Source organism: Dromiciops gliroides, chromosome 1, assembly GCF_019393635.1.
Source record: "Dromiciops gliroides isolate mDroGli1 chromosome 1, mDroGli1.pri, whole genome shotgun sequence".
Taxonomy (NCBI): Eukaryota; Metazoa; Chordata; class Mammalia; order Microbiotheria; family Microbiotheriidae; genus Dromiciops; species Dromiciops gliroides.
The window spans coordinates 352,482,881-352,627,059 of NC_057861.1; the positions used below are offsets into that span (position 1 = coordinate 352,482,881).

The window sequence follows — 144,179 nt, forward strand, 5'->3', positions numbered from 1 at the left end:
GGCAGAATAATGTTTTTAAATGCATAAAATAAAACACAAGATTACAAAGAAAACTTTTATTGAAATACAGTTACCAAAAAAAAAAGTTTTATAGACCCCAGATTAGGAACCCCTGTCTTAGAGCACTGGGAATCTTTCTTTCAAAAAGTCTTTTTGGTGAATTTTGTGGCTGTCTCCGAGTGGACCTATTCAAGAGTGGCCCAAAGACATATTTTGTACAATCCTCTCAGATAAAGCTAACATAATCAATTATAGTCACTACAGGTGGAAATACTTATCCAAAAGCTGTCCTAAAAATCAGCCTTCCTGGAGTCAGGTGGGGCTAGTTTGGAAAGGTTTCATGGAAAACATGAATTGTGACCAGTATTTTGAAGGTGCAAACTGACCCTATATGGCCTGGTGTGGAAGCAGGTGCTAACTATGATGATAAGCTTCTTGCATAAAGTAAAGAGCATAAACTTGAGTGATGAGAAATGAGGACAGTGGGTAAGGAAGAATAAAGTGGTAGGGGTCCCCAAATCCATCATTAGGCATTTACATTTTATTTTTGTGGCAACTGAATCACTGTGGATTCTGAGCAACACCCTCCCCCAAACAGAAGATTACCTGATGCTGATAACTTTCCCCCAATGCCACCTAAAACAAAAGCAGAGCATTTTCTTCTACAAAGACTAAACCTTTGAGCCTAGGGATTTCTTTTCTCTAGTGTCTTCAATATAATGCCTATTTTAGCTCTGGCCCTACAAATGACAATTTTTACTATGTGATGCTGACATCTGAGGGTAATAATAATAGCTAATATTTATTTAGTGCTTTAAAATCTCTAAAGCACATCACAGACATTACCTATGGAACTTTATAAGGTATTCAGGAAGCTATAATTAACCCCATTTTACAGATGAGGAAGCTGAGAGGCAGAGAGCTGAAGCACATTGCTTATGGTCGCACTAAGAAACAAATTGGGAGTAGCTAGGTGGTACAGTGGATAAAACACTGGCCCCAGATTCAGGAGGACCTGAGTTCAAATCCAGCCTCAGACACTTGATACCTATTAGCTGTGTGACCCTGGGCAAGTCACTTAGCCCTTATTGCCCCACCAAAAAAAAAAGTGGATAAGCCATTGAGATCGAGTTTAAAAGAAAAAATACTAAAGAACAAAAATGTAATTATTAGCAGCAAGTTTTTTTTAAATATCTAGATAAAATTAAATACCCAGTCCAGTTATCTTAAATGGACCCTAAGTGCTAAGTAGCAGGTTGGGTTTTTTTAATTCATCTTTAGCCAACTCCCTAGCAAGTTCCTAACAGTAACTAATCAACTTTCTCCTCTCTCTTCAAGACCCCAATCCCATCCCTATAATCTCTACCAGCAAATGACCTATATTTCTATTTTACCATAAAGATTGAGGTCAATCCATGACTTTGTGACATAGAGTTATTGCTGCTTATTCATTTAGAGGACCCTATGCCCAGATTTTAGCAGCTTGCAATACTGCTCAATGCACAAGACACAACTCACAACTCACAACAAAAGGGAAACAAGAACAAAGAGAGAAAACTCTCTTAAAGTATTCCAGGCAACTCTCTTTGACTAGAAGTTAGAAAAGAATTGCTGATCTAAGATGGTGGAGGAAAGGCAGTGAGCTCCCAAACTCATGACATCACTCCAAAAAACATCCAAATAGCACAGTAGGAAAATGCCCGAAGCAGCAAAACTCACAGAAGAATGTGCTGAAATCATCTTCTAACCAAGAACGGCTTGGAAGGTCAGAAGGAGGGAGCTGCTGTGCTGATAAAGGAGTCGGGCCCAATCCCACAGTCACCCTGACACAGATCCAGTCTCAGAAAGTCCTCACTAGAGAAGGAGACCCCCAGAGCCTCTGAATCAGCTGAAGCACCAGTGTTGTCTGGAACTAAGCTCACAGTCTGGTGAGTGGGCTGAGCTCTAGGCAGGGGAGAGACTACAGGGGTCTATGCTGGTGCTAAGGCAGAACTTGGATTTTACACACCTGCTGAGAACCAGGAGGTAGGCTCGAGTAGCAGTGGTCCAGGTGGGGGAGGGGCACAGGCTCGTCGGAGCTAACAACCAAAACACACAAAGCTGGTTGATTGGCAAGTTGTTCTGGGGTCATCTAGGACCAGGAAACAAGCCAGGGGAGGGAAGAACCTGATTCTCCTTAAATCATACCACCTGAGACTTTTTAAGCTTGGGATACTGCAGCCTGGAAACAGTGCCCCACTTTAAGGAGCTAAAAGTCTAGTAAAAGAAAGGCAAGATGAGCCGACAGAGAAAGGTGAGGACCATAGAAAGTTTCTTCAGTAACAAGGAAGACCAAGGGGCACCCTCAGAGGAAGATGTCAACATCAGGGCCCCTATATCTAAAGCTTCCAAGAAAAATACAAATTGGTCTCAGGCCATAGAGGTGCTCAAAAAGGACTTTGAAGATAAAGTTAGAGAGGTAGAGGAAAAAATGGAAAGAGAAATGAGGGTGATGCAGGAAAGACATGAGAAAAAAGTCAACAGCTTGAAAAGTCAAATGGAAAAGGAGGTACAAAAGCTCTCTGATGAAAATAATTGCCTAAGAATTAGGATTGAACAAATGCAAGCCAGTGACTTTATGAGAAAGATTGAGGTCATCCCTCATCAGCTTCCTTATGGCTTCCATTCCTCAAAATATCTCTCTATCTTCCTTGGTCCTCACTCCCTTTCTTTGTCTCAGTTGCAGAGATTGAAATGGTCCTTCCCTTTCCTAAGGTTAACTTGTGCCTTTGATCTTGACACTGACATGGGGCTAAATTAGGATATTAGGATACATTGGGACATTATGATAACTCAGAAGTTTTCTCCTTGAGAAGCAAAACTAAAGGGCAGACACACCTAAGAAGTAAGGGGAGATAAGTTCATTAGACCTGGCTACTCCTTGAGCAGTGCCCCAAGGACAGGGATAACTCTAGAAAGCAGGACCTCCACCCCTCTTTCAAGCTTTTCCCAGCGCCCAATAAGGAACTTTCAATTATCTGGTGGTCACCCCATCTATGCTCCTGTAACGATTGGAATGACACCACCTGCTGGAGACTTACTATAGGAAAGCTTCAACATGAGGAGAGGGCCTCTGAGGGCAGAAGAACCATGTGTCTTTTCTTTGGTGTCAGGAAGTGACGTTTGCTTGGTGGGAGGAAGAAAGGGGAGGCTGGTACGCTGGCTCTCACTCTTTCGTGTGGACTCTGGCAGAGAGTGGAGCTAGGAATGCTCTCTCCCTTTAATAGATAGATGAATCTAGGCCTTTCTCTTCACCAAATTCTTATTCTCCTTAATAAATGCTTAAAAGTCTAACTCTTGCTAAAGCTTATAATTTATTGGCGACCACTCATTGGATATTTTAGACAGTATAGCTAGAATTTTAACCCTTATACTCCATAAAAGCTTTTGCCTTTCTTCTGTTCTAAGAGGAAAGATGTCTCTAAGCCATCTCCTCCCCTTGAGGCTAAATCTTCCCTCTCTGTCAATTTCTCTAGCGCCAAATAAAAGACCATTTAAATTCTAATTGGGGGCATCTAGGTGGCGCAGTGGATAGAGTACCGGCCCTGGATTCAGGAGTCCCTAAGTTCAAATCCAGCCTCAGACACTTAACACTTACTAGCTGTGTGACCCTGGGAAAGTCACTTAACCCTCATTGCCCTAAAAAAAAAAAATTCTAATTGGACTGTGTGGGAGAGTGTAATTCTTTACAGAGGAATACCTAAGGACCCCCACACCACCATTTTCCCCATGACATATGTCTGGTGCCCAACGTGGGGCATGGGATCTTCCTCTTGTCTTCTCACACCCTGAGATAAGAACTCCTTTTCATTCATTCTCTCTCCCACCTCACTCTATCCCTTGCCAGCACTCATGGAGGGGTAGATGTGGGGTCAGCTTTTCTATGCGACAGGCAGTGGTGTCTTCCTCTCGAAAAGCTCATCTGAACCACATTCGGACCTTCAGATTTGATATCTCCTTAAGCAGAACAATATCTGGGTAAAGGTTTAAACAGCCTTACACCCATGGGGCAGAAAGAGAGTGTTCTGAAGGATTCCCCTTTAGGGTGCATCCTGAAAAACTGGGCTAAATTTGACCTCACAAACTTGAAAAAGAAAGTATGATCTTTTACTGTTACACTGTCTGGCCATAATATCAGTTGGAATCCCAAGAAAATTGGCCAATGTTTGGGACTCAACTATAATGCCATTTTACAATTGGAACTATTCAGCCGGCATGAAGAGAAATGGACAGAAATCCCATATAGACTGGCCTTCATGGCCTTAAGCCAGACCTCAAAGGGAAAGGAACTATGCAAAAGTAAGGAACAAAGCAGGATATTCCTGGAAGAATTGACCAAACCTAAGGAGGCTACTGATAACCTTAAAAAGTCTCCTTCCTTATAGGACCTCAATGATTTCTTAGATGACTTCCTCCTGTTGTTAGAAAGCCACAAGTCCACGTGACTAGCAAGTCCTTCTGACATCCCCTCCTGCTCCCCAGTCTTTCTCCCCTCTCTCTCCTCCCTTTACTCCCTCTTCCCTGGCTGATCCACTATTCTTCCCTCCCTATGGGCCAATCCCTGTCATACAACTCTATGTCTGAAACTCTAACCTCTTCTCCTCTTTGCCCACAGGCTGATCTCAAAACCAATCTCCTGTTCCCCTCACAGTTGAGCCCCTGCCACACCTGGATTGGACTTCAGTATGCTTCAGTTTTTCCCACTCAACAGCTTTCTTCACAATTTTTCCCGATCTTACCTGTCCTGCTGTGCCCCTCACAGGGGAGCCCCTGTCACAATCCGGGCAGACTCCAATACATTCCCTATTCTCCTATTTTTTTTTCCATTCAGCAGCCACTCCCATCTGCTTCACCTGTTCCCCTGAAGGTACCTACACCCATTCCCCAGCCCCTTTGTCCCCTCCCTCACCCACTTCACCCACTACCCTGGCTCCTCCATCTGTTCCTCTGGCCCTGCCTCCACCTGATTCCCTGCGGGTAACAATACCCATTCTACCAGCTCCTTTGTCCCCTTCCTCACCCTCTTCACCCATGCCCCTGCAGGCATCTTTGACCACTCCCTTGCTTCTACTATGGGAAATTGCTGCTGGGGGTAGGATGACCCGAGTAAATGCACCTTTTTCCATGAGTGATTTGACTCAGATTAAAGAAAAATTGGAACATTACTCAGAGAACCCCACAAAGTTCATAGATGGCTTTAAGTCTGTGACAATGCAGCTTGACCTTTCCTGGCTGACTTGCAAATGATTATTGCAACTGTTGTACCCCAGATGAGAAAAAGTAGATTTGGGATCCAGCTGTACAAGTGGGTGATGAGCACTCACTACTTGGAACCAACTGGGTAGGGGTCCCTGGAACAACAGCAGTTCCAGTTGTGGATCTGAGATGGGACTCCTTGATGCTACTTTTAAGGTTTTCAATAACAGGGACCTTGTGGTAGCCAAAAAAAAAAAAAAAGAAGAAGAAAAGTATCATTCCCTCTCCATAGAGCAAGTCTCACTAATATCAGTGGCCATAACAGCAGATCTCTGGGTGGCCGAGATCCCAGCAACTGCTTCATCTGTTGACACTTCAGCTAGGACACAGGATGAGGGGATGCTCCTTGAAGGTGAGGCCACCTCCCCCAACTCCTTGTTCCCAGTGTGGCCTATGATTCACTGGAGGTGAGATTGCCCCCAAGAGATTGGCCAAGCAAAAACCCAGATCCCTGCAGTCTGGTCTTCTGTGGACATGGAATTTGGGGGGCCAGAGATCTGCCAGCCTCCTGTTATTGACACCTCTATGGCCAAATCCAGGGTCACACTGGATGTAGGAGGTAAAAGTTCTAAACTTTCCTACAGGCCAGGTCTCCTTGTACTGAATAAAACTGTTCTTTTATCTTTAATCAGGACATGTGGGAGAGTGTAATTCTTTTGTTTTGTTTTGTTTTTGCAGGGCAATGAGGGTTAAGTGATTTGCCCAGGGTCACACAGCTAGTAAGTGTCAAGGGTCTGAGGACGGATTTGAATTCAGATCCTCCCAAATCCAAGGCCAGTACTTTATCCATTGTGCCACCTAGCTGCCCTGAAGAATGTCATTCTTTACAGAGGAATACCGAAGGGCCTCCTTTCTTTCCCCCATGACAACACCTTCCAAAACAAACTCTCAGGAGCTTGATGTGTCAATAATTCCCTATCTCTCACATCAATTTATTTCCCTTTCTCTACTGCCTACAAACATGTGCAGGTCCCCCCCCTTTCCTTATAAAATAAAAATAAAAACTTAACCTTGATCCCACTATACTTTCAAGTTATCATCTCCCTTTCACTGCTAAACCCCTAAAAATAGTATTCTAAAACTCATTGCCCCAACTTCTTCCAATTCCAATCCATGTTAAATAGCCGATAGGCCAGAATGGGCCAATCTCCAGTTCTGGTGTCACAGCAGTACCAAAAGACAATGCCAATCACAACTGGTTCCCCAGCTCTTAAGGACTCCTCTTTTTCCTTCTCTTTTACTCCCTTTCCTCTTTCTACCTAAATTCCCTTCTACAGCACCTCCTCTTCCCTACAGAGGTATTCATTCATTCATTCATTCATTCAACAAATCTTTATTAAGCAGTTACTATATGCAAAAGATGTGTTCTTTCTACCTGCCAATACCATACAAATTGTCTTGCTTTGAGCTTCTGTTGGCATTGCAGGCCAAAGATATTGCTAATCCCTGCAATGGTTAAATTCTTTGAAAAGCATTCTCTTTTGTTAAACAACTGGGTAACAACTGAAGATGGACTTCGAGAAAAAAATCCAAAAGTTAGCAAACAATAACATGGCATTTAGATTTGAAAGGCATTTAAAAATTAATAGTACATGATTTTGATTTTTCAACATTAACATTCTCATTTAAAACATTATTTTAAATATACTAATGAAGCCTCCAAAAGAGACTATTTTATTCATATATTATTATTACTGGCATTTGCTGTATAATGAGAAATACTATGTTATATTGGAAAGTGTGCTGTAAGTTTGAAGCAGACTTTTTCTTTATTTTTCTTGGGAGGATTTTGGGAAGAGGTCCGGTTTTTTTCACAACATGATAAACTATGTTTTGCATGACTACACATGTATAGCCTATATCAAATTGCTTACCTTTTCAATTGGAGGGCAGGGAGGAAAGGACAGAGAAAATTTGGAACAAAATTTTTTAATGAATGTTAAAAATTATGTCTACATGTAATTGGGGGGGAAATATAACATTAAATCATTTTTTAAAGGAAAGAGTGCTATATTTGGAGTAAGAGGGCATGGATTTGAGTCCTTCCTTTGCTACTTAGTACCCATGTGACTTATAGCAAGTCACTTATACAAGCTGGATTTTAATTTTAGTAAAACAAAGGGATAATAGTTGATGATCTCTAATGTCTCTTGTAGTTTGAAGTTTATAATCTTTGGATATTTCTTTCCTTGAGAGAAAACACTAATTTTTTCTGATCAAAGGATTAAAAGCTAGGATGCTGCCCTGACTACCTTCTTGAGCTCACCACCATTACCCTCCTCCCACCCCAAGAAAAATAAAGGGAATGATTTCTGTGACCAAGAAATTTTCCTATTTCACCATTTCTTTTCATGTAAAACCTAATAGTTAAAAATTCTCATTCTTGTTAGAATTCAGGCAACTGCTGTCAGAGAGGGGACCTTCATAATCAGTCTGAATTGTTTACATTTCTGTTTTCAGTGTATAGGAATTGCTTGAAATTTTCCTGGCTAATTTGAAATATTTGCTTATTTTGATCAGCCAAAACAATCCTTTGGCTTCTAAAACTCAATGATTCTTAAAGGCAGCAGAGTAATCACCGTCTTGAGTGTTCTAATGGAAAGTCTCTTTCTGAGCAGTCCAAATTTACATCTTAAAAGGAAAACAAGTAAAACCCACCTGAACAAATAATCGCCAAACTACGAAATGCATAAAATTTCTACACTGTGCCAAAGAAGGAAATGGACTAAGAATATAAAACTATCAAATACTTAACTCATCTAAACATGCGGAATTGCTGAGTTCTGAAGCTTTTCCCCACTTCTTTTTGCCTAAGTACCAAGTGGGTGGAAATGTTTTTCTTTCATTTACTGAAAACAAAAGTGATGCTGCATCAGCAAGTGGGCTGCAAACTATAACATTAAAAATAAAGAGACTACTTACATGCCAATGAGAATGAGATAAGAAGAGGCATCATTTGGTCATGAATTTTACAAAGGAAAAGTTAAGCACAAAGAAAATAAGAACAAGAGAAAAATAGAAGAGAACAAAATCTAAGGACTCAACTGAGACCAAGTGGATCAATAACATGTAGGGAGGACATTAAGGGTCAGAAGACAACAAAGGAAGAAATGAAGGAAAAGAATTTGAGTCCAAATGCTGAAGGAAAGAGAAGAGAATACAGATAAGCACATAATGTAGACAAAGGAAAAGATAATTTTGAAAAGGGTAGATGAACAAAAGGAAAGAAGAAAGAAGATGGGATAAATTAGAAACAAATGCAAGGTTTGCAACACCATCTACCCACATTTTACAATAAATGTGATAGGTACATTTAAGATATTGTCATAATTAAATTGTGACTAAAATGAAAAGAGTCCATTCATACCTAAGCAGCTACAAATGGGGTGGGTGGTTAATGAAGGAAAATGCACTCAGATCCCTGACTGTGGCCAATAACAGTTGAATTTTCCATTGAAAATCCCAAATTCAACATCGTTATTCAGTTAGGAAACCCACACTGCTGGAATTCCATGCCTAGAAAGGTCAGAGGAAGGACAGTCTGTTGTGAGGTGCAGGCAACTGACATACCTCTGTGACATACCTGAGTAAGCAGAATAGCCTGCTAGGCAGGGCTTTTATTTTAGATGAACTCTGTAGCTCACATGCCTATGATCCAGCCAGAGAAGAACAGATCAAAACACAAAAACATAGAAATTGAAGAGCAAAGCCATGTTGTCCCCACCAAAAATAAAGCAAGGGAGAAAGGGAAACAAGAAGTCTTAGGGTAAGGACTGAAAAGGACTTTGTAAAGAGGTGGGTTGGGATGTTTTGTTTTGTTTTTTTACTATATCTCCTGACTCCAATAAATGGTCCATTCAGCCCCTAAAATCATCTTCCTGAAACACAGGTCTGACCATGTCACCTCCCACTCAGTTAACTCCAGTGACTCCCTATTATCTCTATCATCTTCAAGATCTAATGTAAAATCTTCTATTTAACCTTCAAAGCCCTCCATAACATGGTTACACACACACACACACATACACACACACACACACAAACACACACCCCTTTCTGGTCTTATACCTTGCTCTTCACCATCCATGTTCTCTACAATGCAATTTCTGTGGGATGGATTTAGGGTCAAATTGATCATGAGTCATCCCAAAAGAATTACAAAACTCAGTGACTCAGTTTCCCAAGTTTTATTGCAATACTGTGAGTGATCACAGGAAGAGTAACATGGAGGTGTCTCTCAAATAAGGAAAGAAAGACCGTTTTATTTATAATATGGATAAATTGATTATCAGTCTCATTATAATAATCTCCACCTTAGGGAGGTACAGGGGAGGGCTTATCCTAATTTGGAGTTCTTGGGGGCTCTAATTTAGATATGAGCTCTAAAAGGGATTCAGACCCCAGTTAATGGATAACTTAAGACTTGAGTCTTCATTAATACAAGTCAAGACCTAGGTTCTCCTTACCCACATTAATCAGTACCCATAACAAGAACATAAAGAGGCAGGTCATAGAGACCTTAACTATAATAATGATACACATACAGGGTATTAGAAATTCAAACTGATAAATGAAAATATTTTTAAACTAGACATGGGAATCAAAAAGTGACATGCGCAGAAAAGGCCAAATTGGTTATATAGGAGCAGTGAGGTGGCACAGTGGATAGAGCACTGGCCCTGAAGTTGGGAAGACCTGAATTCAAATCTCACCTCAGACATTAGTAAGCTATGTGACCCTGAACAAGTCACTTAACTCCAATTGTCTTGAACATCTGGGGCCATCTCTGGTTGTCCTGATATATATCTCACCACTGGAGCCAGATGGCTCTGAAGGAGGGAATGAGGTTGGTAACCTTGTAAAGCCCTCCCTCACTTAAATCCAATTCAGTGCAAGTAATGACATCAGGATGTCATGGTCCTCTTCCAGATGAAGGATAAACAACCACAGTCACCACTGGGACCACTGATAAACTTTGGAAGGTGAAACCTGCTGGTGCACTTCCAATTCAATCAGCAAGGGTTTATCAAGTAGGTTCCAGGCACTACACTAAGCACTGCAGGAACAACTATAAAGGTGGAACAATCCCTATGGCTGTTAGTGGCTGAGATTCACAGAGATCTCTGAGAGAAGGTAGGTCACTGGAGCACTTTTAAAGGGACTTTCTTGGCTGTGAGTTTTTCTTTCTTTGCTTCAACCTTTCAGAAAACAATCCTTGGTTAGTTTTATAAACAAGGGGAGTTAGGGTAATCATTACACTAAGATTGTCCCAAATTTTCCGGATGGAGGTAATGAGACAGAGGTAAGAAATTCCTCAAAGTAAATCTGGACACTTTGCATTGTGAGAGCCTCTGATAGAGGTGTTACACTATAATATACCAGGTAACAATCACTAACATTTATATGGTGTGAGAAATATCACTCCAATAACTTCTGGAACTCAGCGGTGGTGATGTGTCAAAGGCTCATTTATTGTCATTCTCGAGAGAATGGGCCACCCCTTGTCCATCTGGTGGGTAACCAAAAATGCAGGTTTGCAAGCTGGTTTTTATCTCCTCTCATCCCTAATGAGAAATGGTTCCTCCCCTTTTTCACCACCATTTCAATTACTCAAGGGTTACAATCTAGCACCCAAAACTAGCTAATCGAAACACAGTATTTCTTAGCCAATGGGGGAGGTGATACAGGGACAATTCTTCCATTCCTCCCTTATATGGACACGGCTCAAGAGCAGACCTAATTGCAACCAGCCCAGGGTTTCCCTGAATCATGTGATTTTGTTTGTGAGGGAGTGGGGGGGGGGAGGAGGGCTTTTTCCTCAAACAGGTCCAGAGGAGTGTAATTTGAATGGTGACTATTCTTGAGAGGAGACCAAGCCCCATTTCCTCACATATGGATACGTTCATTTAAGGTCGTCAATACACTTTACAAACACCTAGCATTTAATTAACACAGTGCCTGGAACATAGTAGGTGCTTAATAAATATTGATTAATTATCTAGTTTGATCTTCATAAAAACTATGGGACGTAGGTACTGCAGCCATTATTATCCTCATTTTATAGATAAGGAAACTGAGGCTCTGAGAGGGTTAGTGACTTACTGGTAATCACACAGTAAGTGTTGGAGGTGGGATTCAAACCAAGATTTCTCCTGACCCCAAGTCCCGGGTTCTTGCCACAACACCACATTCCCTCCTAAAAATAGGATGGAATGTGAAAGTACAATTAGAGAGGTACAAAGCCCTATAGAGTTCAGAAAAAGAAGAGATTGTTACCTTTATTTTTTTTCAGGTTCATTCCCTTGCTGAAATTATTGTACTATACATCTCTCTGCTTCATCTTTCCCCTTTCCTGCATCATCCTCTCCTCATTACAGGTCATATGTACAATCAAAAAGGAGGGGAAACACCCATAGGACAAATAAGACAGGTATGCTTGGTTTTGCTTCTTTCCTATAGATACATAATAAATCTACTGTCTGGAAAAGATCCAAACAAAATAAGAAAAGGGAAGAAAAAGAAAGGATGTTTAAGTCTAAAAAGAATAACAATAACAGAAATGTGTAGATTTCCTTAGCTTCATGAAAGTACATTTTGAATAACAAAAACTTGTTTTTCAAATTTTATAAATTAGACCTGAGATTTCCCTGGTTCATATATTTTCCTGACTTTTTTTCCCCTGACTTTTAGTTCCTAAATTAATATGCAGAATTTTAAAAGATCATGATGGATTAGTCCCATACCATTACCAAATTTGCCTCTTAAACACTTTTTTAAACTGTGGTATCCTTCATATTGGAAGATGAAGTTAACACATCAGTAAAGCACATACTTTTAGATCATTTTTTTACTGGCAGTGAGTTTGCACTTATCCACCCATACTCTTTTACTGGGTCTGCTTCCAACAAAGTGCAATGGGTTAAAGAGATGTAGTGTGTGGTAGGACTTGAAGTGGGGTGAAATGTAAGAGAATGACATATTAATTCTTATTTCTCATGGAGTGTATTGCTTAGGTAAAGTTTTGCACCTCTTGTACCAAGTTGTTGATTCTGTTTCCAATTCTTTTTTCCATAAAATTGTATTTCTTTTCCAACTTATTACTCCAGTTCCCTCATTTCATTTATAAAAAACATTTTTAAATTTAAGAAAATATCTTACTTCATCATTTCCAGGAATTCTAACTGAACTTGTACCCTTGGTATGTTTTTCTTTGAGGCTTTACTTGTAGATGTTTTGGAGTCATTCTCTTCTCCCTTTTATGGTAGGACTGTTTTTGTTTGCTTATTCTACCAGCCTCCTCTCTGATTTTGGATTTTAAATTAGATTCAAGCCCTACACACTTCCAGGGAGCATGTTTGTGTTGAATTTCTGTCCTCTTCAATCCTTGTGAAGATTTCTTGGGGTATTGAGTGTTGTGTTATTCTTGGGATCTCAGAGGTAGCTCAGGCTTGGGGCATTGAGAGGTAAAATGACTTGCCAGGTCTTCCTGACCAAGGCCAGTTTCCTATCCACTATGTTATGTTGCTTGTTATCATTATTATTGTCTTGTTAAAGTTCAAATCAATGAAATTAAATCCTATATCTCATAAGAATTCTACAAGATCATAGTAATTATGATGATGCCTTTATGTAGGATTTCTACGAGGTATAGGAACTGATTTGACTGATTTCGACTCTAACAAATCTATAGAAATTCTACACAATTGCTTCATCCTCCTGACTATATATTTCTACATTTATAGAGAAACTTGATTTCATCCTGTCTGTCCTTGGATAACAATAAGCTATTTATCAGTCTTTTTAAAATAATTTTCAAATCCTAATTTGAGAGCAAAATTATAGATGATTTTATCTCCCCTACATAGAAGCCAAACTTCTATGTAACTTTGAGTAATGAAGTTAATTTTTTTGTTATTGATTAAATTGTATGAGCCTATTGAGTCACAACTGCACCGATTCCAATAAAACCACCATGTGTAAATTGTACAGTGACACTTCTTTTACCCAATACCTTCAGGGAGTGAGATGTTTCACATAAATGAATTTCTAGATAACTAAAGTCCATTCCTTTAAAATATACAAATTTAAGTTATTTTGATAGAAATCTTTCTGAAACATATTTCCCACTCCTTTTTCAAACAGCACACTGAATAAAATTAAACATCTCTGATGACTCAGTCAATATTGAATAATGTAGCTGAGGCCATTTGTCCTAACACTTCCACAATGCTCCCAGATTGCTGTTATTTCTTTCCCATTCATATCTTCCCTTTCTTCTCCATTGAGATTAATATAAACATACACTAGGAAATTGATTACTTTTGTCATTAAAGCATGCCACTTAAAAAAATAGTGGGCTAACATAAAGAAGAAATGAGGCAAGAGAGATTCAGGTTATCAAATTCTTATGAGACTAAAACAAAGAAAAAGTTAAATTGAGCTGCATAAATATGCCGTCAGCCATTTAAATTATAAGTTTGTTTGTTTTCAGAAAATCCCATTATGTGATTCTGCTTAAATCTGCTAACCTTAGGTAAAATCTAAAATGCATTTGATGGTGTTATTTCTCATCAGGCAACATATCTACAGTAGCCAGTAATCTATCCTCGAACACTCAAACTCTCTCCATACCTGTGCTGTAGGGCAATGATATTGATTTGGGGGAAATTACTGCATTTTGCAACTGGCACCAGAATTCCCTATATAATTGCAGTACCCCTATTTTCAGACTTATTGCCAGCATTAAGAGGGCCACTATGTAAGAATAGATATTGTATTACAGAAAAGGCTAATGGGGGAGGGAGGAAACAAACTATCATTCAACCGCTTTGCCAACCCAATTTGCATCCCTGTGCCTGGGAAAGTTGTTAAACTGTTAAGCCAGGGAAAACTTTCTGTATTATACAAAATAAATTCTAAAATAAAGAATTTGGATATTTGGCCAATAGCATTTTGTATACATCTGTTTTAAACACTAATATACTTTTTAATTAGAATCCACCACTGCCCTCTCCCCTTCTCATAATACATGGTAAAAACAAGTAAAATTGAACAATCCCCGGGGGCAGCTAGGTGGCGCAGTGGATAAAGCACTGGCCCTGTATTCAAGAGGACCTGAGTTCAAATCTGGCCTCAGACACTTGACACTTACTAGCTGGGTGACCCTGGGCAAGCCTCATTGCCCTGCCAAAAAAAAAATTAAACAATCCCTTCAGCCTCCCCACATACCACCCCACCACCCCAACTCCTATACATTAGTCATGTCTGGATGCCTATGCCTTATCCCATTTTCATAGTCTACTATTTTTCTATAGAGATGAGAAGTGTTTTCTCTTCAATGTTTTTTTTAAATAAAACTGCCTTTATATCTTATGTACAGTGTGCTTTTCTTTTAAGTATATAATAAATTCAATATGTTACTTTCAAAGCTGTCCTGATGGTACATGGTTCCTTCTGACATTCTCAGTCTCTTTAAAATTAATATTATTGGGGCAGCTAGATGGCTCAGTGGATAAAGCACATTGCCCTGCAAAAAAAATTAATATTATCAATGGCAAACATATGTTTCTATAAAATATTCCTTGGTCCTATTGTCACAGACCAAAAATGGATACATATGGACCATGAGTCTCACTCACCATGTATTTCTTTTTTTCTTTTTTTTTTTTGTTTTGTTTTTTTGGTAAGGCAATTGGGGTTAAGTGACTTTCCCAGGGTCACACACCTAGTAATTGTCAAGGGTCTGAGGTCAGATTTGAACTCAGGTCCTCCTGAATCCAGGACTGGTGCTCTATCCACTGCACCACCTAGCTGCTCTTAATGGAGGTTTTTTTTAAGGATAGAAGAGACTTGAGAGGGAGGGAGAAGATAAATACCTACTCTGTACCAGACACTGTACTAAGAGCTTTACAAATATTTTCATTTGATCCCACTTGGGCATGTTTGAAAGCAGTAAAGAAGGACCCAATAACTAGAAAGACATTAAAGATTAAAAAGAGAGAAGGAATGAAAGGGTCTACTGGAGAAGACTGGAGGGGATAAATCAATCAATCCTATGTTCCTTAATCTTTTGGAGACTCAAAATTCATAAACTTAGGTAAAATAGTACCTTCCATGCCTTAATCTTTTTTTTTTTTTTTGGTATTCCCCACAGCACCTAGCACAGTGCTTTGCACATAAGAGGCACTTTGTTAAATGAAAGAATGATGTTCAATAAAGTCCTGCTGCTATTCCTCATTGTGGTGTGGCAGTGACCCTTAGATAGGTAGATCCTACCAAACTGTCGATTGGTAACCAACCTAAATAAACATAAAGAGAGCTGATCCACTGGATGAAGAATTTTTTTGGCCACTGCAACTATTGAAACCATTTACTAAAGATGCAAAAGGAGTTCAAACAGCAAGAGTAGAGGAAGTAGAGGAAAAACTACACCAATTCAATCATGGGCTTTTTTGAAGGAAATGAATGATTCCTTAATATATTTCTATCAAACTTCAAGAAGTTTATTAACATAAAGTTTATTAACATAAAATGTTAATAAGTACTTGAAAAACTACCCAAGATCACTAATAAAGAATTGCAAGTACCTAGTACTAGGAGGTACTACCTCATTCATATCAAATAGGCAAAAATAATTAAAAGCATCAAAATTCAATGCTGATGGATTGTAGGGAAAATGGTATACTTTTTCACTGCTGGCAGAGTTGCAAACTTGTAGAATTTTATTTGGAGAGCAATCCGGCACTATGGAGTAGAAGTTAAATAACCAGCCAGTTAAACTAATAATTTCATTCTTGGGAGTATACTCTGAAAGTATTAACAAAAGACCAAAAAGGGGATCTACAGAGATTTTCATATGCTGAAAAATGTCTCTGATTCTCAGTGTGGGACCTTCTTCCAGTAATCAATTGTAATCCATGCATAATTTAGTACATAATTCTTATATAATCTCCCTGAAACTCAAGAAGATAAAATTATTTTCTCCTATCAATCAGCTAGTGAGTATCTGAGTCATAACTTGAACCCAGATCTTCCTGATGCCATGTACAGTACTTTGTTATGCTATATTGCCTCTCCATATTGCCCTTCATAGCAGCATAATTTTAACTACAAAACAAGTAGTCTAAATATAATAAATTGTAGTACATTCATATGATAGAATATGATAATGCAATTAAGACTAGCAAGTATAAAGGATATAAAGAAATCTGTGAAGACCATAATGAAATAATGCAAAGTAAAGAGAGCAGAACCAGAATGATAGAATATTTAACAGGAAAAGTAAATGATGAAGAGACAAAGAAAGATTCCTAATGGAGACTTGGAAGTGGCAACTGAAAAGTTCTATCTTATGTGTTGAAGCTAATTCACACATAGCCACAAAGCAAGTTTAACTAGTTGCATCAAAGTTTAATATTAAGGCAAAAATGAATAATTTTTTTTAAAAATAGTATCCCTTTAATTCTAGCAATCTGGAACTTAGTGAACAAATAAATACACATTTATCCTCTTCCTACCCTACATGGTTTTTTAGATTTAAATTATATCTCCCTCAACCTTCACCTTTCCTGATGACAGTCCAAATATATTTAGTCTGTTCTCAGACATTAGCCTCCTTATCCTCCTGATTATTTTTGATTGATTGCCCTTCACTAAATTGCCTCATGCTCCATTATTATTTTGACCTTCTTTTTGATTGTTCCCCTCTAAGTTGGATCCAAAGCAGGGTTGGAAGGAAGTCAGGAAGTTGGAACACAAAGCATTCATGTGTCTTAGACAAGGTTTGAAAACAGAATCCCCCTGTGTGTTATTGCTTGAAGCAAAGCAGCTGGGGACCAGATGGTTCATTTGGATTGGGTGTCCAGTGTTGACAGGGAGATGAGTCCAAGTCACAGGTTGCAGCATGCTAGATTAAAGCCTTTAATTTAGCCTGTTCGATTCCATACCTATTGGCATACAGGTTTGGAGCTTTCACACTGAATCACAGCATTGCAATCTTAAAGTTAGAACTGACCTCCTAGGTAATCTAGTCCCAATGATACCAGAGCATAAATACCCTCTAAAAAATAACCACCAAGCAGTCACTTAGCCTGTGCTTAAAGACTTCCAATCCTCTATCTACCAAGGAAGCTCATTCAAATTCTGAACAATTCTAATTGTTAGAACCCTTTCCTTATTTCAGACCAAAATCTGCCTCTGAAATTTCTACCTATTGACTCTAATTTTGCCCTTTGGACAAGCATAGCAAATACTTATATGTGTAGATCCTCATGTAATGCCAAAGACAGGGCAAAGACTAAGTGGCACTGGCCCATACAGAATTATTTTAACTAAATATGAACAGGACCCAGCAAGGCTATATGAAAGTTAATGCTACAACTCTTACAGGGTGAGGAGGCTTTGACATAGAACACAGACTGGGAGGGATGGGGCCCAATTCCTCTCCTCCATAACCATCACATTTGCACCTTACACTGCAGTCTACTATTGGTTTATAGAAGACAGTGTGACTGTACCTGGGCTACTATGCTCAAAGTGCTACAACATCACTGCATCACAGTGGCACCACTTAGCTCTGCTTCTCTCTGCAAGACAATGCCTGCTTGTTATCTGTGATCTAAGGATAGCATCCCAACCTCCTCCTTGAACTTCATATCACTTTATTTCCTGAGCCCTAATATTATAACCTTGGCATAAAGAAGTTGCCTATTCACAAAGGAAATAGCCATGCTTAAATACTATATGCAACATTCATTAGCACAAAGCAATGAACAGTATCTAACAAAAGATCTACCACAATACTTGCTATATTCTCAAATAGTACATAGGACCACTCCAAGGAGTGCTCAGAAATGCAAAACTTGAGTCTGTTTGATTACCTATAGCTTTCTCTCCCATGAAAAGCCAAAGGAGTGAATACACCACAGTTCTTAGTCAATGCTTAACATACTTCTGGTAGGGGTGGTTGAAGGTGCAAAAACTCTGGACATAGGCTCAGTCCTGGGCATAGAACTTGGGATCCAGTATTGACTGGAGCTCCTGAATATTTGCTCTTTTCCTAATCACAGCTAGAAAAGAACTTATGACCAATTCTAGTCATAATCAGATAATGGTGAATGACACAAAAGCTAGCCCCAGCAAGGAACAGCATTGTAAACCCAGTATTCCTTTCTTAACTTTAAGTATAGGGGGAGGGGGGGCAGCTAGGTGGCACAGTGGATAAAGCACTGGCCCTGGATTCAGGAGGACCTGAGTTCAAATGCGGCCTCAGCCACTTGACACTTACTAGCTATGTGACCCTGAGCAAGTCACTTAACCCTCATTGCCCTGCAAAAAAACAAACAGCAAAAAAACCAAAAAAACACCTTTGAGAATGGGGGCCCTTTCTGTAATTCCTGAATCGTGCTACCTCCTATGACAAACTTCTCATATCCCCCAAGCCCAAAACTCTGTCACTTTACATCAGCAAGGAGAGGAAGCAAAAAAGTGAGGGATGTTATACATACATTATCTCGTGTGAGCCCCATGACAAACTTTTGAGTTAGATACTACAGGTTTTTCTGTTTTATAGATTAAGAAACAGGTTAATTAATTTGCCCATGGTCATTCAACTCCTGTTAGAAGCAGGATTCAAACCCAGAGTTTCCCAAATTCTAAGATTAGTTTTCTACCCATTGCCTCTCATTATCATTCCTTTGACCATACTGTACCCTTTTCTCTATTTGGCATATCTTCTGCACTTATTTACTCCACTTACTTATAATATTCATTTTCACTTGTTAGGCTGCCTCTCCCTCAAAGCTTGATTCAGGTATGTTTGATTCCATCTCCATAATTAGATTGTAAACTTAAAATTTCTTAGCATTTCAGTATTTTACCAGCACCACCACCACCACCATGCCCACTAAAGTGTCACATAAACCTTGCTAAGAACTGTATATGCCCAGATTCAGAACTGGGTTCTGTTTCCCAGTTCAGACACTAAGTAACTATGTGACCTTGGTACTTCAAATCTTGACTTAGCCACTTACTACCTGTGACCTTTCACAGATCACCTTAATGAAAGGGTCAGACTAAGATAACATTTAAGGAACTTTCCAACTCTAAAACCATGATACTAAGAAGGATCACTTTCCTGGGTTTCCTAATCTATGAAATTAAGGATTTCAATCACATCATCCCTAAGGTTCCTTCAAATTCTAGCATATTTCTGATTATCCCTTCCTCTTAAAAAATAGAGCCTAGAAATATAAATTTTGGAAGCTATTTATCAAGTTATAGGACTATTAATCTACTTCATAGTTATGCATGCAATGGTATACTATAGTCAGCTAATCCTGACATCAACATCACTTGAAAAAAGTACAGAAAGCTATAAGGTGAGAGCATTGTTGAAGTATAAAATGGACAATTTTAATTATTTTATAGTTTCCTTGTATAAATAAAACTTATATAGTCAAGAATAGAAGGAATGCAGAAAATTGGGGGGGGGTAACTTTCATAGACATACTCTCAGATAGGATGTGATTGGGTTGGAATATTGGTATCATGTAGGAAAAGATAATCTGGTTGATATAGAAAAACATGAAAAGACTTGGATTTATAAAGATGCTATACACCTACAGAGGAGTGGATGACAGGTGGAAATAAGCATAGTATAATCTTACATATATGTGTATGAGGAGATATATATGTGCTTGTAGATATCTATGTGTATATATGTATGTGTCTATATTAATCTCCATGCTTAATTGTAGCCTTCTTTAGGGTGGAGGGGAAGGGGGAAATAAAGTTAAAAGTGCACAACAGGGGGGCAGCTAGGGAGCACAGTGGACAGAGCACCAGCCCTGAATTCAGGAGGACCTGAGTTCAAATCCAGCCTCAGACACTTGACACTTACTAGCTGTGTGACCCTGGGCAAGTCACTTAACCCTCATTGCCCCCCCCCAAAAAAAGTACACAGCAGAAACAAAAAGAAAACCAACAAGGAAGTAAAGCTGGGCAGCTTTGAAAACAATGAGAAATATTTATTATATAGGCTTTCTTGAAATGGAAATTGTTTTATATTGAATCCTCTCGTGTTCTGCTGTACACATGGCAAAGGGTGGGGTTTTTTAAATTTTCTCATTTTATATGTAAGTTTAAAATAAATTTTAAAATTTACCAAAAAGAAAGAAAAAAGAAAAAAGGCACATATTACAAGGATAGCTCAAAGTAAGGCTGATAACAAGAAATTTCTAGTCATTCTCTACAACTTCCCATTTTTATTTCAGTACTATAAACACCAAAAACCATACTATACTTTTTTCCCCAAACTGACTTTTATATAAAACCTAAGGGTAGCCTAAAATCATGTCCTTAGTGATGTGGGCTGAATTTGGGGTCAAATTGATCATGAGTTGTCCCAGAATCAGTGACTCAGTTTCCCAAGTTTTATTGCAATACTGTGGGTGACCACAGGTAGAGAACCAGAATAGTGGAAAGGTATCTCTCGAATAGGAAAAAAAAAAGACAGTTATATTTATAGTATGGATAAATTGATTATCAGTCTTATTAAGGTACAGGAAATTATATTTATATTAACAAAAAACAAAAAAGGACCATTTGTTCTTAACTATGGTCTTTTTCTATCTATGAAAATCACCATCACCAATTCATATTTATTGAGAGTTCAAGTGCATGACATTATAGTAAACCCATTTTAGGTAATCTTTTATTACATATTCATAATCTACTTGTTTTACTTAATTTCCTTCCCCTTTGCTCCCTCAAAATAAGACAATTTTTTAAATCTATTCCACCAGGCATTTTCCTAATTTAAAAAAATGTGAAATTTATTAAGATGCAGTTTTGTAAGTAAACTACAAAAACACCAGAGGTAAATGTACTTTATACTAGAAATAATCAAGAATTATCCTTTCAACAAAGCTTTCACTTGGATGATTAATACAAATGCACATTTGAAACAGGTTTGGGGAAGCTCTTTTCACTTCCTTTAAAAGTCTTAGAATCATATGCCCACACAGTATCTATCCCCTCTCCAGTAATGTGATCTGGGACCCAGTGTGGAAAAGGAAATCGGCAAGCAATGACTCTGGCATCATCTTCCAGTTCTAGCTGAAGTTTCTTCTCCAACTGTGGCATCTGTAGAGGATAAGACAATCACTGATATAGTGAGCAAGCTAGATTATATATCTGTTTAGAAATTCCTTCTGCATTTTATAATTCTAGAAAACTGCTACAACTTTTCTTCTTTAGTCAGAAAATTATATTATTTTGTGAAAGCTTTCACTTCAGGTCATATATACAAAGTATAAAATAATTCATTACAATACATAAAACAAAGTGCCTGCAGTTACTCACCTGTCTAAAAATATCAATTATAGAATATTTCAGTTTAATAAGACACATATTGATTATACTAGGATCTACTTTTATGACTATATTTATAATAGAAATAGCTTTAAATTATTTACCTATTTAAATATTTACAAATGCTATTAATTACAAAAATGTTTTATTCAAGATGTTCATTTATTGGGAAATAGTTAAACTGTAGTACATTAATGTAATGGAATATTACTATACCATAAGAAATAACGAATATGAAAAATTCAGAAGGGAAAACTAATTGAAGCAGAGTAAAATACCTGGAAAACAATATATATAACTGCAACCATGTAAATGGAAAGAATAAAAAAACGCAAATTGAAAGATGTATAATTATAATGACCAAGCTTTGATTAGAAGAGATGAGAAAATGCACCTCTTCCCCTTCTTCCTAGAGGTGTAAGCCTGTGGGCATAAAATATTTCATATACCAAAGAATTTTGATAATATGTTGAACTACTTTCCCCTCTATTTACTTGCTATACTTTGTTATAGAAATGGCTCACTAAAAAAGGGGGAAGAAAGGTATATTCAGAAATGAAAGTGATGTAAATAGCAAATATATCAATGACAATTAAGAATTCTTTAAAATTCCTTATAGACTAATAGAATGTCAATTCAGTTATCCTGTCCTTTATAGTGGCATAAGCCTCAGTCTTCACAGGTGGGCTCATTTTTTTACAAAATTTTCTATAATGTACCTAGAAAATGTCTTCAGAATTCTAGTCAGGTATCAACTGATCTATTAAAAGGATTATCCCATGTAATTAATCATTATTAATGTAAGCAAGGGATCATCACCAGAACCAGAGTCACTAGATAATGGAATTTATTGGCCATAAAAACTCATGAAAACTATTTATCTAGGTATAGATGGCATGTGGTCTTCATAGTGATGAAATTAGAGATTTTCTTTTGAAAGACTCAAAGAATGCAAAAGGTGGTGTTTTTCTCGTTTTTCTTTGAATCACAAGTTTGATGCTTTAAAAAATGTTTACTGTAAGAGTTAACATAATTATTCTAATATATTAATAACTCGCTGAATATTTAATTTTTGTCCCTAACATACTTGTTTCTATGATTTGACTTCTTATAACTATCATTGCATCTTAAAAGTATATCCTTGTTAAGAGTGTGTAAATATAAGCAAAATGTACAATTTACCTCTAAAGATTTTCTATAGAACCCAAAGTGACCTACCTACAATCTATTCTAAATTAATTTGTTAAAGAACATATTAGCCATATCTGTAGTGAGCCCAAATGCTAATTATTCATTAGGATCAAGAATGCAATAAACAAAGCTGTTAAATTAAATGATAGGAACTTGTAAAAAAAATTATAATAGCTACAGAGTATTTTTAGGATTTTTTTTCCAATAAAATAATTCTACCCCCAAAAATGATTGCCTGCCCCCCCTGAAATAAGTGAAATTCAATGAAGTATATGGATGATGTTTTACCAAAACTTCAAGGATTTCATATGGTAATTTTGTTCATAAAAAGGATAATTATATAGTTATTCATCTTACTATTCTTTTAATTTTTAAACTTTCTTTTATTTCAAAATGACTTTGCGTCTTGTGTTGAGTCAAGATAAACCTGAAAATGAAAGGAGCTATTTCAATCATAAGAAATTAACTGACTAAATTACACATAAATATGCAACGAATCTAATTCTTGATATCATACACAAAGAGAAGCAGTGATGTGTCATATCTGCTTAATGGAATTCAAAATTATTCACACAGTTACAAATTTGAAAGTGACACAAAGCTATCATGGTCCAATTATACCTTTAAAATTTCAAATAACATAAGGTGAATAGCTCAAAGAAATATCGAGATTAACTGGCCTCACCAGGAAGTTGTTAATGAGAATAAATACTGAATGCTTAGATATATGTTTTTATATCAAAACATGCTGATAGCAGTATATTTTCTTCAACCATTTCATGCCAGTGCTTATTTTTATGGAGTTTAGATATTAAACAGAAAAAGTTATTATACTGCGTGGCTAAAATTTGGTCAATGTTTTCTAACTGGACTTTTTTTAAATAGTGAAATTTAATAACCTAAAAGAAAGACGAAAAAGTCATTTACTTACTGTAAGACACTGTGACTCTGGCTGCTAGTTTGTTTTACATAAGCTAAATCTTGTATGAGATTATTTATTTTCCTGTTAATGAATGTTGTGACACACTCAGACATTGACTCCTAATAGTCTATTACAGTAGATACATTTATATTTAAATGTTAGACTACCTCTAATACTGGCCACTGCCTAGAAATAAGTTATTGAAAGTGAAGTAGCAGCTAGGTGGCGCAGTGGATAGGGCACCGGCCCTGGAGTCAGGAGGACCTGAGTTCAAATCCGGCCTCAGACACTTAACACTCACTAGCTGTGCGACCCTGAGCAAGTCACTTAACCCCAATTGCCTCACCAAAAAAAAAAAAGAAAGTGAAGTAGCATAGTCAGAATGAACATACATCCCAGAATTTCCAGAAGAGTCTCTATTTCAAGAAAATACAATTTTTCATTAAGTTTTATATAAAGGAGTTATCAATAGACAGGCCACGTTTCTTGATTTGAAGTTCAGAAAATATGATCTCCATACAAATGATAAAAGAGATTTGGAAGCTCTGGGCTGGCGCTTTGAACAAGTCATTTAATCCTGCTGATCCTGTTTCCTCATCTGATGATCTCTAAGGTCCTTTACAGCTGCCCATGAAAAATTATGAAGTGTCAACAAGGGTTATTCATCCATGTGTAAGCTATCTACAAGAAAATGCTAATACCTGATTTTCCTTTGCCACCTAACACACAGATAGTTGAGCCTCCTGATAATCATTTAGAGTATGTACATAAATTTTAATATTAGAATTATGGAATATTGAGGCTGTAAAGTGCCTTAAAAAGCACTTTAAAAAGTGCTTTCCCCTTCAAGGTTACCTTAAGTCTGCTTTTCATGTTTTTTATATACAAATATCTGTGTTTTAAATATAACTAGATATGCATGTAAGCCTACTGGACATCTTAGACTAGATGCCCTGAAGGCCTCTCAAACTTAACATATCCAAAATACAACTCATTATTTTTCTCCCAAACCTACCTCTCTTCCAAAATGTTCTGTTACAATCATTTGATTGCACCACTATTCTTCTTGTCACTCAGGTTCACAACCACACATAGCATCCTCAACTTTGCTCTCTTACCCCTCATATCCAATCATGTGCCAAATCTCTCAAATATACCTACTTCTCTCCACTCACAGAGCCAACACCCTAATTCACCACCACCTCTTTCCCTGGCACTATCTGCAATAACCTTCAATCTATCTGCAGTAGCCTCAATTGTCACCCACTTCTCTTCATTCTTTACACAGCTCCGCAGATATTTTCCTAATGCATTGGTCTAACCAAATTATCTTCTTACAAGCTTCAGTGACTCCCTGTTACCTTTAGGATAAAATACAAATCCTTCTATTTGCTATTTAAAGTTCTTCAAAGCCAGTCTACTTCCTAACTTTCCACACTCACTGTATCATACAGCCATACTGACCCAATGACCGTTTCTCCCACACAACGTCCATTTCCTGCCTCCTTGGGTGCCTTTGCAGGGGTTGTCCCTCAAGCCTAGATGGCTCTTTATCCTAACTTTGGAGAATCCCTGACTTTCTTTAAAAATTGGCCTGAGGGGCAGCTAGATGGCGCAGTGGATAGAGCACCGGCCCTGGAGTCAGGAGTACCTGAGTTCAAATCCGGCCTCAGACACTTAACACTTACTAGCTGTGTGACCTTGGGCAAGTCACTTAACCCCAACTGGCTCACTTAAAAAAAAAATTGGCCTGAGCCACCACCTTCTATAGAAGGTCCTTTCCAGTCTCTCCAGCTACTAGTTCCTTTTCCTCTAAAGTACTTCCATCTACTCTCTATTTTGTATGTATCATCTATGTACACACTGTCTCCCTCAGTAGAATGTAAACTCCTTGAGAACAGGAATTTTTTTTCTTTTTCTTTTTATTACTGGCACTTAGCACAGTGACTAGCACAAAATAAAATCTTAATCAATGTTTGCTGACTGAGGACAGCAATCAGCTCACCTTTTCTTTGTACACGGATGCCTAGCACATTTGTTTAGTTGTTCTTCAGTTATCTGATTCTTTGTGACCCCTTTTAGGGTTTTCTTGCCAAAGATACTGAAGTAGTTTGCCATTTCCTTCTCCAGTTCATTTTATAGATGAGGAAACTGAGGCAAATAGGATTGAGTGACTTGCCCAGGGTCACACTGCTATTAAGTATCTGAGGCTAGATTTGAACTCAGGAACATGTCTTCCTGACTCCAGACATGGCACTCTATCCACAGTGCCACCTATCTGTCCCAACTGACACATAGTAGATGCTTAATAAGTTCTTGATTAATTAAAGAAAATAAGTCCCAGAAAAAGCTAAATGACTTGTTCAAAGTTAGCTAAATAGTGGCAGCCTAAAACCCATATCCCCAATTTTTTTCTCTAAACCACATCGCCTCCAGCTAAACAAAATATAATCCGGTACTTCTTAGAACTATCATTTAAAATATTCCCCCAAATCAAAGAGAAATAATGTTTATATTATTTAATGTTTGGAGGTTATTTGTATTGCTTTAATTCACTAGCATAGATAATCAAAAGTTACCTATTCTTAAGTGTCATTTGGCCCTTCAATTATTTATGCCTTTGTACTTTTTTATAAATCCTAAAATGACACAAAATTTTCAACTACAGATGTGTATACAGATGTATACAGTTAGAACACTGAGGAAATCAAAGGTGCTTTAATTTCCTCTGAGTGACTAGCTCCCCAAAACCCAATACTTATAGAGCTCATCAAAAATCCAATAACCAAACACTCTCAACTTGAAGTGAGGACAAACTACAGCAAAGACCTCTACTGCCCTCTCCTGGAATATGGTTGATGACTGTAATAAATCTACCATTACAAATTATCATCCCACCATCCCTGAAATCATGTAGCAATTCTTTAGTTAATACAGACTTTAAAAAATAAATTTAAAAATCAACCACAAAAATATAAACATGTTTTTGGATGTCTTAAAAGTACTGTTCATAAAACAAAAATTGTTTATCTTTATAAAATAATCATCAGTCCTCTTAGGAATGATCAAAAGTCACAACTAACATTAAACATGCTATCAAAATTCTATAGCAGGAAATTGATTCAGATTGTTCCTTTTTAATTGATTTAAATGAAAAAACATTTTCTTCTCAGGGTCTTTAAACCAATAATTACATGAAAAGTATACCATGGAGATAGTCTTTCCAAAGGCTAAGATAACTGTTATGAGACCTATACAATGCGGCAGGCACTTTCATTTTTGACAGCATATAATCAAAGTTCAATGTTCTGTTCTTTGGCAAATCAGAAGCAAATTGAAACTAATCAATGTTTATCTGCCCTGAAAATTATATCACTGAAAAATCTGAAGAATGATCAATTTCAAGTGGACATTCCATTAACTTTTCCACGTAATTTAAAAGTACAAAAATGGTCATATCATGGAAAATATGAACTATATTAAACACTGGTACTCCATGAAGCAATACTCAAAACTTAAAACTCTGAGGCTTAAATAACTGAAATTTTTATTCTGTAGTAAGTTTTAAAACATAACATCATCTTTTACTTTTAAATTTTTGAGCCCTTGAAGCGAAATTTATTGTTTTATTAAATGAATTGTTGGACATCAATGGATACTAAAAATCTATGGTAGATCACTTCACAGACCAATAACTTTAGGCCCAGGAATTAACTAGGCCAAGCCATTTTTTCAAAGCTGGCACACGGGAAAACAAAACAAAACAACTACACTTACCATCTGAGGCACTCCAAAAATAACTACATTTGTATACTGTGAAAAACTAACCTAAGAAAAAGAGAAGAAAAAAATTTTAAAGATTAATCTGAGAAATTTTGATGAACTAAATAAATGTTTATAGAAATAGGAGTTAATAACACTTTACATATGTAGCACTTTATTGTTACAAAATGTTTTTACATATATTATCTCATTTGATCTTCACAACAACTCTGTAAGGAACCTGTAAGGTAGATAGTATAAGTATTGACATACAAGGAATGTAATATAAGGAAACCAAGAAGGTGCCAAAAGTCACATAGCTAATAAGGGGCAGAAAACTAAATCTCCTGGTTCCTACTGCAGTGCTGTGTCCACATTGTCATACTGCCTCCTTAATAGTGACATTTTTGATAGCCAAGAGGAAAGAATGGGCTTATGCCAATTTATGAAGCCAGTTTTCTTTAAGATTACACAAGAAAAAAGAATATTGACTCTCTCTTCAACCTTCTCCAACCTTTACCCAAAAGAATAAAAATGGTCACAATTCTCCTGTATATTTTCCTGAATGTATAGCCCTGTCTGAGGATGGCCTAGAGCCAGGTAAGGCAACTATACACAGAACATTTTCTTTATTACATCTTAGTGAATTCTAACACTGCCAAATAACATTGAGAAGGGCCAGAAACAGTAAAGAAAGCATGGTGCGGTGGGAAAAGTCATGAATTTTAAGTCAAAGGATGCCTGGATTTGAATCTTGACTTTGACACTTACTACTTGTATGATCTAAGGCAAGTCACTTAATCTCTCTAGGCCTCAAGTTCCTCATCTTTAAGATGAAGGGGAGAGGGGGAAATTCTGATTTTAGGACACAATGTTTTGCTTGCCTATATTATTTACAATGAAGGTATATGGGGGAGGAGAGAGTCTATGGAAAGTAATAGTCATTTTTAAAAGAAATAACAGCAATAAAACGCCAGATAGTTTCCAATGTCCCTTCTAGTTCTAAATCTATGATTCTCTAAGACAACAGCTGGATAAGCCATTAATTGAAAAGAATATATAGAAAAACAGCAGAAAAACTTTACTCTCCATTCACTACCAGAAATGATGGTGATGATAATGAGGAGAAGGACAATGACAACAATAAAGCTCATCCTTCTCCAAGCTGAACTACTGACTCATCTATAACAAGACTTTCTCTGTGATGCCCTCTTCACCCTGGAAGCTCACTCCACCCCAAGACTACTTCTCACACTGGAAATACTCTCTGCCCCTGAGGCCTCACTTTTTGATTGGTTCCTCTCAGAAACTTGGCTGACTCATCTCTATAGGTCTTTTTCTACCATTCCCGAGTATCAGCTACCTTCTTTCCTCCCTCCATCTTCTCCCAGCAAGCCCTTTTCAACTCCTTTTTATGTACTATCTTCTCCCATTAGAATGTAAGCCCTTAGAGGGCAGGAACTGTTTTTATGCTTCTATTTGTATTCTCAATGCTTAACACAATACCAGAAACTTAGTAAGCATTCAATAAATGCTTGTTAACTGGCCAAATAAAATAGGAAATAAAGGGGAATGAAAATTGTAGCAGCTTCATTTTACTACTTTGCCAAAGTGATTTATGCAAATAATTTTGCATAATAGAAAATTCAGGGTCTATTTTTTCAAACTACTGAACTCTTCTTGAAATTCTAGCATTTTCTTTCTTACAATATTTGATTTTCATAAAACATTGAAACAATCTTCAAGTAGAAAACAGAAAAATGATTCAGCAGAGTTCAGGAAAATCTTTACTAAATTCTATTAAAAGATTGGTGCATAGTTATACAGTAGAACTAAAAATAAGCAAAACTGTAGTGTTTCATTGAAACTTATTTATTAATGTAACCAGTGAATATTTAGAAGTTATGACTGGAAAACTAAGTTTAAGAAAAATGTTTTCTGTAGCAGCTATCTACTCAAGAAAATTCATTTGTGTTGTGTAATATTTGCCTCATGTAAGTAAGCTGCTTTTTGAAGTACAATAGTAACTCAACTTTTTTTACAATAAAATAATTTTTCAATATTTAAATTTTCTTTCATAAAAATGTTTTTCCTACATTTTTTCATGAATGAGGTCCTGATTCTAGTGCTTCACATTTTCATGTGTTCTGTCATCTCCCATCAATATTGTTTATCTTCCTAATATTTAGACAACAAAACGAGTTATCAAAGCAAAAATAAATATAAATATAAATAGGCATGTTTTTAAAATAGTCAAGTATCTACCAGAAATGTCTGACAAAGCCAAAACCTTAGTTATAATCTTTAAGAATCCTACATGAGATCAGACTCTACTGCCATTGTGTAGTAGAGATTAATCAGTTCATTTATGATTTAGTAAATCAATACTTAAATTCACATAATTTTTTACAAAGTAAAATTTTAGTTCATACTTTAAGCAGACAATTTAACAACTAATGTCTAAATATTAGCTAAATTCCATTTTGCTAGAATATTTAGAAGACAAAATGAACTATAACTATAATACTAGTTTATTTTTGTCTTATTTTAAAAAATAATTTGTTACTTTTCATAGATTTTCCCCTTGCCTTCACACTGTGAGAATATTATTAATATTACAAGGCCCTGGGAGCAGCTAGGTGGTACAGTGGATAAAGCAAGGGTCCTGGATTCAGGAGGACCTGAGTTCAAATCCAACCTCAGATACTTGACACTTACTAGCTGTGTGACACTGGGCAAGTCACAACCCTTACTGCCCTGCAAAAAAAAAAAAAATTTACAGGGGCCCCCTGCTGTGTGAGCATGTGACTACCCTCAACCAATCAGCTTGAAGCAGTGTGTAAGGCAGTTGGTTTGGTCAGTTGGTTTTAAGAGTTGGTGGTTGGAACCTCATGGGGTTGGCAGTGGAACCAGGAGTCGTTGAGGTAGTTAGGGTTTTCCTATTCTTGTTCTTTCTTTGTTAACCTCTAATATATTTTAATAAATGTTTAATACCTAAACTGTTAAACTGTTGTCCTGGTTAGCTTTCCCCAAAAGGGGACAGATAGGGTAACTACACACATTTAGTTTTACCCGTCACAGTCTTGGTGACCCAGATGGGATCTGAACCTGTAATCTTTTGATCTTCCTTCACACTGGGTAAGAAATTTTCTCCCATTTCCATGTGCCTGTCCCTTTAAGTTTTTTAATGGATCTCTTCAACCTCCTAAGTACTTTAGTCTGGTTAATCAGACAAGCTGAGGTTAAGATCATGTTTAAATTTGGTTGGTTTGAATTTGAATATTCTATTCCTATTTTTATCTTTATCTTTTTTTTGTTTTGTGGTAAGGAAAATTTTGAATATCAAGGAGAGAATTAGAAATAGCATATCCTAGGACTCCCCATTAGGAAAGCTACTCATGGATTGGGATAAGGGAAAACTTACAGTGAAATCAAACATGACCAAGGGGGGCAGCTAGGTGGCGCAGTGGATAGAGAACCGGCCCTGGAGTCAGGAGTACCTGAGTTCAAATCCGACCTCAGACACATAACACTTACTAGCTGTGTGACCCTGGGCAAGTCACTTAACCCCAATTGCCTCACTAAAAAAAAAAAAAAATGACCAAGGGAAATCTTATGGGATTGTGTTTTATATGGCATAGTGTATTAGAGGAAGAATGGCCTGAACATGGGTCATTTAATCCCCCCAAATTGAGGCATTTACAAGGAATCCTATGCCACTGGCCACTTAAACATTTACTTTATTGGAAAGTCTGGAGTAAAGGGAGCAGAAAACTGATACAAGGGAATACAAGAGAAGGGGGATCCATGCCTGAGTTTGAAACTAAGCCTGTTTCTCAGGCTGGAATGCCGAAGAGCCCAACTTAGAAAAACCTCAAATTCTTCCCCTTTAAGAGGTCCTCACCCATGACCGAAAGGGTACTGTAGTAAAGCTCAGACAGTATATACCTTTTGGACCCAAAGATTTGAGTTCACAGAAACGAAATATTCATAAATTTGATGAGGATCCCACAACAGTTATCAGCCAGTTTAGAGCAATCTTCAAAGGATATCAGAGCCCACTTGGGGTGATGTTACTGATCTCATGGAAACAATATTATCCCTAGGGGAGAAAGAGCTTATATATTAGCTACAACAAACTCCTTAGAAATATCAGGAAAAGTTACTATTCAATGGCCTTTAGAAGACCCTAACTGGGACCCCAATATCCCTGAGCATTTTGATGAGTTGCAGGAAGCAAGGGAAACATTACTGAAGTCAACGGAATCCTGTGCTAGCAAGACTGATAACTGGCAAAAATTTATAAATACAGTTCAGGAACCTAATAGATTCTATGATAGCTTGTGTAAGAGTGCCAAACAATATACTAGATTGGACCCATTAGATACTAGAGATGCTCATTTTATCTCTAATCATTTTGTGCATCAATCATTGCCAGAAATAACAGAAATATGTTGAAAGGCAGTGTCTAGGTTGGAATATCCTGAGTACTGACAGAATTAAAGAAATAGCAACATATATTTATGAAGGAAATGAGAGGGAAGAAAGGAACAGAGAGAGCATTTTAGCGCCAGTACAGGAAAAACTGTGACGGGTAAAACTAAATGTGTGTACTTACCCTATCTGTCCCCTTTTGGGGAAAGCTAACTAGGACAACAGTTTAACAGTTTAGGTATTAAACATTTATTAGAGGTTAATAAAGAGAGAACAAGAATAGGAAAACCCTAACTACCGCAATCATTCCTGGTTCTGCTGCCAACCCCCACAAGGTTCCAACACCAACTCCCAAAACCAACTGACCAAACCAATTGCCTTACACACTGCTTCAAGCTGCTTGGTTGAGGGTAGTCACATGCTCATACAGCAGGGGGCCCCAGTAATATTAATAATACTCTCACAACACCAACTACATTATGATATTTTACAAGTTTAAATTATTAAATTAAATTATTATATCAATTAAAATAGTGATTAGGTTCTCCATGAGCTCTATCTTCTATATACCTACCTTCCACAAATCTGAAATATAAAATTTTGCAGCATCATGGACACCTTCTCTCCAAGCACGATACCTGGAATACCAAACTAGCCATGGATTTAGCTCATAACCAACAGCTCTGAATCCTTCTTTTGCAGCAGCGATGACCTATGGAAAACAAGCCAGCACTTACTCAAACATAGAAAGAAAATCAACAAATTGTTCTAAGCCTAAGAACCAAAGTATTTCCTAATCCAAGTCACTAGAATGATGATCATAAATCAATCAGTTACTAGTAACTGAATATCCAAGTGTAAGGCATTGCTAAAAGATATTTTGAAAGATAATGATGTTAATTGCAGATAAAATCAGAACTGGATTCTTTAGGATCCTATATCTTCCATAGATTATATCCTTCTCACCTCAATTATCAATAAGTTTGAAGTACAGGTGTTTTCTCACAACATTTATATACTTGATTTTTTATTATCAAAAGCCATAGTGGAACCCATTAATATGGCTAATAGGAAACTGTAGATAATCTGTCTAAATTCTGCAACATAGGGAAATAACTTCTAGATTTTACTATCTTTGACAACATGAAGATCTTTGGAAAATTAGCTACATAAATTCCATGGCATTTGAAAATAATACTCAAACTTTAAAATCAGGTAAAAAGAAGTGCAGAAGAATGTTAAGGCAAGTAGTCACTTCTAGTGAGAGAGAAATGTGAAGAATCGCAAGGGAATCTTGCTCCTCAAAACTTTCCACAAGAATAGATACAGAAAAGCTCAAAATAAAATGGGGAAGTAATGAATTGAAAAATAAGGAGGTAGGGGCAGCTAGATGGTGCAGTGGATAAAGCACCGGCCCTGGATTCAGGAGTACCTGAGTTCAAATCTGGCCTCAGACCCTTGACACTTACTAGCTGTGTGACTCTGGGCAAGTCACTTAACCCCCATTGCCTCACAAAAAAAAAGAAAAGAAAAGAAGGAGGTAATCAAAAAACCTCTAAAATAGTCTCTCATATAAAAAGGAAAAGGAAGGGGTAAACTAGGTGGTGCAGTGAATAGAGCACCAGCCCTGGATTCAGGAGGACCTGAGTTCAAATCCGACCTCAGACACTTAACACTTACTAGCTGTGTGACCCTGGGCAAGTCACTTAACCCCAATTGCCTCACTTAAAAAAAAAAAAGTCATAAACACTCTGAAGGAAATAAAAGAAGTTTAAAAAATATGGATTTTATGTCATTTAAAGAAAAATATGCCATTAGTTTAAAAGGAACAAGACAAAATAATAAAAATTAACAAAGTGGAGAGATCTGTGAGAAATTTAAATGAGAATATGGTACCAATGGGAAACAAAAATGTTTTGCAAAAAGACAAAATAGTGGCAGAACAAAAAGTGAAACAAAGTCAGTAGTCAACTCACGTAGAACACTTTAAAAGCAAAGATAGGGGGCGGCTAGATAGCACACTGGATTCAGGAGTACCTGAGTTCAAATCCAGCCTCAGACACTTGACACTTACTAGCTGTGTGACCCTGAGCAAGTCACTTAACCCCCATTGCCCCGCAAAACAAAACAAAAACAAAAACAAAAACAAAAAAAAAGCAAAGATAACAGAACTACTGAAAAGAGCACAGAGATAAATCTGAGTCACTGGACCATTCAAAAAAAATGTGAAGAAAAATTCCCAATGAAAAGGTAATTTTCACTTGATGCCATGAGGGTCTAGAGACTCTCTGGTCTAAGCTCCTCGTCATATACATGAGGAAATGTGAAGACCCAGGGAGGGTAAGTGAATTCCCCAAGTCACATAGGTCTCCTAAGCATCAGAGACTAGATTTGAACTGATTGCATAGCCACTGCTGGCTCCCTTCCACTCAACCAGACACATGATCATCATTCTCCAGAAATATGACATAAAAGAGATGATTTTATAAGCAAAAAAGTGAAACTTCATTTACAAAAGTAGCAATAGGGGGCCCCTGTCCTTGTCTGTCAGGTGTGACTCTGAGGGAGACAGAATAGATATCTCTAGTCTCTTCTCCTCTCACCCTTTTCCAAGGGACATTTTCATTCCTACCAGGAGGGTAAGCAGGAGGTTATCACCAGAAGCCAGTCTCCTCTCCTCAGAGAGAGGAGGTACTGGGCTAGAATTATACCTATCTGTTCCTTTAAATACTGTTAGTCTAGGGGATGTGATTGGGTTTAAGCTAACTTCTGATCTCTTGTCATTTTTGGTGGCGAAGAGGATCCCAAGCTATACATCCAAGGCTTAATTCCTTTCCCACCTATCAGTTCCATAATGAGCACACAGAGAGAATAGTAAAGAAATCCATTTATCCAAATCATAAAATAACAGAAATCAGAGAAGGTATACATATGAGTGAGTGAGTGAGTGTGTGTGTGTGTGTGTGTGTGTGTGTGTGTGAGAGAGAGAGAGAGAGAGAGAGAGAGAGAGAGAGAGAGAGAGAGAGAGAGAGAGAGAGAATCAGACAATACAAAGTGAAGGAGCACTCCCATTGGGAATGAGATAACTCAGTTCAACCAAGAGAGTCCTAGATTTCATATGAGTTAATTTCCCCAAGTTTCTAGAGTAGCCAAGATGGGAACAGGGACATGAAGGAGACTGCCCACTCATGTCTTTTCAGAGTCTTTTCTTTCAGCTTCTTCTTCCCTCTCAGAGGTGAAAACCAGAAGCCTAAAAAGACTCACCACTAACCACCTGAGAAGACCTAATGAAGACTTGTACCACGGCAGCTAGGTGGTTCAGTGAATAAAGCACCAGCCCTGGATTCAGGAGGACCTGAGTTCGAATCTGGCATCAGACACTCAACATTTACTAGGTGTGTGACCCTGGGTAAGTTACGTAACCCTCATTGCCCTGCCAAAAAAAAAAAAAAAAAAAAAAAAGACTAGCAAGCCAGGAGTTCAAAGTGAGACAGGCTCTGAGGAGTCCCAAAGAGGGACTCACAAAGGATAGAGCTTTTTCTACTTTTTCTACTTTTCACCCACTCCAACCCTGTCCCTCACATAAGGCAGGACATTCATCTCCCCCAATAAGAAGCTATATAAAGAAACACCAAGTTAAATATACAAGATCATTCACTCAAGAGTAGAAACAACAGGAAGAAGTGAAATATGATACACAGAAAATAAGATAAAATAAAGTTTTATCTTAAAATAAAGAGGCTATTACCCAGCCACAAAGCATACTTGAAGGAAAAGCATTATATTAGAAACAACAGAGCTCCCAACAATTTCTACAGAAGGATGAAGGCTTTGCTATGGCCTTTCATAAGCAAATAAATAAGGGAACTGAACCTCTGAAAGGTAAAGAAAACCAGATCTGACCAGGCTACTCAAATCAATTGTTAGCTTCAATGCAATTGGATATCATTTAATATCCATTAATACTAGAACCCTAGTTCTAAGTTAAGGGATCACAGGATCATACATTTAGAGTTGAAAGGGACCTCAGAGGTCATCTGGCCCTCGCCCCTCATTTTACAGCCCCATGATGAAATGCACTACACTTGAACAATGAGAATACAAAGACAAAAATGAATCCTAAGTAAGGAGCTTCTCTCTTCTTCATCAAGAATAAAGTTTCCATAAGCTTTAAAACTTTGTGTGTAAGATGGAGATTCAATATAAATGCTACAAAGGGGTTAGCGAAACAAAAGTTTTGATCTATCAACAAATGTCTCAAAGCCTAGAAAGATGAATTTCAGAAGAGAATATCAGAAGAGTAAAGAGGCTGGCATAGAATACTCCTCCACTGGGGTTGCCAAAGGGAAACCTAGGCAACATGGCTTTGATTTCATTAACAAACATTGTAACAGTAGCAAGTTTATCTTGACTAGCAACTAGAAGTCACACACTGACTCGACATGCAAGAGAAAGGGAAACAGATAAACTAACAAATAGATGTTTTAATAATTCAAGGATCTGAGATTTCATCAATTTGAGTAATCCCTTCCTCCATGGCAGATTCCAAACCTCCTACAAAATAGGGGCTGACCAAGGGTTGCAGTGGTATAATAATATTAATAGCTAACATTTATATAGCACCTACTATGGGCCGGGCACTGTGCTAACTGCTTTACTGTTTTTTTTATTATCTCATCTGATCTTGACCCTGTGAGGTAGTTGCTATTATTATTCCCATTTTAGAGATGGGAAAAAAACTGTGACAAATACCGGTCAAGTGACCTGCCCAGAGTAACACAGCCAGTATAAGTGTCTGAAGCCATATTTGAACTCAGATCTCCAGGCAGTGTGTTCTATACATTGTGCCACATAGCGGCCTCGTTAAAATGCAGTAGAACTGGTGATTAACATCCTTGAACTTAGTTAAGACTATTCCTCTGACAAAAAATAAGTTGTCCATCCCTGGTTCTTCCAGGATATCCTAGCCAAGAACACACTAGGCTAGCCTATAAAACACTGGGATCACTTCCACACTACAATGGGGCACTTCAGGATAAAAAGCAGTTGTATGACCTAGGCTATGTATTTAATAAGAAGCAAGTTCAGAAGTGAGGAGCAGTGCTGTGGCTTGGACTCCAAAACCAAGACAAGGTCTCAGTTTCAGCTTCCAGTGCAGTCTAAAACTTAGAGATTTGAGCTCAGGTCTTCCTGATTCCACACTCAGTACTCTATCCTCTGAAATTCTAGAAGACTGATAATGAAACAATGTGACCCATCTCCTGGGTGGCAGGTAGGTAGCCCAGTGTATAGAGAACCAGTCCTGGAGTCAGGAAGACTCATATTCCTGAGTTCAAATGTAGCCTCAGACACTGACTAGTTGTGTGATCCTGGGCAAATCACTTAACCCTGTTTGCCTCAGTTCCTCATCTGTAAAAATGAGTGGAAGAGGGGGCAGCTAGGTGGTGCAGTGGATAAAGCACTGGCTCTGGATTCAGGAGGACCCGAGTTCAAATCTGGCCTCAGACACTTGACACTTACTAGCTGTGTGACCCTGGGCAAGTCACTTAACCCTCATTGCCCCACACAAACAAACAAATAAATAAATAATTAGTGGAAGAAGGAAATGACAAACCACTCCAGTATCTTTGCCAAGAAAACCCCAAAAGGGGTCACAGAGAGTCAGACACAAATGAAATGATTGAACAACTCATCTCCTCATAAGGAGATGAGACTAAGAATGCATATACATATATATATATATATATATTTACACATACCTATGTAAACACGTGTATATAAACATACATATGTATAATGTATAGTTACATATATACCTAGAAATGAACACATGTATATTTTATATATACATAAATACTTAAGTACACATATATTTATACATTTAATTTTCTTTTAGACATGGGCAATGCAAAGATTTGCTCTTCTTGACTATACATGTTTGTAAGAGGAATTTTGTTTTTCTTTCATTCTGTTTGCAGAGGAGCAAGGTTAGGTGGAGAAAGGGCAGATTTCTGATTTTTTTTTTAATTTTTTTTCAATAAACCTCCCCTAGAAGTTTTCCTCTTCAGCTTTTTTTAATCAATGACTTGGATGAAAGCATAACAGTTATTCAAAAAGTATTTATTAAGTACTTACTATGTGCCAGGTTTTCAAATAAGTAGGTAACACAGAAGGAATAGTTAACAATTAAATAGCACTGTCAGAATTGTAAAACTTCGTAACAGTCTAGAACAATGGGCCACAATAAATTTTTTTTGGGGGGGGGGGCAATGAGGGTTAAGTGACTTGCCCAGGATCACACAGTTCATAAGTGTCAAGTGTCTGAGGTCACATTTGAACTCAGGTCCTTCTGAATCCAGAGCCGGTGCTTTATCCACTGCGCCACCTAGCTGCCCCCAGTCACAGTAAATTTTAACGGGGATAAAGTTCTACACTTAAGGTCAAGGAATCAAGTGCACAAATACAGGACAAGAAAGGAATAGCCAGACAACTATTCCTGTGAAAAAGTTGTGGCAGTTTCAATAGACTGCATGGTTAATATCAGCCTGCATTAAATATGACTAGCACCAGGAAAGTTAAGTCTTGTTTGACTCTGGCCTAGTCAGACCACCAATTAAGTACTGTAGTCCAATTTTGGATGCCATGATCTATGAAGGATAGTGAGCATGTCCAGAGGAGAATGACCAGGAAACTGGAGACCACACCATACAAAGACTGTTGGAACTAAATATGTTTCAGAGAGAAAAGAAAGATAAGGAGAAATATAAAGCTATCTTAAACTGTATCAAGGGCTTCAATGCCCAAAAAAAGACTAGGTTTGTTCAGTTGGCCCCCAGAGAGCAGAAATAAGAGTAATTAGAATACATTGTGGACAGCTAGGAGATGCAGTAGATAGAAAGTCATATCTTCCTGAATTGAAATCTGGCCTCAAGCCACTTTCTAGCTGTGTGACCTTGAGCAAGTCATTTAACCATGTTTGCCTCAGTTTCCTCATCTATAAAATGAGCTGAAGAAGGAAATGGCAAACCACTCCAGTATCTTTGCCTAGAAAACCCCAACTGGGGTCATAAATAGTCAGACATGATAGCAAATGACTGAGAAACAACAACAGAATAATTTGTAGGTTTCAAATAAGGAAAACTTCCTAAAAATTAATTTCTTCAAGTGGAATGCGATACCTCAAGAGTTCTCCCCCACCAAAAAGAAGTCTTCAAACAGAGGCTAGATGAAATTTGTCAGGAATGTTAACCAGACTAGATTAGGGTTTCTTAAACTAGGTCCATGGCTCCCTTAAGTAGTCTATAGATAGACATCAAGGGATCCATGAAATTGGTTGCGAAAATATCTTTATTTCAATATAACTGGTTTCCATTTGATCCCATATATTTTATGGAATTAAAAACATTGTTTTGAGAAGGGTTCTTGGACTTCACCAGACTAACAAAAGGGTACATAGCAAAAGGCTAAGAATTCCTGAATTAGGTGAATTCTAAGGTCATTCCATAATTCTAACATATATTTAAAGTTACAAAACTATAGACACGGTAACATTTTGTTAACATAGAACAGGAGTATCTTGCTAATCCTCACAATACCAGAAGGTAACTGCTATTATTATCTTCAGTTCACATAAGGGAAAAAACTGAGGTTAAATGACTTGCCCAGGGTCACACAGCTACTATAAGTGTCTAAGGCCAGATTTGAACTCAGATCTCCAGGCCCCACACACTACACAGAAAAGATAAGAGTTTGCTCTAAATAGCAAAAGATAGGATTTCACAAATTGGAGGGGAAAAAATCTTGTCTTGTGAATTCCTTGATGACAATGCAAGACATGGTTTCCATACAGAAATAACAATAATTCTTAATACAGAGATCAAAGATAAAGAGATCAAAATAAGAGGCCAAAATAAATTATGATTAAGCCTTTATAGAACTAAAGTGCTATATGAATATTATCAAGTAATTTTCAAATACCAACTGATAATTTGCTTTTTAATGTTTAACTAAATTTGTACATCACTGTCAGGGCACAAAATGTTCTAATATAATGTTCTACATTTCCAGAGGGAATTTTTTTTTGAAGCTTTAAACATAAAGATCTAAAACTTTTAAACTTTAATCATTTTAATGAAAATCTATTTCTTATAGAATTCTATAATTATATAAAGGAAATTTTTGAACAGGTAACTTGCCCATTTAACTTTCTCCCCATTATAACACAAATGTTCCCATGCTTTAACAGTATGCTGAATATGACTTAACCTTTTCTTGATTATTCATGTTCATCATCATAAATCTCAGTAATCCTGATGTTCAAAATAACTGAAATGTAAAAAAAAAAAATCTGTCCACTTCCTAAATACTTCTAGATTGTCCTTTATGTTTTTTACTTTTTACAGTTCTGTCTTCCCCTTCTTTTGTGAGGTATTACTCTCCACACCTGATGTATCCTGTTGCTTCAAATTTACACATTATGGTCTGGATTATGGCCTACAAATGGTACTGATGGTACTAGTTTTAGACAAACTAAGCCAATGATGTCAAACTCAAATGGAAAAGCAGTCACTAAACCACAATGAGGATCCATGTAACTCACATATTGACCTAGAAAACCACGCATTAACATTATCTATATTGTATCATACTTTTTTTATTTTGTTAAGTATTTCTCAATTACATCTTAATCTGGTTTAGCAGCACTGCAGAGTGATGCACAGACCATGTGTTTGACATAAGTATTAAGCAAAAAACAGAGTTTAGTGATGGTCATTTGCCATACTGAAGCACATTTGCTAATTTTTCTGTTGTATTCCAGCTGTATTCCAGATGAGGGAGATTACTCAAAGTCTAATAAAAGACAAATTGCCCATTATTTGCTTCCTCCTACTTTAGTGCCCCACCCCAAACCCTATGGAAATTATTCCATAGAAATATGGATATATGTATTATAATGAATTATAATGCCAAAATTGGCTAATTTAACAACTTTAATTATATACGCCTAAATGCCCTTCTAAATATCAAATACTAATTTAGTATTGAATTGTTTTTATGTGACAATGACCTACAAAGCATCTTCTCCGATTATTCCTACTATCCTCTTAAATATTAAGAATTTAGAGAAATAAAATATTTACTTAAGCCACAGGTTTTTAGAGTCTGGTAAAAGATAATATACAATAGCTAAATAGATGCTTTAATTTGAAACAGTTTGATTGGATGAATCTCCTCCAGATTTTGTAAGAAAAAATGTAAATGGGGTCAAAGCCAAGCTGAAAGACTAGGAGGAAGTACAGCTGAACTCTAAACCATGGATCCTCCTAACAGATCTAGAAAATGTACCAGACCAAGTATTGACTGGAAAATTCAAGAAAAATTTATGTCAGTTAGTCCTTTTTCCAGCCCTGGTCAGTACAGGGAGATAAAAAGAGAGATCTGCAGACACTGGGGTCAGGGATCTAGCCAGGAATGCCAGCATGGAGCATTCCAATGCAGGGACAGGCTGTGCATTAGGGAAATAAGATGCCACAGATCTAGCACAGAAAAGGCTAAGCTTCCAAAGGGCACAGCAATAGCTAACAAATTGCAGCTCTGCTACTTACTACTCAAATCTAGGTCAAAGATACAGGGAGGCAGCTAGGTGGCTCAGTGGATAAAGCTCTGGCCCTAGATTTAGGAGGACCTGAATTCAAATCTGGCCTCAGACACTTTACACAAACTAGCTGTGTGACCCTGGGCAAGTCACTTAACCCTCACTGCCCTGCAAAAAAAAAAAAAAAAAGATACAGGGAAGATCTAGGAGGTGTCCTGTGCCTACAAGTAGCATTTCAAGGTGAGATGCAGTCTCATACTAGGCTATGTATTCAGCAAGAAGCAAGTTTCAGAAGCAGGCAACAGCTAAGTGGCTCTCACACAAGAAACAGAGCCCGGTCTCAGCTACTGCTTCCAGCCAGGTTTAAAACCTGCAGGAAAATAACAGGGGAAGGCATTCCGAACTCAAAGGGAGTCTGAATTTCTGTCACTCTGAACCAGTGGAGCTTTCCAACAGGCTAAGCTAGCAGCTAAGTCTGACAGAGGTCTAATGGAACTGCAACTGAGGCAAGTACACAGGTATGTCACTCAAATCCAAATCTGGATCAGTAATTTGCAAAGTTCAGTTCAGGGTGACATCAATCAGACTTTGCCCTGGATCAGACCACTTTGGGAGCACTAAATGCTAGTAGGCCTCCAGCGTGAGCTTGCCCTGAGATCCTAATATAACGCAATACTCAATACCTTCAAGAAAGCAGAAAAAGGACCAACCTCAACATTCCTTCTAGAATGGTACAGACCTGGCCTTTATATAAAATGTGATATTAGGAAGTATCTTAGAATAATAAACAAACAAAAAAGAATAACAGAATGAAAAATTATTATGGAGACAGGGTGCTTAAGACACAAAACCAAACGAATATAGTAACCCCAAGACATATATAAGCAAAATCTCAAAGAAAAACACTGCTTGGGTATAAATTCAACTAGAATTCCTAGAAGAAACAAAGCAAAAGTTTAGGAGGGGGAAGAGTTCATAAATGTTTTTATAAAGAAATAAAAGCACTAGTTTGAAAATGGAAGAGATATATGAGCCTTGGAAGACTTGGAAATGAATTAAGAGCTTGCCACAAGAGATACATAACTTTGCCCAAGCAACAAATTCCCCCAAAATTAGAATAAACAAAATAGAAAATAATTTTTCCACGAGACAACAAGAAATATTAAAACAAAGTCAAAAGGCTGAAAAATAGAAGAAATTTTAAGGTATCTTATTGGAAAAACAACTCACCTAGAAAACAGATCAAGGAAATATAGTTTAAGAAATCATTGGACTACCTGAAAGTCATGACCAAAAAAAAAAAAAAAAAGAACCTAGACATGATATTTCAAAAACTCAAATCAAATCAAAAAAGAAAACTGCCCAACTCTCTTAAACCAGTCACCTTCTGAAGGATATCCTAAAATTAAAATACCCAAGAACATTATAACCAAAGTACAGAGCTTCCAGGTCAAAAATATCGCAAGCAGCTAGAAATAAAAAATTCAAGTACTGAAGAGCCACAGTCAGGATCACACAAAATTTAGCAACCACTATAAGAAAGGAACTGAGAACTTGGATACCTAAGAAAGCAAAGGATACAGGTTTAAGACCAAGAATAACTTACCCAGCAAAACTATAAAATCCTACTGGAGAAAAAAAAAAGAAATGGACCTTTAGTCAAAGAGAAGACTTCCAAGTTCCAGTGAAAAGCTCAGAACTGCAGAAAAACTTTGAAGCGCAAACATAAGAGTCAAAAGAAACATAAAAAGGTAAATATAAGTGAATGACCATAAGGGCCTAAAAAAAAAAAGGATAAATTGTTTTTATTCTAACAGGAGATAATGCATGTGTCCCTTCTGAAGCCTATCAACATCAGGAGTCACAGAGACAGCTTAATTAAATAAAAGACCTCGGAGCAGTTCTCTTATGTTTTGATGATTTTTAAAAAAGAATAGGAAAGGAAGAGGAATACCCTAGAGGAGAAAAAAGGAAGACTGGAAAATTTATATCACATAATTGGGGTGTACAAGTAGAGATCTTTACAGAAGGGACTGGGGGAAGGGAACGGGTAGCAGGCAGTACTTAAATCTCATTCTCATATGAACACAGAATTAGGTACATATATACATTCACTCAACAGGGAAACAGGATGAAAATAGGAAGAGGGAAAGAGTGGAATAAGAAGGTAGGAAGATTAAGGAAAGAATTAGTCTTAAGTAAAACAAACTTGCACAAAAATATTTATAACAGCTCTTTTTGAAGTGGTAAAGAATTGGAAATTGAGGGATTATCTCAATTTACAATGAGGGAAACCAATGGGGAATGACTGAATAAGTTATGATATGAAAATGTGATGAAATACTATTTTGTTAAATGAACTAATGAAGGGAATGGTTTCAAAGAAACCTGGGAAGCCTTGTATGAACCAATGCAAAGTGAAGTGAGCAAAAGCAAGAGAACAATTTATATAGTAACAACAATATTGTAAAGAAAAACATCTTTAAAAGACTTAGAAACTCTGATTAGTGCAATTACCAACCACTACTCTGAAGGGCCCATAAAACATGCTACCTACCTCCTAATAAAGAGGTGTTGAACTCAAAGTTCGAACTAAGACATGTTTTGGACATGGCCAATGCAAGCAATTTGTTTTGTTTGATCATATGTTTATAACAAGGGCTTTGTTTTTCTTTCTAATTTGGAGAGGGGGAACTAAGTGTGAAGGAAAGAAGATGGATTGTTGTTGATTTTTAAAAATAAAATTTTAAGTCCAAAAAAAAGAAGAAAAAACATGCACTAGAGATGATGACAATAACAGAACCTATAAATCACGATAATGTCAAAGTATAACTTACAACACGTCCATCACCGCTACCAATGTCTACAAGTGATCCATTTCTACATCGTAACATCTTCAGAACATTTTCAATCTGATTTGAAGTCGCAGGTACAAAAGGCAAACAAATCTTCCGGAGGGCTGGAGTTAAAAAAGGAGTAGCAACTGCATACACAGCTACTAATGTCCCACCTACTATCCCAGGGACTAATAATCCCCAACTTCTTTTTTTCAAATTGGTAGCATCCACATTTGTAGGCAAATCATGTTCTGTTAGTCTTTCTTCCTGAAGTACTTCTGAGATTCTATGTATACCTAGAAACACACCCCACCAAAAAAAAAAAGTTATTACCAACTCTGTAATGAAAACTGTATTTGCTTCTATTCAATATTTATCACTACCACCCTGGTGTACCTAAAACTCAGATTCCCTCCCCAGAGCCCTGGACTCTTATCAGTGAGTTTGAATCATGTTGGCCCAAACTTAGACACCATGTCACTTCAGCCAGCTCCAAATCATGCTGTCTCTTTCCTCCATTTTCCAACTCTAGTTTCTTTGTGTAGGTTGTCTTCCCCTATTACAGTATAGGCTCCGTGGGGTCAAAGACTATTTTGCTGTCTTGTAATTTCATGCCCAGTGCTTAACTTCAAGTGCTGGGTATATAGGAAACACTTAAAAATTCTTTCTCCTCCATTCATTCACTTGATTGCTTTAAAAGAAGCACACTTCAGAAGTATAGTCTTATTTCAAATGTAGGATTTCAAACAAAGGTCATATATTTAACTAAGAAACTACTAAACTCTCTTGGACAAAAATTAATTCAATACTAATTGAATCCAAAAATCTGTTTCTTCTAGCATGAGGTTGTTTTGTTGTTACCAAAGGTATCTTTAGCTGAGAGCTTTTTCACACCTAGATGGTAATTTATAAGTTCAATATACACAAACACAAATATAGGTTTGAAACATTGATGTCATGCATGTTTGGCTCAAAACAAAATCCTCAGATGTGAATAATCATTAAAGTGTTCTTATCATTTTAATATTATCTCAGCTTCATGTAAAATGTGTGGGATGGGCTCATTAAAATAGAACTCATTTGATCATAGTGGTATATGGAGAACAAAAGAATAATACAGGACATACAAATCAAGATCTTAAAAGTATACACTACAACCCACAAAAAGTCATAAATCAGTAGGTGAAATTTTATAGCTAGTCTAGAAAGAAACAAATAGTGAAGGTAAATGTTCTCAACTCTAACCTCAATGCTTATAGTACATCAAGCATAATATATTCATTCATTTTTCCAAGGAAATAAAAGAGTAGTTTGAGTACTACAAATTAATATAACATCTTTTCAAAATAATTTACATGGACATCTTGCATTCCAGCAATAGGAAGATTATTTTGATAGCTAAGCAATGGATGGAGGGAAGGCAGAAAGGCTAATTAAGACCTACATGGAAAACATAATGAGAACTTAACTAAAGTGGCAGTAATGTAAATTTTAAAAGGGGACAGATGAAAGGAAGGAAGGTAGAAATGGCAAAACTTTATGACTAGAGAGGTAAGGGAGAAGAAAGAATAACTGACAGGTTGCAAACCTGGGTAACTGAATAGATGATAGTCTCCACCCAAGGTATGCATATTCTATTTACATATAAATGTACAGAAAGCCCATTAGAATATAAGCCAGTTTGGGGCAGTTAGGTGGTGCAGTGGATAGAGCACTGGCTCTGGAGTCAGGAGGACCTGAGTTCAAATGCAGCCTCAGACACTTAACACTTACTAGCTGTGTGACCCTAGGCAAGTCACTTAACCCCAATTGCCTCACCAAAAAAAAAAAAAAAAAAGAACATAATAAGCCAGTTCAAGTAAGGGACTGGCTTGCTTTCGGTTTTGTATCTTCAGCACTTAACACAGTGCCCAGCGCATAGTAAATGCTTAATACTGACTGATCAAAATAAACAGTTTGTGTATGTGTCATCATCTATGTACATAACATATATAAATATATATATAAATTATTCTTCCTTGAAGTACTTTTATGATAGCAAAGACCTGATTAAGGAGTGCCTATAGACCCGGGGTTGGCTATGTCATATGAACATAATAGAATATCACTGTGCACTAAGAAATGATGGAGATGAGGAATGACACAAGCAGAACCAGGATAACAATATACAGGACTGGGGCAGCTAGGTGGCGCCATGGATAGAGCACTGGCCCTGGATTCAGGAGGACCTGAGTTCAAATACGGCCTCAGACACTTAACAATTCCTAGCTGTGTGACCCTAGGCAAGTCACTTAACCCCAATTGCCTCACCAAAAACAAACAAACAATATACACGACTACAACAATACAAATAAATTGAACACTAAAAGGAAGTTGAATTGTGGGTAATTATTAATTACAGTGACAAATCTTAGTACCAGAAACAAAATAATAAAATAGCATATGCCTCCCCCTTCTCTAGGCAGAGAGGTATAGGACTATTGATGCAGAATAGTGTTTGCCCTTTCACACACAGTCATTGTATCAGTTGGTTTTACTTAAGTGCTTTTAAGTGTTTTATTTCAAGGAAAGGTTCAAAGCTGGATGAAGAGACTGACTGTTGTAAAAAGAAAAGACACCAATTAATTTTTAGAAATAAGAAAATGTGGGCAGTTTTAAGGTAAAGCTTGATGATTTTAGATATATGATCATAGATATAGAGCTGGAAAGGGCCCTCACATATCATCATTTTATAAATGAATAAGAAGGCTTAGCTTTAGTAAAAAGAGACACCTGATAGAGCTGTGAGCCAATCCAATTCTTCCAGAAAATAAAAAGGGAGAAGTGCCACTTCTTTCTCTGATAATGAAGCAAAGGAAGGAGGACAGGTGAATGTATATTAAGGCTTTGAGTTACAAAGTAGGGGAAATGAGTAGCTAATGACAAGACATATCATTTTCTTAGATCTTGGGGACATGAAGAGAGAGCAGGTTTGGAACAGCCACCTGTAGGGAGTAAAATAGAACCTCAATGAGAAATAAAAACTGTTGTGCAACAGTGAAGTCCAATATGAGATAAATTACAAATTTATAGTAGATTCAGCTAACAGGATTACATGCAATGAGCAATTCAGGAATTGATTCAGAGAAAGAAGATGGTAGGGTTGAGAACTGGAAATATTTGGAAGGCAGGGAATAAGGAAGCAAAGGAGTCAAGGATGAAGGTTAGCACAACATACTTTATCCATTTTCTTTAGAAGGGGAAGGAAAAAAAAGGGGGAAGGAGGTGGAATCTTCAAACTAAAAACCAATAAGATTGATTTCAAGGAATAAAAGCATTCCAGATGTTGGGAATCACATTTTAAGAAAGAAGACTGTTTCTGAATAATTAGTGTTAATGAGCAGAAATTATATTGGGTAGGCAGGATGGGGTCAGACAACATAGAATCTTGAAGACCTTGTACAAAGGTTTAATTTCTTTTGGAATTGATTCTGTAGACTATAGCATTAATAGAATCATAAATTTGCTTTAAATAACAGCATCCCAAACTTACATACTTTGGTATGTAGTTGTCTTTTTCTCTGCTATCGCTACCTGTGGTACCCAATTTCCCCACCCTTCCACTGGATTACAGATAGCATCAATTTCCAACAATGACATGTATGCTCAACAAACAATATTGTGATACACTAACAAACCTTGATAAAGATCTCAGCTATCAAATAAATATGTAAATCACTAGGTAGGAAGAGTGTCCAAGAACAATCTGACAATTTGATAGCCATTGTCAGATACCAGCAAGCTGAAAAAAAAAAAAACTAATGATAATAATACCTTTATCATACATGGACAGCACTTAATACTTTAAAATTCTTTCACATAAATTATTGCATTTGGACATTATTGTGCACTTCCATTGATAAATAAGGATTGGTCAATTCAATCCTTAGATTTATGTCCTATCTCCTAAGATTCATTTCAGTTTAGCAAGTATTTGCTGACTACAATATCACTGGTACTCTAGAAGAGATACAAGGGGGCAGCTAGGTGGTACCTGAAGTTGTGAGGACCTGAGTTCAAATCTCACCTCAGACACTTACTAGCTGTGTGACCCTAGGCAAGTCACTTAACCCCAATTGCCTTAAACATCCTGGGCCATCTCCAGTAGTCCAGATGTCTATCTTGCCACTGGACCTAGATGCCTCTGGAGAAGAAAGTGAGGTTGGTAACCTTGCACAGCCCTCCCTCACTTAAATTCAATTCACTGTAAGTCATGGTACTTTTCTAGAATGAAAGACAAACAACATCAAGCAGTCAAACTGTCCTCCCTGGAAACAACAAAGATTTAAAAGAGAAACTTGAATCAGAAAGACCAATTGGGAGGTAATTTCAATTCCAAATGAGAGATAATGACCTTTATCCTCAGAACTTCTCATAGTACTCTCATACCTCTCTAATACATGTCATATAATACTTTTTATTAAAACTATACATCTTTTTGTCTTATTCTTCTACTAACCTTTAATTAAGTTACATGAGGAAAGGGGCACGGTTTATTTAAAACTTGCATCTCTCCCAGATCTTAACACATAAATGCACATAGAACTTACTGAATATTGGTGAATCAGTTGAATGAATCTCAAATTTCAGTAATGCAAAATCAATCAGTAAGTATAAAGAACATTGACAAAACGAAGTACAAGCAGATGTGATAAGATAGCTGTTTTCAAGTATCTTAAGGGTTATAGAAAAGAAATCACTCTTGTCCTGGCTTGTCCCAGACAGCAGAAATAGGAGTAATGAGGTGGAAGTTTCTAAGAGGCAGATTTAGTATAAGAAAAATTTCCCCCACAATTAGAGTTGTCCAAAAGCAGAATGGGCTGCCTTAAGCAGTCACATCCCCATAAATAAATTTTCATGTAGAAGCTGTGACCACTTATCATATAATAGGGACTTCTATTCTTGACTAGATGACACTGAAATTTCTTTCAATTCACATTCTGAAATTTTGTGAACTTTCTGCCATTATCAATTAATCTTATCTAACCTTAAACCACTACTTTAAGAAAAGTCTAGACTCTAGAGTCACTGGTCCTGTTTTTAATCCTGTGAATAAGGTTGACAAACAACACAGAGGCAAAGTGCTTTCACTTGCAACATCTTATTTGATTTGTAGGGAACTAGCTTTACATTCCAGTTGTTGATTCTGGGGCAATCATAGAAGGGATTAAAAGACACCAAAGCTAGCAACGGTTGCCCATGGTCTCTCAAATTTCTCCCTAAAGTTTACACTTCTTTTTTGCAATTTTCTGCTTGTCTTTCATATCAATGTCTTTCCTCAATTAAACTGTAAACTCCTTGAGAGTGGGGTTGATGACTTACCTAAGTATTTACCAGAGCCTTACAACACAGTGCCTGACACATAGTAGGAGCTTAATAAATATCTATTCAATAAATCAACAATTAAGTTGTTTGCAAGTGTTTCCTACAAGTGAGCTCTCCCTCCTGTATTTTTTCAACGATCAAAAATCTGTCTTTTCTCCCTCCAACCACTCCCCAACCCAGCCCCAATAAAAAGGAAAAACAAATATAATCAAGTAAAATAAATTCTTGCATTGACTATTTTCAAAAATATATGTTCCTTTAAATTTTAGTGCTATAGCACTTTATCTGAACTGTTTCTATGCATTCATTACATCCTATACTTTGTGACATTTTCATTCATTCAGAAATGTTTAGTAAGGTGCCTATCGTTTACAAAGTAATGTATTTGGTGACAGGAGAGATACGAAGTTTGGATAAAACACCTTTCGCACACATCAAGTTTACAGTTTAGAGTACACATTTGTGTATATGCCTTGTCTATTAAGACTGTAAGTTCTTGGGGGCAGCTAGGTGGTACAGTGGATAGAGCACCAGCCCTGGAGTCAGGAGTACCTGAGTTCAAATCCGGCCTCAGACACATAATACTTACTAGCTGTGTGACCCTGGGCAAGTCACTTAACCCCAATTGCCTCACTAAAAAAAAAAAAAATAAAGACTGTAAGTTCTTTTATAGGAGAGACTATTTTTCATCTTTGAATGCCCAAAACAATGCAATATTTAACAATTTGTTGAATATACCAATCTGCCAAATTAAACATTAGCCATTTTTTAAGATTGATTCAAGGAAAAATATTGTCCTTAGAAATATAATTAAAGAGTTTTGAGAAAGAGATCTTGTAATTTAAATAAATACAGAAATATTCACAAGATCAGTCAGATATTAACACTTAAACAAAGAATACTTTGCCTATAGGAAGTAGATATGCCATCCATGATTTGATGGCAGTTTAGGGCAGGCCGGGAGGAGGGGGAAATATGCCCAATGTTTGCAGTCCTTTGACTAGTGCTCATCTGGAATGTATATCTTAACAAATTAGTGGAGGAACCAATACAGAAAATGCTCAAAGAAGTTCCAGATCCCAGAATAGGTTGTTTTCACATATATGTGGATAATGCTTACTGTTGCTCTTTCTAGGGACAAAATACTAGCCAAGTGATTTAATGATCTTCCTCTCCTCTCCCAATCCTTGTTATCTCATATGTAGCACTTTAATACACAAAGTTTCTCATGCACTTATGTACGTTATTTGTATAGGGTGTTCCAAAACTCTTAGACCAGAACTCTTTAAGCTATTACAGCTTAAAATAAACGCTTAAAAAAGCTTAACTTAGGGGCAGCTAGGTGGCGCAGTGGATAAGAGCACCAGCCCTGGAGTCAGGAGTACCTGGGTTCAAATCAGGCCTCAGACACTTGACACTTACTAGCTGTGTGACCCTGAGCAAGTCACTTAACCCCAATTGCCTCACTAAAAAAAAAAAAAAAGCTTAACTTAAAGTTTTAAAGTCTTAATGTAAATTGCTTTAAACTGCACTAAAACTTTTGGAACACCCTACAGATATTATATAGCTTAACATCCTGTTATTATTAATTACTGTGCTATATAAAACAAAGAATGATGAATAAAGAGAATCATGAAAAGATTGATGTGAACTCATCTCTGCCTCCAGGTTTCTCTGGCTTTCTTGAAGTCCCAGCTAAAAGTTTGCCTTCTAAAGGAAGCCTTTCCCAATCCCTTTTAATTCTAGTACCTAACATCTGTTGATTATTTCCTATTTTTCTTGTCTATAGCTTGTTTGTTCATACTTATTTACAAGTTATCTTCCCCATTAGACTGTGAGCTCCTTGAAGGTAGTGTTGTCCTTTGCCTTTCCTTTTATCTCCAGAGCATAGCATGGTACCTGGCACATAGTAGGAGCTTAATGTTAATTGAGCAAATCACTACTAAAGTAGAGGTAGGGAAAAAAACACACAATAACTACAGATAAATGAACAACAATAAAACAATTGGTTCCTTCTGAACACTGTGAAATTATAATGAACAAGCTTGGCTTCCAAAAAACAGAAATTAGAAAGTACTTTCCAAAACTTCTTTGTAGAGTAGGGAGCAATGATTCTTGAACACTATCCTTTTTCAACATAATGGTTAGTTCTGAACTGTTTTTCACCCTCTTAATTTTTATTATGAAGAATGGCTCTCTGGGAGGGGGTAAGAGAAAGGAATTCAGGGGAAAATATATGCTATATAAAGATAAAAAATATCAATGAAATTTTAATTTTAAAAAATATTTACAGAATTGAACTGAATTATAAGAAGTGAAAGGGAAGGTGGGAATTAAGGGCCATTGGGCCATGTCAGTAAGGTTTCAATGTTAAGAACTCACAAAAGGAACCAAACATGCCCTAGATATCAAGACATCTTGGTGAACATGCTCTGCTGGATTGACTATGACTAACCTTTTGGGGATATGACTTACCTAGGAATCAAACCTATGGTCATGACCCTGTGAGAACTCTTATTAAGCGACTTTACAATAAGCTTCCAAGTATACCTCATTTCTATTCAACAAATACGAATTGTTCATTTTTACAGAATTGTCTTATGTACCAATCTGACCCACTCCAGGAAGCTGTGCTTCTGAAGTTTTGAGCCCTCTTTGCCTGAACACAAAACCCTGAATCATTATCATTTTATGGCTTTAGCAAAATGCCTGCCACAGAAGAAGCTCTTAGGCTAGTTGACAGTGGCTTTAAAATGAATTCTAGGACATAGGTTCTTTTTTTTTTTTAAGTGAAGCAATTGGGGTCAAGTGACTTGCCCAGGGTCACACAGCTAGTAAGTGTTAAGTGTCTGAGGCCGGATTTGAACTCAGGCCCTCCTGACTCCAGGGCTGGTGCTCTATCCACTGCACCATCTAGTTGCCCCCATATTGCACTGTTGATCTGGACATAGGTTCTTAACCTTTTTTTGTCATGGATCCCTTTGGTAAACTGGTGATGTCCATAGATTCCTTCTCAAGAACATAAAATATATAGGATTACAAAGGAACCCAAAAATATTGAAATAGCTATAAAAAAAAATTTATTTTTAAAAACAGGACCTCATGCTCCAAGGAAAGTGACCACATGGTGAGAAGGCTAGGACTAAGACCCAAATATTCTGATTTCTAGTCCAAAGCTCTTTTCAAATATGCTTATCGTTAAAAGAAAACCAAAAAAATCACTCAAAAGTGCCAAACTAAAAATCACTTTGGCCTTTGGGTTACTTGATTTCGATTTCATTAGTGACTTGGGAATTCACTAAAAATGTAAATTCAAAGCAAAGTGCCACTGAGACCATCAGCCACCCTAAAGTCATCAACGTGAAACAATCCACACTGGATGTCTTTAAGGAGAGGTTTGTACAAGAGCATTCACATCTCCCTCGTCCTCCCCCTTACAGGCAGCGGCCCGGGGAACCGCAGCGCCCGCCCTCCTTCCTGGTCCTGCTGGCGAAATCACAAGGGACCAGGTGCAGACTCCGCCGCCTTTTCGAGGAGGCCGTGATTTGTTTTGTTTTCATTTCACTAACAAAATTTCGACAGGCTAATCCGCAAGCATTTATTTAGCGCTTACAGGATAGCAGTCATCGGGCTAGGCTCTGAGGAAAACAAAAATCAATAAACGTTAAGTGCCTAATATGTGCCAGGCACTACAGCAAGTGCTGAGAGGTAAAAGACAGTCCCCGTCCAAAAAGAGCTCACAATCTAATGGGGGAGATAACGTACAAATAAATACAAACAAGTTCTACGCGGAATAAACAGGAAATGATTAACAGAGAGAAGGCACGTACACTAAAAGGGCAAGGCAACAGCATCCTGTACATAGTAAACGCTTAATAAATACTTTTGGACGAGTGAAGGCCCCTGCCCTCAGGAAGTCCCACGTTATAACGGATCAGGGGCGGCTAGGTGGCGAAGTGGATAGAGCACCGGCCCTGGAGTCAGGAGTACCTGAGTTCAAATGTGACCTCAGACACTTGACACTAGCTGTGTGACCCTGGGCAAGTCACTTAACCCCAGTTGCCTCACTAAAAAATAAATAAATAAAATAATCTATGGATCTACTTGAGATTCCTGCAGTGTGAACGGGAGGGGACTTCGGTGGACGATAGCTGGGAATCGCGGCAGGTGGCTTTAGAGTCAAGGCCCACAGGCTCAAAGGATGCCGGGAGTTTACTCGTTAATGAGCTTGGGTTCCCCCCAACTCCCCCGCCAATCCCGAGGCTCAAACCCAACCCAAACCGAGAACGTTAACGGCCGAGCATGCTCCCAACTGCCAGGCCTGCCACGGGCGTCCGAGAAGAGAGCGGAGTCAACACCCCACCCCTAGAACAAGCTGGCGCCGCCACACTCGCAACCAAAGCAAAGGGGTTGAGCAGGCATGTCGCACAGAGCCACCCCGCCCTCCCAGGCTCCCTCCCGCCGGTGGTGAAGACGAAATACGCTGGAATAACCCAGTCTCTCGTTACTAGCCTGACCTCCTCCTCCTTCTCCCATCGCGAGAACTCCGGCCGCCGCTGGAGAGGGGCACGACCATCTTCACGGGATAGGTAGGGGAGGAGAGAGAGGAAGACGACTCTTTTGAAGAAACAGGTTTTTATTCTGCCTCAGTATCCAGAAATTTCGGGACGCTTTTAGTTTTTGAGCGAAATAAAACACTTTCTCTCTTGGAAAAATCTGCGTGCAGGGGAAGAAATTCAAATTAATCTTTGGCAGTGTCTTCAAACTTCTCCCCTCCCCCGCCATTTTTGACACAATGGTTGTCTCCGAAGGCTACTGATTCCAGAAAGTGCTGCCCGGCGTGAAATTAGTCTCGATCGAAAAATAAATCACAAAGAGTCAACTGCGCCTGTGCGAAGTGCTGAAACACCGCCTATCGCGAGAGCGAGCGGTGGTTTCCCTCCCACTCAGATCCTCTCCGCCGCTTGCTGGGAGGGATCACTTCTAGCTGGACCATGTCTTCCATGGGTACTCTAGCGTTCGACGAATATGGCCGTCCTTTCCTCATCATCAAGGACCAAGAGCGCAAGTCTCGGCTTATGGGACTGGAAGCCCTCAAGGTAACGGACCCCTGGAGTCGTTGGTACTTGAAGAACGGGAGGCCCCGGGAACCGGTGTCTCCTGCGCATGCGCGAGGGTTGGGGGAAGGATTCCGCCATGTGCGCTGGGCAAAGACCGAGAAATTTCTCCTCATCCCCGGTTCCTATTGAGCTCCCTAGCCCACTCAAAGCACATGCGTGACCCGACCTCTAAAAAGAAGTGCTTCCATGGGCTTTATAGCGAGACCATAATTGTTACCCTGGTTTTATTGGTGCGTGGGGTCATGTGGAAGCCAATTTTATAGCGCTTTCGTCCAGGGGCTTTAGGCCTTCCACTGACCCATTTTTTGTGTTTTTATGGCTTCTACAAGGTGTATATAAGAGCTTAAAACTGCAGGAAGACATTAGGGACAATTTCTAAATAAAGCTTAATTGCAGATTTGCTGCTTATTCCACAGATAACTAGTCATTTAGCCGAAATTTTCGCTTCTGGATACCTCCCCTGGATCCCGCTAGTGTACAATTGTCGTTTATTCATTAATTATTTATTTAGTACTCTGGCGATATGGTAAATAAAACAAGCTCCTTGGCCTTGGGGAGTTGATACTCTTGTAATGGAACAGAAAAAAAATATATATGTATGTGTATTTGTAGATATATCTAATATTAAGCAGGAAGTAGGCTTCCTGGCTGTAGGAATTTAATAATCTCTTTTTGTCTTATTTAATAAGGGGAGACCTTATGGATGAGGTAAAGTTTGACCTGGGGCTTTTAAAGAATGGGTAAGACTTAATGAAGGGGTAGGGAGAACATAAAACTAAGTCAGGGAGGCAATAAGGAACAAGGAGTAGACTAGTTTGAAGGGCCAGACCATAAGTGGTGGGACATGAATCTGAACAGGTGAGTTAGGCCAGATGGTAGAGAACTTTAAGTGTCTAGGTAAAAAATTAAGACTTCACTTGTTAGGTTTTCAGGAAGTATATCATGGAAGATTGTACACTGAAGGCAGGAAAAACCATTTAAGAAGGGAGTTTATTTCTCTCTGGAGAGAGACCTGGAATGAATAGGAATTTCGGGAAAAAAATGTTCCAGACAAGCTGTTTTTCATTATCCATGATTAGGGCTTTAAAAGTCATCACTTGATAAGGAAAACATAGGGGCTCTGCCCCCTTATCTAGACATTATCTAGTGCATTTAGAGGAAAAATTGAATTTACTTTGTATAATGTTGCTTACCTGATGCCATCATGAATGCAAAATAATTGTTAGATTTAGCAGTAGCTTTAAAAAAGTCGAATCTTGATTTAAGAAGCAGTAAAGATCTTATATTCAGGAAGGGATGAGATCAAGTGTGTCATACCATAACCTTACTTTAATATACCCTTGTGGGATAATTTTGAACTTATGAGGATTTTTGTTTTGTTTTAATTTTCCTTTGGAGTTGGTTTTTGATCAAAAGAAATGGTGAAATTCTTTTGAAAGAAGTTAATTTAGGCAAATTCCATTATGGAGTAGGAGCTTGAGAAAATGTTCGTGTTTAAGAATAGTCTTCTGTCTCTTTAGTATGAGCACAATGTTAAGGTATAGTTTAAGGATCGTATGTATATTTTCATAGCTCTTACTGTCTTGCAACCTGTATACCATTAACTTCCTTTACCTTCAGTTCTAACTTTTGGATCCTCTTGACCTTTAATCAGGTAGCTTGATGCTCTAGATACCAATCCCGTTTCTTCTAATCTTCAGGCTATTAGAGTAGGCTGGGGCCCAAATTGTAAGGCAGTAAGTAATGTAAGCTGGGTGGCCCAGTAGCCAGATTGCTGGACCTGATGTCAGAAGGACTCCTCTTCCTGAGTTCAAAACCAGGTAGGGAAGCAGATGCAAAGTGTTACAGTAAGTACATAAAATGATAAGATCAACTTTAGGGTATAACATAATTATGATAACAAATGATGATTTTTCTAACATAAATTTCACTTTCCTCTAACAACAATTAGTAGCAACTAGGCTAGGTGGCACAGTAGATAGAATGCTAGGCCTGGGGTCAAGACCTAAGTTCAGATCTGGCCTCAAGATACTTACTAGCTGTGTGACCGTGGGCAAATCACTTAACTTGGTTTCTCTGTAAAATGAGGAGAAGGAAATGGCAAACTACTCTATGCCACGAAAACCCCAAATGGAGTCACAAAGAATTGGAAACAACCAAACAAAAAAATGTAGGCAAACGTTTCAGATTTATTCTGGATGCTAGCTAGATATTAATTTTAGGGAAAGAATAGTGACTGAGAAAAGAGGCATAATCCAAGTCCTTATACCATTACCCAGATGTTACTTCTTAGTTCAAGAGAAATTAATTTAGTGATGTGAAAGTAATGGCCTTATTTTTATCTCTCTTTGCTTCTCATAAAATACCTGTCCCTAGGTAAAAGTTAAGGAATATACCTTTTACAACCTTTTGAGGGGAGGGACATAGATCAGAGATCTCTGTGTGGATATATTCTCAAAGTGTGGTCCAGGGTCCCTTACACATCCCCCAAATCCCTTAAACATTGTCCACAAAGCCAAAACTTCATTATGAGACTGATGTGTTTAAATTTCTAGTGAGTAAATATGGATAGATGGTAACCCACATAAACAAAAGCTGGGGGAAGGGGGAGGATAAGAGTGCTTCACTTGGGGGGGGGGCAGTGAGGGTTAAGTGACTTGCCCTGGGTCACACAGCTAGTAAGTGTCAAGTGTCTGAGGCCAGATTTGAACTCGGGTATTCCTGAATCCAGGGCCAGTGCTTTATCCACCGAGCCACCTAGCTGCCCCCTGGGTGCTTCACTTTTAAGAGTGGAGGACTCCTAAAATCAAATGAGAACCATTGATCTAGAGCTAGCTTTCTTAACTAGGGCTTCATAGATAAGAGTTCTTTGGGTTCCGGATGGGGGGAGGGGGGGCGGGTAGTGTACACAGTGAAACTGGCCTTGCTGTTGCTCAAATAAGACAATCCATCTCCCAAATCCTGGGGTTTTCACTGACTCTTCCCTATTCTTGGAATTCTTTGCCTTTTTATCTCTACCCTCTGTCTCCACAGGCTCCCTTCAAGTTTCAGCTAAAGCCCCACCCTCTACAAGAGGCCTTTCCTAGTTCTTCTTAGTCTTAGGACCTTCTCTGTGAGATGATATTCAATTTTTGTGTCTGTATTTTGTTTGTACATAGTTGTTTGCATTTTGTTTTCTATGAGGTTTTTGTTCTTTGTATTCCTCCCCTTTTTAAAATTTTTCCTTGGGGCGGGGGGAGCAGAAGGCTTGGCACATAGTAGGTACTTAATAAATATTTGTTGGCTGTGGGCTTTTGTTTTGTTTTTTAACCTCTAACTGAAATACACTGTTTTCTTCACTTCTGAGAAAAGATTCATAATTGACCAGACAACCAAGGGGGTTCATGGACTTCATTAAAAACAGTTAAGAGAGTGGGGCAGCTAGGTGGCTCAGTGGATAAAGCACTGGCCCTGGATTCAGGAGGACCTGAGTTCAAATCCAGCCTCAGACACTTGACACTTACTAGCTGTGTGACCCTAGGCAAGTCACTTAACCCTCATTGCTGGGGGGGGGGCAGTTAAGAACCTGTGATCTAGAGGAATATTTGACATCTTACCTGTGTCTTTTGCATTTGCCTTCCTAGAACCCAGTTTCCCTTACCTTGGTTATGCAGTAAAGAGGATGCCCCATTAAGGATTTTAAGATGGTTGGGAAAGGGAGAAAAGAAAATGACTATGGAGTATTAAGTTGTTAGGATAGAAAAAAAGAAATAGCTTGTATTTGAAAGTTCACAAAGGTTGTAATGAAAAATAAAATTGTGTATATCCTTAGTGCAGAATCAGTCAGTTTGCTATTGGGGAAAATAGTTATACTGGTTTGATTTCATTCACTTACTCAAATATTTAGTGAGTGCTTTCTATGCCTGATAGAAAGGAAATATACACATAGTCCTTGCCCTCCGTGAAATCCGATAGAGAAATATGTATAAAAATAAATACATTGTAAGACTACAGTGCCATGAATAATAGCATAAGTAAAGCAATAGGAGTTCAGAAGTGGATCTGACTGCTGGAGCCAGAAAACTCTGCCTAGAGGTGCTTTTTTTTTTTTTTAAACTTAGCTTTGGAAAATGGCTATAGAGTTTCCATGAAGAGATAGGTAGTTTTTCTAGATAGGTGTGTCACTAACTAAAGAGGTAAAGAATAGTAGAAAGGATGTCTTAGAACCCACAGGTAGGAGAGAATACAAGAAAGGAAAATAGGTGCCATAGTGTGATGAACCTTGCTTGAATGCAAAGGAAAGGAGTTTGGATTTTATACTGGGAGATTTCTCAGATCAAAAATCTTTAAAGATCAAAACTTCTTTTTGGGAAGATAATCTCATTTAGGGAAATTTGAAGGGAGAAGCAAGGACATTAGTTGCAGTAATACATACATTTGCATTTTACAATACATTCGCAGTAATAATAAGAGCTTGAACTAAGGACCTAGCAAATTTGGTCAGCACATGTGGTAAGAAAGTTAGGAGTCAGGATTTGCTTGGAAGGTTTCAAACTTAGGTGATAGGTGGTTGGTAATTGCAGTGCTTTTGACTAAAAAGTGAATTTTTAAGAGATCTAGTAGTCTTAGAACTCCTGCACTTCAAACTGATAAAATACCCAGACATTAAACCTCTAATTAATGTTAATATAGATCTGTGAGATTTAAAATTGGATATTAGATCATAAATCTCCCCTCTTTAACCTTTCCCTTAATTTATCTCCCAGACTAGTAAATGGAAGAAGCTTCTGGTTTTCTAGTTAGAGCTTTATTGTGTGGTAGTTACCAGGTGATGTTGATTAGAGGGATAGGAAAGTAGAAATACAATACAAATCGTCTTAAGTCTAAGCTTAGTCTATATTCCGTATAAAACTCACCAAAAGCCCAAGGCCACCTTTGGGGAGAGGTGTCAAGCCCGAGCTGCTGCTAACGGCGAGCCGGGCCGAGTGGAACTCTCGGCAGCATCAGCCTGTGCAGCGCAGTCAGGAGACCAGCAGAGCAGGAAAAAGCTTCCACTTCCGTTCTCTCCTTGCCTTTTAAGCTCGCATCCGGTAAGTGGAGTGCTTAGCAGGCAGACTGGCGTGCGAAGCTGGTGCCATTGGTCTCCTCCCCGAAAGGGTGGTCCTTAAAAAAAACTGGTGTCTCTCCATTATTGCTAACCGACTGTTAAAACTTTTTACCACAGATCATAAGATTCCTCTAGGACTTAAAAGGCCTGTTTGATAGCATGTTAGTTATGTATTTTATTCTGTAAATAGTGCAACTAAAGTATAAAGTGCCTACAGTTAAAATGGACATAATTTTGATAAGTATGAAGCATCTATTATGGGATTAGGTGTTGGAAATACAAATAGTCATAAATGAGACTGGGAATTTATTCAAATAGAGGGGGGTAGTAAACATATTAAACATTAAATAACTTCAAGATAGAACTCTTACAAGCTAGTGAATAGCCATGTTAAATTATACAAGAAATAACTGGCTTGGTATTTTGTAAATTAGTTCCCTCTTTTTGTTGAGAGTTTTTCTCCTACTATTGACATTGGCTAGTTTCAATCTCACTTTTTATGTTTGTTTCATTTAGTCTCACATAATGGCGGCAAAGGCTGTATCAAATACAATGAGAACATCACTTGGACCTAATGGTAAGATTTCAGCATCTATTTTTGATCAGTTTTATTTGCTGAATTTGAAACCTAAACTATTTTAATTTTTTTTCTTTAGGGCTTGATAAAATGATGGTGGATAAGGATGGTGATGTGACTGTGACCAATGATGGTGCCACCATTTTAAGCATGATGGATGTAGATCATCAGATTGCTAAACTAATGGTTGAACTTTCCAAGTCACAGGATGATGAGATTGGGGATGGGACTACAGGAGTAGTTGGTAAGAAAAATCTAAAAATAAGCAGAATAAGAAATCAGGTGTGATTGTTTTTATTGTTGAGCACAATGAGTAACTTTCCAATCAAATGAATACCATATTCACCAAGAGTTAATTTTAAATCACTGGGTTTTTCTTGGCATTATTTTTTTTAGAACTTTACAATTTGCAAAGTGCTTTACGTAGATTTTTATTTGAGCCTCATAAGCAGCTCCTTGAGGTAGACTACAGAATCCCCAATAATATCTGATCTTTTTGCAGAAAAAGAAACTTCATGGTTAAATGACTTACATGTGGCCACAGAACTAGTAAGTCTTCTTGAATTCATGTCTAGTGTTCCATAATGCCTTTATATATTATGCATAATATGCATGCTCAGGGGCAGATAATTACCTGGGGTTACACAGGTAATAAACAAAGCCAGATTTTTAGTCTAAATCCTCTGATACAAGGTCTAGCACTTTTTAAAAACATAGCATCAGTTGATTAATAACTAAGTATTGGCCAGTACTCGTGTCTGTAATAGCATTCTTTTCCTTCAGTCATTTGGATAAAAAAATTTGCCATGCCTGTTAGATTTCTAGAAATCACTAAGTTATTTCAAAAAGCTGGTCTAGAAACATTCGTCTCTTAAATTATAAGTCTTAAAAGTTGAGCCTCAGATATTAAACAGGTACAGAATAGGGAAAATCTGGTTTATGTTAGGTGTGATGTTTAAAATCTAAATTGTGGTCGCCTTCAATTAGAAGCTTTAGCACCAGTCTTTGGCCATTAAACATTTATTAAAGCATAGAGGTATTCACAAGGAGTTCAGAGAAGAAAAAAGTCCTACCTAGCCTAGAGTTCCAGCCTGGTTGGGTTCTTCCTGAAGTCCTCCTCCATGAACCTGCTTTAATAAGGAACTCTCTCCAACAAACTGATTGTGGAAGCTTTTTATAGGTCTGGAACAGAGGCGGTCTTTACACACTGCTTCAAGCTGATTGGTTGGCATCGTCCAAATCCATTTGTTCTGAAGGTGTTCTCAAGGTGTGATTATAATCCAGTTAACTTGAAGTAGGCTAATCAGCAGTTAATCACTCTCACTTGATTCAGTCAGTCTAGATTAATCTCCAGGTGGGTCTTTGAGTATCTGCTAAATCTCATTATTTCATCACATAGGGCATGATTAAATATGAGTTAACGTGTTGCCAAGTTTTCTTAAAAATTAGTACTATCCACAGTATCAACAACATTGTGTGTTGACCAACTGTGATAGGCTTTACTCTTCTCAGCAATACAATGGTCCAAGATAGTTCCAAAGGACTCATGATTGAAAATGCTCTCCAAATCCAGGAAAAAAGAACTATGGAATCTAGGTGCAGATTGAACCATACTATTTCTATTTTTTTGTTGTTGTTTTTCTTTTTCGAGGTTTTTCCTTTTTGCTCTGGTTCTTTTTTCACAGCATGACTAATGCAGAAATATGTTTAATGTGATTGTATATATATAACCTATATCAGATTGCTTGCTGTCTTGGGGAGTAGGGAGGGAAGGAGAAAAATTTGAAACTAGAAATCTTATAAAAACAAATGTTGAAAACCATCTCTGCATGTAACTGGAAAATAATAAAATACTTTTATGAAAAAAATTAGTACTATCAGGCTGAATTAATTGAAATGTACTTATTAAGTTGTAAGAAGTAATATAGCTGGACTATTGTTCATTTCTCAAAGTAGGCAAATTCAAAGGAGAGTGCCCAGGATGGTGACAGTCTAGAAATTATATTATGGGAAAGGTTGGAAAAACTGAGGATTTTTCATTGGAAGAGAAGTCTAAAAGGAAATAAAATAGCTGTTTCAAAATACTTGAGGCTATCATATGCAAGATACAATAAATTTATTCTTTATCTAGGACAGGGATTCTTAACCTGAGGCCTATAAATTTGTTTGGTCTTTCTTTCTTTTTTTTTTTTGGTGGGGCGATGGGGGTTAAGTGACTTGCCCGGGGTCACACAGCTAGTGTCAAGTGTCTGAGGCCAGATTTGAACTCAGGTACTTCTGAGTCCAGGGCTGGTACTTTATCCACTGCGCCACCTAGCTGCCCCTATTTTTTCTTTATTTTGATTGGGTTCCTTTGTAATTTACAGATTTTATTTTATGCATTAAGAAACATTCTGAGGAGTTGATAGCATTCACCAGATTAGCTGAGGAGTGCCCTCCCTAGTCTAAGGGGTGGAGCCAGGACCATGGAAGGAATTACAGGGGGGCAGATTTCAGTTTAATAAAACGAAAATTTTTCTGACCATTAAAACTTTACGAGAGTGGATCAATGGAATTGTTAAAGTATTGTTTTCAACTCGTAACCTCTGTTAAATCAAGTCAATAGGCATTTATTAAGCACTTAACCATGTACTAGGCACTGCTAAGTGCTGGGGATACAAATAACAACCACCCCATCCCCCCAAAAAAAGACAGTCCTTGCCCTCAAGGAGCTTTCATTCTAATGAGAGAGAGAACACTTAAAAGGGACCCATGCCATGGCCATATTTGCAGAGTTCAGAGAATCAAACTAGAGTGGGAAAAGGAATGAAGAATGACTAGCCTGGGCCTTTGCTAAATTATAAGCTGCATAAGGTTTGGGACCATTCTTATCTAATTATGGGTATCTCCAAGTCCATTGTCCTTTGGCCTCTTTTCTCTGTCTTGGTTCATGTATATGAATATCACATGTAAATCTGTACATTTAGTCTAATGCCTCTTGAATTCCAGTCTCACATTAGCAGCCTTTGTGTTAAATAACTGAAGTTTATAGAAACTTAAGTGAGTTGTCTGAGGTCACATAGTAAGTGGCAGATCATCTTAAGGTGCCACTTCTAGGCTACTTGCCATTATACCAAACTCCCTGCCTACAAAAATTTTGTGCAATAAACTCAAAAACAAAGTGCTCATTAAGATTTACCTAAAGGGGCAACTAGGTGGCGCAGTGGATAAAGCACCGGCCCTGGAGTCAGGAGTACCTGAGTTCAAATCTGGCCTCAGACACTTAACACTTACTAGCTGTGTGAACCTGGGCAAGTCACTTAACCCCAATTGCCTTACCAGAAAAAAAAAAAAAAAGATTTACCTAAATAGCTTTCTTCTAGGTTATGCTGTATTGGTTTTTTTCCCATTTCACAGTTCTGGCTGGTGCTTTGTTAGAAGAAGCTGAACAACTGCTAGATCGTGGTATTCACCCAATCAGAATAGCAGATGGTTATGAGCAGGCTGCTCGGATTGCCATTGAACATTTGGACAAAATCAGTGACAGTTTTCCAGTTGATATTCACAACACTGAACCTCTCATCCAGACTGCAAAAACGACGCTTGGTTCTAAAGTGTAAGTTAATAGTGAAAAATCACCAGTGTTTACATTTCTTGTGTTCCACTTTTAAAACAAGCATTTTTGTTGGAAAAAACTAGGCTGAAATTTATTATGAGGACAAATAATTTAGAAATATAGCTAATAAAAAAGCCTTTGGGAAACATGTTGATTTTCATGATTACTATTTCCCATTTCTTTGTATAGAAACTTTGCCCTAAAGTGTTATCTATTAGCCACTATGTCTTCTGTTCTTTCCATATTTGGCCCCAGACATAGTCTGAGATGAGACCATGAATATTGGACTTTTCTGTAAACCTCAAGTAACCAGTCTTTGGGTATACAAACATGGCCTTTAGAATCCTTTTAATGCATTTCATCCAACAACTATTTGTTAAACACGTTACTGGGTTTTAGGGGAGGTAACAAAATGATCGTGGCATGTTCCTTGCCCTCGTAAAGTTTTTAATTTGGTGTAACACCTTCCTTTTCACTCAGACTCGTTAAATTAGTTTATTGAAACTATCTCGTTTTTTCTAGAATCAAATCTATAAACTCTTCCATTTTGCTTTTAAAAATCTTTTCTAATCCAGCATCAAGGCAGCTAGGTGGTACAATGGGTAGATGTCAGGCCTCAAGTCAGGAAGACCTGAGTTCAAATCCAGATTCAGACACTTACTAGCTGTGTGGCCCTGGGCAAGTCCTTCAACCCTGTTTGCCTCAGTTCTTCATATGCAAAATGAGCAGAAGGAAATTGGCATCTTTGCCAAGAAACCCCCAAATAGGGTCACAAAAAGTCTTACATGACTGAAAAATGACTAAACAAGTCTGACTCCGGCCTGTTTTTTCATCCTTAATATGCCTTCCTCCCTTAGCCAAATTTTGTAGTGTGTTTAGGGATCTCTGGGCAAGTTTTCCTTCAAGTTCTTTCAGGTAACATCTCTTGGTGTTCTTACCTGACTTTTTTTTCACATGAAGTATGTTGGTTTTAATTCTTTAAAGTAGCCCATGGGTATGTAGTTTGTTGGGTTAATATTGCATTAAACTTAAAAATGAATTTAGGGGAAATTTTGGCATTTTTACTCTTTAAAATAACCATGAACAGATGATATCCATCTGATAAGGATCTTTCATTTCCACCCAAAATCTTTTTAAAGTTCTGTGAGCCTAACAAATTAATAACCAAACATTTGTTACATTTGACATTATCATAAAAGGTATTTATCTTTCCATTTTCTGTTTTGTTGCCAATGTAGTATAAAAATGCAAATGATAAATTATGCAGATTTTACAATCTTCTGTTGTCAGTACTTATTCCTTTAAATTCTTTTTCTTGTGGCTATAATTTCCAACACTATGACAAAGTGGTGACTTCACTAATGTAAGGAACTCTTCGATGAGGAAATTACCTCTACTCTCCACAGTTTTAAAATAAATGTATCTTCTAAGACCTTTTCTGCATCTGTTGATAATTTAATAATTACTAAATACATTTCAAAGATATTCCTAAAATATGTTCTTTTTTTTCCATCAGAGTTAACAGCTGCCACCAACAAATGGCTGAAATTGCTGTAAATGCTGTCCTGACAGTTGCTGATCTGGAACGGAGAGATGTTGACTTCGAGCTAATCAAAGTAGAAGGCAAAGTAGGAGGAAGACTTGAAGACACCCAGCTTATTAAGGGAGTAATTGTGGATAAGGATTTTAGTCATCCACAAATGCCTAAAGTAAGTTATTTCCTCTTTTTCCTTTTGAAGTTTGATACTTTTTAACCCTTTAAATCATCTAAACAAAATGTTTTCATTTTTTTCCCTACAGGAAGTGAAAAATGCTAAGATTGCAATTCTTACATGTCCATTTGAGCCACCCAAGCCAAAAACTAAACATAAGCTTGATGTTACCTCTGTAGAAGATTACAGAGCCCTGCAGAAGTATGAAAAGGAGAAGTTTGAAGAAATGATTGAACAGGTGAATCTTACTGTGGTTCTATGTAGATGTAGTGGGTGAAAGAATGAATATTGTTCTACCTTAGTCTCTTTGGGGATTAATCCATTTTGATATGGCATAGCATGTAGTTTGACATAAATATGATCTTTGTTAGTAAAAGAAAGTTGCTAAGCATTTGTATTAAAAAGCAAACAAATGGAGGGCAGCTAGATGGTGCAGTGGATAAAGCACTGGCCCTGGATTCAGGAGGACCTGAGTTCAAATACGGCCTCAGACACTTGACACTTACTAGCTGTGTGACCTTGGGCAAGTCACTTAACCCCCATTGCCCCACCAAAATAACAAACAAGCTATCCAGGGAAATCATTGAGATGCCTTTTACTCTGTGCAGACTAGTTTTAGTTAGGTATTACAGCAGTGCTTAACCTTGAAGTACACGAAATTAGAAGTTGTATATTGTCCTTGTGGTTTTGTTTTATATTTTGTTTTTATTTTTCAGATTAAACTCACTGGTGCAAACCTAGCTATTTGCCAGTGGGGCTTTGATGATGAAGCAAATCATTTACTCCTTCAGAATAAGTTGCCTGCTGTCCGTTGGGTAGGGGGACCTGAAATTGAAGTAAGAAATTCTATCTTTTTATATAGTGTCTTATTCTAGAGACTTTCTAGACATAATGATTTCATTTATTTTTTTTCTTCCTTGTCAGTTGCTTGATATATATGGTTGGTTCTATATCTGTGATAAAATATACCGGCATAATGAAGAATACCTGTCATATTCTAGATTTTTTAAAGAAGCTCTAATTTTTCTTAGACCTTCATGGTTTAAAGGGACAAGTCACAAAAGATTATTTCCTTTATATTCAGATTTTGAAGATTGGTACTTGACCCATGATTTCATGAGTGTGCATATTCTACCAGTGTAGATAAAAATGCTTTTCTCTCATCCTGGGAAGTTCTTCCTATTTTCCCACAAATCCCACAGTCATAGACAATATTCCTAGCATGTTAAACTACTTTTTGTTTTCATAATTTCTCAAGGTTTCAAACTATTTCTTTGTTTTAATCTTTGCCCTATATGTTATTGCTCCACCTCTTTTCTAGTTACACATAGCTTTGCTAATGTGACAGCATCCATGCTGGTAGTGTTAGTGGTAGAGGTGGTAACCTAAATTTATTTATTCCATGATTTTTAAATTGTGATTTATCTGTTCTTTTCCCATCATCAACTTAAAGCTTATTTATCCAACTTATTGGCTATAGCTATAGGACTTCTAAGGATGACTACTGATTAAACAGTTGAGGGGGTGGGGGTTGGGGAAGATAGAGAAAGGACTGAAAAGGACCTCTTCTCCCAGAACAGCTTTTTATTTTGCAGTTATGAAAGGTATGGAAATTTTTTGGAAGTTACTAGTTGAGAGCTCAGAATTTTCAAGCATGATAATAAAGGATTCAGTAATAAACTTGAAAGCAGTATTAGAATATTCTCAGTTCTGCCTCAGCAATTTGCAGCCATATTTATAAATCCTTAAAGACCTCAAGTAAAAGTTAGGTATCCACTTATCAGAAATATTGTAGTTGGAGTTTCTGGGGAGTAGGAATTGGAGCAGTTAGCCCCTGAAGTCTCTTCCATCTCTGAAATTCTGTAATCCTCATCATTTTTTTGTGCCACTTCTGTCATGTCATTATTAAGATCTTCAGCCTCTTAACACACTACCATGTATTTCCATTACCTTCGAGATGATCTCAAAAGAGGCTGCATCTCTCTCAAGACCATCATGTTGCATGATTCTCAAATCCTCTCCAGTAATTCATTGTGGCATGGAGATGATGCTACATTCTTAAAAGACATGCCAATGGAGTGCAAGCACTAGTGGGCACTCCCAAGCTGCGAGGTCCTAAAGTATGAGCCCAGCAACACACTGTAGTTAGTTACCAAAGGGGAAATGCAAGAGAGGTTCATCAGAAAGCTAACCATCAAGTGAAGGATTGGGGGCGGGGAGGGTGCAGTTCAGAGCATATAAGCAGCATTGTAACATGTGAAACAGATTCAGCCCTGTGTGGCCATCTTTGGAAGTGTGGGTGGTAAAGTAAGGGAATGGAAGAGGGTTTTAGATGGGTGGTAAAATCAGATTTTGACATCTGACTATAAAAATGTCTTTCCTTCTCTTTTTTAGCTGATTGCCATTGCAACAGGAGGGCGTATTGTTCCACGATTCTCTGAACTCACACCTGAGAAACTTGGTTTTGCTGGGGTGGTAAAAGAGATCTCATTTGGCACAACAAAAGACAAAATGCTTGTTATCGAGAAATGTAAGAATTCCAGGGCTGTGACTATATTCATTAGAGGAGGAAATAAAATGGTAAGGGATTGTCAAGTTACATTTGAATTTGGTATGCAGGTCTGCTGTAAATTTGACGGTCACAGCTACTGCTTGCCAACATAGAAAGATAGATCTCCTTTTATTGATAGCTTTTGGTCTTATATCACCTTCATTTGCAAATATACGACTCCCCTTCCCAGAGCACCATCCTTTGTAAAGAAGAAAAAAGGGGGCAGCTAGGTGGCGAAGTGAGTAAAGCACTGGCCCTGGATTCAGGAGGACCTGAGTTCAAATCTGTCCTCAGACATTTGATACTTACTAGCTATGTGACCCTGGGCAAGTCACTTATCCCTCATTGCCCCACCCAAAAAAAAATTTTTTAAAGGCTATGCAGATATAAACCCGTGTGTGTGTGTGTGTGTGTGTGTGTGTGTGTGTGTGTGTATACATACATACTCTCAACTGTCTAACATTTAATTGTGTTATATGCCCATAATTGAAACTTCTGTAGAGAAGAAAAGGATGTGCTCCCTTTTTAAGGCTCTTGAGGTTAAGTGACTTGCCCAGGGTCACACAGCTAGTAAAGATCTGTGGTTGGATTTGAATTTACATCCTCCTCACTCCAGGGCTGGTGTTCTCACTGTGCCCCTCTGGCTGCCCCAGGTGCATTTTCTTAATGACAGCATTCAGTTTTATTCTCTTTGTGTATGTTCTTTTCATTTTCCTTGTTTCTGCTTAGTTCACTTTCTGTCAATTCATACAAGTTTTTTCCATGCTTCTCAGTATTCATCTTTTTTTTATTTTTTGCGGGGCAATGGGGATTAAGTGACTTGCCCAGGGTCACACAGCTAGTAAGTGTCAAGTGTCTGAGGCTGGATTTGAACTCAGGTAGTCCTGAACCCAGGGCCGGTGCTTTATCCACTGCACCACCTAGCCACCCCTCAGTATTCATTTCTTACAGAGTAATAATAATCCATTACATTTCTATATCACTATTTGCTTAGCCATTCCCTTATCAATCTACTTTGTTTCCTGTTCTTTGCTACTACTAAAAGTGTTTCTATGACTATTTCATTGTGTATATCTAGAACCTTTTCTTCTTTGACCTTATATAGGGGGATCTAAGGGGCAAAGGGTATTTATATATAACTTAATCACTACTTTAACATAATTTGATTGCTTTTTATAAACACTGTATTAGTTTGCCTGTCTTTCCCACATCCCCTTCCTATTTTATTCCATTTTTGCCAGTTTAATGGGTATGAGGTTAAACCTCAAGAGGACTGTGGAATATTGCCTAAGTCTATATTAACTTTGCCACTTTAATAAACATGTCTTCAATTCAACCAATGTCCCTTAAATTGAGAGGCCTCTAAGTCACTATATGTCCTTGATTTGATATGGTCCTTTTTCTGTTCTTTTGCTCACTAGTCCCAAATACTGACTTGAACTTTTTTTACATAAGCCATTTAGCAGGTAAGTTAAAGGGAATTCTACACTTTGATCTCCTTCCTTCCACTGTTTTCCCTTGTATCTGTTTAACATGATATATGTTTTAGAGCTATTAAAAAGTTCGCAAATTGTCTGCAGTCACAGCTTTTTTTTTTTTTTAAAAACCTACATTACTAGGTTATATATTGTCGTGGTATATCAAATCTAGGGTCATAAAATTGCATGTTACAATAAACTATTTCTTCCAGTAAAAGCTTCTAAGGTTTCTATCACAAGATTTTACAAGTTGTCTTTTTTTTTTTTTTCCAATTTAAAGTAGTAATTTAAAGAATGAATGGAGGGTCAGCTAGGAGGCATAGTAGATAGAGCGCTGGATTCAGGAAGACCTAAGTTCAAATCCAGCCTCAGACACTTGACATGTACTAGCTGTGTGACCCTGGACAAGTCACTTAACCCCAATTGTCTCACCAAAAAAAAAAAATGAATGAATGGAAAGGGATGTGTTCGTATCTGCTGATTTTTGAGCTAGTGGCTAATGAATGATCTTTTTGTTCAGTAAGTTTATGAAAGTAACTATTACAGCTGGCTTTTTTTTCTTAAGTACTCTAGTTTTTCATTTGTAATATTAAAAAATTATTCAGACTGATTATACTGTTAGCATCTGCTCATTGATAAAGTGTGACTAGATATGCAGTAACGCTGTCTTCCAGCGTACTGCAACCAACCTCCAGGGCTAATAAACATGGAAAATTATGAAGCTTTGATTGAATTCCTATGTGGAACAGCTTTGTTCCATTCACTGACTATAAATTACAGGGCAGCTAGGTGTTAAAGTGGATGAAGTACTGGCCCCAGAGTCAGGAGGACCCAAGTTCAAATCTCACTTCAGACACTTAATACCTGTGACCCTTAGCAAGTCACTACCCCAATTACCTTAAACAGCATGTGCCATCTCCAGTCGTCCTGATGTGAATCTTGCTGCTAGACCCAGGTGGCTCTGGAGGGAGAGAGTGAGGTTGGTGACCTTGCACAGCTCTCCCTCACTTAAATCCAGTTCAGTGCAAGTCATGACATCACCCCACTGTCATGCTTCTCTTTGAGAATGAAAGACAACAAAAAATTGCACTCCTAACATTAGCTTGCTATTTTGAAAATACAGACGGTTGAGATTAGAGTGAGCTAAAATTTATGAGCTACTACTGCTAGAAAAGTAATTTTAAAACATAAGTGTGGAATGTCAGTATATATCTTGATATATAAAGTATACAGTTATCCCTTCTACATTGAGACTTTTCCCCATCAAGGTTTTGATATTTCACAGATGAGCATGGGAAATTAAATGGGAGTTTTGGGGGAGTTTTACAGAAGTTGCAAGTAACACAGAAAAAGTTGAGAACTGCCTAAAATATGTATAGTAGCGTATAATATCAACATATTTTATCTTTTAATACCTTAATAATTCAGACTTCTGGTATCAAGGGAGGGCCAAAAAAATTTTACACAGATTTTCCAATTCACATCCTTAACCCGCATGATGTGGAAAGGATAACTATTTACATGCCTATGATAGAATTTAATAATTGGTGAACAGAGTATTTGTAAAAAGCCCTCATGACAAGCAAAATACAGTTTTTCAAGTGAAATATCTTTTTTAAGGGGCAGCTAGATGGCGCAATAGATAAAGCACTGGCCCTGGATTCAGGAGTACCTGAGTTCAAATCCAGCCTCAGACACTTGACACCTTACTAGCTGTGTGACCTTGGGCAAATCACTTGCCTCCCCCCCCCCCCAAAAAAAGAAACAAAAACCAAAAAATAAATATTTTTTTTAATATTAGAAGTGACTCTGGTATTTAAGCAATGAATTAGGTATTGACATCTTCATTTTAACCTATATTTAGTTGTGTAGACAGTGATTAAAATTAACTTAAACTTAAAACATTTTGCTTCCAGATAATTGAAGAAGCAAAACGATCTCTTCATGATGCTCTGTGTGTGATCAGAAACCTAGTTCGTGATAATCGTGTGGTATATGGAGGTGGTGCTGCTGAAATATCTTGTGCTTTGGCAGTTAGTGAAGAAGCTGATAAGGTAAATGAGAGTATTAGCAATGTGTTTTATGTCATACTTTTATATTTTAAAATTTGACACTTCTGCAATGCTTTGCATAGCTTGATGCTGCTGAAAAATAGAGCAGGGTAGGATGCTAGTTATATAGGGATTTTAAAACCCCATCACTAGTTATTTGGTTAAACAGAAAATGCCATTCATTTCTTGTTCATCTGTGATGATTGAGAATCTTTTGTCCAGTGGTAAAATTGAGCAGATCCACACCAGTCATTTGTACGTGATGCACTTCCCAAGCATATTTTGAAGAGTTAGCCACATTCTGAGCTAGAGCTCATTGAGCTCTGATGACTTTTGATTCCTTGAGCTTCAGCCTGTATTTATTCTGGGTACATAAACATCATTCTTGTAAAACTAATTGCTCTTGTAACATGGCTTGCCTAATGTGCTTTCAGTAAGCAAAATCGTCAAGCATATGCCAAGTACCTACTAGGCACTGGAGACAAACAAAAATGAAACAGCCCCCATCGTCATGTAGCTTATATTCTTTCAGGATGTGGCTTATTATCTTCATAAGGCAGCAAGGTGGCTCAATATGATCATTGATTCAAGAAGGCCTGAGTTCAAATTCTGTCTCAGATACTTAATATCTTTGTTACCTGGGCAAGTCACTTAACCTGTTTACCTCAGTTTTCTCAGCTGTAAAAAACAAGGATATCAAAAGCACCTATTTTCCAAGATTTGTTGTGAAGATTGAATGAGTTAAGATCTATAAAGTTCTTAGTATAGTGCCTGGCACGTGATAGGCTCTTAAATGCTTATACCCTTCCCCTTAAGTGAACATTAATTGCTTTATAGTCAGTTCTATTTTTCTGCTATCAAATGTAATAAAATCTTTTCTGTTAACTTTCAGTGCCCTTCCTTGGAGCAGTATGCTATGAGAGCTTTTGCAGATGCATTAGAAGTCATTCCCATGGCCCTTTCTGAAAATAGTGGCATGAATCCCATCCAAACTATGACTGATGTGCGAGCCAGACAAGTGAAAGAAATGAATCCTGCTCTTGGTATTGACTGTTTGCATAAGGGTACAAATGGTAAGTGATTTATTATGATGTTTGTAATAATTTAATTTGGTTTAAATTGAATAGCTAAAGTATACTTTTATTAGTCTGCCTTTTCTTTAAATGACTAAACCCACTGATTGAGATTAAATTTTGGGATTTTTGTAGAGGGACTAATCTGAACAATGAGTCTTGTCAGAATAAACGTTTATGGTGGTGGAACTATCAATAAATTGATGGTTGAAAGTTACTGTGATATGTTATTTTTTATTTCTGGATCTTAGTTGATAAAATCCCAATGTAGTATTTTTTTTTTTGTATTCAGGGTGTGGTGGAGTTTTTTCCAGAATGGAACTATACTTGGCAATTCATATATAAAAGAAACCTTTTCATTTGTTAACATGTATAGTACTTTGTGAAGCTGAGGAAGGAGCGTGCACAACTTAGAATAAAACACAGTTCCTGACTTCAGGGAGCCACTGGACTTTTATCATACAAGAGTATTGCATAAGTACATAGATATGGAAAACTGCTTTCTTGAATCTGAGGGGAGAATGAAGGAGATTTTATGATTGGAGAGCAGGCATTTCAGTTGAACTTTTGAAGATGGACAGAGGAGAGTAGAAATTCCAGACATAAGGAAGGAATGGCTTGAGCCAGAGCCCAGAAGCATAAAATCTTAGTCCACAAGATATGATAAGATAGCACAAGATAAGAAATAAAACTAGAAAAGTAGGGTGTTGCCAGATTTTAAACAGACTTGAATGCCAGGCAAAGGATTTTAAACTTTACTGGAGGGTGTAAAAGATAGCCATTGATAGTTGTAAAGAGTAGTTCATGGTTGAGCACGTATATGTTGAAAAAACACTGGAATCATAGGATTTAGACCATAAAAATCATTGTATAATCTCACAAATGAAGAGTTAAAAGCCCAGAGATATAGAGCTGGGATTTAAACCCAAACCCTTTGCTTCCTAATCTAGTGTTCTTTTCCACCTTGTCACAACAGCTTAACAATGATGCAAAGGGCCGGTTTGATTGGGGCAAGTTGGGGTGGGGGGGGGGGCGGGGCGTCTATATTTTGGGGAATAGAAGGGAGGGGAGAGATGGGAAATAAGCGGGATTTTTAGTAACTGGGCAATGAAGAAGAAAGTCACAGATAATTCTAAGGTTATTAACACTGAAGATGGTAGTTCCCCTACAAATATTGTGATTTTAAAAGGAGCAAGTTTAAAGAGAGACAAATTCTGTTTTAGATGTGATGAGCTTAAAATACCATGCAGATAGAAAGGTCATGTGAGTAGTTGCCGATGAAGGTCTTAGAGTGCAAAAGAGCTGGGCTTAGAGGTATAGATATGACTCAATAGCTTACATGTAATTTGAGTAGTAGGAATAAATGAGATTGCCTAGGAAGAGAAAAAGGTCTGCCGTGCAGAACATTAAAGAACATCCTAAACACCCTGATTAAGGAATTAGTGAATGAGAAAAATGGGAAACCAAGAAAGTGTGGTGTCCTGGGTTTAGCAATTGAATCGTTTGTGACCTTTGAGAATTCAGTAGTTGGTAGGGGAATATATGCATAATATACTTAAAATAATTAACCTTCCAGAAGGGTAAACAAGGGCCAATTAAAGATTGGCATTCTTAAAGAAGGCCTCTGAATGTCCTTTTTTGGTGATTTGGAATATTAACTACATTTATTTCAGCGTATTGAACCTTATCCTCCATTTATCAGAATTGAGTTTTACTATAATGCTGTAATAATTGTACTAAATTTTTATTATTAAACTACAGATGGTTATATTGTAACATACAAATCATGTGTGTATGTTTTTCCAGATATGCGACAACAACATGTCATAGAAACTTTGATTGGCAAAAAACAACAGATTTCTCTTGCAACGCAAATGGTCAGGATGATTCTGAAGATTGATGATATCCGAAAACCAGGAGAATCTGAAGAATGAAAACTTAAGTTGGAACAAAATGTAGTAAAGTTACTACTGTGATTAAATAAACAGGATTCGTGTGTTCCAACCACAGCTATTTATTATTATTTCCTCCCACACTGTAATTGCTATATGCTAAAGACAACAATAATAAATTAGCTGTTTAATAACCATAGCTTGTTTCAAAAACTATGTATTTGTTGAGGGATTGACACAAGTTTTTGTATTTGTTGTATTAAAGGGACCTCTTTTAAATTAGACCTTTATCTGTTTCTCGTCAAGTTTTAAGAATAGTTCATTATTTGTAGCAGCATTTAAATGAGACTTTATTTGTGACAGTGAAAAGTGCAAGACAAAGGAACATTAAATATATTTCACTAGTCATTGAAATGTGTTATCCCAACAGTTCTAGTTCTGGGTGTACTTGTTATTCCCATGGTGTTAGAGAAAACACTGGACCTGGCATCATGCAGAAAAATGCCTCTAGAATGGGGTTAGTGTTAATGAAGGGGATTGGATGAGTGGGCATAGATTACATAATTCCACCATACTATTTGAAAAACCAATTTACCCAATATTCATCTGGTTGATGACTTAATAGCATAGTGCAATGGTTTTCAAACCTTTTTGCTTAAAGCACAATATTTGCTATCAAAGAACCCTTTCCAGTCAGTCCTCTAGGTGCCAGACTTGGGGAAATCCTCTACCTTAATTTCTCCTCCCCCTCCTTTCTTTACTTCCCTAGCACTCACACTGGAGGAAGTAGAAGTACCTGTATAGATAGAGTTGCTAGTAGGACCTTGCAAATACTGAGCTGTGTGAAGGGCAGGCAGCAAACCTAAGCTCAGGAAATAGTTTCAGATTTGGGGCCATATCTAGCAAAACTACCATTCAGGAACCAATAGCATAGGCAAAAGAGGATTGGGCAGGAGATTCGCAACATCTTAGTTGTCTCTATCATTTAACCTTATGACCATCAGCTGATCACATTCAGCTTAGATTTACATTTGTAAAATGTGAATGTTTCTACTTACCCCACCTAATTCATGTGTATGTTATTAAAATTAAATTACATGACGGATATGAAAGGGTTTTAGTTTTGAGAATAAAGATGGGTTTTCATACTCAAACATATGTATAACAACGAACACTAGGAAATAGGTGAAGGTAACATGCCCTAGATAAAAAAAAGGCTAGCTCCCATGAAAGTTTAATGAAGAGTACATAAAACTGTCACAAAATTTGGTTTTGAAACTATATTTTAGCCTCATGCTCTGGATGTTTGGGTGGTTTGGTTTGCTTTTTGACAGGTGGCTATTGTCTGTAACAATCAAAAGGCATGATCCTCAATTACTATCATAATAAACTTAATTTTCCTCAAGACTATAACTGGCTTACTTGCAGACCCAGATCACTTCATAAATTAAAGTGAATTCCACTGCAGCTTTTCCCCCCAGGACCCACTAAATTTCCTGTGGTTAACTGTTGGCCTAGCACTTCACTCATTTCTCTAACAGTAGGCCTAAGCATTTGATTCCTAGAAATTTAGAGGTGATCTAGAAACACACCTACTACCATCATAGCTATGAAATCTGTAGTGAAAAGAAATGTAGCTTTTCAACAATCTGTATTATGTAAGGGGAAAAAAAGCTATATGCAAAAGGCAGCAATAGTTGGAAGGGTCATAGTTAAAGTAACAGTTGGTTTGACCCCTGTGTTAGGGGCTTCTTAAAAATCTTAGTTTTTCATTTCACATTATTACTTAAAATTCTTAGAACATTAAATCAAACATCCTCTTCGATAACCACACTTGGGTAATAATTACACATAATACTTAGGTTGCTTTTTCTCCTACTAAATCCCCTGTAAAGAAGAAATGGTATCCATGGGTGGGAGAAGAGTAGTTTTTCTCCTGTTTTTTCCACCCACCTGGAATACTTCCCTGCCATGTTTAATCTAGTTCCTTCCCTTCGTGGCCCAGCTCAAATGCTGTCTTTTTTCCTGATGCCTCCAGCCAAAAGTATTCTTTCCTGATAATAAATTCCAGTAGTATTTGTACCTTATATTTTTATACTGTACAATGCAATATAATTACTTGTGTAGATCTTATTCTTTTCATGGAGCTTATCAATAGAAGGTTATAAACTAAACTTCATGAGAATAATTCTTGGAATGAATAAATGAGGCATACATAATTTTTAAAAATAATTTCCAGGTAAAATTCATTTTAATAGCCTGAATTTGGGAAATTAAAATTACAAACAATTTTAGAGAAAAGATTAATTTGAAAAAGTCTATCTTGCTAATGGCTAAATATACTTGTTCAGCCAGTTTATTAGATCCTTCCTTGCTGCTTCAATATGTGGTTTATCTTGAGGATTCCAATCTTCTCTCTGACGATGCACAAACCCATGAGTCTGCCCAGGAAATACTTTAATTTGATAATCAACCTTGCAGTGTTCTTTCAGCTTCTGTGTCAGCAAAGTGACCTGTCATGCAAAACATTTTTATAATGATATTATTTTAACAAATTGCTTGTTGCCAGTTTCAAAATTGCCATTATAACTAGAATGGATTACTTTCAAGTTTACCTGTAGCAAAGGGAGAATTTATGAACATTTAATATTAAGATGGCAATTATAAATCATTTTGGTTGATAAAGAATGCATTGTGTGAATGGACATTAAAAGTTAGTATTTTGGGGGCAGCTAGGTGGTGCAGTGGATAGAGCACTGGCCATGGAGTCAGGAGTACCTGAGTTCAAATCTGGCCTCAGACACAACACTAGCTGTGTGACCCTGGGCAAGTCACTTAACCACAATTGCCTCACTAAAAAAAAAAAAAAGTACTTTGTTAGAGCTATTCTTACTTTCCTATGCTGAGCTTAATTCTCCCATATTTTGAAATTGCACACAAGTTAAGACATAGGGGATGCTGTGGATCTTCACTTGGAAAGCTTATAAAACAATTCAAGTTCTCTTCAATGCAGATTTTAACACATTGAATACCGAGGTCTGCTATGTAAGGAACCAAAGCATACAAAGGTAATGTTCTCTCAAGAAGTATACACTCCCTTTCCCTGTTTATTTTCTCACTGAGAGCAGGTATTTCCTAGAGGTATACAGACATACACACACAAATTCCTTTCAGGTGGCTTCATGGAAAGGATGACATTTTAAAGTTATATCAGAAAATTGAAGCCTGGTCTAATGCTTCTCAGAAAATGTTCCATCATGCAGTTGGTAAAGATACAGATATAAACACCACACTTTGAGATGACCACTTACTTGCTCTAGAGGAATTATAGCATCATTCTCTGCAAAAATAAAGAGTGTAGGATTCTTCAAACTATATACATCTTCAGAATCTCTGATAATGCCTAGAAAACAATGGAAAAAACTTTAATACATTGTGTTGATTGTTAAGTAAAATAGCATTTGTTTTGTTACAATAAACCTAGAAAAATAATCATGTCAGTCTCAAAGGAAGGTTGGATTGTAGGTAAACTAAAAGATAAACTCAAAGGTTACATATGCACATTACAGATTATATAAATGTAAAAGTGAAGTGTTCACTGTATACTATATTTTAGGAATGTTAGGTCTTTTATGTAGAATTAAAGAATTTAATAAATAAATTAAGGAATTAAATCTTGTTAGTCACCATTTATATCTATGATAACCTGGCAGCCTTTAAGAATGCATAATGTTGAGGCAGCTAGGTGGTACAGTGGATAAAGCACTGGCCCTGGATTCAGGAGGACCTAAGTTCAAATGTGGCCTCAGACACTTGACACTTACTAGCTATGTGACCCCGGGGAAGTCACTTAACCCCAATTGCCTCACCAAAAAAAAAAAATGCATAATGTGACTCCTTGGGTACCTATAATACTTAGGCACTAGGATGATCTAGTTCTTTTCTCTGCTTTAGCAATTACAATTATCAATTGAAGTGACATATACAAACAGGTTTATTTCATATAATTTTAAAACAGGGAGGAATCTTAGAAATCATCTAATCTGAGCCTCTCACTTCACAGACAAGGAATCTGAAGCCAAAAGAAATGAAGCCATTTGCCCAATATCACACAAGCACTTGGACATAGGTTTTCTATTTCCATAGTAATTAAAAAGGTGGTTTTTTTTACTGTTTCTACTCTGAAAAATATTAAATATCCATACAGTCAGCATATTTATAGAGTGGTTATTCTCTGAAAAGCTGCACTAGCAAGACTTCATTTTCCATTTTCTTAAGGCTACTTCACATTGGCCCTTGTAATCTCTAAGATTCCAGCTCGAAAATTCTCCATGTTGCACCTATGATTTTGTATATTGTGTTTAAGACTTAGTAAATTGGGGAAAAGTTTCTTTTTCTTTTTTTTTCTTTCTTTTTTTTTTTTAGTGAGGCAATTGGGGTTAAGTGACTTGCCCAGGGTCACACAGCTAGTAAGTGTCAAGTGTCTGAGGTCGGATTTGAACTCAGGTCCTCCTGACTCCAGGGCCGGTGCTCTATCCACTGCACCACCTAGCTGCCCCGAAAAGTTTCTTTTTCAAGCTTGCCACAAGGACATATTGAGATCATTGTTTAAGGCATTATGTAAAATATAAGAAAGGCTTACCATAAACTGAGACTCCTGCTTTTAATTCTGGATATTGCATCATTAAATCATGTACAACAATTCCACCCCAGCAGAATCCAACAATACCAATTCTCTGGGCATGACACTTCTCTTTCAGATACTTAAGAATAACACTGGCCTCTCTGTAACAAATAAGCAAAAGGTATTAAGAAATCAAAATTGGCTTCACAAATACCTAGACAGGAAATTGAACCATTAATCCTACCACCAATAACAATACATTGTACCCATAGCAATTTTTATTTGACCATGTTAAAAGGCATTTTTATATTGAACCAGATTTTCCTATTGCTTAAACCCTACTGGTGGATTAGCAGTGCCATAAGCCATGCTGCAAAATATGTGAAAACAGGAGAAATTAGGACAAATAATCTCGAGACAGGAGTTTCTTGTTTTCAGAGATCTGAACTATGAAACAATTAGTTCTGATATACACAGGCACACACATATATAAGGACATACAGACAGGCCCACTCATTCATACCTAAATGTATTCAGTCTAGGTCATATCCACATCCTGTTCATAATACCACTTTTTAAAACTTTTAATTTTTACTGATAACTTTTTTAATATCACCTTCATTGCTAAATATATTCCTCCCTCCCCCACTATACCCAGCAAGCCATCCTTTATAACAAATCATAAAAAAGAGAAGAAAAATAAAGGCAGTTCAGTGATAGTATCAGCTGAGTCAGACAATATATGTAACATTCCACATATTTAGACCCCAACCCAAATCCACCCACTTCAACAAAGGGGGAGAAGTGCATTTTCTCATCTCTTCAGGGACAAAACTAGGCTAGTGTAGTTATATAGCATTAGGTTTAGAGGGATTTGTTCTTTACATTTACATGTGTGATTAAAAAATGGAATTTGGCAGACGCCCAGGGGTCCCACCTTGATTTAGTATTGTTTGAGAAACTGAATAAGTACCTACTTGGGATGATTAGATACAGGCCACACCTGCCCTGAGTGACCTATACTGCAGGGGGGCCACTCAGACATCCAGCTTGAAGGACTTCCGTTTTGGGGGAGGGAGAAAAAAGGTAGAAAAGAGAACACTGAGGCTGAGAGCCGGCCTCTTCCGGTTGGTGAGCTTCCAAGAGCAGACTGGAGAGGGGCTGCACAGCTGACTCCTATAGAAACTATGGACCCCAAGTGGTGAGTTAATAGAAATTAGGCCAGCTCTTCGAATTAGCTGAGCTGGAAGCAAGTTTGGGGATTGAGTCAGTCTTTGCTAGAGCCAGGGAGCGTATCCATTTTTCTCTTCCCCTATTCCCTTGTCACTGGCTTTATTAATTTCACCTTTGTTATATATTTTATTCCCATTAATAAAACCTGATTTGTTTGTGGAAAAGAAGCTGTTAATCTACTTTCTTATTGGCCTGGGAGAAATAACTAAAAAAAGCAGTTTGGAAGGGAAGAAACTTTGGACCTAGAGGTCCCTCATTATTTTCTGAACCCCAATATAATGTTGAGCCACCCAATTAACTCTGCCCATATTAAATTTGGCCCCTACACATGGATATAGTTATATATTACTTTCATAATGATATTCTTAATCCATAATCACCATTGGTTGGTTACTAGGAATGTATTAAGGGGGCAGCTAGGTGGCGAAGTGGATAGAGCATCAGCCCTGGATTCAGGAGGACCTGAGTTCAAATCTGACCTCAGACACTTAACACTTACTAGCTGTGTGACCCTGGGCAAGTCACTTAACCCCAAATGCCTCACCAAAAAAAAAAAAAAAAAAAGGAATGTATTAAAACAATGTCACTAATGCAGAAATAGGATTAATGTTATTATGTATATATATATAAAACCTATATCAGATTACCTGCTGTCTAGGGGAGGGGGGAGGGACAGGAGGGAGGGAGAAAAATCTGAAATTGTAAAGCTTGTATTAACAAAGGTTGAGAACTATCTTTACATGTAACGGAAAAAAAATAAAATACTTTATTACTTTAAAAAAAAACAATGTCACTAGGAAAGAAAACTAAACAATTATAAATGTAGGCATGCATTTTTGAGGAAGTGTCTCTTTGGTGATGCTAATTTCCCTAAGTATTTATAGCACATACAAAGGGGTTTATGTAGTTTTCCATAAAATTGTATTTGAAGTTTTTTTCGTGTGTGTGTGTGTGTGTGTGTGTGTGTGTGTGTGTGTGTCTGGCCTTAATTTAGCCCCATTCATTTTCCTTGCTTATTAGCAGCTTAGCAGTAGCTCAGCCTAAGTTTAACAATAGTTCTCTCCCTTACATATCACAATATTCAGCCAGACTTCCACATAGAAATGCTGCCTACATCCAATCACAGTGCAAGCCCAGTAATCTTTCCACTGTGTCAGAGTCAATGTCTTCACTTTTATCCATTTCCTGTTTTTTCTAGAAGTGGTAGTTTGTTAGACAGATTAGTTTGAAGACGCATGGTAGCCCCTTTATTCTTCTAATTTAGTCTTTATTTGGCCTTTATTCTTAATAGCTGATCAGAATGCACAAAGAAAACATATTTTGAAATACTGTCTATGTCAATAACCAATAATTTCTGATCTATTAAGATAAAATCTATTTCATTTTTTATTGTCATTCAATGTTTACCCCATTTACTACCTTCCAATTCTTTTTGAAGAAAATATCCAGCTAGGTGGCCCAGTGGATAGAACACTGGCCCTGGATTCAGGAGGACCTGAGTTCAAATTCAGCCTCAGACACTCAACACTAACTGTGTGACCCTGGGCAAGTCACTTAACCCCACTTAACCCCAATTGCCTCACAAAAAAACCCATTATATACATTATTAGAAGGCCTCTTGGTGGTCCACAAGCCTTTAGTCTTTTTTCATTTCCCTATCAGGAATCATATTTCCCTGATCACTGCCTACTTTCCCACTGGAGTTACCAAATATCAAAATGTAAGTTGACAATTTAGAAGCCCCCCCAAACGTCTTACATTTCTGCCTCCCCAATAGACTTTGGTACACAAGCTGTAATAATGGCCCGCTATGTCCTTAATGAGATATCTATACAAGTACTGAAGGCATCCTTGATGACAGCATATGTAGAAAACAGGCAGGCTTTCATAGGTGACTTTTTTTTTAACTGGGTTTCCTTGTTTTACCCAGGCTGGAAGTACAGCAGCCAGTCACAAGTCCAGTCCCACTATTGACACTATTGATTGGCATGGAAGCTGTGACTTGTTCCATTTCCAGCCTGGAAAGGTTCACCCCTCCTTAGGTAATCTCATGTCCCACCCCCACACATAGACCAGGGAATCTCACCATACTGGGGCCAAATAATTGAAGACATCTGATAGGTTTAGCTTAAAACTCTGGAACTCTGGGGATCCACCAGCCTTACCTTTGCCAGAAACAGGGATCCTGGATGTACGACACCATGCCCAACCAATAGAAAGCTTTCTACAGTAGATCAAATAAAAAACATAAAATCCTGTGGCATTTACTGATTTTAGAAAGTATTTTGGGGGGACAGCTAGGTGGCACAGTGGATAAAGCACTGGCCCTGGATTCAGGAGGACCTGAGTTCAAATCTGGCCTCAGACACTTGACATTATCTGTGTGACCCTGGGCAAGTCACTTAACCCTCATTGCCCTACCAAATGTGTGTGTGTGTGTGTGTGTGTGTGTGTGTGTGTGTGTTTGGAGGCAGAACCAAGATGGCAGAGCAACAGAAAAATGTACTAGATCAAATCTTGAAGAAATGCAGAAAAAGTCAGTGAGTACTTTGACCAGCCCAGGTTGGCATAGGGAGACAGACAAGGAAGTCTGGGGACACAGACTGGGGGCAAGGTAAGAACACATAAGCATGCAGTGTAATCCTGTGCCCTGGGAAAGACTGTACACCAGGGCAAAAGGAGGTCCCAAAGCCACACTTGGATACCCTCATACCCCCAACAGAGCACTACAACGGAGACAGGTGCCAATCAGCACTGGGTAGCCTGTAGAGGAATAACCAGTATAGGTATCCCAGACCAAAGGAGAGCCTGTAGTTCTCTCAGAATCCCCTCAGAATGCTATTCTTTGCCACCTCAACTATAAATATTTGTGTGAATCCTTAGTTGTTGAGGTTTTTCCCCCCTTAGGATTAATTCCTCCTTTAATCTCCCCTCCCTCAGGATTTCCCTCCTGCTTTCTCCCTTTCCCCTCCTGTTTCCCTGTTGAGTGAAATATATTTCTGTCCCCAACTCTGTGTATGTGTTTCTGTCTGTCTGTTAGTTCCTTGACTATGTGAAGTAATTTTCCCTAACTTTTTTGTCATGCTGGCTTCTGAACTTCCTCTTTCCTCTCTACCCCACCCAGTGCCTCACTACTCAGGAACTCCACCTGTGCTCAGGTCTGAAACTTGGCAGCAGGTGACAAAACTGTCAATTGGCACCTGTCCCAATTGCAGTGACCCAGTATGCATCTGGTGTGAGTCTGGGATCTCTATTCGTGCTCATGCACTGGCTCTGTCTCGGTTCTGAAGTGCTCCACAAGGTGTTCTCCTGCCCCAGTATCAACAGACCTCTGTGTTTGTCTCCCTATGTCGAGCTGGGCTGAACAAATGACTCACAGTGGCTTTCTAAATTTCTCCATCAGGATTTGTTCTGGTGTATTCTCTAGTTACATTTATAAGAATTTATGGAGGGGAACTCAGCCACACTGATTCCTATCATTTGGCCATCTTGGCTCATCCTGTGGACACTTCCCCTATTGAATCCACAATAATTTGAAAGAGATAGGAGGTCTATCCACATTGGAAAAACAAATTATGGAAACTCTGAATGGACCAGATTGCAAACATTCAACCATATAGGTAGCCAGTAAAATTAGTACACAAATAGATGTGTCTTAGTTATTAAGCATTGCTACTGAACAGTATCCTGAGAATTAGGCTCATTTACATCTGGGAAATTTCTCAGTGATGAATTACCCCGTGAAATCCCATCTCTTAAAAAGAAAGAAAGAAAGAAATCCCATCTCTTTAATATCAATATTCCTTGAGTGATGCTACATGATTTTCAATCAAGGATCACACAATCATAGAAGAATTAAAATTATAAACAACCCAAAGGGCAACAGAAAAGATTCATGATGGAAATACTCAGGCTATAGGGGGCAACCAACTAATGCCTTTTATATGAGATACTGCATAAAAGACATAATCAAAGACAATCATAGCTAGGAAAGAGATGGACTGGACATGAGAAACAAGAGTTGCATAGCCAGAGCAGTCTAGTGATCCTCTCAAGATAATAAAAGAACAAGAGGAAGGCTTCCAACTCATTGGATGAATCTCCCATGGAGATTTTACTGAGAATTTGGGCAAGAATCACACATGAGAATGAACGTTGAAATTGCAAACTATGGTTGTAAGAAGTATAAAATATCCTGATTACATCGTGATTCCAGCAAAGTAATGTAGCTAGGTTACCATATGTTTTCAAGAAGAAAAAAATAGAAGGAAAGTAAATTGTTTTCCTTTAGAATATAAAATATATTTAAATATATGTACCATTATAAAATACTATTTTAACATATATACCATAGCCTCCTGATAGATTTAATTACTAGCAACTAAGCAAAATGAAAAAATGAGTAAATTAAAACCATGAATGCTGGTGGATTTAAGGAAAAGCAAATTCAATTGAAGGAGAATGAGAAGGTCAATGGAAACTTCTGTGAAGACTTCATACATCGAAGACCATTCAAAAAATGTCGGAGGTTGACATGTCAGCAACTGTTTTTATTATGTCTAATTTCTTTGTGATGTTAATGATTGTCCTTTTCTTTGACACCAGTATATCTATAAAACTGCCCTTTATAATCATTACGATGAACATAATTTGGTTCCACAAAGGGAACAAATTAGCATTGTTTTCACTTAGAAGGCAATAAATTTCCTAAAGTTCCAAAACAAAATGTTTCTTTCACTTTGCCTTAGTATCATGTCTCACAGTCTCTAAGTATCAAATTAAGTCTCAGGTGTAAAGTGTATGGAGTCAATGCACAGATTCCTAGGCCTCAGTTTCATGCACCCATGATCACAATTTAATTTTCCAAGTATATAGGTACACACTACTAGAAGTGAAGTTAGAGTGGGAATGGAAAAAACTTGACCTTGAGAGAGTGGCTTATTGGGAGTGATGGAAAACTGGTTAAAATAACTCTTAGCCTGAGGGAGAGACATCACTTTTGTACTCTCAGAAGGGCAGAGGAGCATGCTGCCCTTCCCACTGATAAGAATGGGAGGGATGGGGGAAGGAGGGAGGGAGGGGAAGGTCGTGATTTTATTAAAGAGTGAGCCTAGATGGTCAATCAGCCAACTAGCTGACCACTAGCATGGAAGATAGGCTAGATCCAAGGTGGGAAGGAAAGAAAGATCCCGAAGTCATACTGGTGGGAGCGAGTTCAGATGAGTTTTAAGAGAAAAAATTCTGAATTATATTCCTTTGCCATTGTCCCCTCAGCAGGAGAAGGTGGTGTGGAAATTTATTTTGATTTGGGGACCCTACCTTTAGGCTGAGATTGGAAAGCCTTAGGCCCTCAGGGTCTCTCCCCCTCCTCCTTAGCTTCAGCTGAGGAGAAAAAGCCCCGTGGGCTTTACAAGATGCCAGGTCAGACAGCTGGGGGAAAAAAAGCCCCCAGCTCCCTCCGACCTGAGCGGAGCTATCTGAAAGATCCCGGATAGCCTGTGCTGAGGCATGAGGCTCGAGAGCACCCCCTCACACACCAGCTGCAGCTCTGGCTGTCGGATTAGATTGGTCTGTAGGGGCGAAGGAAGCCCCGAGATTTGAGTGGAGAGGAAAAAGGGTATATATAGACCTGGGAGTTAGACTTGGGGGAAGGTGGAGTAGAGGAGGGGGGCTGACTAGAGAGGGACAGACTAGAGGAGAGAGGCTGACTAGAGGGGAGCACGGACAAGGACGGAGGAGAGTTCGGTTAGGAAAAGGAGAGATGGGGCTGACAAGGTTACAGGCCTTAATACAAAGCAGGGAAAGTGTAACGTGCCCAGAGGCTAAGGCCCTTATTGTATTCAAGAAGTTCAAAGCCCAGCAGGTGGGAAAGAGACGCAGTGGAAAGAGACCAAAGGAAAGCAGTCAGGTTGTACATTTTATTTCCCTGTATTCTTAATTTTCAACAGTATCTCATAAATAAACTCTGCTTGGATTATTTAGTTAAGAGGCTTCTTAATCCTGTGCTTATCAATTTGGGAGTGGAGCCGTGTGGTGGAACTTTATAAATGGCCCATATTAAATTAAACGCAGTCAGATACCCAAATAGTCAAAAGTCCCCAGATTAGTCCTCCAGTCAGATTAGCCCCCCAAATTAGGCTAGTCAATTTAAAATATTTTCACAGTGGGGGGCACCAGGAAACAAGTCACCACTTGCCCCCAGATACGGCCTCTCCCAGACCATGGTTCAGTTCAGGGTCTGAGTTCACCACTAACCCTGACTGCTCATTCCCTCCCTCTCTTACATGCACTTAATGAGTCATTATGTTATTCTCTCCACACCCCATCATTCATCATTCATCATTTTTTTAAAAAAACTCAGTCAAGGGCAGCTAGGTGGTGCAGTTGATAAAGCACCCCCTGGAGTCAGGAGGACCTGAGTTCAAATTCGGCCTCAGATACTTAACACTTACTAGCTGTGTGACCCTGGGCAAGTCACTTAACCCTCATTGCCCTGCAAAAAACAAAAAAACAATAAACCCAGTCAAGCTTTCCCAGGATTCAGTGCCTTCTCTCACTCTTTCCAGGTTCATTCCATTATACATCTCTTCTTTGGTCATGTCTCAATAAAAAGTGCTAAATCTCTGGCTATGCTTCTTTCACCACTTTAGACTAGTCTGTCAACTTTCAACTATTCACAGCAGCCCTACCACTACCTCATTATGCTAGTTAATAGACCCGGGAAGTTCTGGGCAGCAGCTCCGCCCTGAAAGCCTTGACTGCTCTGCAGCTTCTCCTCTCCTGCTCCGGTGCTCAACGTGGGTGGGGATCATTTAATAAGTTAGTTCAATTCAACTCAAAGACTGCTGCTGCTGCTACTGCTGCTGCTGCTGCTACTGCTGCTGCTACTGCTGTTACTACTACTGCTGCTGCTGCTGCTACTGCTGTTACTACTGCTGCTGCTGCTGCTGCTACTGCTGTTACTACTGCTGCTGCTGCTGCTGCTACTGCTGTTACTACTGCTGCTGCTGCTGCTGCTACTGCTGTTACTACTGCTGCTGCTGCTGCTACTGCTGTTACTACTGCTGCTGCTGCTGCTACTACTACCACTACTACGACTACTACTTCCACGACTACTACCACCACCACACTACTACTACTAGGACTACTACTACTACTACTACTACTGCTGCTGCTACTGTGTGCTAGGCACTAGAAATGCAAAAAATGAAAAGGCCCACCTGCTAAAACCATACTACTTAGGGAAATAAAATGATCTCATACTTATCAGTATTTCTAGGATTTCTTGTTTTCCTCCATTCCTCAAAGGTAGACCAGTCATTAGATGGGTGCCAAGGTTCTTTCCCTACAAAGAAGTCTGGGCAGATTGCTCTATGAAATAGAAAAGTTAATTTATCGTCAGTATCCCAGCCTATTATTCACTGTATTCATCATTCTTAGTTTATTGGTAGTCTACACAAGACAAGAAGTGTTACCAATGCAACATACCATACCCTACACCCCTTTCTAGTCAGATTTCCCATATAAAGAAAAGAAAACTAAGTGGGCCTGAGGATAAAACTCTTTCCCCAGCAAAATAACACACATTATCTCAGAGAGCCACGCCTCTGTGCCATGCCTTCTCCCCATGAGAAGTCCAAGGATTTCTCTCTTGGTTTCCTTTCCCTAGCACCTAAATAAACTATTATTTTACTCTAATTGGATTTGTGTGCAAGAGGGTATAATTCTTTAAAAAGGAATTCCTAAGAACCCCTACTCCAAACCCCTCACCAATTTCCCCATAATACTAGGAAATCTAAGACAAAAGTTCAAGAAAAGCAGCATTTCGTGTTTCATACTTACGTGTATCCATTGGCTGCAATCATATCCACAATATATCTGGTGTTGGGCAACTCCCAGCCAAAAATATCTTGAACCACAATCACAGCTTTGTCTGTTTTTGATGGTGGTTGGCTAACATAAGCCTTGATGTGTTCAATTTGCACTTCATGTCCCAGGCCTCCATATTCAATCTTATGCCCAATGTCACACGGGCAAGGCTGAGCCTCATTAGCCATTAGAAATGCGTATGTAAGGCTATGGAAGTGGAGACTTGAGTGAAACTACAACAAATATAACAATATAGATCCTGGATGTTAAGCAAGCCACAAATCAAAAACTGGGGAAAACATTTAATTCATTTTTATATACCCTATACTGGAAGCATAGTAAATAGTCAATAAAAGAGTTGATTCATGAAAATTATTCTTTTTCTCATTGACCTATTTTCCTGCACTGTTAGATTAGAACAGGTTAGTAAGTGCACTATATCCCACTCTTGTACCAATTGTGATAGATGGGGATTAATGTGGTACAATGTTCTTTTTGGTGGATGCTTATGAAAAATATCTTAATAGCCACACTCTATTCCCTCCCCAGCTCATATTTGAAAGATAAATTCCTACACTTTTCAAATTTCTTAAAAGCAATAGTGATTTAATTATATATTATAAGGTCACTGAGAATGAAAAAAAAAGTTTCTCTTCTTCCCATAAGCTCTTTGGCTCTGCTTTTGACATAATCCATGATTTAAGTGGAATATGTCATATTGAAGAATACTATATTTGTAAACTTGTGTTCAGTATTACCTAATTTTATAACTTAGGTAATCATAGGATGTGGAAATTCACTTTGGACAATAGTAGAGTTTTACATGTATGCCTTTTAATAGAAGATTATTATTAAATAAATTAGTTACATGATCTAGTGACTGGTATAGCACTCTACACAACTAATAAGAATAGATAATAAATATTTGTTGATTTCCATTTGCCTTTAAGAGTGACAACCATAGAGCTTTCACCTGAAAACAAAATGAGCAAACATGCAGATATATAGTTATGGTCAACTTTATCTATTATAATTATGCAATTTTTCACACAGAAATATTCAGAAATGGCCTAATCTCCAATTGCCTCGTATTATGCAGTCCCCAGTTCTATAGAAATAATCCTAGTTTTTGCTTTTGGGTTTGGGGTGTTTGGGTTTTTTTGTTTGTTTTTTGCCATTACATTATTAAGAATTGTGATATTTTTTATTACATCATAGTAATTTCCTCATATGCTGTTCCCCCCCCCCCCAACTCTACCAGAGTCTTCTCTTGAAACAAACAAAACGATTCAGCAAAGCTAATCCACACAGACAGTGACCCCATAGGCAGCTACAATATTCTGCACGGGCGGTCTCACCCTCCACCAATACGAGGCAAGTGCACTTTAAAGAAAGCTTTGATAGACCATATCTAAGCGTGTATAACACGCACATGAATGACAGCAAAGCTACGCTGGCCTATTGCTCTGCTGCACATGTGTACACACATACATACCTTAGTGTCTCCGGCTAGATTCTGGTGAGTAGATCAGGAATCACCTGCTTTTACTTTCGTCCTTACCAACCGCAGAATTGCAGAGTTAGAAAGAATTCCACGGGCTGAACCTTCCTTACTATTCCGTGAACGTAGTTGGGAGGGGAAGGACTTGCAGGTTATATAAAAAGGGATAAGGGTCACAGACAAATAGAAGCAAGAGGGAGGGATCTGAGCCGCCTTGAACAGGAAGTGGATCTGAGGAAAAAAAAGGAGGCTTTATTTACTGCCACAGCACAGTGATTTTTATTTAGCCGACTTCACAAATATGAAAGATGTTTCAACTACAGGAACAGTAAAGGACAGTGCGTGTCACAGATGGAAATCAAATGTGTCTGTCTTGGTTGCAAAGGTTCCCCTTTCACAATTAAGCACTGTCTCTATCTAGAGACTTTTGCCTTAAAATCTCTGTTCTGCTACGCCTGCCCAGGTCATTAAATCCAACAGAGAAAGGAAGTGTTATGGGGAGAATAGGGTGGGAGTTTGGGATAGGGGTTTGTAGTCCTTAGGAATTGTTCTTTAAAGAATTACACCCTCTTGCATACAAATCCAATAGAATAAGATAATAGTTTATTTAGGGACTAGGGAAAGGAAACCAAGAGAGAAATCCTTGGACTTCTCATGGGGAGAAGAGCTAGAAATGTGCTCTCCCTTTAATAGATAGGAATCTAGGCCTTTCTCTCTCTTTACCAAAATTCTTATTCTCCTTAATAAATGCTTAAAAGTCTAACTCTTGCTAAAGCTTATAATTTATTGGTGACCACTCATTAAATATTTTAGACAGTTTAGCTAGAATTTTAGCCCTAAACAGATGGCTGACCACGAAGAGGAAAGCTGAACCTCAGTCTTCTTCTGATCTTCTGGTTGGGTAAGAAATTTTCTCTACCCTCTCCCTTTAACTGCTAAGTACTGGCGTACTGGCTGTGTTTTCCCTTTAAATTTTTTCGAATGGACCTTTTAAACTCCCTAATTACCCTATTTTTGATTTTAGTCTGTTTAACCAGACAAATGGGAGATAAGATCATGTTAATGCTTTGTTTTTGTGGATTTTCTATTTTTCTTTTTATTTTTGTTAAAAGAGCCAGCAACTTATTCACACAAGGAAATATCTCTCCCTCTCCCAACCATGCTTTTTCAGAGAAACCTGAAGAGATTCCTGCAGCTTTTCCCAGTTCTAACACTAATTGTTGCTCTAATTTTGCATGCCTGGAGGCAATGACCCACCCTCTAGTAGCTTTTAATCCCCTAGCGCCTGGAGGCAAAATGGGGGAAGAGGAATCCAGGCCTGAGTTCAAAATCAAGTCGGATTCAAATTGCGCTGGTCCCTCCCCTCCTCTCCAGACCCTACCCTCTACTCCTCCCATGGCCAAGCCCATTGCTTCCCCTGCCTGGGAAGTCCAGAGATCTGATGCGAATGCTCAACTTTCTCTAACTACATTTGCAGCTTCAGGCTCAGCCCTTCCCCAGCCTGGCTGTGCTTCTAAGACAACCTTAGAAAACCCTTTATGTTTTGTTCATAATTTTGCTAACCTGCTTTTGTCTTTAATTAGTAATCTTATAAAGCATTTGTATGGTGAAAAGACTGACAGACAATATAGAGGGGTTAAAGAAGAAAAACTTAAGCTGAATAAGAATGACAATCATCACCATAGTTCAAGACTCCGCTTCTTTTGCCATGGAAGGGTATATATTGTACAGAAATGTAGAAGTAAGCAGCAAGGTATTGATATGAGTATTGGGGATTTTAGATACCGGAATCAAAAGTGTTCTGAATTCACTCAGAGTAATAGTATCAGTTCAGAGGTTACATAGGATTTCTATGCTATCACATATACATTTTGAAATTAATGGTATGGGTTTATTTTTATAGAGATTTTCATGCTTTTGAGATTGTGTCTTATACTTAGTTTTTAAAACAAGGAGAATATTTGTAAAAGCTTTTTATAGTCATATGATCAAGTTTATATTTTATAATACTCTTATTAATATTAAGTTCATATTCATTTAGATTTCCCTAGTTTGAATTTCATTGTCTTTTATTGTTCCATGTGTATTTTTTTCTATTTATTCATCTCTAATTTTGAAACATTGCAAGATGGTTTTGATTTCATAATACAATGTTAATTCTAGGAGTATTATGCTCCCATATTCTGAGTTGTTTGTTTTTGCTATTTTTTTTTCTCTCAACTGATTATTTGATCAAACTCTTTAAAGCATTTCCCTGGCAAATTGGTTGCCATGGCAAGTGTAAATTGATTCTAGAAGTATTATTTTTGATAAGCATATTCCAAAAAAAAAAAAAAGAGGGGAATGTTTGTAAAAGTTTTCTTTTTTTAAAAAAGAAGTTTTCTTTGAGATTGTGTTGTGATTTAACTTATATTTAAATGTTATGATTTTTCAAAAAAGAAATTGTATACTAAGTAAAAAAAAGGGGTATTTGAAATTGTTGCATAATTATATATTGTGTTCTGAGTCAAGATGTATTCACATTTTTTGCAATCATTTATTATCCTCAATTTTTAAATCCATATGAGACTTGGATTATGGGAACTTATCATTTAAGACATTAATTGCCTTTATTCTGAGTTATCAGATGCCAGTTGGCCAAGATGCCATCCAATCACAAGAGGAATACATGCAAGAGCAGACACTGAACTGTCACATGAGGGGAGACATGCATGAAGTCAAGGTATGGCCGAGGGAACGGCTTTTGACTAATGTTGAGGTTGGATTCTCTTGGTTTAATATTTTATACTCTTTTTCCCCACAATATTGTACAGATGGCTGGAAGTATTCATCCCACCCATCTCACTTCTACACCTGGCTTCTATGCTCCCTCCTATATGCCTGATGCCATGGACATCTCAATCCCATGCATCTGATTAAGTCTGACTCAGTTTCCTCCAATATGTTCAGTGGCATGGACGTATATTCCATCCACCTATTTTAAGCCTGGCATACTGTATGGGCAGTACATATTGCTCAAGTGTGGGAATGCTCATATCCCATCATTTCTCTGTTCTTTTATGGTAACCCCCATAATTATCTCAGGTGTCATGATAAATAACAGTGTTGAATTTGGCCTTGACATCTGTTACTAATTATATTAGATTTTAAATTTCTCATAATGGCATGAGGATAATTAGGCAGATGATGCAAAAAGTGATAAAACAAAAATAAAAATTATTTTTATTATTTAACATTGCAGCAATTGTCTTCTCAATTACCCTCCATAAGGGGGGACTATAATAATATTATAATTTTAAAGAATGTTTCAATTTTTGTTTTATTATATGTTTCATGTGTAACAACTAAGATTCTGAATTCCCTTAGACATGTTTTTGAGAACTTTCATTGTTTGATTTGATTATTGACAAAGCTATTTTAAAGTTGTGTTAAGCTCAATGTTGTAGGAAATTTTCCTGGCTGATTACTAGCATCCACACATCAAGCCCTGAAAAGACTTCCATTCCACGACTACACCTAGAGGACATCTGAGAAAAGACTTTCAGAGACTTTAAATGAACAGTTTTGATTTGTTGTTTTTGTTGGTTTTTTTCTCTTTCTGTTATAATATACACCATCTGTAACATGTATTCTCTGCAGAGGCCCTCCCTTTGCAAGACCAATGTCAAAGCATCGGTTCATGAGGACAAAAAAAAAAATCGCTCCTCTGGACAAAACTTTCCTCTCTTCCTTTTCTATATTGTTGTTCACATATTATTAGTTAGCAATAGTTATTATATTGTTTTTACTGTTCCGTCAAGGAAACATTTTGTTTCTTGAGGAACAACAGGGGGGACTGTAATGATTGGAATGACGCCACCTGCTGGAGACTTACTGTAGAAGAGTTCTGCCCATGAAGCGAAGGTCTTTGAGGGCAAGACCAGGAGTCAGGAAGTGATGCGGGCTAGTGGGAGGAGGAAGGAAGAGACTGGCGCGCAGTCTCACGCTCTCTTTCCTTTGGACTCTGGTGGAGAGCGGAGCTAGAAATGTGCTCTCCCTTTAATAGATAGGAATCTAGGCCTTTCTCTCTCTCTTTACCAAATTCTTATTCTCCTTAATAAATGCTTAAAAGTCTAACTCTTGCTAAAGCTTATAATTTATTGGCGACCACTCATTAGATATTTTAGACAGTTTAGCTAGAATTTTAGCCCTTAACATGAGCATGTGACCAAAATACCATTGGGTGCTTTTGATTTGTTTCAAGATAGGAGTAAAAACTTCCTTAGTTTGGGCTCTATTAATTTGGATTTTTTTCTATTAATTTAATTTAATTTTTAAGTACTTTATTATTTTCCAGTTACATATAAGAATAGTTTTCAACATTTGTTTTCACAGGATTTTTAGTTCCATATTTTGTTTCTTCCACCCCACCTTTCCTCCCTCCTCCCCAAGATGGAAAGCAGTCTGATATAGGTTGTATATGTACAATCACATTAAACATATTTCTACATTAGTCATCTTGTGAAAGAAGAATCAGAGCACAGGGGAAAAACCTCAAAAAAGAAGAAAAAAAAACAGTCCAAAAGTAGAAACAGTATGGTTCAATCTGTATTCATAATTCACAGTTCTTTTTTTCTGGATGTTAAGAACATTTTCTATCACAAGTTCTTTGAAACTGTTTTGGATCTTTGCACTGCTGAGAAGGGCCAAGTCTATCCCCATTGTTCATCACACAATGTTGCTGTTACTGTGTACAATGTTCTCTTGGTTCTGCTCCTCTCAGTCATCATCAGTTTGTCTAAGTCCGTCTAGGTTTCTCTGAACTCCTCCTGCTCATCATTTCTGACAGCACAATAGTATTCCATTACATTCATATACCACAACTTGTTTAGCCATTCCCCTATTGATGGGCATTCCCTTGATTTCTCATTCTTTGCCACCACAAAGAGAGCTGCTGTAAATATTTTTGTACATGTGGGTCCTTCTCCCTTTTCTATGGTCTCTTTGGGATATAGACCTAGCAGTGGTACCACTGGGTCAAAGGGTATGAACAGTTCTCTATTAATTTTAAGTGCATGAAATTTAACCAGGGACTGGGAAAAATCTTATATTGTTTAATAAACTGTTTAGAGGTGGTGCAAAAAAACTTGGACATCAGATGACCTGGGTTCTACCACTAACTGGCTCTGTGACCTTGTGCCTTGGTTTGCACTTGTGTTATGTAAAAGTATTAAATTAGCTCTGAAGTTCAATAATATGAACAGCAGGGGGGCAGCTAGGTGGTGCAGTGGATAAAGCATGGGCCCTGGATTCAGGAGGATCTGAGTTCAAATCCCACCTCAGACACTTGACACTTACTTGCTGTGTGACCCTGGGCAAGTCACTTAACCCTCATTGCCCCACCCCCACCCAAAAAATCATGAGTAATATGAACAGCATAGAAATGCTACAAGAAAAGGTTTCACAAACTTAGGAGAAAAAATGCTTTCAAGCAGTCTCAGTGTTTTAGAAGTAAAGTTTAAGGAGGCAGCTTGGCATAGTAGAAAGGGTTTAGGATTTAGGTTTGAATTCCATCTCTGCAAATTACTACCTTTGTTTAATTTTTGTGACCTGAGACAGTCCTTTTGCTTTTCTGGTCTTCAGTTACCTTATCTAAAAGGGTTGGACTAAGGTTCCTTCCAAGTGTAAATATATGAACCTCTGAAATATTATTTTCATAAAAATAACAGGCAATGAGGCGAGTTTAATGAATAGATAAGAACAATTTTTTTTAGTTAAATCTGTAGTTTCATGGAGGTAGATGCTGTTATAATCCCAATTTTATAGATGTGGAAACTGAGGTAAAGAGGTTAAATGACTTGCCCAGGGTCATACAGCAAGAGTCAAAGACCAGATTAGAACTCAGACCATCTTTTTGTTTTTTTATTAATTTTTTTTTTTTTGGTGAGGCAACTGGTGTTAAGCGACTTGCCCAGGGTCACACAGCTAGTAAGTGTTAAGTGTCTGAGGCCAGATTTGAACTCAGGTACTCCTGACTCCAGGGCCGGTGCTCTATCCACTGTGCCACCTAGCTGCCCTGAACTCAGACCATCTTGACTCTGTATCTAGTGCTTCAGAAAGCAAGTGGAAGTTATTTCTAAATCAGTTCTCTGTGTATAGTCAGACCATTTATTCATTTAAGACCAGAATTAGGAAAAAGAATAAAGAAAGAATAATATGAAAAACAGATTTCATACAATTGAAATACTTTACTCATGAAGTATTTGAATAAGTAACTGACGATCAAAAATGGAAAAGGAATAATATAAATAAATAACAATTATGCCATGCCACCTATATTCCCTACCTTACACGGGAACTGAAGGCCCCACCCATAGGGGTTGGACTCTGATTGGTGAGCTTCCACTTTATCTGACACAGACCAAATTATACCAGGAAACTCCCCAACAATCTTCAAGCCATGTTACTACACTTGTACCTACCCCCTTTCTTTTTTAAAAAAACAAGTAATAATAAACATTTTGATTTAAAGTTTTGAGTTCCAAATTTTATCCCTCCTTCTCTCCCTCCTTTCCCCCCTCCCTGAGGCAGCAAGCAAGTAGATATGGGTTATACATGTATGATTATGTAAAACATTACCATATTAGTTATTTTATATAAGAAAACTTGAATAAAAGAAAAAATGAAAGAAGGCGAAAAATAGCATGCTTCAGTCTGTGTTCCATCAATATCAGTTCTTTCTTTGGAGGGAGATAATATGTTTCATCAATAGTCCTTTGGGATTATCTTGGATCAATCAATGTATTGCCAAATTTGAGGTCAGGTACTCTTGACTCCAGGACCCTATTTTTAATTGTCAGATTCAGAAAACTCTAAATATACCAACTTTCAGTTAAAGAGCCAAAACATTCATAGGGTAGATTCTATAATCATCCCATTCCCATTTCTTCATATACATGTTCATATAAGTGATGGAAGTCCTATGCCAAAATGAACCAACTTGAAAAATGTATTTCACAATGATCCAACACAATTCTAAAGGACTCATGATGGAAAATGCTCTCCACATCCAGAAAAAAGAACTGTGGAATCTGAATGCATATTGAACCATACTGTTTCTACTTTTTTTTTCTTTTTTGAGGTTTTTCCCTCTTGTTCTGATTCTTCTTTCACAACATGACTAATGCAGAAATATGTTTAATGCTATTGTACATATAAAACCTATATCAGATTGCTTTCTGCCTTGGGGAAGGGAAAGGGAAGAGAGGAAGGGAGAAAAATTTGGAACTCAAAATCTTATAAAAACAAATGTTGAAAACTATCTTTACATGTAACTGGAAAATAATAAAATACTTTTAAGATTGAAAAAAAGAAAATGTATTTCAAAGTTTCACATCAATTCAGGCAAATATAAATCCTAGTATTACAGTAATGCAAGCCTTTTTTACTAGCAGGCATATATTACTCAGCAACTAGTTAGTAACTAAAGGCAAATTCAAGCGTGTTACCCATCCACTTGATGACTGCTGATCAATGATTGTAAAACTGACTCTCATCCCCAAAGGTTTTTAGGAATTATCCCATCGCTTGTACCAAAAGATACCCCACCATGATTCTCTCAGCTGACTACTTCAGACCTCCCTTACAAACCTCTGCTTGTAGGTGGGCAGGAAGTCAGTTTCCTTTTTCAGTAAATTTCCACTGCCCACTTCAAATCTCTCCTCTCTGGATTCTTTTGGGGGATGTGCCTAAACCTGTCTCTGCCTGGTCTCATTTCTGATAAGAAATTCTTTCCCAGAGCTTGTTTAGAGGACCGGTCCAATAGCCTACCTTTCTGGGCTTGCCTTGAGGTTAAAATGTACTGGGTTTGGGTTTTTGTTTGGTTGATTGGTTTTTTTTTTAATAGCAGAACTAGCAGGTTTCATTTGACCTTTGCTTTACCCAATTTTATCAGTTCAGCTGAAGTTTACTTTTGGTCTTCTGGAACGCCTTTTTTGAAAGTCAACCCACAAGCCTTATTCAGCAGCTACTACAAGTACTGGGGATACAAAGAAAGGCAAAAACACAGTTGCTATCCTTACAAAGTTCACATTCTAATGGGAGAAATAACATGCCCACAGTTGTACATATAAGATATATACAGTATAAATGGCAGGTAACCTCAGAGGGAAGGTCATGAGCCTGATTGGGGGCAAGGGGGGAAGGAAGAGGGAGAGGAAAGTAAGGTAAGGTAGAGGAGAGTGTGGATATCTAAATGGAAAAGCCTCTTGCAGAAGATAGGATTGAACTGAGTCTGGAAAGAGACCAGCAAAGGCAGGAGGCAATGGGGAAGGAGGGGAAGGGGAGGAAGTGGGGGGGGAGGGGAAGGCATTTCAGGCTTGGGAGATGGCCAATGAAAAGACAAGAGCAATGTGTGTGAGCAACAGCAAGAAAAAACTAATGTTATTAAAGGTTAGTCCTTTATTTCACATCTGATATCTTCAATATAATAAAGCTATACTTTGAAATTGTAACTAAGTGGTGATTACTTACTACAAACTCATCCTGGCCCTTGGAAGCTCTGGGCCTACCCCAAGATTCTTTAGGAAACTAAAAAGGTATACTCTGAGGGATCAGCTTATTCTTTCAATAGACAAGCTTAATTATTTCCTTGACTTTTCAAAAAGCGTTGTAATCATTTTCTCCTCCTCAGCCTTAGGAGACAGATCAAACCCAGAGGAATGAAGGGACTCAACACAGGATCATATAGCAGCTTAGCTGTAGAAGCTGGACAAGTTAGGAGAGTTCTAAAGATATTACTCAGCTCCATTAAGAGAATCCTAGACAGGGGCAGTTAGGTGGCGCAGTGGATAGAGTACCGGCCCTGGAGTCAGGAGGACTTGAGTTCAAATTCGGCCTCAGACACTTAACACTTACTAGCTGTGTGACCCTGGGCAAGTCACTTAACCCCAATTGCCTCATTAAAAAGAAAAAAAAGAGAATCCTAGACAATCATCATCTGATCACTTGACAAAGAATTTTTGTTTGTTTGTTTTAATTTTCATTCCTCTTATTAGTGATTTGGAGCATTATTTCATAGTTTCTAACACTTTTACAAGTCTTCTTTTGAAATATATTTTTTCATATCCTTTGAGCTTTTATCTGGTGGGGAATGACTTTTGATTCAGATACAAAAACATGCACAGATATACATACATGTAAATCTATGCATATACACACATGTGTGTATACATTTATAGCAGCTATCTATCTTACATACCAAACCCCTATCTAAGAAATCTGGTGCAAAGATATTTTCCCTGTTCCACCTCACTGTATCCTAACATGCCCACCAACTATTAAAATCAAGTGTCATGATTTTTTTTTTTTTTTAGTGAGGCAATTGGGGTTAAGTGACTTGCCCAGGGTCACACAGCTAGTAAGTGTTAAGTGTCTGAGGCCGGATTTGAACTCAGGTACTCCTGACTCCAGGGCCGGTGCTCTATCCACTATGCCACCTAGCTTCTTGACAAAGAATTATTGCTATTGTGGCTCAAAAGAGATGGTATTTAATAAAAGATTCCCCTCTAGGGCCCCAACCTCCAAAACAGGTTCTCTGGAACTTCACCTAAAAACTGTGCCATCAGACATCTCAAAGAGCCCCGTCTGCTGCAAGTAACCATTTTATAGTGAGCAGTTAAGAAATAATAATTTCAACCTTACTTTGCTTGGAATTAGAATTTCTTTCTTTCTTTCCTTATGTTGTGGGGAAATAGGGTAGGGGATTTGGATTTGGGGTAGGGGTTTGGGGTCCTTAGGAATTCCTCTTTAAAGAATTATACCCTCTTGCACACAAATTCAATAGAATAAGATAGTAGTTTATTTAGGGGCTGAGGAAGGGAAACCAAGAGAGAAATCCTTGGACTTCTTCTCATGGGGAGAAGGCATGGCACAGAGCATGGCTCTGAGATACCAATCTCCTAGAGCAGGAGACAGGCAGATACTTTTATAGAGGTCTGATGGTGGTCTGATGAGGTGATTGTCTGACTGTGGAACGTTCCCCTATTGAGGGAGGACCATCTCCCACTGGTGGTGGCTGGGGGAGTTGGATTTGAATTCAGGGCCTCCTGAATCCTACCTGCACTGCACCACCTACCTGCCCCCCAGGACATCTTTCTTATCCATCGATATGCTGTCATGTCATTTATCCTGGTTTTCAATTGTAAGTCACCTACCTTCTTTGTATTTGCTAATATATTCCAAAGCTATGAAAGCTTCCTACTTTAAGCTTTTGAGACACTGTAATATGTGACTGCTTGGTTGATTATTAGTCTTCTACTTTTATTATGTTCTTTGTTTTGTTTTCATAATGTAACATGCATGCTGCTTTTTCAGGGCCCAAGAGGGTAAGTACACCTCTGACTCAGAAGGCTAGGGTACCATAAAAAATTGGCGTATTTCTTTTCTTTGTCATCAGCTTGAGACCCCACTGGCTGTTTCCTCCTGTTTGTTAGGGGGAAAGAACACCCTAGTTTCCTTTAACCACTTAACATAGATTAGCTTTAAAAAAGATGTACTTCGGGGCAGCTAGGTGGCGCAGTGGATAAAGCACTGGCCCTGGAGTCAGGAGTACCTGAGTTCAAATCCGACCTCAGACACTTAACACTTACTAGCTGTGTGACCCTGGGCAAGTCACTTAACCCCAATTGCCTCACTTAAAAAAACACAACAACAAAAAAAACCAACAACAACAATAAAAAAGATATACTTCAAATATATATTAAAAACGAGGGGGCAGCTAGGTGGCACAGTAGCTAAAGCATCAGCCCTGGATTCAGGAGGACCTGAGTTCAAATCCAGCCTCAGACACTTGACACTTGACACATACTAGCTGTGTGACCCTGGGCAAGTCACTTAACCCCCATTGCTCAGTAAAAACAAACAAACAAACAAATGAATGGGGGGGGGGGCAGCTTGGTGGTGCAGTGGATAAAGCACCAGCCCTGGATTCAGGAGGACCTGAGTTCAAATCCAGTCTCAGATACTTGACACTTGACACATACTAGCTGTGTGACTCTGGGCAAGTCACTTGACCTTCATTGCCCTACAAAAAAAACAAAAACAAAAACAAACAAAAAAACCCGAATGTACATTTTCTCCAGTACATTCAAGGTACACTCTCTTCTGTAGCACTGTTGTCTCTGGGGAAGTATGATTAAAACTTCCTACATAGCCTCATGTCTAGAGGTGGCACCACTGCCACTGGGTGAGTTCTTATGCTGGGTTGGAGTCCCTGAGGTTGCTCCCAAAGATCACTCTTTGCTCCTCAGAGCTCTGAAGCTGGACTAGCTACAATATCCAGCTTATATTCATCCTGGATTTCTGTGACTCACTCTCCCATGGTAGGAGTTTCCCTTCTCTGCATCTACAATGAAAAAGAATGAATGAATATTGTCTGGTATGTTGCTATACATAAATACATGCTTGAAAAATGTTTTATGATGCTTATGATATAGTTCCCATTCACCAAATATTTATAATCAAAGATAATTTAGATATAGACATATGAGTAGGTGAGCATCTGATACAAATAAACATTTCTAAGATGGGTTGTAGACTTTGACCAACTCAACCTCTTCAGTTTAAGGACTCAACTTTATTTATTTATTTATTTTTGCTGCCACAGAGGGTTTCCCTCAATTCATCACTTTCTTATACTAAGAGAAGAGACCCTTATTGGCTTATTCCCATGGGGCCACACTAGTGGCCCCATTGCTAGAGTCCTCTAAGGATTCCAAAGGGCTTTCCTCACAACAACCCTGTGAAGTAGGTAATAAGTCTTATTCTCCCCATCGCAATGGAGAAAACAAGCTCAGAGGAGGTGCTGAGACTTGGTGCTGTCTTCTAAGTCCAGGTTCAGTGCTCTTCCCACTAAACTAGCCGGGCTCTCAAGTCAAGTCACTGAACTGGCAGTGGGAAAGAGTGCACACAAGGAGCCACAACGTTAGGAGGGCAGGCTGCAAAAAGAGAGAGCTCATCAATGACCTATTCCAAGTCCCTTCTTTTACAGAGGACTGAGTTGAGGTCCACAGAGATCTGGTAACTTGCCAAGATGCCTCATCTTTCTCTACATCCCATAAGTCTTTCCTTTATTTCCTTATACCCTAGTATGCATCATCTGATGCTGAATAAGGTTTGAGCTCCTGTTGAAGGCTTTGCTACATTCACTGCATTCATAAGGCTTCTCTCCAATGTGAATCAGCTGATGTTGAATGAGGTTTGAGTTGTGACTAAAATTTTTTCCACACTCATTACATTCGTAAAGTTTCCTGTTGAACCTCTATACTGCCCCCCAATCCACAAGTTTCTCCAGATTGGGAGTCCTGGGAAAATGGCCCCTTGGTCACCTACCAATGATATCCCTTGTGATTCTACTTTGGAAACTTCCTGTCTTGAAACACTCTGTTTTCAGTTTCATTCTTAGAATGTGGGCAGGCACTTTCCTTCTTTAAGTCTCTATCATCAACTTCCTCTGGCTCCACGATCTGCAGATTTTCCTCTTCCTCCATCTGGAAAATAGTGTCTGGCTCAGGAACTAGAAATCATTCCAGCCAAACTGTTGGGTGCACATTTCACTTCCCACCTCGCGCCTTTGCCCAGGATGTCGCTGAGGCCTGGAATTCGCCACTTCTTGAGCAAGCTCAAGGTTCAGCTCGAGTGCCGCCTCCTCCATGAGGGCGGCCGCCTTACCTATCAGTACCCATGCACGGACTCTCTCCCCTTCCCCGGGGCCCCCTCACCACTAGGTGAGCCCCGTGAGGCCTGGGGCGGCCTCATTTCGGGATGGCCATCTGCAGCACCGCGGGGCCAAAGGCCCAGCCCCCACCCCAGCTACATGTCCAAGGGGTGAGGGAAGAGGAGACATGGGCCGGGTCGGCCCGAAGGCTGGAGAGGCGGAGTCAGGGAAGCGGAGGACTCGACTTTAAAGATGAGAATATGTTCCAGAGATATTATGGAAAATGTTCATTTTTTCTTAAGGACTTTAGTTTGGGACTTAAAGGAGGTTTATTAATTAATTCCATGTTCACTTGTTCTTTGTTAGAAAAGGGAAATTTCAAGGAATTGGGGGGGTCCACTACTGGTACTTGAGGAGTCTCAGAGAAGCATTAGAAGAGCCATAAATGCTGAAAGAAGTAAGTCTTTTATTTTGGTGCATTTAATAGAAGACTCCATGGTTCAACTGGACCTATCTCAGAGCCAGAAGTACAATAGGAAAATTAAGGAGAATGTGATGTATAAAAAGTATGAGACACATAATTTCTGGGTAATTAAAAATTGTATTAATCATGCTAGCATATCATTAACAAAAAGGGACAGTGGCATTTAAACGCCCCTTTCATTTTAATATCCATTCTTCTCATTATTTGTTAAGCAATCAGAGTCAATTGCCACCCTAAGGAACATCTACTCTTCCACCACCAAAGGATGAACAGCTTCTAAAATTCCACAAAAGAGATTGTTTTGGATACCTGAGCAATGTACTAATCTCCAGAACTTTTTCTTTCTTTCTTTCTTTCTTTTTTTTTTTTTGGTTTCTTTTTTCTTTTTTTCAGAACTTTTTCTTAAAGAGGATCCAAACAGTTGACCAAATTCCTAAGACTAATGATGATAAAGATTCAGGAAAAGTCAACTTGAGGTGCTTTCTTATTTACACACACACACACACACACACACATACACAAGACAAAATACCTGTAAACACTGAAGAGCTTGAAAGAAAAGCCAGTAGCTCTCAGCTTCAAAACCCTTTGTTGTTCAGCTGTGTCCAACTCTTCATGACCCCATTTGGGATTTTCTAGGCAAAGATACTGAAGTGCTTTGCCATTCCTTTCTCCAGCCCATTTTACAGATGAGGAAACTGAGGCAAACAGGGTTGAGTGACTTGCCCAGGGTCACACAGCTACTAAGTATCTGAGGCTGGATTTGAACTCATGTCTTCCTGACTCCAGGCCTGCAGCTCTATACAATGCACCACCTAGCTTCCCTAGGCAAAACCTAAAAAAAACAAAAGAAAAAAATACAGACACATGAGCCTAATTATATGTCAGAGGCCCAGGGGCAGCTAGGTGTTAGGAGGACCTGAGTTCAAATCCGACCTCAGACACTTAACACCTATTAGCTGTGTGATCCTGGGCAAGCCACTTAACCCCAATTGCCTCACCAAAAAAAAAAAAAAAAAAAAGGATAAGTCAGAGGCCCAGATACAAAATTTTAAATGAACTACTTGGAAAAATACAGAAGCAGAAAATTTTGTGTAAAAGGAACTAACTATGCACTGATCACCACATTACCACAATGCTTGTGGCTCACTATGGAGGAAATGCTTTTTTTGCACAATACTTCCCCAAAGCTTGTGAATCAGGCTCCTTATTGTTTAGAAATCACCAAATACAGACTTTAATAAAGTAGGTGTTTTTAAAGCATGCATCATTTTTAAATGGGTGGTGGTTTTAATTTGTTTTCAAGTGAGAGTCCAGTGGGGGCCCTGTATGTTGGGAAATGACTGGCTAAAAGATAAGAAGTATCAATAATTTCTAAAAAGAATTCTATGGGTTGTCACTGAACTACGGCTCTTATTTATTGAGAAGTGCTTCAATCCCCCTAGTCTCTGGCCCTACTTTCTTGTACAGATGACAAATATTTAATCCAGAGTTTCTTTATTTTTTTTAACTCCATTGAGAACTTTTGATTTAATTTGTATCTTTGAATATGTACTGATCTTGACATAAAATTATGATCAATCACCTTTGCTTTAAGATGAAAGTCTGTGTTTTAATTGCATGCAGACCAAAAGAGAAAAAGGGGATACCAGTGATTGATTAACTGGGATATATAAATCTAAGACATGACAGGAGTCCGAACATAGTGAAGATTTAATCTTGGCTTGGGGGCTCGGAGATGAAAATGACAGAGAAGCTTATGGCAATGTTTATTAATAATTCTTATAAAATATTAAATAGAACAGATACATATTCTATGTGAATCTAGGTCATTGCACCTACTAGACTAAGTCAGTTTGTGCCTGGCTTACAGTTTTTCTTTTCAACTCCTACCCTCATATATATACTGATACTGCCTCTAACATCCTAACTTCCTAATTCCTCAATTTACTCATTTCACCTGTTCTAGTTTTCTACCCCACCACAGGCAAACACAAAGATGGTCATGCCCTTGATCTTGCCATTACCCACAAATGCACCACTTCCATGTCCATAAACTCTAAACTTCTCTTATCTAATTACAATCTATTTTATTTCTACTCTCCCTCTCCCTTCTTTTTTGTTTTTGTTTTTTAGTGAGGCAGTTGGGGTTAAGTGACTTGCCCAAGGTCACCCAGCTAGTAAGTGTCAAGTGTCTGAGGCCAGATTTGAACTCAGGTCCTCCTGACTCCAGGGCCAGTGCTCTATCCACTGTGCCACCTAGCTGCCCCTCCCTCTCCCTTCTAATACTAAATTTTGCTCTTTTTCAATATCCTAAATTCCAAACCCTCAACCCTCAGTTCTTTCTCAGGTCACTACCGCCACACTAATGACACTCTCCTCCCTTTCCTTTCTTGACCCATTGGTAAACCAGTTCAGTCCAGACTGTACTCTTCTTTTATGTCCCTCATCCCTTATCAGGCTGTTAACTTTGTCCTGCAAAGCTTCAAGTTGGATAACTCTCACTATTTGCTGCCTTCATTCCTACACACATGCTTCTGAATGAAGCTGGAAAAAAATAATACATAACCTCATCTGGGCCCTCAGTGCTTCAAGGCAATCCTATGACACATCCGTAATTAATTCACTATACTGCTCACCACAGCAGCATTTCCAAATTTTTTCATTCCTCCTTTAATGTTCTCCTAGCTCATTCCCCCACCCTCTCAGCTGAAAACTTTCCCTCATATTTTTCTGAAAAAAATTGAGGCCATTTGCCAAGAGTTCTCTCTTTTTCCCTCCTCCTCATCTTACATCACCTAGATGTCTTCTGCTACTATCATCTCCTTCATCTGTCTCATATAATGAAATGATTCTTCTTCTTGCCAAGGTAAACCCCTCTACATGCATTTGACCCCATTCCCTTCTATATTTTCCAGGGGATTGCACCTTCTATCTATCATCCCCATTTCCTCACTTATTTTTAACTTTTCTCTTTTTTTGTTCAGTCAGTTTTTCAGTTGTGTCTGACTCTTTGTGATCCCATTGAGGCTTTCTTCAAAAAGATACTGGAGTGGTTTTCCATTTCTTTCTCCAGTTGATTTTACACATGAGCAAACTGAGGCAGAGTTAAGTGACTTGCCCAAGGTCACACAGCTAGTAAATATCTGAGGCCAGATCTGAACTCAGGAAGATGAGCTTTCCTGACTGCAGGCTTGCACTATATCCGCTGTGCCACCTAGTTGCTCCAAATTTATCTTTACTTGTTATTTCCCCATTGGGGCAGCTGTGTGGCACAGTGAATAGAGTGCTCAGGCTAGTGTCAGGGAGGCTTAAGTTCAAATACAACCACAGACACTTATTAGCTGTGTGACCCTGGGTGGGACACTTCACCTTCAATAGCCTCAATTTCCTCATCTGTGAAATGGGGTTAGTGATAGCATTTACCTCTTAGGGTTGTTTTGAAGCTCAAATAAGAAAATATTTGTAAAATGCCTGGCAGATAATTATCACTTAATAAATGTTTGTCCCCTTTCTTCTGTCCCTTCTGCCAACAAACATGCTGATGTCTCCCCATTCTCAAAAAAAACCAAAACAAACCAACACCCACATTTGATCCATCTACCACTGCTAACTATTGTCCCTTATCTCTCCTCCTTTTTTGTGGCTAAACTCCTTGAGAAACTAGTGTGCAATGAGTATATCCATTTCCTTACCTCATTTTCTGTCTTTTGCCTTTCTTTTATTATTCCCTGTGCTTAGGACAGTGCCTGGTGCCTCATAGGTGCTTAATAAATGTTTATTGACTGCCTTACAACTCGGGAACCTCTGGTTTCCAAGCAAATGGTAGGATAGAGGTATAGACCAAGGGAAGATCATACTTCCTGGGCCACCTATTAGGAGGACAAAGTTGAGATATGAAAAGAATCTCCTCTCCCACATTACTAGAGTGGAAAGAAGATCAAGTGATTCTTACTTACATTTTCCCTCCACTTTGCACCCTAAATCTCTTTTTCCTCACGACTTTCCTGCATCACTCTCATTTTTCCTCTACCTCTCTTACTTTATCTTCAGACTCCTTTTTGAGCACCTCTATGGCCTGAGACCAATTCATATTTTTCTTGGAAGCTTTGGATGTAGGCACTGACATTGCTATCCTCTTCTGAGGGGGCACCTTGATCTTCCTTGTCACTAAAGAAACTCTCTATGGTCTTCACTTTTCTCTGTCTGCTCATCTTGCCTGCCAATTTATTTATTTTTAACTCCTTCTTAAAGTGGCACACTGCTTCTAGACTGCACTGTCCCAAGCTTCAGGGGGTCCAAGGTGGTACAATTTAAGGAGTGGCAGGTTCTTCACTTGCCTGGCCTGTTCTCTGGTCTGTAAATAACCTCAAGCCTACTTGCTATCCAACCAGGAAACAAAATTTTGTTTTGCTGGGTTAATAGCTCTGGCAAGCCTGCGCCCCTCCCCCACCTGGGCAGCCACCACTCAAGATTTCTTCCTGGTTTCCCACTGAGGTAGGAACAACCGAATTCTACCTCAGCTCCAGCAGAGACTCCTGTATTCCCCCCCAGGCCAACCCCTCAGCCCTCTCACCAGACTGTGAGCTTAGTTCCAGAAGACACTGGCACTGCAGCTGATTCAGAGGTTCCAGGGGTAAATTTCTCTGGCATGGCCTGCCTGGGGCTGGATCTGTGTCAGTACAACCCCTCCTGCCAAACTTCTAAGCCATTTTTGGCTCCCACCCTTAATCTCTAAACCTTGCCAGATAGTAATACTCACTAGCAGAGAGGCAGGTTTGCCTAGCATGAGAGCTACAAAGATAAGAAAGTGAACAGAGAGATGAATATCTTATCTGCAGGTAATTTACCGTATAGATTCTTCTCTCAAAAGACTAAGGGTTCAAGACTTGCCTTTCAAAGTTGTGAGTTGCCCCAGGCACACAGGTTCCCCTCCTTATGAGCTTCCCTGCTGAATTTCTCTAAGTGTACACCTACTCTCTCCCACTGATACTATGGACACCGGTGGAACAGTATGGCCAAGGTTTATGGTGTGAGAATATTTTTGATGACTAGGGCTAATTTTGGGGGGACTAAACTATGGATGACTAATCTGGGGACTTTTGACTATTTGGGTATTTGACTGAGTTTAATTTAATATGGGCCATTTATAAAGTTACACCACACTGCTCCCAAACTGATAGACTAAAGATTAAGAAGCCTCTTAACCAAATAATCAAAGCAGAGTTTATTTATGAGATACCATTTCAAATTAGGAATACAGGGAAATAAAGTACAACCTGACTGCTTTCCTGCCGTCTCTTTCCACTGTCTCTTTCCCACCTGCTCCGCTTAGAACTTCTTGAATACAATAAGGACCTTAGCTACCTCCAGCCTCAGGGCACGTTACACTTTCCCTGGTTTGTATTAAGGCCTGTAACCTTGTCAGCCCCGTCTCTCTTTTTCCGAACCGAACTCTCCTCTGTCCTTGTCTGCACTCCCCTCTAGCCCGTCCCCTCCTAGTCCGTCCTCGAGTTTCCTTCCTTTATCTAGTCCGTCTCCCCACTCCTGTCTCACTCCCAGGTCTATATATACCTTTTCTTCTCTCCACTCAAATCTCGGGGCTTCCTTCACCCCCACAGACCAAGCTAATCCGCCAGCCAGAGCTGCAGCTGGGGGGGGGTGCTCTCGAGCCTCATGCCTCGGCATAGGTCATCCGGGATCCTTCAGATAGCTCCACTCAGGTCGGAGGGAGCTGGGGGCTTTTTTTCCCCCCAGCTGTCTGACCTGGCGTCTTGTATAGCCCACGGGGCTTTTTCTCCTCAGCTGAAGCTGAGGAAGAGGGGGAGAGACCCTGAGGGCCTAAGGCTTTCTAATCTCAGCCTAAAGGTAGGGTCCCCAAATCAAAATAAATTTCCACAATGGGAAGACTTATATTTTTGTGATTTATGCTTTTACCTTCTGATGAGTAAATATTGTTAATTCTATTATTTTTGCCTTCTCATTTAATAAATATTTCATGTTTGAGTCAAGTGTAATTAAAATGAATTTTGTGTAAATGAAAAGCACACTTATGAAGGCTCAAGCTATAGAAATGAGTGGTAGTTGTGTAGCCTTCTCACATCAGGGTTGCCTCTTGAATCCTGACAGAGTTAAGTATGTCCAGCCTCACTGTTCACTGCTCACCAGGAGAAAAACCTACAAATCTGACAGCTTGGGTCCTGACGTATCAGCTTCCTTCTTTTTAAATATGGTGCTACTTAAATTTCTTTAAAGATATTTTCTACAGTTATTTAGCCAATCAACAAACATTAAGTTCCAACTATGTGTTCGGGACTGTGATAAGCACTGGGGATACAAAAAGGTAAAAGACAGTCCCTGCTCTTGAGGAGCTCACAATCTAATGGGAGAGTCAACATGCAAAAAAAACCCAAAACAAAACAACCCAGTGTGTATGTGTGTATGTATGTATATATATATATGTATGTATGTATGTATGTATGATAAACTGGAAAAAATCAACAGAAGACATTAGAATTAAGAAGGATCAGAAAAGGTTTCCTGTAGAAGGTAAAATTTTAGCTGGGACTTGAAGAAAATGAGGAAAGACAAAAAAGGTTGAGTTGAAATCAAGAGAGCTCCAGGCATGGGGGACAGTCAATGCAAATGCCCAGAGTCAAGAGATAGAGTATCCTTTTTGAAGAACAGCAAGGCAGCCAGTATCACTGGATAGATGAGTATACAGTTTGGCCAGAGGAGAGGAAGAGGTTTAAGAAATAAGAAGATTGAGGGAGCAGCTAGGTGGCACAGTGGATAAAGCACTGGCCTTGGATTCAGGAGGACCTGAGTTCAAATCCAGCCTCAGACACTTGACATTTACTAGCTGTGTGACCCTGGGCAAGCCACTTAACCCCCATTGCCCCACCCTCCCTTCCCCCCCCCCAAAAAAAAAACAACAGAAAAAAAAAGAAATAAGAAGATTGGAAAAGTAAGACGGGAAGTTTATGAAGAGTTTTGAATACCAAACAGAGAATTTTATTTGATTCTGGAGGTGATAGGGAAGCACTGCAGTTTATTGAGTAGGGAAGTGGCGTGGTCAGACCTATGCTTTAGGAAGGCCATTGTGACAGCTGAGTGTAGAATGGACTGGATCAGGAAGACTGAATGGATTGTGGCAAGGAGATCAACCAACAGACTATTAGAATAGTTTAAGTGTGAGGTGGTGAGGGACTGCATGGGGCAGAGTTAGCATCAAAATAGAAGGGGACTTCAAATACCAATGTTATAAAGGCAGAATCAATACAACTTGCCAATAGATTAGATATGGAAAGTGAGAGTGAATCGTTAAGGATGATACTTACGTTGTGAGCCTGGATAATTAAGAGAATGATGGAGCCTTGACAGTAATAGGAAAGATTGTAAGGGAGAAGGGTTTTGTGGGGAAACACAAAAAATTCCATTTGGGCATACTTACTTTGAAATGTTAATGGGATATCCAATTTGAGATGTACAAGAGGCAGATGCAACATTGGATATCAACAGAGGTTAGGTCTAATTAAGTAGATTTGAGAATCGTCAGGAGGAAGATAATTGAATCCATAGGAATTGATGAGATCACCAAGTGAAACAGCATAGAGAGAGAAGAGGGCTCAGGATAGAGCCCTGTGGTCTATTGGCAGTTAGCAGCTGTGAATTGGATAAAGATCCCTCAAAGAGGGATCCTGAGAAGGAGTGGTCTAATATGTAGGAAGATTGGGTCATGAAAATATAGAAAGAAGAGATTATCAAGAAGAGGGTGATGAATGAGGTCAGAGTCTGCAGAGAGTACAGGAAGAATGAGGATTGAGAAAAGGTCATTAGATTTGACAAATAAGAGATCATTTGCTAACTCTGGAAAGAGCAATTTTGGTTAAATGATGAGGTCAGGAACAAGACCAAAGAGAGTTAAGAAGAGAGTGAGAAGAAAGCAAGTAGAGGCACTTATTGTAGAAGGCCTTCTCAAGGAGTCTAGTCACTGAAGGCAGGAGAAATAATGAGTAATGATTAGGTAGCAATGCCTACCTAACAAATTCTTATTGAATAAATGAATGAATTAATGCCTCCTTTCATGTTAGTGAAAAGCTTCATGTACTAATATTTGAAAATTAGATACCTACAAATAACATACAACTAAATGAGCAACAGAATCTTAGGGGTGGGAATGAAACAGATAGCAATTTGGTATAGTCCCTTTCATCTCGCTTCTTATTAAGCCACTAGAGGGCTAGATAATTCTCTTCAAAGTGCTGCTTTATAAATATGTGGAATTAGATTTCACTGGTTGGTCCCAGAAGGAAGACTTCTGAGCAATGGAAATTGCAGAAGCAGATTTAGGTTCTTTGAAGGGAAAAAGCTCCCCCCTCCCTTTTTCTTCTTTTTTAAAATTCTTCTATCCAAATATGGAATGTATTGCATTAGTAGGCATTGTGCTCCCCCTTACTGGAGGTCTTCAGGAGATATTGTAAAATTGACCACTTGAGGGTTAAGATAGATGGGATTACTATAGAAGTATAGTTAGACTAGGATCTGACTCCTGGGTTCTTTTATCCTATGAAGTTTTTATGATAAATCTATGAGTTGATATATGCTAAAGTGTTGTTATATGCTCAAGTGTATTGCAGTTCTGTATGGTATCAGTTCTCCTAAATAAAACATAAATATCACTTCTAGAAAATCATATTCAGAAGACAAAGGCCCTCAATATCTTCATTTTAATCATTATTTTTAGTATTAATATTTCCCCTTGAAACTTGTTTTTGCTTATATTCATCAATCAGCAATAAAGTGATTTAGAGGTTCATGAAAATGCATAAATTGTGCAACAAAAAAAGATGAACAGAAGTTCCAGAGGCAGAGCCAAGATGGAGTGATACCAGGAAGCTGCCTGAGCTCTTCCAAATTTCCCTCAGAAACAACATTAAATTAAGCTTCAAAACCTGCAAAAAGATGAAATGAAACAATCTTCTGACTTAAGATAACGTAAGAAGATCTTCAGGAAAGGTCTGTTTCATCTGGGTAAAAGGGGACCACAGTTCAGTGCAGAGGGTAACTGGGCAAAGCAGAAAAAGGCTCTTAGTCACAATACATACCAGCAGCTAAGGACCCTTGGTCCTAGCTTAGCAAGCTAGTGTCCTAGCTAGCCAGTTGTGAGGCCCCCAGCCCCAATGCAGAAAGCAATCTGCCAGCTGGGGTATCTGCTACCCAACAGGCCCAACTAGGCTGGGCCACTCCAGTGCAGTGAACAAGTTGCAAGGAGCTGAGGACTCAGAGTAGATGTAGTAGTAGTCTATGACTGGGCTCCTGGCCCCCAGCAAAAAAAAAAAAAAAAGCTTAGGACAGTGCACACTGTATTACAGGAGCAGAAATCAATTTTAAAAGGCATGAAAGAGGCTAAAATATGAATAAGAAATAGAAAAGAACCCTCACCATATAGAAAATTACTATGGTGACAGGGAGGATCAAAACATAAACTCAGAGGAAGACAACAGTATCAAAATGCCTACATGTGAAACCTTAAAGGGGAAGAATTGGTCTCCAGACCAAAAAGCCCTCTCAGAATAGCTTAAAAAGGGAACAGCTAGTTGGAGCACTGGATAAAGCATTGGCCCTATATTCAGGAGGACCTGAATTCAAATTTGACCTCAGACACTTGGCACTTACTAGCTGTGTGATCCTAGGCAAGTCACTTAACCTTCACTGCGCCACCAAAACCAAAACAAAACAAAACAAGCTCAAAAAGGATTTTATAACCCAAATAAGAGAGATAGAAGAAAAGTTGGGAAAAGAAATGAGTTATTCAAGAGAGTCAAGCTATTGAAAAAAGACAAAAAATGACTGAGGAAAACAACTCATTAAAAAATGCAATTGGGAGGCGGCTAGGTGGCACAGTGGATAAAGCACTGGCCCTGGATTCAGGAGTACCTGAGTTCAAATCTGGCCTCAGACACTTGAAACTTACTAGCTGTGTGACCCTGGGCAAGTCACTTAACCCCCATTGCCCCGCAAAAACAAAAAACAAAAAACCGCAATTGGCCAAATGGAAAAGGAGGTGCAAAAGCTGACTGGGGAAAATAACTCCTTAAGAATCAGAATTGGGAAGGGCAACTAGGTGGCACACTGGATAAAGCACGAGCCCTGGATTCAGGAGGACCTGAGTTCAAATCTGGCCTCAGACACTTGATATTTACCAGCTGTGTGACCCTGGGCAAGTCATTTAACCCTCATTGCTCCACAAAACAAAAACAAAAAAAGAAGGAAGAATCAAAATTGGGAAGATGGAAGCTAATGACTCAGTGATACCATATGAATAAGTAAAGCAGAATCAAAAGAATATAAAAGTTAAAGAAACCGTAAAATACCTCTTCAGAAAAGCAACAGACCTGGAAAATAGATCCAGGAAGGACAATCTAGGAATAATTGGACTACCTGAGGACCATGATCAAAAAAATAGCCTAGACAGCATATTTCATGACATTATCAAGGAGAACAGCCCCAGTGTCTTAGAACCAGAAGAAAAAATAGTTATTGAAAGAATCCACTGATTATCTCCTGTAAGAGACTCCAAAAGGAAAACTCCAGGGAATATCATAGCCAAATTCCAGAATTATCAAGTAAAGGAGAAAACACTGAAAGCAGCTAGAAACAATTTAAATATCAAGGAAAAACAATCAGGATTACACAGGACCTGGAAGCTTCAACATTAAAAGGATTAGAGTGGGGCAGCTAGGTGGTACAGTGGATAAAGCACCAGCCCTGGATTCAGGAGGACCTGAGTTCAAATCTGGCCTCAGACACTTGAAACTTACTAGCTGTGTGACCCTGGGCAAGTCACTTAACCCTCACTGCCCTGCAGAAAAACAAAAACAAAAAAACAAAAAACAAACAAAAGGATTAGAGGACTTGGAATATTATATTCCAGAGGGCAAAGGAAGTGGGATTACAACCAAGAATGTACTACCCAGCAAAATAAAGCATAATCTTTGAGGGGAAAAGATGGGCATTTAATGAAATAGGGGACTTTCAAACTTTCCTAATGAAAAGCCCAGAACTGAACAGAAAATTCAGTCTATAAATATAAGACTTAAGAGAAGCATGGAAAGGTAAAATAGGGAGAAAAACCAAAACATGTTATTCAATAAGATTAAAATGTTTACAATTCTGCATGGGAAGAAGATACTCATAACTCTTGAGAACTGTATCTTTATTAAGGCAGATAGGAGTACAAACAGACAGGAGGTGTGGGTATAAGTTGATTCTGTTGTGATGATATTTTTTTAAAAAAACAACCTTAAGGGATAACAAAAAGGATTATACTGGGAAAAGAGGAAAGGGAAGACAGAAAGGGAGTAATTCATATCATATGAAGAACTGCAAAAGACCCATTACAATAGAGGGAAATAAGAAAGGGGTGAGCATTATTTAAACCTTACTCTCATCTGATTTGGCTCAAAGTGGGAATAACATACACACTCAGTTGGGTTTAGAATTATATCTTACCCTATAGGGAACTAAAAGGGGGAAGGGGAAAGAAAGAGGTAAGGTGCTGATAGAAAGAAGGGCAAAACTAGGAGGTGAAAGGGGAAAGGGCAAAAGGGAAGTCAAACTGATAGAAGGGAGAGTAGAGTGAGGGAAGTAGTGGCCAGAAAGAAAACGCTGGTGAGAAGGGACAGGGTGAAAGGAAAAGTATAAACAAGGGGGAAAATAGGATGCAGATAAATAATTAGTAATCATAACTGTGAATGTGAATGGGATGAACTCTCCCATAAAACAGAAACAGATAGCAAAGTGGATTAAAAACCAGAATCCTACAATATGTTGTTTAAAAAAACACATTTGAAGCAGAGAGATACACACAGAGTAAAGGTAAAAGGCTAGAGCAGAATATATTCTGCTTCTTCTGAAGTAAAAAAAGCAAGGGTAGCAATCCTTATCTCAGACAAAGCAAAAGCAAAAATAGACCTAATTAGAAGAGATAAGGAAGGAAACTACATCTTGCTAAAAAGTACCATAGACAATGAAGTAATATCAACACTAAACATATATGCACCAAGTGGTACAGCATCCAGATTCTTAGAGAAGTTAATGATTTACAGGAAGGAATAGATACCAAAACTATATTAGTGGGGGACCTCAACCTCCGCCTCTCAGAACTAGATAAATATAAGCACAAAATAAATAAGAAAGAAGCTAAGGAGGTGAATAGAATTTTAGAAAAATTAAATACAATAGGTCTCTGGAGAAAACTGAATGGCCATAGAAAAGAATATACCTTTTTCTTAGTGGTACATGACACCTACGCAAAAATTGTCCATGTATTAGGGCATAAAAACCTCACAGTCAAATGCAAAAAGGTAGAAATAGTAAATGCATTCTTTTCAAATAATGATGCAATAAAAATTATGTGTAACAAAGGGCCATGAAAAGATAGACCAAAAATTAATTGGAAACTAAATAATCTCATCCTAAAGAATGAGCAAGTCAAACAACAAATCATAGAAACAATCAATACTTCCATCCAAGAGAATGACAATAATGAGAGAACATACTAGAACTTATGGGATGCAGCTAACGCAGTTTTTAGGGGAAATTTTATGTCTCTAAATGTCTACATGAATAAAATAGAGAAAGAGGAGATCAATGAATTGCACATGCAACTAAAAAAGCTAGAAAAAGAATAAATTAAAAATCCCAAATTAAATACCAAAATAGAAATTCTGAAAATTAAAAGAGATATTGTTAAATTGAAAGTAAGAAAACTATAGAATTAATAAATAAAACTAAGAGTTGTTTCTATGAAAAAAATGGTAAGACTTTGGTTAATTTGATTTAAAAAAGAAAGAAGAAGAGAGACAGCTAGGTGGCACAGTGGATAGAGAACCAGCCCTGGATTCAGGAGGACCTGAATTCAAATCTGGCCTCAGACACTTGACACTTACTAGCTGTGTGACCCTGGGGAAGTCACTTAATCCCGATTGCCCTCCCCCCAAAAAAAAAAGAAAGAAAGAAAGAAGAAAACCAAGTTAGCAGCATCAAAAATGAAAAGGATGAACTCATCACCGATGAAGAGAAAATTAAAGCAATAATTAGGAGCTATTTTGTCCAACTATATGCCCCAAAATTTGACAATCTAAATGAAATGGATGAATTTTTACAAAAATATAAACTGCCCAGAATAACAGAAGAGGAAATAAAATCTTTAAACAAGCCCCTTTTAGAAAAGGAAATTGAAGGGCAGCTAGGTGGCACAGTGGATAGAGCACCAGCCCTGGATTCAGGAGGACCTGAGTTCAAATCTGACCTCAGACACTTGACACTTACTAGCTGTGTAACCCTGGGCAAGTCACTTAATTCCCATTGCCCACCCCCCCAAAAAAAAGAAAGAAAGAAAGAAGAAAACCAAGTTAGCAGCATCAAAAATGAAAAGGATGAACTCATCACCAATAAAGAGAAAATTAAAGCAATAATTAGGAGCTATTCCAAACAGTTTCTATAGTATTGGAATTAATTGTTCTTTAAATGTTTGGGAGAATTCACTTGTAAACTCATCTGGCTCTAAAGATATTTTTCTGATAAAGGCCTCATATCTAAAATATATAGAGAAGTAAATCAAATATATAAGAATAAAAGGCATTCCCTAATTGAGAAATAGTCAAAGGATATGAACAGGCAATTTTTAGATGAAGAAATTAAAGCTATTTATAGCCATATAAAAAAATCTTCTCAATCACTACTGAAATGTAAATTAAAACTACTCTGAGGTATCACCTCACACCTATCCAATTGGCTAATGTGACAAAAAAGGAAAATTATAAATGTTGGAGAAGATGTGGGAAAATTGGAACACTAATGCACTGTTGGTGGAGCTGTGAACTGGAGAGCATTTTGGAACCATGTCCAAAAGGGTGTAAAACTGTGCGTACCTTTTGACCCAGTGATACCACTACTAGGTCTGTATACCAAAGAAATCATAAAAAGTGGAAAAGGGGACAGCTAGATGGCGCAGTGGATAAAGGACTGGCCCTGGATTCAGGAGGACCTGAGTTCAAATCCGACCTCAGACACTTGACACTTACTAGCTGTGTGACCCTGGGCAAGTCACTTAACCCCCATTGCCCTGCAAAAACAAAAACAAAAACAAACCAAAAAAAAACAAAAAAAGGAAAAGGACCCAGATGTACAAAATTATTTATTTATTTGCTTATTTATTTATTTATTTATTTATTTATTTATGTATAGTGAGGCAATTAGGGTTAAGTGACTTACCCAAGGTCACACAGCTAGTAAGTGTTAAGTGTCTGAGGCCAGATTTGAACTCAGGTACTCCTGACTCCAGGGCCGGTGCTCTATCCACTGTGCCACCTAGCTGCCCCTGCACCACCTAGCTGCCCCTGTACAAAAATATTTATAACTGTTCTTTTTGTGATGTCAAAGAATTGGAAATTATGGGTAAGACCATCAATTGGGGAATAGCTAAACAAGTTGTGGTATATGAATGTAATGGAATACTTTTGTACTGTAAGAAATGATAAGTAGATGGATTTCAGAAAAACCTGGCAAGACTTACATGAATTGATTCTGAGTGAAATGAGCAGAATGAAGAGAACATTGTACACAGGATCAACGACATTGTGTGATGATCAACTGTGATAGGCTTAACTCTTTTCAGCAATACAAAGAGCCAAGACAATGTCAAAAGATTCATGATGGAAAATGCTCTCCACATTCAGAAAAATAACTATGGAGTCTGAATGCAGATTGAAGCATATTATTTTCACTTTTGTTGTTTTTTGTTGTTGTTTATTCTTTCTTGTGTTTTTTTTCTTTTGTTCTGATTCTTCTCTTACAACATGACTAATGTGGAAATAAGTTTAACATGATTGTAATGTATAACCTACATCAGATTGTTTGCTGGCTATGGGAGGGGGAGGGAAGAAGGCAGGGTGGGACAAAAATTTGGAACTCAAAAAATATCATCTGTAAGAAATAGGATGGTATGGTGGGGAAAGTATTGGCCTGGGAATCAGAAGACCAATATTGGAGCCCTGGATACTTCTTGTCCTGTGATGTCAAGCAAGTCACTTTATCTTCCCTGGGTCTCACTTTTCTCATCTGACAAATAGGGATAGTTTTATTACTTATTTCACAGGGTTGTTGTGAGGATCAATGTAAGTTATTTGTACAGCCATAAAGTTCTATATAACTGTATGGAGCAAACTGCCTCAGTTTACCCAAATAACTCGAGGAGACCACCAAGTCAAGCAGAGACAGATTTATTACATCCTCATGAGAACGGGCAAAACCCAATTACACATTGAAGTCTTGCAAAGATATGCCCAATCCTCTAGGTTTTTATAGTAATCTTGAAAAGGACTGTCCCCACGTACACCTAGGGTGGATGAGCTCACAATCTAACATCCAATCCTGTCTCATCCAAGGTGCGTGTTCAGCTCGTGATCAATGTATGGAGACATGCATACGTGTTCCAGGAGCAAGGGGGAAAAGGGGAGGGGGAACAAGGTCAAACCAAAGGAAAAGGAAACAGGGGAGTGAGAGTCAGATGTTTCAAATCTCACAGTTCCCACTGACTCCCCTCTCCAGGCCCCTGTCTCTAAAGATAAGGATGACAGGGTTAAAATTTATCTTCGGCTATGTTGGGAAGTCAAAGAAATAATTGGCAATTAAACTTAAAGGAGACAGTGAGAATTTGACAAGCAATAAACTTCTAAACTAACTATATTGGGTCAGGGCTGGGTACCTTCCAGACCCCATCCTCAGAGTTTAATCTGACTCAAATCCATAATCATATCATACATAACTGAAACCTAAAATTTAGTATCATTAACTGAGCTCCTACTATTTGCTCAATACATTCTATAGGAAAGTGGATACAAAAGCAGACTAAATCATGGTCTTTGATGCCTTCCCATTTTTTGTAAAAGTTACTTGAGCAAATGCAACCATTGTTTTTTATTGATTTTGTCAAATGGACTTTTGCCTATAAGATCATAGGTCTGGACAATGTGCAGAGGGTATCAACTTGCTTAGTGATGTAATTTCCCTTCTTTTATAGAGAATTGTAAGGGGATGAGGTAATGCTCACTCTAGAGTATCCTAGCACACCTGATCCACACTCCAGGCTCACCTGTAACTTAGAAGTAAAGGACCTGAGTTCCACTCCTGGCTTTACCATTTACTATCTTTGTGACCTTGGATAAATCACTTGAATTTCTGGGCCTCAGTTTCTTTTCTTTTCTTTTTTTTTCCGGCAAGGCAATGAGGGTTAAGTGACTTGTCCAGGGTCACACAGCTAGTAAGAGTCAAGTGTCTGAGGCTGGATTTGAACTCAGGTCCTCCTGAATCCAGGGCTGGTGCCTTATCTACTGCACCACCTAGCTGCCCCATAGAATTTCTTGAATTTTTTTTTTTTTGGTGAGGCAATTGGGGTTAAGTGACTTGCTCAGGGTCACACAGCTAGTAAGTGTCAAGTATCTGAGGCCGGATTTGAACTCAGGTCCTCCTGACTCCAGGACCAGTGCTCTATCCTCTGTGCCATCTAGCTGCCCTCAGTTTCTTTATCTATAAAATGAGAGGTTGGACTGGGTGATCTTTAGTGTCCTTCCAAATCGAAGCTAATTATCCTAAGAATAACTAGAGAGGCAGCTAGGTGGTACAGTGGATAGAACACTGGCCCTGGAGTCAGGAGGACCTGAGTTCATATGTGACCTCAGAACTTGACACTTACTAGCTGTGTGACACTGGGCAAGTCATTTAACCCCAATTGCCTCACACACACACACAAAAAGAAGAACAACGAGGCAAATATGGACAACTTCAGCATTTCCTTATATGTCCTTTCTTCCTGCCTCAATTTGGAACATGATATTTAGTTTAAAAAAAATACATGTGCAGAAATGTAGAAATTTTCTACTTTTTTCCCCCTTTTTTATTGTACATCAAGTGAGTCCTTCTTTTAAATGATATATACAGAGGAATACTTCCAGGAACTGCTCCTACCTACAAAGGTCAGTAATGATCTATTGTAATTTATCAACACCCAATAAGTTGCTTGAATATAAAATGTTTTTACTTGGTTATATAATGAAATAGACTTTGGTTAGGCACAAGGTACAGAGTCCATCATAAATAATTAAGAGCTGAGAGGCAAAGTTCATTAAAAGCCAGTGAGTTTTATAGAACAAAGAGCACATCCCAAACAAAAATGAGCATATAAAAGCTACTTATTCTTTTAACTGACAAATCATTTCAGTTACAAATAGCTTTCTGTTTTCTATGAGTTGCAAATTTAAAAGAAGATATTTTTTAAAAGTCATAACAATACTTTTAACTTCAGCTATGTCTTCAGTTACTTGCTAGAGAGCATACACCTAAACACTACTTATGAAACCCATTTGTAACAGGCAAGTTCATAGAAGGTCAGGAGAGGGAATGATAAAAGTGAGGGCAGATTAAGGAAGGCAATACTTAGAAGCAAAATAGATTTTTGAGGAGGGAGGTGGGACAGAGATAGAGGAAGAGGAAAGAAACAGAAGAAAAGGGGATGGAGGGAAATATACAGTTAGCAATCATAACTGTGAATGTGAATGGGATGAGTTCATGCATAAAACAGAAGCAGACTGCAGAATGGATTTGAAACCAGAATCCAATACCCTCTACTCAACTAGCGAATTGTTTTTCTTAATGAGCAGGTTGAACCATGTCACCTTCCCATTCAATAAAGTCCAGTGGTTCCCTATTACTTCCAAGGATTTAATATAAAATTCTTTAGCTTTTGAGGCCCTTCATAACTCAGCCATCTTTTACCTTGTCAGTCTTTTTATAACTTATTCCCCTCCATGTACTCTGTGAGACAGTGACATTGGCCTCCTTTCTGTTCCACAACCAGAACACTCCATTAACATGTAGCATTTAAAAATTTATGAAAGTGCCCTATCTCTGTCCCAAGTTGTAGGGAACATAGCTGAGGTTTCTGATATATTGCTACTTAGAAATTAGAGGCTATAGCACCATTTTGGGGCATTAAGCATTTATTAAAGCATATTCAATATTAGTAAAGAGATAGCACATGGATCAGAAAGGAGTGAGAGTTCAGCATGGCTACCTCCTCCGAGTTCCAGGAGGAAGACAGCAAGTGAGAGCGGAAGCTTACTGTGCGTCTGGAGGAGAGGCGGCCCTTCCACACTGCTCAAAGCTAGTTGGCTAGCATCATTCAAATCTATTGGTTTACCAGACTTGAGGGTGGTCTGGCACAGTACATACTAAGGTCAGAGTATAGAGGACAGACCCTCTGGAGGGAAAGGCTTTCAGTAGGTATGGTTTTGAGAGGGACATAGGGATATGACCCTCCACTGAGATTGAAAGTGCCCCCCCTTTGGCCTAGTGATCTGATCTCAGTCTTAAAGCCCCTATTTCTCTCTCTCTCTCTCTCTCTCTGTTTTTTTCTCTGGAGAGAGGCAATAACGGGAATCTACTATCCCCCTTTCTAAATATAGGCATATCAACTTAAAAATTGCTTCATAGGGTCTGCACCGAGATATTATGTAGTTATGATAAATTGTTGCTGAAACGGGAAATTTTGCAAAATAACCTACGGCTGAACCCCTGAGGTTGGGGCACTCTGACCCAAGAGAGAGACTTATCGCTGAACAACCCAGGAGAGAGACTTATCACTGAACATCCCAGGAGAAAGATTTATTGCTGAACATAGAGTATTAATCCAATTACTGCATTTTGCTCAAATTAGATGTCTATAAAGAGTATAAAAACTGCTTGGTTTCCTAATCTTGGTGTGTCACACCTCCTGGTTGTCCCAGTGAGTGTGGTACACCTTTCTTTCGAAAGAAATAAAATCAGTGCTTTGGCCACCTTTCTCCTTGAGTCTCTGTTACAGGGGTCAGTGGGTGTACTTCCCATCCCACTCAGTTTTAACCTCCACTGTCTGTATTCACAGTCCAACGTCCAACTTGACTTATTCTGGGCCAGTCTTAAAAGTTCAGGGAAGGAAAACAAAAACAAAAACAAAAACAAAACAAAACAAAACAAAAACAAAAATAGGAGGCAGCTAGGTGGCACAATGGATAGAGCACTGGCCCTGGATTCAGGAGAACCTGAGTTCAAATCTGACCTCAGAAACTTGACACTTTACTAGCTGTGTGACTCTGGGCAAGTCACTTGACCCTCATTGCCCCACAATCAAACCAAACCAAACCAAACCAAAAAGTTCAGGGAAGGCTCTCTGGGTTAGGCCCTCAAGGCAGGGGGGGCCTCTGGGTCCCCCAGAACCCCATTATTTTCTCACAAACAACTCCATGTATTTTCACTTGCTGTCCCCTCTGCCTGGAATCCTCTTCCTCCTCTTCTCTACCTCCTGGTTTCCTTGGCTTCCTTCAAGTCTCAGCCAGAATTTCAGCTTCTCTGTCTTTACTGATTCCCTTTAATGTTGGTGCCTTTCCTCTGAAATGATCTCCAGTGTATTGTGCCTATATCTTGTTTGCATGTAGTTCTTTGTACATTGTCTCCCTCATTAGGGTACAAACTTCCTGAAGGTCTTTCTTTGCATCTCAAGGGCTTAGCAAGGTGCGGGGCACATACTTGTAGGAAGTTACTTAAGTCTTTGACCTGACACATTTCCTGTCATATAAGGAATGCTTAACAAATGATTGTTGATTGATTCCAATGTTAGAAGGGATATATGAATTAATGAGCTCACAGGCTCCTTTTAGTATTATTATGATATTCGTTTAACAAACACTTACTACGTGTCTTATATGCATTATAGTGGGTCAGGTTCTAGTCATGGTGATAGGCATCTGGACATATGATATGTGAAGTAGTGAGGTGACTGCAGTATCAGGGGAAAAGCTAGAAATGAACAAGGATAATGAAAGAAGTTAAATGTCCTTGTATGTAGAGTCTTCTAATTTTTATTATTTACTACGTAAAATACTTAGTTTCACTCCTTAGTTTTATTCTAATTCCACCTGTCTGGGTAGCATTTTTTTTTTTTGAGGCAATTGGGGTTACGTGACTTGCCTAGGGTCACACAGCTAGTAAGTGTTAAGTGTCTGAGGCCGGATTTGAACTCAGGACCTCCTGACTCCAGGGCTGGTGCTCTATCCACTGCGACATCTAGCTGCCCATCTTTTTTTTTTTTTTTCTTCTGGGTAGCATTTTAATGCCAAGTCTCACACTGGGGGGCGGACACTGATCTAGGTTATACCAAACAATAAATTTATAGCATCTCCTAACCTATACTCCAGAGTTCACATCACTTGAATCTTTTTCTCCCTCTCTTCCTACCCTCTCCCCCACCCCCATCCTGGCCCCCAACAAATTCTATAAAAACAAAACCATTGATATAGCTCAGAGGAAAATCAAACATACAAGCTACATGAATACACTAACCTATTACACTGTTTTCACTCACTGTGCCTGCTTGGCTAAAAGCCAGCCACCTATTAAATAAAACAAACTAACCACAAGTCTCAGCACCTTCCCTGCCATTGGTTGATTTCAATGAGTCCATATGGGAGGAGGTGCTTGGGGCTCTTGGGATCTATAATTCCTGAATAGACATAAAAATGTTTCTCCAGCAACCTGGCTAAGAAGCCTTTCTCATTATTGTCAATGCATAGCGATTGGAAGAATGGTATTCTTGTATTTTGATTAACTTAAGGGCTCAATAAAAACTGATTGATTACCTCCAGTAAAAGGCTAACACTGCTGAGCAAAGCCATTTATAAAGCAGTAGAATAAAGGATTTCATAGCAGATTTCTAAATGTATGAAAGACTTCACAGGTACCAATTATACATTACACAGAATATTATGGAAAGCAATAGTGAAAAAGTATTAAGGTAGTTAAGAAAAGAAGAATAAAATGCCTGGGAAGTCTAGTAAGTAAAAAGTTATCACAAAGCAAAGTACAGTAGTGAGTCATTGGGTACCTGTTGTTCATTCTTCTGTTTTTTTGTTTTGTTTTAGTTTTTGTTTTAGTGAGGCAATTGGGGTTAAGTGACTTGCCCAGGGGCACACAGCTAGTAAGTGTTAAGTGTCTGAGGCTGGATTTGAACTCAGGTACTCCTGACTCCAGGGCCAGTGCTCTATCCTCTGTGCCACCTAGCTGCCCCTCGTTATTACTTCTTAAAGAGGACCAATGACATCACCAGAGTGATGTTTTGACTTGAGCATGAATTGGACTTAAGTGAGGCAGAGTTGTACAAAGTCTTTAGCCTCGCTCTCTCCTCCATAGTTACCAAAGTCTAGTGGTAAGACAAAAGTCAAGATGAATGGCAATGGCTCAAGATACAGTGGGTGACCTTGGCCTTGCTAAATTAAGGTTTTTCCCAGGTCTCAGTTTGTCAGAGGCAACACTAGGGAAAGAGTAGAAGGAATAGTTGCCTTAAGTCTGAAGAATTGTGAACTTAGATCTGAGGCAGGGAGCAACTGAGGTCAAACAGGTTGCCCACAGCTATTTCCATACTCTGAGCTCAAACTTCAGACCAAAGAGGGAAGTATGGATGAGAGGGCAGGGCCCTGGAGAGAAATCAAAATAGCTTTCTCAGCTGGATGGGTTCTTTTAGCGCCATGATTCTCAAACTCAGTTTTATGTTACACTCTAGAGTGTTGCCAATTATCTTGATGGATATAGGAACATTTATTAGAATTTCTCAAAATAAAATAAGTCAATTCAATTTATAATTCAAGATAAATATAATTCAGTCCTTTAATGAAAAAAATATAAGCATATGCAAATATGTGTGGATATATTTGTAAACATACCTATATTTATGATTTTCTAAAACAAGGATTCCCCACCTCCACAAAACATCATATACAAATATGTATATATTCCACTTTATGTACTCCACATTGTGAAGGGGATTAGGGGAAGGAAATGGGTCAGAAAATCAAGCCAATAATGATAGGACATAGAAACTTCAAAAAGACTGGGAATTCTTATTCTAGAAGAGCAGAGAGATGAAGCTGAACAGGACAGGTTATAATAATAGCTAACATTTATATCATGCTCTAAAGTTTCCAGAAGTTTTTCATACTTTACCTTATTTAATTAAAAATTTGCAATATTTTATTCTAATTTTTTGAAGTCTTCTTTAATTAATTACAATTCAGTAAGTCACCTTTAGTCATTTTATTAGCCACAATTTTTAAAGTGTCCCTTACTCTTCTCCAACTAGTACCACATATCAATACTGACTCTGTAGTCACTACTATATATTTAAAATTGGAGGGGACCATCTAATTTAACCCTTTCTTACACATGAGGATACTGAAACCCAGGGAAGTTAAGTGACTTGGCAATGTAGTGAAATGAATAGAATACTGGACCTGTAATAAGGAAGATCTGTATTCAGATCCTACCTCAGGCACTTACTAGTTATATGACATGTCAAATCACTTAATCTATCTGTGTCTGAGTTCCTATATCTATAAAATAAGGAGGTTAGACTGGATGATCTTTGAGGGTGACTTTTACAAAAATACTCAAAATGTGGGTGTTTAATGATGTGGGATAGAATTTAGGGTCAAATTGATCATGAGTTGTCCCAAAAGAATTTCAAGACTCAGTGACTCAGTTTCCCAAGTTTTATTGCAATACTGTGAGTGAACACAGGGAGAGAACCAGACAAGTGGAAAGGTATCTCTCGAATATGAAAAGAAAAGACAGTTATATTTTATGGTATGGATAAATTGATTATCAGTCTCATTATAATAATCTCCACCTTAGGGAGGTACAGGAGAGGGCTTATTCTAATTTGGAGTTCCTGGGGTCTTGAGCCAACCCCCGAGGCAGGTACCATTTTCCATGGAGATGTTTTTAGGGTTTACATGTCATAAGGTGAATCTGGGGACAAATTTGGCCTTTTATGTGCATGTCACCTTTTCATTCCCATGCCTAGTTTCAAAATATTTTCATTTATCAGTTAGAATTTCTATGCCCCTTTTTTTCCCTGTCGCCACTGAATCGAGTAGGAGGCTCCGGGGTGTTTTCAAGATTTAGCTTCATCCATGAACCGCTGCCATGGCCGAGGAAGGCATTGCTGCTGGAGGTGTAATGGATTTTAACACCGCTCTACAAGAAGTGCTGAAAACCTCACTCAGCCATGATGGCCTAGCTCGTGGAATTCGTGAAGCCACCAAAGCCCTGGACAAACGCCAAGCCCATCTTTGTGTTCTTGCTTCCAACTGTGATGAACCTATGTATGTAAAATTAGTTGAAGCCCTGTGTGCTGAGCACCAACTTGATTAAGGTTGATGACAACAAGAAGCTGGGTGAATAGGTAGGCCTCTGTAAAACTGACAGAGAGGGGAAGCCCTGCAAAGTGGTTGGTTACATTGTTGTTAAAGACTATGGCAAGGAATCTCAGGCCAAAGATGTCATTGAAGAATATTTTAAATGCAAGAAATGAGTAAATAAAGGCCTTGGTCTGATTAAAAAAAAAAAAAGAATTTCTATGCCCTGTCTGTGTATCATTGTTATAGTTAAGGTCTCTATGACCTGCCTCTTTATGTTCTTGTTATGAGTACTGATTAATGTGGGTAATGAGAACCTAGGCCCTGACTTGTATTAGTGAAGACTCAAGTCTTAAGTTATCCATTAACTGGGGTCTGAATCTCTCTTAGAGCTCAGATCTAAATTAGAGCTTGGGTCTTAGGTTTTTCTGTTAACCCCTTTTTTGCCTCCTACATCATTTAAATATTTGCAAAAAATTTTTTATTTTTAATAATTGCAAGAATCATCAAAACAGCAGTACTTAGCCTAGGAACAGTCAAAGAAAGAAGATACTCAATTCAATAAATATTCAAGTGCTTGCTATTTACAAAACATTGTACTAGATCCTGGAGAGAAACAAAAAATTACATGGAAGTTATATTTAGACAGATAAATAGTGCACTAGCCATTGGTCAGAGAAGGCTGATTTGTTTCTGGGGCTGGGAAGTGATCTGAGAACTCTAACTTGGGTCCAAATCAATACTGGAACAGAAGTTGAGAAGGTCTTAGGTACTATGATACATACATGGCCATGAATTGGACTGCTTACAGGCTGCTCTAGCAGAGAGGTCTGCCTGTGTAAAGAAAACTCCAAGAATGATCAAGAAACTGTTTTGTTTCCTAGGTCCTGGTCTGTGGACTCCCCATATTTTATCATATCTTTGGATCTGTCCTGATCAGAATTTGTAGGCCCAGTGTTTATTCAAACTGAATTGATTTATAAGGAGTTAAGGAAGTGGCCAGCTGGGATAATGGATAAAAAACTTATTCTCATAATTATATTAAATACTAGGCTATCAACTGTGATGACTAAAATCTAATGAGTGTGTGTCCTTACCTGCCGGCCCCCCCCCACCCCGAAGTGTAGGGGGGAACTAGCTACGGTTTACTTATAAATTCAGCAACAGTTTAGGCTTTTAAGAAATTTATTAAAATATATTAGAAGTTGATAACGAGAGAAAGAGAGCACATGTCTCTGAAAGAATGGAAAAGCCCTAACCCATATCTATGCAGGAGAGAGAGAAAACCTGCCTTCACCTAGCAGCTCACACTTCCCAAGTAATCCAGTCCCCGCCCCCCCAAGCCCTCTGTGGAACAGGAAGTGGGGTAGTCCCCCCCCCCCACAGCTCCAAGCTAATTGGCTGGTAGCATTCAAGTCCATTGATTGACATGACTTACAGGCAGTCTATGAACTTCCAAGTCACCAGGATGACCTTCAAAATCTCAGGAAGGTCACTTCATGCTTTCGAGGTTCTCACACTACTTAGTCATTCAAGAATTACTGATCTTGGCTGAACATCCTAAATGAGCTTTTAATTAATGTTTTCCTATTAATCACCTTGAATGCCCTAATCCCATAATATTCAGGGAAGTCTGAATTCTTAAATTAATTTTTGCATAGTGTCTTTAGTAATGTACACAGCAGCAGTCAACATTGTAGCAGCTAATTTGTTTCTTTTTTTTTTTCGGGGCAATGGGGGTAAGTGACTTGCCCGAGGTCACACAGCTAGTGAGTGTCAAGTGTCTGAGTCTGAATTTGAACTCAGGTCCTCTTGAACCCAGGGCCTGTGCTTTATCCACTTCGCCACCTTGCTTTTTTTTTTTTTTAATTCTTATTTAAAGTTTTGAGTTTCAAATTCTATCCCTCGCTCCCTCCTTCACCTTCCCCCTTCCTGAGGTGGTAAGCAATTAGATATAGGTTATACATATACAATCATATAAAACATTTCCATATTAGTCATTTTGTAGAAGACTCAAATAAAAGAAAGAAAATGAAAAAAAAGTGAAAAATAGCATGCTTCAGTCTGTATTCAATCAGTATTAGTTCTTTCTCTGGAGGTGGATTGTATGTGTCATCATGAATCCTTTAGGATTGTCTTGGATCATTGTATTGCTGAAAATATCTAAGTCATTCACAGTTCTTCAAACAATATTGCTATTTCTGTGTACTACATTCTTTTGGTTCTGTTCACTTCATTATACATCTATTTATGCAAATCTTTTTTGTTGTTGTTTTTTTGCCTTTCTTTGCATTCTCCCAACTTAGCACAGTGCCTGACACACAGTAGGTGCTTAATAAATGCTTTTTTACTTCACTTTGATTATAATCATGCCATTCCAATATATATCATTAGGAAAAGAGGAAGGCTTAGTTTAAATCAACTTAAAGAGACACAATGACTCACTCAGATCATTAAATCAAAATTTTATTCATGTAAAGAGTAAAGCTATTTATTTTACACGATCAGTCATGCAAAACCTATTTCCATATTAGTCATGTTGTGAAAGAAAACAGACAAAAAAACTGCCCAAGAAAAATAAAGTTTAAAAAAAAAAGCTTCAATCTACATTTGGACTCCATCAGTTCTTTGTCTGGATAAGGATAGCATTTTTTATCATAAGTTCTTCAGAATTGTCTAGGATCTTTCTATTGGTGATGTGAGAATTGTGAGAATCAGAGTGCTACCAACCTGCTGAGAAAGATATTACAGGGAAGCTCCGCCATGAAAAGAAAGCATGTGACTTAGCATCTGGAAGTGACCTTTCTGGGGTTTCAAAAGTCAGATCAGCATCAGGAAGTGATGTTTGCCACCTGTGGGTCATGTCAATCAGAGCTACCAGCCAATTAACTTGGAGCTGTGTGTGTGGACCACCCTCTTTCTGTTTCACAGGAGGCTTCTGGGAGAAGCCTCAGGGAAGCAAGGTCTTTTTGTTTTGTTTTGTTTTGTTTTTTTTTAGTGAGGCAATTGGGATTAAGTGACTTGCCTAGCGTCACACAGCTAGTAAGTGCTAAGTGTCTGAGGCCGGATTTGAACTCAGGTACTCCTGACTCCAGGGCCGGTGCTCTATCCACTGCGCCATCTAGCTGCCCAGCAAAGTCTTTTTGTTTCCAGACTTCTGCTTGGCGGCAGGGACAGGGAGAATAGGGAGAGTAGACAGATCTCATACTTTATCCACGTTTCTCTTTACTAACCCCTAATATACTTTAATAAATGCTTAATGCCTAAAGATTGGTTCTATACGTTTCTAATTTAAGGTGACCACTCATTAGATTTTTAGACATCACATCTAGAATTTTAGACCTTACAGAATCAGGGTGCCACCACCCTGCTGAGAAAGACATTGTAAGAACCAGGGCAACGTCCTCTGAGGAGAAAGCATGTGACTAGCATCCGGAAGTTTCATCTATTCATAGAACCGCCTGTAAGAAACGTCAATCAATGCTACCAGCCAATTAGCTTGGAGCTGTGTGTCTAGGGACTGTGTCTGAGGGGTCCACAGGGAGCTTCTGCTCAAGAGAATGGGGGATCTGGCTTTTCAGTTGGTTGGAGGTCAAGGTAGGGGCAGCTGCCAGGCAAGGGGGAGCTAGGCTCTTTCCTTCTGAACTCCACGTGTTCTCTTTACTAACCCGTAATATACTTTAATAAATACTTAATGCCCAAAGATTGATGCTATACATTTCTAATTTAAGGTGACTACACATTAGATTTTTAGACATCAGTTAGTTTTTAAACATCACACTGAGAATAGCTGAGTCATTCACAGTTGATCATCTTTTGAGATCGCTCTTAATGTGTACAATGTTTTCCAAGTTCTGCTCATTTCACTTTGTATCAATTAATGTTAAGGTTTTCCAGGTTTTTCTGAGAGCACCCTGTTTATCATTTCTTATAGCATGATATAATGAAGCAATTTAAAAAATGATACAATGTTAAAACAGATTTGGTATAATTTTCACGTAGCTATGATTTGAAATTGAGAGCTCATTTGGAATGTTAAACTTGTGACAGAAAAAACAAAGCCCAGGTAACAGTGCTTTAAAAACTCTGAATTTTGGAATTTTATGTAAATAAAATATTAAGGATTCTTTTTCAGAATTAAAAAATACTTTGTCCTAGATTTGTGTGGCTTTAAAAAATGTGTTAGCTTTTTTTTTTTTGTGGTGAGGCAATTGAGGTTAAGTGACTTGCCCAGGGTCACACAGCTAGTAAGTGTTAAGTGTCTGAGGCTGGATTTGAACTCAGGTCCTCCTGAATCCAGGGTCAGTGCTCTATCCACTGTGCCACCTAGCTGCCCTAAATGTGTTAGCTTTACATGTAGGTTACAGAATGTATATTGATTCAGGTTATTTCTAAATGATATTGTATTTAATCTTTTCCCAAAGGCTGGCACAGTGCCTTTTATATAGTAGACGACTAATAAATGCCTATTTAAGGAATCATATCTGTAGGCTTAATAAAGTAAAATTATGAATAATAGAAAAATCAACAAATGGAGCTCAAACTTTAAAACCATCAAACCACCAGATTTCAAATTAATGGTCAAACTAATAAAAATGTCCACTTTTTCCACATAGAGCATCATGAAAATCCCACTAGTCACTGATTTTTAAATATTCAAGGCTGATGATACCAATGGAGTACTTTCCTTTCCCTTTAACATCTTAGAAAACTAACAGAGCTGTAGAATGTGGCAGTCATAGCATGCTAAATTTATAAATATTTTTGGTTGATATAGCAAATATTAGAAAACAAGGCACATTTCTAAGTGTTTTTTTAATATTTACAGAAATAGTTTTTAAGAATCCGGGATTCTACACTAATGCTTGTATTGGCCTGGCCTGCTTGTTTAGAATGGAGCTGATGGGACCTCAAGACAGATTAATCCATCCCACTCATTTTACAGATGAGGAAACCTTGAACCATAGAGTCAAGTGACTTGCCTAAGGTTACATAGATGGTAATTTTCAGTGGCAGTATTTGAATCCAGATCCTCTAACTCAAAAGCCAAAACCCAGTATGGTATTGCAAACTTAAAAGACTATTTGTTAACCAAGCATCAGGAATTTTAAGCATTCAAAGTAATGTACAGGCTCTTTCTCCCAGTTTTAGAGGGTTAAACAATGTCATTCCACAATTTTATCAAAATTGACTTTTGATTTTCAAAGGCTTCCAGGGGCTCCTCTGCTTACAGTTAAGATATAACAATCAGAATGTTTTGATTCAACCTATTTTTACACAGTATCTCATTATTTTTTTTTAATTTGGTGGTTTGATAGCTGTGTCTAACTACTTGGGACAGATTCTAAGCAGGGCTTTATAAATAGGAAAGTCCATATTTCAGAATCCTTTATCTCCTTAACATCTTCATTAAACTGGCTTCCAGGTTAAATAAGGCTTTCGGGAAGGTCAGGGAAGCCTGCAGGGATCTTGCTCCCAGCCTCCACACACTCCCACTCTAAGTGGCCACTCTGGGTAACAAGTGCATGGACCTATTTCCACTTTTCGCTTAAGTTTGTCTCAAATTCAGCCACTTCAGTTATTGTTTTTCTTTTCTTTAAAAAAAAAAACACCAAAATTTTTTTTTTGTATTGCAAATTTAACAGGCATCAACAAACATTTTAACAAATAATAAAAAGAGAATTGTATATAAAATCGTGACCTTGTTGGTTCAAAAAAAAGCATATTGAATATGACATGCTCCTGATAAAATTGCCGTTTTTGTCTTTTAGAACTATTTTCTTTTGTGTATTTTAAAAGTGTTACATTGATACGCTTTTCTTTTTTGCATTTTTGTCATTTTCCACTCAGACCTTCCCCCTCCACGCCTCTCCCCCCCTTCTCATGGATGTTTTCCCGTGTTAATAGTCACACCAAACGAAAAGGACAGTCCATGTCTGAAAATAATCTCCTTTGCACATGTCGCTTTACACCGGGGCTCACGAGTCACTGTCCCTCTGCTAATTGCACCTTCGCTCCTCCGCAGCAAGGAAACTTACAGCCTCGTCACTTTCATCACCACCTCCCCTCCCCCATCTCCCGAGTCAGAGGGCACTGAGAGGCCTCGACCGGACGTGACGCTAATCCCGTCGTTGATGGCGCTCAAGTTCCTTCCGGTCTCCGCTGTACGCCTGGGCCTACTCCCTCCCCTACATCCCCCACCCCTCCCCCTTACCTTCTCACTTTCTTCCTCCCTCTCTCACTTTCTCTCTCTCCACCTCTTTCCCCCGCCTCACTACCCCTCACGCACGCCTCCACCTCGATCTCCCCTCCCTCGCCCTCCCCCTTCCCTCCTCCTTCCCCTCCCCCCGCCTCCGCCCGGAAGGCTCCAGTCTCGGGAGCATCCGCGGCTGCGTCACCACCGCCCCCCCAGACAAGATGGACACCGCCGAAGAAGGTAACGCGCTGTCGCCTCCTCCCCGTCCGCCCCCGTGACACCCGCACCCTCGCTCCCCCCCTTGTCTCCCCGCCCCCGGGCTGCGACAATCCCTCTCGGTCACTGCTGTCCCCGGGTCTCCCGCCGCAGTCCCCTGGGCTTCCTTGGAGGGGGGGATGGTGGTCAAGGGGTCAGTTCCCTCGGCAGCGGAGCTGACGACCTGGGAACCCCGGGGCCGCTCGGAGGCGCCTTCTCCTCCTTCCCTGTCCTGGCACGCGCGGGGAAGGCGGGGGCCGCGGCTGCGGGGACCTCGTCCCCTTCCCCATCGCTTCCCGCGGGGGGAGCGTGCCCCGGCTCGCGGGTGGGATGCTGTGAATGGGGCGCGGAGGGGGGGGGGATGCATGATGGGGGGTGGGGTGGAGAATGTTCACTCCGGACAGAGGCTAGTTCCACTGCAGGGAGGGATCAGGGCTGGAGCCATTCTCACTCTGGACTGACCTGACGGAGGGTCAGCCCATTTTGGGGCGAGGTGGCTCGACAGCTGGACCATAGGGGTGGGGGCAGCCGGGCTGAAGGTGATTCGCTTCTCTTGCCCCACCTTCCCCTGGAAGAGGGAGGAGGAGGAGGAGGAGGAGGAGGAGGAGGAGGAGGAGGAGGAGGAGGTAGGTGTGCGTGTGTGTGTGCGTGTGTGTGTGCGTGTGTGTGTGTGTGTGTGTGTTTTAGGGTAAAAGGTCTTCCCTGTAGGGCTTCTACAGCCCACTTCTCCCCCTTCTCTCCAGGTGCTCTTTTGCTTGCGGAGGTTGGCTGTAGAAACCGGACCCCTTCTCCTTTCCCCCTTCTCTCCTCCTCCCCCTCCCCTCACCTTCGTACCCGCAGCCCCCAGCCCCCCGGAGCTCCCCGAAAAGGGAAGGGTGCTGCGGCTTGCAAAATGCATCCCTCTCATCGCCGACGAAGTGATGGGGATTACGTTGAGGCCTTCGGTGTGTGCGATTTCCTTTTTTTTTCTTCCTGGAAATTTGTTGCCTCTTAATCCCTTTCCCCTTGAAAAATGTCGATAGATTTCTTTGTTGACTTGGAAAGTTATGGAGGAAAACAAATAACACCGCCTTTATCAACGCAGTGGATTGAACTGACCCTGATTAAAAACCGATTCTTTTGCCAGCTTGTGATTCAAACAGTTTGTTTACTAAATCGGAAAAGAAAGATGAAAAAAAAAGGTTATTGGTAGGAGAGTAGCAGTTTCAAATATAAATATATATATATATATACATATTTTTCAGTGTAGTTTCATCCCTGTCTTCACCAGCAGTGGAGCCTGATGTAAAGGTATACATGGTTGATATGCTTAAAGTTAATAACCTGATTATACATAGTAAATTAAGTATGTGCTTTAAAAATTTTTTCCTCATCGCTTAGTAATGTATAAAATGATGTAGGGAATTACAGAGGCATTTGTGAAAGGACTCGTGGTATAAGTGGGAAGAGAACTTTGAGCCAGAGTTAATGGTCTTGGTTTGAGGACACCTTGATTCCACTACTACTTATTGTGTACCATGGACAAGTCACTTAACCATTTGTTTTCTCATCCTTTGGAAGGGGATTTAATTCTTGTAGTGCCTCATTCACTGGGCTATTGTAAAGAAGGTGCTATATAAATGTTATCCATGTGTTTCCATACTCTCAACTACTTTAGAAAATTGCTATTGCTTTTGGATTTATGTATAATACAAGAAATATTCTGCAATTCAGTGGCATGTGATAAATTGGATGGTTTCAGGCCATTTAAACCAAATTGGATATTGGAACAATCATAGCTGTTATAATTAGAGCAAAAATTAAAAAAAAAAAAACCCAAACAAGTAAAGAAGTCTTGAGTCTCCAGTTTTTAGTTTTATAAAATTTTTTATAAAATTTATTTCTGAAGTTTTTGGAAATGTTTTTATATACTAATGGTTAAGACTGAAATGATCTTTGTGTATTAGGTGATCTTGACAAATTTTTTCATTTTTGAGAAGTCTTTATGTTATCAGTAGAGGGCTACCTCCCTCTTCTCAATATCCTTAATATATTCTTAAAATTCCATATGGTAGTTTCAGAAGGAGGTTCCTATAGAAAACTTAAAAGGAGACCACTCAAAGTTCAGAATAGCCATCTCTTTTTTCAGTAATACTTGAAATTCTGGTTGTCTCTGAAGTAGGTGTTTCTGGACTCAACTTCTAATCTGAAAATTCAGAAAGACTGGGTAAATTTGTATACAGTAGTCTTTTAGCCAGAATTTTCTCAGTATTATCTAAGAGACTCACAATGTTAGTACTAGAACAGACCTTAGAGATCTTGTCCAGTCCCTCATTTTACAGATGGGGACAGACATACAGGTGGCTCGAGAAGTGAAATGAACTGCCTATTGCCATGTGTAGGAAATGGCAGGATTGGAACTCAGATCTCTACTAATTCACAGTGGTGAGCCTTTGGCCATGCAGCATTTTGAAGTCCTTTCTGGGTCAGTAAAGAAATATTACATGAGTTTCAGTATAATTTTTGAGTTAAAATATTTTATTGCATTCTATTTCTTTGAGAATTGTCAGGCTGCATGGAATGGTGGAAAAGAAATCTGACTGAGAGTCAGACTAGAGACTAGAACTTGGTAAAGATACTTCACTGGTCTGGACCTTGGTTTTCTCATTTGGAAAATAGGGGTGGTTCTAAATTAACTAACTCTTAGGTCCAGTAAGTTACTAAGATTCTGTGATTCATGATAGTTCCTGAAACTATCCAATAGTTCCTTTATTCATTGTATTTTAATTAGCCAGAGCATCCCATTCTTTGATTACACCAGTTACAGTTTTGTTATGCCTGATTCCTGTAATATATCACATCAGATTTCTGTTTAGGCATTTAATTTTGAGGTAGTACACCAAAATATATTATTTCATCAATGTGAGTGAGTACTTCTTTCATAGATAAAGATGGAATTCTGGCTGTGTCTTAGACTGATGAAATCAGTTGCTGTGACAAAAAAAAAATGTTATTGTCTCACAGTGGCCAGTCTTGAGGCGATTTCTATCTGAACTAGGCTGGTTTACTTTGATGACTTTCCAGCTGGGTAGGAAGTATTAGACTTTATATCCTTTTTTTTGGGGGGGGGGGTCTCAAAATCAGTAGAGTTTTATTCTCTTCCATTTTTCCCCTATTAGCAGAATATCAGAGAAAGCAGATGTTTGCAATGATAAATACAACCTCATCCTTCAGAGTAAAATGTAGTAACATCAGAATAGAGTGAGGAATGAATAGGATACCCATTCTTCCCGCCCCCCTCCCCCCATCCTCCCCAGTCAGGTGCCATCATTCCTTGGCTATTCCTTCCTCCCAGGACTTTTATTATGATCTACTGGGGAATGACATATATCTAAAGACCGAAACTTTATAACAACTAGGTCCCTTGGTATGAAGTCAGACAGAATAATCCAGTCTCAAATGACTGTCTTTTAGAAAGCATTTAAAAAAAGAAGAAGAGGGGCAGCTAGATGGCGCAGTGGATAGAGCACCGGCCCTGGAGTCAGGAGTACCTGAGTTCAAATCCGGCCTCAGACACTTAACACTTACTAGCTGTGTGACCCTGGGCAAGTCACTTAACCCCAATTGCCTCACTAAAAAAAATAAAAAATAAATAAATAAAAAAAGAAGAAGAAGAAGGCATTTAGCCCAGGGCAACATTATGAAAACAATAGGATTCATTTCAGGTACAACTTAAAACATTTCTGTTTGTTTTTAGTCAGTAAAAGAAACTGAGTAGTAGTGATATATTTCAGTGACATTGCATCTATCATAAGTGGTTCAATTTCATTTGATAACTTTAAACATGCTTCTGGTGTTGCTATAGGACACTGAATCATGAAATACACCAATTTTTGGTGAATTGAAATTACCCATTATGGAAAGGTAAGTGAAAAGATTCATAGTAGATGTAAATAAGCTGAAGTATATTACCCCAAATACATGAAGTATTATAAAAGGTATGATAATATTTGACAAATAATAATGATCATTTAAGGTTTGCAAAACACTATATCTGAGTCTCATATCAAACTTGAAATATATCACAGATTTTAGTATCCACATCTTAGAGATTAGAAAACTTGGAATATGAAAAGTTAAATAACTTTCTCACTTAGATACTAAGTATCAGAGGTAGAATTTGAACTTAGTGCTTCTTGACTCTCTAAGTCCTGCATTCTTCTGCAAGTCAGCCTGTCATCAGATTATATATGATGAAAAAAGAAGTGGATTGGTCACCAGGTGAGAATGAGGGTTTACATAATGTGGCTTTTAAAAAGGTTCAAGAGACATAATTTCTGAGTAATTTAATCATTTTATTAATAATGTCAAAATTTTAATAAAAGGATGGTCATTTGGCCATTTCTTGGACCAAAAAAATCATGGTGGACTCTCAGTTTTTTAATGCCCTTTTGGAAAGGGGTGCCATCAACTCTGGTTAACAATTAATGAGAATGAATTTTTTTTTTTTTTTAGTGAGGCAGTTGGGGTTAAGTGACTTGCCCAGGGTCACACAGCTAGTAAGTGTTAAGTGTCTGAAGCCGGATTTGAACTCAGGTCCTCCTGACTCCAGGGCCAGTGCTCTATCCACTGTGCCACCTAACTGCCCCTATGAGAATGAATATTACCATGAGAGGATGAAAATGATATCATGTCACCCTTAGAGGGAGAGACTCTATATTCAGACCACCGCTAGCCTTGGACAATTTAGACCAAAGAGTCTGTCTCTAGCCAAGCTTGATTGAATGAAATTCACCTTAGACTAGAGATTCATTGTAAGGTTGGGTGGGGTCAGATAGAGGAGAAAGTTAGCTCAATCTTCAGAGATTAAGGTCTTGAAGTAGGGATAGAGAAAAGGGAGAACTATAAATCTCTCCAAATCATTAGTTTTTTTGTTTGTTATGTTTCTATCTATCTAGAATTTTAAAAACAATTTTCTTCACATTGATTTTTTAAAACTTTGTGTTTCGAATTTTCTTCCTCCCTCCTGAACCCTCCCTAAAAAAAAAAATCAAGCAGTCATACAAAATATCTCCGCATTAGTCAGGTTGTGAAAGAAAACAGACAAAATAACTTTAGAAAGAGGAAGTAACAAAAAACACTATACTTCAATCTGTATTCAGATACCATCAGTTCTTTCTCTGTAGATGGATTGCATTTTTCATAAGTCCTTCTGATAGCATCCTGATCATCATATCTTTCATAGTTAATATTGCTAACTGTATTACTGTCCATCCTATTCCCTTCCCTTGATAATTACCTATTTTCTATCTTCTTTCACCCTATCCCTCTTCAAAAATGTTTTGCTTTTTACTGTCCCCTCCCCTAACCTGCCCCCCTTTCCTTCACCTCTCCCTTCTTATCCCCTTCCCCTCCTACTTTCCCACAGGGCAAGATATATTACCATACCCATTTGAGTGTGTATGTTATTCCCTCTTTGAGCCAATTCTGATGAGAGTAAGGCTCATTCACATCCCTGCTCTTTCCCCATCTGCCCCTCCACTCCATAAACATTTTCTTGTTTCTTTTATGTGAGCTACTTTACTCCATTCCACCTCTCCCTTTCCTTTTCTTCCAGTGTAATCCTCTCACCCCATAATTTTATTTAAGAGATGTCATCATGGGCAGCTAGGTGACACAAAAGACAAAGCACCAGCCCTGGACCCAGGAGGCCCTGAGCCCAAATCTGGCCCCAGACACACGCCACCCCACCCTGCCTGCCCCCCCCCCCCCAAAAAGGATAAACAAAAAATAAATGCTTTACAGATATCATCTCTTCATTTTCAGTTCATACCTGTGCCCTCTAAGTATATTCTTTTCAGCTGCCCTAATACTGAGACAGTTCTTATGAGTTAGAAATATCATCTTCCCATATAGGAATATAAACAGTTTAACCTTTTAACATCCCTCATGATTTCTTTTTCCTGTTTACCTTTTTATGCTTCTTTATGGTCTTGTATTTGAAAGTCAAGTTTTCTATTTATTTCAGGTCTTTTCATCACAAATGCCTGAAAGTCTTCTTTTTCATTGAAGTGACATTTTTTTCCCCTGAAAGATTATACTCAGTTTTGCTGGGTAGGTGATTCTTGGTTATAATCCCAGTTCCTTTGCCCTCTGGAATATCATATTCCATGGCCTCTGATTCTTTAATATAGAAACCGCTAGACCTTGTGTTATCCTGACTGTAGCTCCACAGTACTTGAATTGTTTCTTTCTAGGTACTTGCAATATTTTCCCCTTGACCTGAGAGCTCTGGAATTTGGCTATAACATTCCTGGAAGTTTTCCTTTTGGGATCTCTTTCAGGAGGAGATAGGTGGATTCTTTTAATTTCTATTTTACCTTCTGCTTCTAGAATATCAGGGCAATTTTCCCTGACAATTTCTTGGAAGATGATATCTAAGCTCTTTTTTTGATCATGGTTTTCAGGTAGTCCAGTGACTTTCAAATTATCTCTCCTAGATCTGTTTTCCAGGTCAGCTTTTTTTCCAAGGAGATATTTCATATTGCCCTCTTTATTTTTTTATTCATTTGGATTTGCTTTATTGTGTCTTGATTTCTCATAAAGTCATTAGCTCCCATTTATTCAGTCCTAATTCTTAAGCAGTGATTTTCTTCAGTGAACTTTTGTACCTCCTTTTCCATTTGGCCAATTTGGCTTTTCAAGCTGTTGACTTTTTTTTCCATGACCCTCCTGCATCACTCTTATTTCTCTTAACATTTTTTCTTCTACCTCTCTTTTCCCTCTACCTCTTTTACTTTATCCTCAAAGTCCTTATTTAGCACTTCCATGGCTTGAGACCAATTCATATTTTTCTTGGAAGCTTTGGATGTAAGAGCTTTCACTTTGTTATCTTCTTCTGGGGGTGTATTTTGATCTACCTTGTTACCAAAGAAACTTTTGATGGTCCGCTGCTGCCTGCTCATCTTGCCTGCTTATTTCTTGGTTTTTAACTCCTTCTTAAAGTGGAGCACTGCTTCCAGGACACACTGTCCCAAGCTTCAGGGGGTCCCAGGTGGTATGATTTAAGGAGAAGCTAGTTCTCAGCTAGCCTGGCCTGTAAGTAACCAGGGCCCGCTTGCTCTTTAATCCAGAAGCAGAAATCTGATTGAAATCTGATTCTCTGTAGTTGCAGGCATGGTATGTCTGTGCCCCTCCCCCACTAGCCTGCTGCCACTCAAGTCCGCTTCCTAAGCAACACAGCAGCTCTCCGCCTCTGCTCCTGCAGAGACATCTACTATTTCCTCCTGGCCAATCCTCTGGACCCCCTCACTGGTCTGTGAGCCAAGTTTCAGAAGTAGCTGCAGACGCTGATGATTCTGAGGCTTTGGAGGCATGGCCTGCCTTGGGCTGGATCTGCGGGTCTTGTGCTCCTCCCTTGCCATCTTTGGCTGGAAAATGATCTCACTTTGTTCTTTTGTGGGTTCTGCTGCTCCAAGAATTGTCTTATGTCATTTTTTTGAAGGTCTGTGGATGGATCATGTTGGGAGGTCTGAAGGTTACAGCCTTTCCTCAGCCCAATCATTAGTTACTAATAATCATTTCTTTGAGTAATGTAAATAATAGCCCATACTGATAAGATCTCTAGAGGAAGGCCCCCAACACTTTGGATAAATGGAGAGACATGGACATGAGTTGCTTATGGTGGGTTGTAAGTCATACTGTAGAAGGGAGTTCCTCTGTCATATTTGTGATCTTGTCAAAGTATTAGAGCATTGGCATTCTGTATGTGAAGTCGTGTAATACTAGGTTAATAAAACTTTGGAATGTGGATCTTCTTTAGAGATCATCTAATCTAATTTTAGAGATGAGAAAACTGACCCTGCAATGCATTGAGATAATGCCAATTTATTAGACAAATAAATCTTTTATTTTGGATACTATATGTGCTTTTCTTTTCTTTTTCTTTCTTTTGTTATTTATTTATTTATTTGGCAGGGCAATGAGGGTTAAATGACTTTCCCTGGGTCACATAGCTAGTAAGTCTGAGGCTGGATTTGAACTCAGGTCCTCCTGAATCCAGGGCTGGTGCTACCTAGCTGCCCCCTATATGTGCTTTTCTACAGTGAGATTATGCAGCTTTTTTTCCATTTGGCCAAATGAATTTTTTAAGGCTTTGTTTTCTTCAGCTTCCTTTTCCAAGCTGCTGATTCTTTTTTCATAGTTTTCTTGTTTTGCTTTCATTTCTCTCCCCATTTTTTTTTCTACCTCTTGCAATTGATTTTTAAAATCCTTTTTGAGCTCTTCCAGGAAGGCTTTTTGTTCTTGCGACCAATTCACCTTCCCTTGTGAGGCTTCAGATGTAGACAATTTGAGGCTATTGTCCTCATCTGAGTTTGTGTTGGCTTCTTCCCTATTGATATAGAAGCTCTCAATGGAGAGGGCTCTTTTTTGCTTCTTACTCATTATTGCAGCTTATTTATTTATTCTTTAAGTTGAGGTCTGCTCTGGGGGCACCAGGGTCCCTGTTTTGGGCTTCTTGTGCAGGGGTATAGGTGCTGTGTGACTGGGTTTTTACTCTGAGGCCTTTATGGTGTGTGGAGATCCCCCGCCCTGAACTTCCTGTCTGATTGTGCTTGGCCAGCCAGGCGCCAGACCCCGGCGTCTGATGCCGCCTGACCGCTCGTCTCCCTCCCGGCCGGTGCAGGTAGGTTTTTCCACTGTCCTTCTTGGCCACCAGATTTTTGAACCAGGTTCCGGGAACCTCAGTTGTCCGGCTGTGGCCCGCAGCTCCTGCTGACTTGCCCCGACCCCCTCGGCACTGGGTTGCTGCCCTGCGCTGGGCCTCCCTTTTGCCCGAGTCAGACCGACCTTTTCCTGAAGTCTTCTAAATTATTTCTGGTTGGAGGACTGTGTCTCTCTGTCTCTTTGCAGGTTCTGTAGTTTCAGAATCCGTCCAGAGGCTTGATTTAATGTTCGTTTTGAGGGAACAGAAGGAGAGCTCAGGCAGCTTGCTGCTTCCTCTCCGCCATCTTGGCTCTGCCCCTATATGTGCTTTTCTAAAAGAAGCTGTGCAATATTTGAGTGTATGTATTGATATTAAATAGATGGTATTAGTTTTGATTAGTGTTCTTAAATCCTTCAGAGTTGTTTGTCTTCACAATATTTTTGTTCTTGTATGAATTGGTCTTCTAATTTTGCTCACTTAACTCTTCCTCAGCTCTTATGTCTTCCCAGGTTTCTCTGTTCCATTCATATAATTTGTTCATCTATTCCATGACTGATGGGTATCCCTTTGGTATCCAGTTCTTTGCCACTAATTTAAAAAGCTGCTATAAATAGTTTTTGTCTTTTTGATCCCTTTGGGGACATAGGCCTAGTAGTGGTATTTCTGATTCAAAGCTTCTTCACAGTTTAGTAATTTAGGGGGCATAATTTTTTTTGGCACTCTTTGAATACCAGCAAAATATTATCTTGACATTAGCATCTATAAAACATATAAACATAAAACATATACTGAAGTATGTGAATGTTTTTCAGGGCTGAAAATTTTATTAACAGTTCGTGATACTTTTAGATAAATTTAGATATTTCCTGAGGTGTGTTTGAAAGAAAGGAAGAAAGGAAATGGGAATAAGAATGATCTATATACTCATTGAGGTATTACTTGATGAAGTCTTGAAAAAAGAAAACAGGCAGGCTTTTATAAATTATATTCTATAGTAGATTACTTTTTTGGAGGAAAACTGAACTAAAAGATAATACAAGATAATAAGGCAAAACCTTGCCTTAAAGATTTTTTTCCATGAACATAACATTCCTTGAAGATTGTAATAATAAAAATAATTTTATTTGAGTCTCTTATTAACATAAAATGAAGCTTAGAGCAAGGATATATGTTCATTAAAAGTCTTCACTACTGTCAAAGAGGATGTGTAGTGTAGAGTCTAACTGCTGGAAGGATTCCTTGTAGATGGTGAAGTCCTAGAAGAAACTGAGATGATTGTACGAAGCCTCAGAACATTGCATTCCAGAGTTTGGCATATTTGTATAGGAAAAATCAAGTAGATGAAAAATGCCTACTTTCTAGACTATGATAAGCATTTGGATGATGGAAAACCTATTTCAGGGCCATAAGTATACATGTGTCTTAGACACTGCATACAGTGACCTAGTCCCAGCATAGGAGAAGAGTGGGCTACTTTGCCTTTGGGAAATTGAACAATGCTTTTAATGACCTCAAACTTCTTCCTGGGAGAAAAAAGATGTTTCTAGTGATACTGTCTTGCTGTGAGCCATGTAATACTGATACCTTAAGAATTAAAGTTGAGCATCATCCAAAGGCATCTGGTAGTCATCAGTAGGCAATATGTACTTTTCATATTACTGTTTAGTTGTTTGAGAAGGAGCAAAAAGGATCTCCTCAGGGAGAGTTACATGATTAGAAGAGGAGCTTTCTTTTTTGGATCTGTGAAATAGCAAGGATTCTAAAGGAAGATTCTTAGTGCATTATGTGTGTAGGGGTGAGTTGGGGTAAGGTGATCTGGTGATCTGTATAGGATATAAGTAGAATAATCTAACTGGAAGAGCCTTCAACTGACCATTTAACTTCCACTCCTGAAAAACTCTTGGGTATTTCAGTAGCATATTAACCGGTTTAATAAGTGCAACTAAGGGGGGCAGCTAGGTGGTGCAGTGGATAAAGCACCAGCCCTGGATTCAGGAGGACCTGAGTTCAAATCCGGCCTCAGACACTTGACACTTATTAGCTGTGTGACCCTGGGAAAGTCACTTAACCCTCATTGCCTTGCCAAAAAACCCAAAAAACAAAACCAAATAAGTGCAACTAAGAGTCTATGGGATGAGAAGCCATGGATGAGTTACAGTCTGGACCTTTGGAGAGAGTTACCCATATGAAGAGATCACAGATCCATTGAAGCATGGGAGAATAGAATAGAATAAAATACATGAATGAATGGAGAATACATTAGTGATCTATTTATGCCACATCTTTGGAAATAAGTTATTCTGTATGAATGAATTTGCCACATAATTGAAACTCCCTAAGTCCCACAACTTTCTTTGGTTAAATTCTTTTGGATGGGTATCTTCTGAAATTTAATTTATATTTCCCTTATTTGACCAAACTATCATCCATCTATCTATCTGTC

At 38.5% G+C, this 144,179-nt stretch overlaps 4 protein-coding genes and 1 pseudogene across 11 annotated transcripts in view; 3 read left to right on the forward strand and 2 right to left on the reverse strand.

Moving 5' to 3' along the window:
- Nucleotides 1-20,300: 20,300 nt before the first annotated feature.
- ATPSCKMT (ATP synthase c subunit lysine N-methyltransferase) lies at nt 20,301-54,321 on the reverse strand. The gene is made up of 4 exons (XM_043988068.1): nt 54,289-54,321; nt 44,408-44,703; nt 32,550-32,687; nt 20,301-21,438 (listed from the first exon to the last, which is right to left on the reverse strand). The coding sequence occupies exons 1-4, from the start codon at nt 54,305-54,307 to the stop codon at nt 21,238-21,240; spliced, it is 654 nt and encodes a 217-aa protein (XP_043844003.1). The 5' UTR covers nt 54,308-54,321; the 3' UTR covers nt 20,301-21,237.
- Nucleotides 54,322-54,648: 327 nt separating this feature from the next.
- CCT5 (chaperonin containing TCP1 subunit 5) lies at nt 54,649-75,023 on the forward strand. Its single transcript, XM_043987759.1, has 11 exons — nt 54,649-54,870; nt 60,494-60,554; nt 60,634-60,798; nt 63,951-64,149; nt 65,666-65,858; nt 65,950-66,099; nt 66,578-66,697; nt 68,256-68,441; nt 71,807-71,944; nt 72,834-73,014; nt 74,821-75,023. Exons 1-11 carry the CDS (start codon nt 54,766-54,768, stop codon nt 74,946-74,948), a joined length of 1,626 nt encoding a protein of 541 aa, XP_043843694.1. The 5' UTR covers nt 54,649-54,765; the 3' UTR covers nt 74,949-75,023.
- Nucleotides 75,024-77,125: 2,102 nt separating this feature from the next.
- Nucleotides 77,126-90,364, reverse strand: CMBL (carboxymethylenebutenolidase homolog). Of its 2 annotated transcripts, none has more exons than XM_043987878.1 (6): nt 90,128-90,364; nt 88,606-88,865; nt 88,027-88,134; nt 79,549-79,691; nt 78,218-78,309; nt 77,126-77,419 (listed from the first exon to the last, which is right to left on the reverse strand). In XM_043987878.1, the coding sequence occupies exons 2-6, from the start codon at nt 88,818-88,820 to the stop codon at nt 77,240-77,242; spliced, it is 738 nt and encodes a 245-aa protein (XP_043843813.1). In that variant the 5' UTR covers nt 88,821-88,865; nt 90,128-90,364; the 3' UTR covers nt 77,126-77,239. The 2 variants fall into 2 exon arrangements, with proteins under 2 accessions (XP_043843813.1, XP_043843885.1); XM_043987950.1 differs by having other exon boundaries at nt 88,606-88,839; nt 90,128-90,345.
- A 36,023-nt stretch (nt 90,365-126,387) lies between these two features.
- Nucleotides 126,388-126,775, forward strand: LOC122743295 (annotated as a pseudogene).
- Nucleotides 126,776-132,902: 6,127 nt separating this feature from the next.
- MARCHF6 (membrane associated ring-CH-type finger 6) overlaps nt 132,903-144,179 on the forward strand; it is a 98,052-nt gene continuing 86,775 nt past the window's right edge. Inside the window, exons 1-2 of one of the 7 annotated variants that reach the window (XM_043987234.1) lie at nt 132,937-133,035; nt 133,794-133,994. In XM_043987234.1, the coding sequence (XP_043843169.1) occupies nt 133,017-133,035; nt 133,794-133,994 (220 nt within the window). In that variant the 5' untranslated portion in view covers nt 132,937-133,016. Of the gene's footprint in view, nt 133,036-133,117; nt 133,376-133,518; nt 133,659-133,793; nt 133,995-144,179 lie in introns of those variants that run through there. The other 6 variants (XM_043987483.1, XM_043987149.1, XM_043987319.1 and 3 more) reach the window with 6 other exon arrangements.

Coding starts and splice junctions, on each gene's coding strand:
- ATPSCKMT (XM_043988068.1), bottom strand. Junction 32,688..44,407: donor GTAGCGGTGATGGACGTGTT/GTAAGTTATACT, acceptor TGTTTTCCATAG/GTCATCGCTGCTGCAAAAGA. Junction 21,439..32,549: donor ATATTTCAGATTTGTGGAAG/GTAGGTATATAG, acceptor TATCCTCTACAG/ATGCCACAGTTGGAGAAGAA.
- CCT5 (XM_043987759.1), top strand. CDS start 54,766: ATGTCTTCCATGGGTACTCTAGCGTTCGACGAATATGGCCGTCCTTTC. Junction 66,698..68,255: donor TAGGGGGACCTGAAATTGAA/GTAAGAAATTCT, acceptor TCTCTTTTTTAG/CTGATTGCCATTGCAACAGG. Junction 71,945..72,833: donor TTAGTGAAGAAGCTGATAAG/GTAAATGAGAGT, acceptor GTTAACTTTCAG/TGCCCTTCCTTGGAGCAGTA.
- CMBL (XM_043987878.1), bottom strand. CDS start 88,820: ATGGCTAATGAGGCTCAGCCTTGCCCGTGTGACATTGGGCATAAGATT. Junction 88,135..88,605: donor ATTGCAGCCAATGGATACAC/GTAAGTATGAAA, acceptor TCTATTTCATAG/AGCAATCTGCCCAGACTTCT. Junction 77,420..78,217: donor CTATAATTCCTCTAGAGCAA/GTAAGTGGTCAT, acceptor TTTGCATGACAG/GTCACTTTGCTGACACAGAA.